General features: G+C 44.1%; 1 protein-coding gene across 5 annotated transcripts; it reads right to left on the reverse strand.

The window, feature by feature from the left end:
- Positions 1-1,508: 1,508 nt before the first annotated feature.
- CLIP1 (CAP-Gly domain containing linker protein 1) lies at positions 1,509-112,521 on the reverse strand. 5 transcript variants are annotated; one of them, XM_050747829.1, is made up of 25 exons: positions 112,431-112,521; positions 108,443-109,014; positions 94,976-95,100; positions 92,694-92,916; positions 89,060-89,257; positions 88,403-88,506; positions 85,416-85,476; positions 83,782-83,814; positions 80,104-80,208; positions 73,835-74,779; positions 69,480-69,596; positions 67,493-67,550; positions 66,874-66,957; positions 65,512-65,668; positions 60,818-60,983; positions 60,504-60,719; positions 51,566-51,682; positions 49,076-49,182; positions 42,093-42,213; positions 20,390-20,442; positions 9,416-9,533; positions 9,180-9,330; positions 8,542-8,591; positions 4,113-4,237; positions 1,509-3,167 (listed from the first exon to the last, which is right to left on the reverse strand). In XM_050747829.1, the coding sequence occupies exons 1-25, from the start codon at positions 112,513-112,515 to the stop codon at positions 2,942-2,944; spliced, it is 4,317 nt and encodes a 1,438-aa protein (XP_050603786.1). In that variant the 5' UTR covers positions 112,516-112,521; the 3' UTR covers positions 1,509-2,941. The 5 variants fall into 5 exon arrangements, with proteins under 5 accessions (XP_050603786.1, XP_050603784.1, XP_050603788.1 ...); XM_050747827.1 differs by lacking the exons at positions 80,104-80,208; positions 83,782-83,814 and adding an exon at positions 54,501-56,768; XM_050747831.1 differs by lacking the exon at positions 83,782-83,814.
- Positions 112,522-137,325: the final 24,804 nt, after the last annotated feature.

Genomic DNA, 137,325 nt, shown 5'->3' on the forward strand with positions numbered 1-137,325 from the left:
ACCAAAGAGGACATGAATTTCATCGTGTAGTCCACGTGAGAGGCTTAGCTGGGTGCCTGGAACTTAATTGCTCAATAAATTATTAATATTAGTAGAATATATGCGTTTCAATACTTTGGGGGTGGAAATGGGCTTTTTGGGATCTGGTCAAAGATGAAAATTTCCTTGAGTGCATAGCTTACCTTTTTTTGAGACGGAGTCTTGCTCTGTCACCCCGGCTGGAGTGCAGTGGCACAATCTCGGCTCACTGCAACCTCTGCCTCCTGAGTTCAAGCAATTCTCCTGCCTCAGCCTCCCGAGTAGCTGGGACTACAGGCATGTGCCACCACGCCTGGCTAATTTTTTGTATATTTTTAGTAGAGACGGGGTTTGACCGTGTTAGCCAGGATGGTCTCAATCTCCTGACCTCGTGATTCGCCCACCTTGGCCTCCCAAAGTGCTGAGATTACAGGTGTGAGCCACCACGCCCAGCCCCCAAATTTTTTTTCTTTTTTTTTGGTGAGATGGAGTCTCGCTGTCGCCCAGGCTTCAGTGCAGTGGTGCAATCTCGGCTCACTGCAATCTCCGCCTCCCGGGTTCACGCCATTCTCCTGCCTCAGCCTCCCAAGTAGCTGGGACTACAGGCGCCCACCACCACACCCAGCTAATTTTTTATATTTATTGTAGAGATGGGGTTTCACCGTGTTAGCCAGGATGGTCTTGATCTCCTGACCTCGTGATCTGCCCACCTCTGCCTCCCAAAGTGCTGGGATTACAGGCGTGAGCCGCCGCGCCCAGCCAGCCACCAATTTCTTAAAAACCATTTAGTAACAAGACTGCAGTAGAAATTGCTATATGACTGTATAGGGTTTGATCATTTGAAGTAAAACCATTATGACAAACCTGAGAATATCAGTTTACTACCATTAGCAAAAAAGAATAGCCCTTTATTGGCTGGGCAAGTACAGCTCACACCTGTACTCCCAACACTGTAGGAGGCTGTGGTGGGAGGATCGCTTGAACCCAGGAGTTCAAAACCAGCCTGGGCAACATAGGGAGACTCACTCTCTACAAAAAAATTAAAAAATTAGCCAGGCGTTGTAATCCCAGCACTTTGGGAGGCCAAGGTGGGCGGATCACGGTCAGGAGATCGAGACCATCCTGGCTAACATGGTGAAACCCCGTCTCCACTAAAAATACAAAAAACTAACTGGGCGTGGTGGCAGATGCCTATAGTCCCAGCTACTGGGGAGGCTGAGGCAGGAAAATGGCGTCAACCCAGGAGGCGGAGCTTGCAGTGAGCTGAGATTGAGCCACTGCAGTCCAGCCTGGGAGACAGAGCAAGACTCCGTCTCGGGGAAAAAAAAAAAAAATTGGCAAGGTGTGGTGGCACTTGCCTGTAGTCCTAGCTACTTCAGTGGTTGAGGCGAGAGGATTGGTTGAGCCCAGGAGTTGGAGGCTGCAGCAATCCACAGCCTGGGCAACAGAGTGAGACCCTGTCTCAAACAAAACCAAACCCACAAAACAAAAACGAATAACCATTTATTAAAGTAGATACAAAACACTTGTTTGGCCAAATTTTAATACTGCTTTACATGTTTTCTGTTTGTGAAACAATTTGTATTACATTTATAACCAAAAATTTCAACTGGTAACAGATTTAATATTCACTGTCAAACACACAGTTGATCATCTTGAGGGGAAAATACATCAAAGGCATATATACAATTATAGAAGTTCTTATTGTACATGTGGCATGGAAGATACATTTTATTCCTTTTTACATATTCTAGAAGACATTCAAATGAAGATAAATAGATTCAAACTGGTCGATAAACTGTTCTGGTGCTTTGAGGTCCTTCATTTTCTTTTTTGTGATAAGAAAATCCAAAATTATTAATGTTGAATTTCTCATCGTACATTCATCTAAAAACAGTAAAAAAACTTGTAAAGGAAGATTGTAGACTGGTTAATTTAGGCGTTTTATACTGGCTTATTGTTAACTGACTGCTGGGGATACCTGCTAGAGAAGGAAACAAAATTGGAGAAAATTCCTCCAGTTATTTAAATCTGTTTAAGAAATAAAAGGAAAACAAACAAATGAAAATGTTGCAAAGCCGCATGATGCTATGTCTGGCCTAGTCCGTTATGTCCTAATGATCATTTTAAGTGTTTTCTTTTTCAAAAAGGTAAATATCCAAAAAGAAAGACACATTGTGTATGTTTTTTTCCCAAAATATAGATTTTTAAAAAATATATACATATAATATATAGAAGCTGAAATTATGGAAAACTAATAAACAAAACACCACAGTAGATTAAGTGGGTGCAGCATATAGATTATCAAATGTCCCCACAGCAGTTTGGGGGCTTTCCCCTCCCTTTACCTGCTTCATGATTTTATAATCACACCTAAGTATTATCAAGCCTGAAACAAAGGCACTACTGATAACAGGTAGTGCAAAGAGCTCAGATATTTCTTTGAATAAGAATAAAATAAATGAGTAGATGAAAATGCAAAATGGCACATTTTTTCAACTCATTCCAGTGTCAAAGCTTAACCAAAAAATCTAAATATACAAATGCAGCCTGGAAATATTTTAGTGCAAATATGAAAAGTAACGGCATAATTTAAAGTTACTTAAATAAGGTATTATAAGGGTAGGGATTTTTCTATGAGGTCTAGGGACAATAAATGTAATGGCATCTGGTGCAATGTCTTCAAACTTGAAAATCAAGAAAACAAAATTTGAGGTGAAAACTCACCTACTAAATATTTATTCTTCTAACTCATAAGGGGAGACTAAAGGGCAATTTGTTGAAGATCAAAATATTTTCCTAGATTTGCTGATGGGGTAAAAAATACCATGAGTTCTCTTGGAGTCTGCACACACAATGCTGGTGTTACGCTGTGTCAGTGCGAGTGCATCTGAGAGAGCCGTGTCCTCCACTTGAGGCTTCATCAGAAGGTCTCGTCGTCATTGCAGTTGGTGGCCCAGTGTCCAAACATCTCACAGATTTCACAGTATGGGCGCTCCTCACCCCGACTGCCATGGTGTGTGGAATGGGGAGGGTCCTCTGACATCTGTGCCTGGGTAGGACAATCCTCTGTATCGTGGAGATCAAAGCAGTCACAAATGTCACAGAAGAGGCGAGGTTTCTTCTTGGACTGTTTCTCCTGATCATCGCTACAAATGTCAATGTGTGAAATCAGAAAATGAGTAAGAAGAAACTGAAGAGACAAGAACACTTGCAAAGAATTTAAAAAATTAAGCATGAACTAACTATGGTCAAGTCTGTGAGCCTCCAATATAAGTAGTACATTATTCCACATTTAAAGTTTTTTTGTTTGTTTGATTTTTTGAGATGCAGTCTCACTCTGTCACCCAGGCTGGAGTGCAGTGGCATGATCTTGGCTTACTGCAACCTCCGCCTCCTGGGTGCAAGCAATTCTCCTGCTTCAGCCTCCTGAGTAGCTGGGATTACAGGCGCGCACCACCCCCGTCAGCTAATTTTTTTGTATTTTTAGTAGAGATGGGGTTTTGCCAGGTTAGCCAAGTTGGTCTCGAACTCCTGACCCTAGGTGATCTGCCCACCTCGGCCTCCCAAAGTGCTGGGATCACAGGTGTGGCCACCATGCCAGCCTCACTTTTAAAATTTTCACATCAAACCATTTGTAGTCTCCTCTCACTCACTTGCCAGATTTACGGAAATCTATTTATGGCAAAGGAACCGCAAAACAATTGGTTTTTTTTGTTGCGTCTTTTTACAATCCCCTAGAGAAGCTGATTTTAAAAACATATTTATTTTGATGAAACTAAGGTTCCAATCAATATGGCTTTTTTTGAGACAAGGTCTTGCTCTGTCACTCAGGTTGGAGTACAGTGGCACAATCTTGGCTGACTGCAACCTCCACCTCCAAGGCTCAAGCAGTTCTCCTGCCTCAGCCTCCCAAGTAGCTCGGATTACAGGCATGCGCCACTATACCTGGCTAACTTTTGTATTTTTTGTAGAGACGAGGTTTCACTATGTTGGCCAGGCTGGTCTCGAACTCCTGACCTTAAGTGATCTGCCCGCCTTGGCCTCCCAAAGTGCTGGGATTACAGCAATCAGTATGTCTTCATATGAAATACCTGTCATAATTGTTCAGGTCATCCCCGTTCCCATTCAGGGCTGCTTCTGACATCATTTCCACCTTCATCTTGAGGTCTTGATTCTTCCTTTGAAGGTCCACTATTACTGAATTTAGGAAATCAATCTGATTTGTTAAAAAAAAAAAAAAAGATGTGTAAAATGTCAAGAATATATATAAGCTGAAGCATCAAGAAGTCATGAAGTTTATACCTTTAAGCTCTGGCGGCAAAATGTGCAGAAGGGGCCAACAGTGGCTATTAGGAACCCATGCTTTTCACTCTCCCCAAGGACAGGCATGCTGAGATTGTGTGAGTAAAGAGCTGAACTTAAATGAGGCTATGTCTAGGTGGTAAGACTATGGCAGTTTCTTTTACCCCCTCATACCTTTCAGATTTCTTCAAATGTTCCTGAGTAGATGCTATTTTATATTTAAAAAAACATTTAAATTACACTTCATTAAATGTTTCTAGGTATAACATGGGTAAAACTTCATTTCTTTTTGAGGCAAATGAAATTATTCTTTTTTTTTTTTTTCTCGCTCTGTTTTCTAGGCTGGAGTGCAGCGTCAGGATCTCAGCTCACTGCAGCCTCTGTCTTTTGGGTTCAAGCGATTCTCCTGTCTCAGCCTCCTGAATAGCTGGGATTACAGGTACGTGCTACCATGCCTGTCTGATTTTTGTAGTTTTAGTAGAAACAGGGTTTCACTATGTTGGCCAGGCCAGGTGTCAAACTCCTGACCTCAGGTGATCCGCCCGCCTCGGCCTCCCAAAGTGCTGGGAATACAGGAGTGAGCCACTGTGCTGGGCCATGAAATTATTTATTTATTTATGAGACGGAGTCTTGCTCTGTTGCCCAGGCTGGAGTGCAATGGCTCGATCTTGGCTCACTGCAACTTCTGCCTCCCAGGTTCAAGTGATTCTCCTGCCTCAGCCTCCCTAGTAGCTGAGACTACAGGCATGCGCCACCACACCTGGCTAATTTTTCTATTTTTAATAGAGACGGGGTTTCCTCATATTGTCCAGACTGGTCTCAAACTTCTGACCTCGTGATCCGCCAGTCTTGGCCTCTCAAAGTGCTGGGATTACAGGCATGAGCCACCGCGCCCAGATGAAATTATTCCTAAACATCTAAGTCTGTGGGTTGGTGGAGTGCTATTGGTTCATGAAAAACTATAAGAAACATTTTTTTTTAATAGGAAAAATCTTGCATTCTCCAAAAGTCATAATCTTACATTTCTGAATATATGGGCACAAGTTTGTTTTCATTCTACCACATAAAAAATATTGGCCGGGCACAGTGGCTCACGCCTGTAATCCCAACACTTTGGGAGGCCGAGGCACGCAGATCACCTGAGGTCGGGAGTTCAAGACCAACATGGCCAACATAGTGATACCCTGTCTCTAGTAAAAATACAAAAATGAGCCAGGTGTGGTGGTGTATGCCTGTAGTCCCACCTACTCAGGAGGCTGAGGCTGGAGAATCGCTTGAACCCAGGAGGCGGATGTTGTAGTGAGCCATGACTACACCACTGCACTCCAGCCTGGGCAACAGAGCAAGACTCCATCTCAGATAAATACACACACACACACACACACACACACACACACACACACACACACACACAGCATAAAAAGGTTAGTTCTTCCATTAAACTCTACAATACATCCAGGATTTTTCTTTTCTGTAGATTTGAAAAAGTCACATGGAAATTTCCTTCAGACTGTCATTTATCAACTGACTGGTAATGGTGGAGCAATAAGTAAACATGTCCTCAGGGAAAATGAAGAAAGCTAAAGCTCCCTCCCAACCGAGGAGAGACAGCCGAGCACGCCAACTAGGCGGTGTTCAGGTACCACCCAGAGGGCGAGCACCTGTGCCAAGAGCCCTGGGGCAGCAGGGACAACAAGATGGCCAACAGGAGGGACTGCTCTTGTCCTGAACATTTCCTTTCAAACGAAGGGCATTTTGACTTAAAAACAAAAAATTTCTTTCTCCTGCAAATAATAAAAACATCTCATTTCTCTAAATTGAAAGAACCCACTTTATAATATTTAAAATATATATAGATATACACATACATATATACATAAATATTTTACTTTTTAAAGAAATATTTGGTCTTTTTCTCCTGCTGGGGAGTTATGAAGCAAAGTTAGCAGTCACTGCAGTCCTTCTCTGCAGCATATCCCAGCATCATGGAGGCCACCTATGAAGGCAGACCTACTGAGTCTATCTTCACTTCTCAAAGTGCATTTTCTAAGTCATCATCATGTGAAGAGCTCCATTTGAGGAAGAAGAAAAAGCCACAATACGGATGTAAGTATAGTGGGAAACTCTACACACACACACACACACACACACACACACACGTGTGCACGCAAATTAGGAAACATGAAACGAACCATTTGCTGATGGGAAGAAAAGTGTTGTCAGCAGCAGATGAAACAGACCGAAGCAGAAAGGAAGGGGGAAGAGAAGACACTGTTAGTTATTAAGCCCGGTAGACATACAAAGAGGACAATGCTAATCCATGGGAAGTTTGTACAATGTTGAATCGTTTCATGCCCCTCAAGGGAGGTGTCTGGCAACTAAAACCTCAAGGTGAGTTTTTCTTTTATTTAAAAATAAAATGTGGCTTTTGTACTTTTGAATTTTGAACATGACTAATACATACAAAATATATTATTAAAATTAAAAGATGGATGTTTGTTGCTGTATACAATTATATTTCCAAATACAGAATAGTTTGCCTTTATATAATCCCTTTCTACAAATTTTTGTCTGTTTTGAGACAGGGCCTTGCTCTGTCACCCAGGCTGGAGTGCCCATGTTGCGCAGGCTGGTCTTGGGCTCGAGTGGTCTGCCTACCTTGGCCTACAAAAGTGCTGGGATTGCAGCTGTGAGCTGCTGTGCCCGGGCCCCCCACCCCACCTTTTTTTTTTTTTTCTGAGACAGGTTCTTCCTTTGTCAGTGAGGCCTAAGTGCAGTGGCATGATGATGGCTCACTGCAGCCTCAACCTTCTGGACTCAAGTGATCCTCCTGCCTCAGCTTCTGGGGTAACTAGGACTACAGGAGCATGTCACCATGCCTCAGTAATTTTATTTTATTTATTTATTTATTTATTTTTTTTGAGACGGAGTCTCGGTCTGTCGCCCAGGCTGGAGTGCAGTGGCCGGATCTCAGCTCACTGCAAGCTCTGCCTCCCGGGTTCACGCCATTCTCCTGCCTCAGCCTCCCGAGTAGCTGGGACTACAGGCGCCCGCCGCCTCGCCCGGCTAGTTTTTTGTATTTTTTAGTAGAGACGGGGTTTCACTGGGTTAGCCAGGATGGTCTCGATCTCCTGACCTCGTGATCCGCCCGTCTCGGCCTCCCAAAGTGCTGGGATTACAGGCTTGAGCCACCGCGCCCGGCCAGTAATTTTATTTTTTATAGAGATAAGGTCTTGCCATTGTTGCTCAGGCTGGTCTCGATCTTCTGATCTCAAGCAGTCCGCTTGCCACAGCCTTCCAAAGAGCTGGAATCATAGGCGTGAGCCCCTGCACCTGACCCAGGCCCTTAACATTTTTTTTAATTAATTAATTGTTTTGAGACAGGGTCTTGCTCTGTCACCCAGGCTGCAGGCTTTTTTTTTTTTTTTTTTTTTTTTTTTTTTTAGAGATGAGGTCTCGCTATGTCCAGGTTGGTCTCAAACTTTTGAGCTCAAGCAATCATTGCACCTTGGCCTCCCAAAGTGCTGGAATTACAGGGATGAGCCACCATTCCTGGCCTAATCCCATTTTTAGTTTAAAACTAAAGTTGTTTTGTTAATTTTTGCTTTAAGAGACTGAGTTTTCAAGAAATCAGTCTTTTTAAGGTTAAGATGAGTAACCCTTTGACAGAGCAATTCTACTTCTAGGAATTCATGTTGCAGAAATACAAATACGTAAAATGATAGCTGCCCAAGATAATTCCTTACAGCATTGTTTATAATACACCCAAAGGATCAGAAACATCCCAAGGGTCATTGTCAACCAATAGGGAACTGACTAAATTATAGTAAATCCACGTAATGGAACACTACATAGCTATAAAAAAGATAAGTGCAGAACGGTTTATGTAGAGTATGCCATTATCTACGTTACAAAAGGGAGGGAAGACTGTATTAGTGTTGGCTTATATACACATTTTTAAAAAATCTCTGAAAAGGAAAGACACTAATAACAGTAATTAACTGTTTGCAGGGTTGAGAACTGAGCAGAAGAGAGAGAAGGTTTGGATATTTAATGTATATATGTTTAATTCTGTTTAATGTTTGGACTAGAGGAATGTATTACCCATTCAAAAGACTAAATGATACAAAAGGCATCAAATGAGAAGGAAAATAAACCAAAAGACTCAATGATTTTGAAAAATAGCAAGAAAGCAAAGCAATAAGGCAGGAACATTACCTGACTCTCCTGGGCTCTTTCATCCTCGTCTGCCTGAGTGTCCGTATTACCTTGTATTTGAGAAAAAAAAAAAAAAAGTGGAGGGAGAAGAGATGTATATTTTTAATCACAATCTAAACTGCAGGGAAAGGGCCTGTGTTCAAAACTCATTTTCCTGTGGACTTCCCAGATGCACCACTTTGAGCACATGTGGATGAGTTCCTGTCCCCTTGCAGGACCCTACAGGGTCTCACAGACACCAGCCCTGCCCTTCACGTCGTGCTCTCCCTCAGGCCTGCTGACTCCTGGGTAAGAATGCCTGTCACATCCATCTGAATGTACACAGGCAATCCACCCTTCTTCACCAAAGGGACCACCTCTTCTCCTGCACTGCTGTGTGCTTTAAGACCCCCCAGTCTGGATGGCAGCAGGCAGTCATCGTCGTAGGTTTGTGACAACATTGACAGACCACAAGAAGGCCCAGGAATAGGGACGGCAGGCACGTGGGGTTAGCCCTCGATTGATTAAGTAGTGGAAGACCCTGAGGAGAGTCAGGGTCAGGGCAGCACGAGAGCTGTCTTCGAAGAGCATCTCTACTAGAAAGGGCTCCTCGGGAGGAAGCGCGGTGCACAGAGCAGCACTGGGCAGGCGTCCTTTACCTGAGGAGCTGCTGAGCTGCCTCTTGTTTTCTTTGAGTTGAAGCTCCAAGTTCTTTACCTTGAGCTCAAGCTTCACCTTATCAGACTCTAGAGTCTGAACAACTGAATGCAAGGACTTGGCAGAGGCGTTTTCTCCCCTGAGCACTGTGACCTGAAACACAGTTGTTGAGCTGAGGCTGGGCGTTCGAACAAAGGGAGGCAGCGTGAAAGCTCGCGCACCCTGTGTGGTACTCTACCTCATTTCTCAGTTTCTCCAGCTCGGCATCCTTCTCTGTGAGCAAGGCACTAGTGATGCTGATGGATTTCTGCAAGGAAGCTTTCTCTTCATCTGCGTCTTTTATGAACTTGGATTCTCTAAAAGACCAAAGAGTTAAAAGTTCCACAAATCAACCGAAAGACTGGTCAGTGTACAAGTGTTCTTGGACAAACATATCATTAACGTTAGTTAATGTAAAAAAATATATATATATATAAAACACAGGGAAGTTTTATAGGGAGTTAAGGCTATTATGCTCACAAAATTTTACTTGAAATTTTACTTACTGTGAGGGGAGAAAAAGTTTACCTATGCATAGACATGCCAGAGTCTGCATATGATTGTATCCATTTGAACTTAAAGAAACAAGTTAATAAATTTGGAAGAGGTAGAATTAAAAAAGAAAAACCGGTTGCACCCTCCCCAATATTCTACTAAAATCTAACCCCGAGTTGAATTTTGTTAATTCTTGAATAAATTATTACCAAGCAATAATAACAATTAAAATACACACATGCAAAGCAGTTATACAGATGTCATGCAGAGCAGCTTTATGCTGGAAATATCAATTGGTTCTCACTAATTTCAGTAACTTTTTTAGCAAGTTCCAAGAATGGGTGTTTAAGATGTTATGGGCCAAAACAGTAGTAAAGATGATTATTATTACTCAAACTGAAGGATTATTACTTTCCAGCCATAGACTCTGAAGAGGACATTAAATTAGCTCATAGAAATTAGTGGTAATTCCATAAAGGCTAGAACAGAAAATGTTACAATGGTTTTCTCAGGTGCAGAATGAAAGCATGGGGAGCCTGGAAGGAGGAGCTCAGAACGCCTGGTTATGTTCTCAGCCTGACTCAGTACTTGGTTATCAGCAGAGGGCAGGGGTGAGGCCATTAATGAGTGGGCTGTGGGAGTGGGAAGAAAAAGGGAAAGATGAAGGAGGAACAGGGAGGGACGCAGGACACAGTGAAAAAGCCCAAAGAGCAGGCTAGCATGTGTTTCCATATGTGTACCTATTTAAAGTTGTGGGTTTTTTTTTTTTTTTTTTTTTTTGACAGAGTCTCGCTCTGGTGCCCAGGCTGGAGTGCAGTGGCGTGATCTCTGCTCACTGCAACCACCGCCTCCTGGGTTCAAGCGATTCTCCTGCCTCAGCCTCCCGAGTAGCTGGGATTACAGGTGCACACCACCATGTCTGGCTAATTTTTGTATTTTCAGTAGAGATGGGGGTTTCACCATGTTGACCAGGCTGTTCTCAAACTCCTGACCTCAAGTGATCTGTGCACCTCAGCCTCACAAAGTGCTGGGATTACAGGCTCCCACCACCAGGCCCAGCTAATTTTTGTATTTTTAGTAGAGTCCGGGTTTCACCATGTTGGCCAGGCTGGTCTCAAACTACTGACCTCAGATGATCTGCCCACCTTGGTCTCCCAAAGTGCTGGGATTACAGGTGTGAGCCACTGTGCCTGGCCATACTTAAAGTTTTGTTATAAAAACTTGCATTTTAAAATGCCAAGGTCATTAAAGAGAAGAGAATGCTGAGAAACTGTCACATACAGAGGAGACGAAGGAGATATGACAACGAACTGCAAGGCAGGATCCTAGTTTGGATGCTGGAACACAAAAGGACATTAGTGAGAAAACTGGTGAAATCTGAATGAAGTCCCTTGTTTCAGTTGAGAGTATGCTGCTCATGGTAATTTCTTAGTTTTTTGATAACTGTGCCAGGGCTGTGTAGGATGTTCAATTAGGGGCATCTGGGGGAAGGTCTATGAGAACTGGATGCACTATGTTTGCAACTCTTCTGGAAATCTGAAATTATTTTACAATAAAACGTTTTTAAGCGACAGGCAGTGTGAAACACGAGAGGAAAATGACAAAAATACTTTAGGAAAAACAAAACTGGAGAAAAATTTCCTAGGCTAGGCCACAAGCCATACAACCTAAGATACTGCATTAGCAGAGACAATCATCAGTGAGCGGTCATAACCTTCACAAGAAGTCAAATCACACCTGCTGCTATTCCAAGGAACTGGGAAAATGCAGAGGATGTACTGGTTGTCTGTTTTGGAACCAACTGGAGGAACAGGAAACTGAGGCCCAGGTTAGAAACGGCAGAATGTATGTCTGGTTAGTGAGACCCAAGATATCCGGCACACAAGTTACAGAAATCTCATGACTTATGGCAAATTGAAACTCTACACAAAGATGAAAATATAAGTGTTGTATTTATCTCATTGTGTGGCTTACACTTACACTCCAGAATGAGAAGTAGTAAGAAAAGAATCTGAGACAGAAATTTCTTGAATTAAAAACCCCAACATTACTCACGCACTGGAAACGGGTGGGCATCAGTGCAGGTAAATTACTAAGCTAGTAACACCTTGTTAGGACATAGGCTCTTGCTTAGGTTAAAACAGCAACTTAAATGAAAGGAATGTACAGGCGCTTTTTGCCATCTGGGAAGTAAAAATATCTGATGTCATCCAAAAATGCAATAAAGCCTGGGTTTCAGCTAGGCACGGTGTCTCATGCCTGTCACCCCAGCACTCTGGGAGGCAAAGGCAGGAGGATCGTTTGAGGCCAGGAGTTCGAGACCAGCCTGGCTGACACAGTGAGACCCTCGCCTCTACAAAAACTTAAAAAAAAAAAAAAAAAAAATAGCTAGGCATCGCAGCGCATGCCTGTTGTCCCAGCTACTAGGGAAGCTGAAGCGGGAGGATCGCTTGAGCCCAGGAGCTTGAGGTTGTAGTGAGCTGTGATAGTGCCACTGCACTCCAGTCTGGGCAACAGAGCAAGACTCCGTCTAAAAAAAAAAAAAATTCCCGGGTTTCTTATGTTTCTATTAAACGCATTTAGTAATTGATTGTGTTGTAAAAATGATTTCCAGAGCTTCACTTGCTATAAATCCAACTCAAATTTGAAAAATGTAATTTTAAATGTTTTTACTAAAAAAATACCAGGATTTGGGGTTGTCAAGAAGAGATTTAGATTTCCCTATAATCGGGACTCTATTTGGCCAAGATCCCACAGATGCTCAGTGCTGGGGAGGAATAAACAAACCTCCAGCTGGCAGAAGGAAAAAGGGACAGGTGTCCTTCTTGGGGGCCACCAAACAGACTCTGCTCATAATCACATACACACACAACCTCTCAGTCTGGCTGCTTTCTAAGGAGATGGCTGCCAGAATGTTTCTTATACAAGTTACCAACACGTGCATGGTTAAGAAATCTGACTTGTGATTTATATACCAGATGACAGGGTAAGTAGACTCTGGCAGCTCATCTTTGCGACCCATCGTCATCGCTAGCTTCTTAAGCCATCTCTAAGCCCCAATTCCACCGTGCAAACCACCAGGAGGGGCGAAAATAAACCATCGTTTATGCCAACATTACTGATATCTGAGTCACAAATTGTATTAAGCCATTAGCTGGAATGACTTGGTATTACCAAAAAAAAAAAAAAAAAATCAAGAAGGGAAAATAAACATAATATGAAAGAAGGGATAGAGGGACCAGAAATCTCTCTCTCTCCATCTCCCAAGGGAACATTTTATCTAGATTCTTTCCTTACTACTTATATAAGAAATAAATTCCAGTAATGAAGCAAATACCTTAAAGTGTTACTGGGCAAGCTTTAAAAATGCAAGATAACAAGAACCAAATATTAGAACCATGAAGAGAAATGCAAATACAGTAAGGAGACTAAATTTGCACTGAAGTTATTTGCTGTACACAGATATAAAAAGGAAATATATGTGTGTGTGTGTGTGTGTGTATATATATATATATACTGCTGAGAATATTTTACAAAACAAAAGCAAGACACAGAGGGACAAAGGCAGCCAAAAAATATATACAACAATTTGGTTTACTAAAAATATATGAAATTTATTTATTATAACGTGGATAGACTTTCTTTAGTCTTACCATTAAAGACACACAGATATAGCAAAGGAAGCAAGAGTAGGAAAGGGAAAAGAGAGGGGTGAAATGAGCATTGGTAAGTAGCGCAAGCTCGGAGACAGTCAGACAGTTAGCAACCCACAGTGAGCCGGATGAGCTGAAGTAGCACGGGACCTCTTCAGAATTTGGGGGCTTTATTGTCAAACCAGTTTTCACTCCTAACAGAAGTACTGCATGGGCACTGACAGGATGCATTCTGACTCCAAAAATCCATGCCTTGTGCTTTGGCTTTGGAGCCCCTTCTTTGACACGAAAAAGCCTGGAGAAGGGAGCGAAACCAAACCAGCTCCCGAATCTGCATCAGGCTTCAGAGGCACAGATGAACAGACCCCCCCAGCTCTGGCAATTAGAGCAATGCGAGGCATACCCTGCTTTACCCATTAGACTCTTAGAGCCTGTTTTAAAAGGCTTGCCCAACTGGAGAGTTTTTCAAAGAAATAATTACATTTTTATGCTTGGGGAAAAATTTTTACTACATATTGCTTGCAACTCGGTGTTTAAAGTTAAAAAAAAAAAAAAAAAAACACAGCAAATAAAGAAAGGTTCTACTAATTTCTTTCTGTCTTTCTTTCTTTTATTTTTTGAGAGTCTTGCTCTGTTGCCCAGGCTGAAGTGCAGTGGTGCAATCTCGGCTCACTGTAACCTCTGCCTCCTGAGTTCAAGCAACTCTCCTGCCTCAGCCTCCTGAGTGGCTGAGATTCCAGGCACGTGCCACCACACCCAGCTAATTTTTGTATTTTTAGTAGAGATGGGGTTTCACCATGTTGGCCAGGCTGGTCTTGAACTCCTGACCTCAGGTGATCCTCCCAAAGCACTGGGATTACAGGTGTAAGCCACCGTGCCCAGCCAGATTCTACTAACTTCTTAATGATAACCAGTTTAATCCTACAGTTGGGAGTAACGTCTGCACTTGAATATCGTGACCATTTGGCCAAAGTGATTCTATTACTCTCTTAACTATGTATATTTAATGACCACTTCTGAATTCAAGTGTTGACTAAGCTCTCAGTTCTTGCATGACCAACTACATTTCAAATACTTCACAATGTAAGTATTTGCAAGGCTTTTTAAATTAATAGTATATTGTTCTTTTTGGTACTCAATGGTTGATACATTTATTTAATCATTACACACAGATCTACATATGAATCCTTCATCAAACTGACTTTTAGAAGGCATCCCAACTATTAGCTAAAATACATTTACATACAGGTTTCTAAAATAGCGATAACTTTCCATAAGCATTAATTAACAAACAAACAAAAAACACTTTTACATATGAGAAACTAGGAGTGAAATTTTCACTCCCAGAAAAAGTTATCTTTATCTATAATTTCTGATGAAAATTAAGAGTGATTTTCAAGAGACATTCCCCTAAACATTGAGGACATAAAACAGGAACAGAGAGAAGTAGGAGAGAACTTCACAGCCCCCAAATTTGTTCCTTTTTTTTTTTTTTTTTTTTTTTTTTTTTTTTGAGACGGAGTTTTGCTCTTGCTGCCCAGGCTGGAGTGCAATGGCGCGATCTCAGTGCACTGCAACCTCTGCATCCCGGGTTCAAGCGATTCTCCTGCCTCAGCCTCCTGAGTAGCTGGGATTACAGGCGCCCGTCACTACGCCGGCTATTTTTGTATTTTTAGTAGAGACGGGGTTTCACCATGTTGGCCAGGCTGGTCTCGAACTACTGACCTCAGGTGATCCACCTGCCTTGGCCTCCCAAAGTGTTGGGATTACAGGCGTGAGACACTGCGCCTGGCCATATTCCATCTTTTTAAGCCATGAAAAACGTCCTATGCCTAACCGTATTTTGAAAGGCATGTAATTTAAAGTTACATAAGGACTTTATCATTAAGTACGTCATATTTTTTAAAAAATATATATACATAATAAATAAATAAATAAATAAAAAGCTGAAAAATTCACTGAGAAGAGAACCAGCATAAAAATCTGATGACCTGAGTCTTTAGCCTGCACCTATCTTTTATTAGTCCTGAGTTCTCGGCCAACTTGCCTAACTTTTTGAGTTTTAGTTTCATCGTTTTATGTATTTATTTTATTTTAGAGACAGAGTCTCGCTATGTTGCCCAGGCTAGAGTACAGAAGCTCTTCTCAGGCATGATCAGAGTGCACTACAGCACTGAAAACCTGTGCTCAAGTGATCCTCTCACCTCAGGCTCCTGAGTAGCTGGGACTACAGGCATGTGCCACCATGTCCAGCTAATTTCATCATTTGAAAATGCAAGCTCCACCATTATATTTCACTGGGTTGTTTTGAGATGAGATCAATTTGTGAATTATGAAGTGCTACATAAATGTAGGGAGACACCAGTCTTTTTTTTTTTTTTTTTTTTTTTTTTTGAGACGGAGTCTCGCTCTGTCACCCAGGCTGGAGTGCTGTGGCCAGATCTCAGCTCACTGCAAGCTCCGCCTCCCGGGTTCCCGCCATTCTCCTGCCTCAGCCTCCCGAGTAGCCGGGACTACAGGCGCCCGCCACCTCGCCCGGCTAGTTTTTTTTTGTATTTTTTAGTAGAGACGGGGTTTCACCGTGTTAGCCAGGATGGTCTCGATCTCCTGACCTCGTGATCCGCCCGTCTCGGCCTCCCAAAGTGCTGGGATTACAGGCTTGAGCCACCGCGCCCGGCCATCTTTTTTTTTTTTTTTTTTTTTTTTTTTTGAGACGGAGTCTTGCTCTGTCACCAGGCTGGAGTGCAGTGGCACGATCTCGGCTTACTACAACCTCCACCTCCTGAGTTCAGGCAATTCTCCCACCTCAGCCCCCCGAGTAGCTGGGACTACAGGCATGTGCCACCATGCCCAGCTAACTTTTGTATTTTTAGTAGAGATAGGGCTTCACCTTTCACCATGTTGGCCAGGATGGTCTCGATCTCTTGACTTTGTGATCCACCCGCCTCGGCCTCCCAAAGTGCTGGGATTACAGGTGTGAGCCACTGCGCCCGGCCTAATTTTTGTATTTTTAGTAGAGACTGGGTTTCACTATTTTGCCAGGCTGGTCTTGAACTCCTGACCTCAAGTGATCCACCCGACTTGGCCTCCCAAAGTGCTGGGATTACAGGTGTGAGCCACAGCGCCTGACCTCTTTTTTTTTTTTTTTTTAAATGAAGACACAGTCTCACCATGTTGCCCAGGCTGGTCTCGAACTCTCATGCTCAAGTGATCCTCCCTCTTTGGCCTCCCAAACTGCTGGGGTTACAGGCATGAACCACCTTGCCCGGTCACAGCTCCCTTGCCAGAATGCTACAGGAACAAGTCCTATTTATTTTTCCACATGTCCTTGATAACTCCTTACATAAGGGTTTAAAAATAAATAAATAAAAACCTTATTTATGTAAAATTAAATACCCTGAGGCCCACAGAGACAGAATGGTGCCTGTAAACAGGAATGAGGTTTAGGCACAGCAAACTAGGCATCACTTTTCAAGGTCCCTGGAGAACATCTGGCTGGGCTGAGAATCATTGGTCATGCTATTCTTTAAGGTTTGTTTCTAGTTTTAGTTGTAGTTTTGTTTCTAATAAGCAAAAAAGCACATCACTATTGTGATATGCACCCATTTAGTATTCTGCAGCAACTGCTGGACAGGCTGTGGTTCTCAGCAGTAGCACCCACTAAACCTGCTTGGCACCGTGTAAAGCACATTCTCTAAACAAAAAACGCACATTTTAAAAGATCAGACAGGCCAGGTGCAATGGCTCACGCCTGTAATCCCAACATTTTGGGAGGCTGAGGTGGATGGATCACGAGGTCAGGAGTTAGAGACCAGCCTGGCCAAGAGGGTGAAACCCTGTCTCTACTAAAAATACAAAAATTAACCGGGCGTGGTGGTGCACGCCTGTAATCCCAGCTACTTGGGAGGCTGAGGCAGGAGAATTGCTTGAACCTGGGAGGTGGAGGTTGCAGTGAGAGCCGAGATCATGCCACTGCACTCCAGCCTGGGTGACAGAGCAAGACTCTGTCTCAAAAAAAGAATTAGACAAAAACTTATCAGGGGCATGGCAGTGGTGAAACACACAAGCATTCTGAGTATAAACACCACCTTAGGGAAATTTCATTAAGTATTTCTAAATTTAAAAAAAGGAAAGGTAGCCTGGGCAACATAAAGAGACCTTGTCACTATAAAACAATTTTTAACTGGGCACGGTGGCTCCCACACCTGTAATCCCAATACTTTGGGAGGCTGAGGCGGGCAGATCACAGGGTCAGGAGATCGAGACCATCGTGGCTAACATGGTGAAACCCCATCTCTACTAAAAATACAAAAAATTAGCCGGGCATGGTGGCGGGCACCTGTAGTCCCAGCTGCTCAGGAGGCTAAGGCAGGAGAATGGCGTGAACCCGGGAGGCAGAGCTTGCAGTGAGCCGAGATTGCGCCACTGCACTCCAGCCTGGGTGACAGAGAGAGACTCCATCTCAAAAAAAAAAAAAAAAACTTAAAAGCCGGGTGCGGTGGCTCACGTCTGTAATCCCAGCACTTTGGGAGGCCGAGGCAGGTGGATCACAAGGTCAGGAGATTGAGACCATCCTGGCTAACACGGTGAAACCCGCCTCTACTAAAACCACAAAAATTTAGCTGGGTGTGGTGGTGGGCACCTGTAGTCCCAGCTACTCAGGAGAGGGAGGCAGGAGAATCGCTTGAACCCAGGAGGCAGAGGTTGCAGTGAGCCGAGATCGCGCCACTGCACTCCAGCCTGGGCCACAGAGTGAGACTCCCTCTCAAACAAACAAAAAATTAGCCAGGTGTGGTCACGCATGCATGCCTATAGTCCCAGCTACTTGGGAGGCTGAGAGGTGGGAAGATCAATTGAGCCCAGGAGATTGAGGCTGCAATAAGCCATGATTGAGCCACTGTACTCCAACCAGGGCGACAGAGCAAGACCATGTCTTGAAAAAAAATAAATTTAAAAAAGAAAATGCAGGCCGGGCACGGTGGCTCAAGCCTGTAATCCCAGTCCTTTGGGAGGCCGAGACGGGTGGATCACGAGGTCAGGAGATCGAGACGATCCTGGTTAATACGGTGAAACCCCGTCTCTACTAAAAAGTACAAAAAACTAGCCGAGCGAGGTGGCGGGCGCCTGTAGTCCCAGCTACTTGGGAGGCTGAGGCAGGAGAATGGCGTGAACCCGGGAGGCGGAGCTTGCAGTGAGCTGAGATCCGGCCACTGCACTCCAGCCTGGGCGACAGAGCGAGACTCCGTCTCAAAAAAAAAAAAAAGAAAAGAAAATGCATCCCTGGACCAAGGCCTAAGGTCCTTTAGAATGTGGCTAATGGAATCCAAATAGCTAAATCTAAATAAATAAATAAAACCCTCAACTCCTAAGCAACTGCCATGCTGGCAGAGGAGACAATGCTGCGTAAAACACACACCTCAGTAGGTTGGTGGGGAAACCTGCTCTGCCCTGACGAGTGGGAATAAAATACTTCATGAGAGCATGGAGAAATTACTGGTTATGCTACTGTTTAAGGTTTGTTTTTATTTCTAGTTTTGTTTCTAACAAAAAGCACATCACTGTTGTGATATGTACCCATTCTGTAGCGCCCGCTGGACAGACTGTGGTTCTCAGCAGTAGCACCCCCTAAACTTGCTTGGCACTGTGTAGCACAGACATTCTCTAAACAAAAACTGCACGTTTTAAAAGAGCAGACAAAGACTTATCAGCTTATAGAAGCAACAGGCTTCTGTACAATTATTTCTGTGGGCCGTGTTCTTCCTTACTGGAAAATACTGAAAAAGTTATCCTAGTTTTTAATTTGAGTATCATTTGACTATCATGGGAGAGTAAGTAAAAGCCTTTTTTTTTTTTTTTTTTTTTTTTTTTTTTTTGAGACGGAGTCTCGCTCTGTCGCCCAGGCTGGAGTGCAGTGGTGCGATCTCAGCTCACTGCAAGCTCCGCCTCCCGGGTTCACGCCATTCTCCTGCCTCAGCCTCCCGAGTAGCTGGGACTACAGGCGCCCGCCACCTCGCCCGGCTAGTTTTTTGTATTTTTTAGTAGAGACGGGGTTTCACCGTGTTAGCCAGGATGGTCTCGATCTCCTGACCTCGTGATCCGCCCACCTCGGCCTCCCAAAGTGCTGGGATTACAGGTGTGAGCCACCGCGCCCGGCGTAAAAGCCTTTTAAAGCAAATAGAAACTTTTTTTTTTTTTTTTTTTTTTTGAGACGGAGTCTCACTCTGTACCCCAGCCTGGAGTGCAGTGGCCAGATCTCGGCTCATGACCTCATGATCCGCCCATCTCGGCCTCCCAAAGTGCTGGGATTACAGGCTTGAGCCACCGCGCCCGGCAATAGAAACATTTAAAATGACATTACCCATTATTAGTGAACATTAAAATTTTTATATAATTGAAATCAGTATTTACATCCAGATCAATAACTATATGTAAGACTCTAGTATTTTTAGTTACTGAAACTAGGAGATAACAGTGGTGTAACATGAGACAATCTGATTTTAGATCACTTGTGAGTGAAAGCAACTGAACATGGCTTACAAATAAAACTACTGTGAAACTTCTGCAAATGAATTTTCTTTTTTTTTTGAGACGGAGTCTCGCACTGTTGCCAGGCTGGAGTGCAGTGGCGCTATGTTGGCTCACTGCAACCTCCGCCTCCCAGGCTCAAGCGATTCTCCTGCCTCAGCCTCGCAAGTAGTTGAGATTATAGGCGCCCGCCACTATGCCCGGCTAATTTTTTGTATTTTTAGTAGAGATGGGGTTTCACTATGTTGGTCAGGCTGGTGTCGAACTCCTCGTGATCCGCCAGCCTTGGCCTCCCAAAGTTCTGGGATTACAGGTGTGAGCCACTGTGCCTAGCCCTGCAAATGGATTTTCATATTTTGTCAATTACAAGTACCAAACTATCACAATGCCATTTTCCGAATATAAGAAGGTCACTTGTTTTCTGCTATAAGTTACCACACATACCATGTTCTGACATCTTATTAAACACATACACATACAACAGTAAACAGAAACCTTACCTTTTTTTCATTTCTAACAACTGATTATTGAGCACAGATCTTTCTTCTTCCAGCTAGGAAAAAAACATAAAAAACTTTCGTTCATAACCAGGCCACAGAGAGGCATATTTTTCATCCCACATGTCATCCCCCAGGTTCCAGGATACCTAAAGCCACTGGCTTTCCTCACCAGCAATGAAGAGTAGCAAGTGGTCACTCTATCGCAGGATATTGTTATTAATATATAAATCACTTATGACCTCAGTAACTCCCCCTCCTCAGGGATCTGAGAGTTTAAAATATTAAATAATAACACCTTGAACACAACAAAGCACCACATCTTAAGTATTCAAAAATTTTTTTTTTTTTTTTGATACGGAGTCCCACACTGTCGCCCAGGCTGAAGTGCAGTGGCACAATCTCTGCTCATTGCAAGTTCCACTTCCCGGGTTCACGCCATTCTCCTGCCTCAGCCTCCTGAGTGGCTGGGACCACAGGCGCCCGCCACCATGCCCAGCCAATGTTTTGTATTTTTAGTAGAGATGGGGTTTCACTGCGTTAGCCAGGATGGTCTCGATCTCCTGACCTCGTGATCCGCCTGCCGGCCTCCCAAAGTGCTGGGATTACAGGCACAAGCCACCGCTCCCGGCCAGCATTCAAAAATGTTAATTGGCCAGGCGCAGTGACTCACACCTGTAATCTCAGCACTTTGGCGGGGCCAAAGTGGGCAGATCACCTGAGGTCAGGAGGTTGAGCCCAGCCTGACCAACATGGTGAAAGCCCATCTCTACTAAAAATATAAAAATTAGCCGGTGTGGTGGTGTATGCCTATGATCCCAGCTACTAGGGAGGCTGAGGCAGGAGAATGGCGTGAACCCGGGAGGCGGAGCTTGTAGTGAGCTGAGATCGAGCCACTACACTCCAGCCTGGGCGACAGAGCGAGACTCCGTCTCAAAAAAAAAGATTGTTAAATGAGTGAGTAAAGCTCCACTGCTAACATTCTAGTTCCTCTACTTAAACCGCAAAGGTCAAGTGTCACTAAATGGCAGAGGTTAGGAGCAGGCTACCTACTCTCTATGGGCCTCAATTTACTCATCCATCAATTCAACACACATTCACTGAATGGTTACTATATTCAAGCATTATTCAAGTATTTGTTTCTCACGTATAAAACAAAGAGGTTACAAAAGAATTTCCAGTGGTTCTTTATTATCCCATGAAGGATAAAAAACAAAAGATTCAGGTAGTTAATCTTGTGAAGGAAGAATCATCTCTGCCTCCAACTTGCACTACCCAGTTTGGCCAAATACCACCAGTTTCAACTCACACTGTTTTTTTTGTTTTTGTTTTGATACAGAGTCTTGCTCTGTTGCTGAGGCTGGAGTGCGGTGGTACAATCTTGGCTCACTGCAACCTCCGTTTCCCAGGTTCAAGTGATTCTCCTGCTTCAGTCTCCCAAGTAGCTGGGATTACAAGTGCCTACCACCATGCCCAGCTAATGTTTGTATTTTTAGTAGACAGGGTTTTGCCATGTTGGCCAGGCTGCACACTGTTAATTTTTTAAATAAGGGTAAAAAACTCTTATATGTTTTTCTTAAATAAAAATATAACAGCAAAGATTATGTAATGGTTTCCAACAGCCTAGCATTTAAGTTACCAGCTCACTCTACATAGTTATAGTCATTATTAGTTATGTTCATGCTTTGCTATAAGGTCTTACTTTTAAAATTCTTAAATATACATAACACATGTTCTGAACATAAATATCCCTTTACCATGAAATCTATAGAGGTTAACATAGTTTTATAGACTCTTTGATGTCCTAGCCCATTAAGATATATGTTTTTTCTGCATGACTAATTCACAGAAATATTTAGAAATTTTTAGAATGAAAGGAAGAAAAAGAGTGGGAGGCAAACTTTTAAAAACTGAAATGAGAAAGAGAACATCTGGAGAGTGGGATATGGAGATGAGAAGGGTTTTCATTTTGGTCTTTATGCCCTTTGTACAGTTTATATTTATTCTTTAAAGAAGGAATCTGTTTTAGTTTTAAAACTTAAAAGTTAAAAAAAATGAATACTTAAAACTGGAAAATTTTTACAATGAATATACAAATGGACAAAGAGCATGGCAGATAATTCACAAAACAGAAAATAAAAATCATTAATGAACATTTGAAAAATCATTCAACCCTACAAACACACAATACACAAAGATTCTCCCTCTTTCTCAGAGGGTCCATGTGCCTGAACTTCCTAGGAAGAGATGTTTGCTATTTATTATACTGATCTTTATAGAAAACAATGTTTTTCTTCTTCTGGTCCAGGATTATTACCCAATCTAGGAGATAACAAGCTGCATCTAGCAGTTTTCTTTTTTTCTTTTTTTTTTAAAGACAGCGTTTTACTCTTGTTGCCCAGGCTGTAGTGCAATGGCACGATCTCACCTCACTGCAACCTCCGCCTCCTGGATTCATGTGATTCTCCTGCCTCAGTCTCCTAAGCAGCTGGGATTACAGGCACCACCATGCCTGGCTAGTTTTTCATATTTTTAGTAGAGACAGGGTTTCACTATGTTGACCAGGCTGGTCTCAAACTCCTGATCTCAGGTGATCCACCCGCCTCAGCCTCCCAAAGTGTTGGGATTACAGGTGTCAGCTCCCGCACCAGGCCCTTCTTTTCTTTTTTTCTGAGATGGAGTCTCACTCTGTCACCTAGGCTGGAGTCCAGTGGCGCGATCTTGGCTCACTGCAACCTCTGCCTCCCAGGTTCAAGCGATTCTCCTGTCTCAGCCTCCCGAAGAGCAAGGATTACAGGCGTGTGCCACCACACCCAGCTAACTTTTGTATTTTTAGTAGAGATGGGGTTTCACCATGTTGGACGGCCTGGTGTCGAACTCCTGACCTCAGGTGATCCACCTGCCATGGCCTCCCAAACTGCTGGGATTACAGGTGTGAGCCACCGCACCCAGCCAGTTCCTCCAGTTCCTCATTCTTGCCTTGTATTTTGTGGCCTTGACCGTTTTGAAGAGTAGAAGCCAGTTATTTTGTAGAGTATCAGTTTGGATTCGTCTGATGTTTCCATGTGATTAGAGTCAAATCATGCACTTTTTGGCAGAAATACCACAGAAGTAATCCTGTGTCCTTCTCAGTAGATGATATCAGGAGGTACACACTGTTAATTTTTGGTGAGGTTAACTTCGGTCACTTGGTTAAGAAGGAAGTATCTTCCATGTTTCTCCACTGGAAAGATACTATTTTTTTCTTTGTAATCAATATGTATTTTGGGGGGATACATTTTGAAACTATGTAAATATCCTGTTATTCAACAAACTTTTACCTACTTATTTTAGCAAAGATTGATGATTCTTGCCTGAAAAAATTATTACCATGCTGGTTACCATATGGTGATTGTATGATTCCATCATTCCATCCATTAAATATTTATTAGTTGGCCTTCTACCATCAGGAAGGGCTTTCATTTTCCATCCATCCATCCATCCATCCATCCATCCATCCATCCATCCATCCATCCATCCAAGACAGAGTCTCGCTCTGTCACCCAGGCTGGAGTGCAGGGATGCAATCTCGGCTCACTGCAACCTCCACTTCCCAGGTTCAAGCAATTCTCATGCCTCAACCTCCCAAGTAGCTGGGATTGCAGGCATGCGCCACCTCGCCCAGCTAATTTTTTGTATTTTTTTTTTTTTTTAGTAGAGATGGGGTTTCACTATATTGGCCAGGCTGGTCTCGAACTCCTGGCTTCAAGAGATCTGCCCATCTTGACCTCCCAAAGTGCTGGGATTACAGGTGTGAGCCACTACTCCTGGGCTTCCATTTATTTATTAATACCTGTTTAGATTCATGGTTTCCTGTTATTCAATCGGTTATAATCCATTATATCTCTATGTATTTTGATGCTCAAATTATCTAATATTTGGTCAGTGGGAGCTTCTTCAAGATGGCTCTGATGTCCTCTCCACTAATCTCCATTATTCTCTGAGCGCTTCCTTGCTTTTTGGTACACAAAATATTCCATGCTCACCTTATACTCTTTCTGTCCCAGCCCTGGAATCAGCCATTTCTCTATGGACTTCTGGTTCCTTTAGTGAAGAGCCTTCTGGTTCCTTTAGTTTTAGTGCCTAGAAAACAAGCTCTAGGCACTAGTTGTGCTCATTGGTACTGGGTTTTGTTGCTTCTAAGCCCTGTCAGTGGAGCTGACCAAAACTTAAAACTTCTACTCTTCAAGACATTGTTAAGAAAATATAAAGACAAGCCACAGATGGAGAGGAAACATCTGCAAAACACAACCCAATAAAGAACTTGTGGCCGGGCGCGGTGGCTCAAGCCTGTAATCCCAGCACTTTGGGAGGCCGAGGCGGGCGGATCACAAGGTCAGGAGATCGAGACCACAGTGAAACCCCGTCTCTACTAAAAATACAAAAAATTAGCCGGGCGCGGTGGCGGGCGCCTGTAGTCCCAGCTACTCAGGAGGCTGAGGCAGGAGAATGGCGGGAACCCGGGAGGCGGAGCTTGCAGTGAGCCGAGATCGCGCTACTGCACTCCAGCCTGGGCAACAGCGTGAGACTCCGTCTCAAAAAAAAAAAAAAAAAAAAAAAAGAACTTGTATCTAGAATATATTAAGAACTCTCACAATGCAATAATATGTAGACACAAAAACAAAATGAAAAACGACCAAAAGATTTGAACAGACATTTTACCAAAGAAGAGAGACAGATGGTTAGTAAGCACAGGAAAACGATACTCAGCATTATCAGTCATCAGGAGAACATAAACTGAAACCACACTGAGATACACTCCACGTGCCACCTGGGCACCCAAGCCCTCCATCCCAGTGGTTCCCTAGTTGGCAAGTAGATTAATGTTTAATATTAAAAAGACAAAACAAAACAACAAAAACCCCTAGATGCTGAGAAGTATGTGGAATAACCGGAAACCTCATAAGTTGCTGGTGGGAATGTAAAATAGTACTGATTTTGGAAAATGGTTTGAGAATTTCTTTTTCTTTTTTTTTTTTTTTTTTTTTTGAGATGGAGTTTCACTGTTGTTGCCCAGGCTGGAGCACAATGGTGCAATCTCAGTTCACTGCAACCTCCACCTCCCGGGTTCAAGCTATTCTCCTGCCTCAGCCTCCTGAGTAGCTGGGATTACAGGCATGTGCCACCATGCTCGTCTAATTTTGTATTTATAGTAGAGACGGGTTTTCTCCACGTTGATCAGGCTGGTCTCGAACTCCAGACCTAAGGTGATACACCTGCCTCGGCCTCCCAAAGTGCTGGGATTATAGGTGTGAGCCACCGTACCCGGCCTGAGAATTTCTTAAAAAGTTAAACATACACTTACCATACTAGCAATTCCACTCTTAGGTGTTTACCCATTATAAATGAAAACATATGCCCTGGCCTCTTCACGAATGTTCAAAGCAACTGTACTCAAAATACTCCCAAACTGGAACAACCCAGTGTCCAAATGGATAAAGCAACTATGATATAATCCCAATCTATTGATATACATAACAACATGGACAGAGCTCCAAAGCGTATGCTAAGTGAAAGAAACTGAGAGAGACTGGGCGCAGTGACTCACACCTGTAATCTCAGCACTTTGGGAGGCCAAGGCAGGGCGACCACTTGAGCCCAGGAGTTTAAGACCAGCTTGGGTAACATAGTGAGACTTTGTCTCTACAAAAAGATCAAAAAATTAGTCAAGTGTGGCGTGGACGCCTATAGTCCTAGCTACTCAGGAGGCTGAGGTGGGAGGCTACAATGAGCCAAGACTGCACCACTGCACTCCAGCCTGGGTGACAGAGTGAGACCCTGTCTCCAATAATAATAATAGATAAAAATAGGGCCAGGCGCGGTGGCTCACACCTGTAATCCCAGCACTTTGGGAGGCCAAGGTGGGCGGATCACGAGGTCAGGAAATAGAGAGCATCCTGCATAACTAACATGGTGAAACCCCGTCTCTACTAAAAACACAAAAAATTAGCTGGGCATGGTGACGGGCACCTGTAGTCCAGGCTACTCGGGAGGCTGAGGCAGGAGAATTGCTTAAACCCAGGAGGCAGAGGTTGCAGTGAGCCGAGATTGTGCCATTGCACTCCAGCCTGGGAGACAGAGCGAGACTCCATCTAAAAAAATAAATTAATTAATTAAAAATAAGTTAACAGGCCGGGCGCGGTGGCTCAAGCCTGTAATCCCAGCACTTTGGGAGGCCAAGACGGGCGGATCACGAGGTCAGGAGATCGATACCATCCTGGCTAATATGGTGAAACCCCGTCTCTACTAAAAATACAAAAAACTAGCCGGGCGAGGTGGTGGGCGCCTGTAGTCCCAGCTACTCGGGAGGCTGAGGCAGGAGAATGGCGTAAACCCGGGAGGCGGAGCTTGCAGTGAGCTGAGATCCGGCCACTGCACTCCAGCCTGGGCGACAAAGCGAGACTCCGTCTCAAAAAAAAAAAAAAAAAAAAAGTTAACATTAAAATTAAAATTAAAAATAGAAAAAAATTTTCTCTCTGGGAGGCTGAGATGGGCGGCAGATCATTTGAGGTTAGGAGTACGAGACCAGCCAGCCAACACGATAAAACCCTATCTCTACTAAAAATACAAAAAATGAGCCAGGTGTGGTGGTGCGTGCTTGTGGTCCAGCTACTCAGGAGGCTGAGGCAGGAGAATCGCTTGAACCCAGGAGGCAGAGGTTGCAGTAAGCCAAGATAGCACCACTGCACTCCAGCCTGGGCAACAGAGTGAGACTCCATTTCAAAAAAAAAAAAAAAATTAAAAAGAAACTAGATATATACAAGGCTATATAATGTTTTGAATTTCCCAAATTTTCTTATGTATAATGTCTAACCTTTTCTACTGTGGTAAGGGAAGATAGTTTGAAATATTTCACTCTTTTAAATTTACTGAAAATCATTTTATGGTCTAACACATAAACTGTCCTGGAGAATGCTCCCTGTGCACTTGAGAAGTGTGTGTATTCTGCTGTTGTCGGATGGAACAATCTGCAGATGACTGACTGTTAGGTCTAATTGATTTATAGTGTTATTCAAGTCTTCTGTTTCCGTCTTCATCTCTGCATAGTTGTTCTATCCATCACTGAAATGGGGTACTGAAGTCTTCAGCTATAATTGTTGAATTCTATTTGTGTTTTTAATTCTGTCAGTTTTTGCTTCATGTATTTCGGGACTCCGTTATTAGGTACATCTATGTTTAAAATTGTTATGTCTTCCTGATGGATTGATATGTTTTCGTTGTTCTCTGTCTCTAGTAACAATTTCTGCCTTAAAATCTATTTTGTCTGATACTAGTATAGTTTCTCCAGCTTGCTTTTGGTTACTGTTTGCACGGCATATCTTGTTCCATCCTTTTACTTTCAACCTATTTGTGGTTTTGAATCTAAATTGCATCTCTTATAGACAGCATATAGTTAGATCACGTTTTTTATTTTTTTATTTTTTTATTTTTATTTTTTGAGACGGAGTCTCGCTGTGTCGCCCAGGCTGGGGTGCAGTGGCGCCATCTCGGCTCACTGCAAGCTCCGCCTCCCGGGTTCACGCCATTCTCCTGCCTCAGCCTCCGAGTAGCTGGGACTACAGGCGCCTGCCACCACGCCCGGCTAGTTTTTTGTATTTTTAGTAGAGATGGGGTTTCACCATGTTAGCCAGGGATGGTCTCGATCTCCTGACCTCGTGATCCATCCGCCTCGGCCTCCCAAAGTGCTGGGATTACAGGCTTGAGCCACCACGCCCGGCCCCTAGATCATGTTTTTTAAAAAGTCCATTCTGCTAGTCTCTGCCATTTATTCAGAGTGTTCAATCCATTTATGTTTACTGTGTTTTTGAATAAGGTTACATACTGTTTTGACTCCATTTATGTGACCTACTAAAAAAGGCAAAACTATTGGACCAGAAAAGAGATAAGCGTTTTCAGGGAGTGAGAATGAACTGACTATAAAGGAGGATAAGAGAACCTTTTGGTGTGAAGGAAATCTTGACTGTGGGGTCAGTTTTATGACTGTATATATTTGTCAAAACTCACCAAACTATACACTTATAAAGGGTAAATTTTATTTGATGTAAATTAGACCTCAATAAAGATGACTCTGAGAAAAAGAAAGCAAGTTGGAGTAATTTGTGCAATACGGCTTTTGTAGAAAACAAAAACAATGTATGCACATATGCATTTGCATATGCTGGTATCCACATGAGGAACACCAAGGAAAAATATACCATTTATAATGTAGCTTCAATGAAATGGGAATGAAGAGTAATAACTTTTAAATTACACATATTTGTATTGTTTCATGTTACAAATGTATTATATTTCTAATTTAAAAATAACATTAAAATTTAAAATAAATAATTCTTATTTCTTTGGAAATAAAAACTTTATAGATGAAATGACAGGATATCTAGGATTTAGGATTTGCTTCACAACGCTCAGGGTAGAGCTGGGTGTGGTGGCTCATGCCTGTAGTCCCAGCTACTCAGGAAGCTGAGGCAGGATTGCTTTAGCCTTATAGCTGGAGGCTTCAGTAAGCTGTGATCATGCCACTGCACACTAGCCTGGGTGACAAAGTGAGATTAACTCAAAAAAAAAAACCCAAAAAAACAAACAAACAAATGCAGGGCATACAAGGTAGAGAGGATGAATGGGAGTATAGCAGAGACGAGTGGCCAAGAGTTAACTGCTAACGGAATTTTATACACAGAGATTCATTGTACTGCTCACTCGGCTTCCGTATATGCTTGAAACTTTTCATAATAAAAGGTTAAAAAGGAACATGGATATGTAAAGGGGAAAAAAGGGAGAGTTGAAGAAGAATATTTCAGAGAACGACGTTACAGTGAAAGTGATGCCCAAATAATCATAGTTTGGGGAACACTGGACCGGAAAATCTCCAAGAGCTCATCTAGGCATAACCCTCTTTTGTAAATAAACATGGTGGGTACTTTGTTTTATGTCTGTCAGCTACGCTAAGAAAAATAGTAGCTCGGGTGAAATGAAGGACATGTAGAAGTCCATAGTCATAACATATACAACTTCTGCTTTGTCGGCTCAGTAAAACCACTTGAATACAAATCTCCAGAGAGAGAAGCGCCTTTCTGTTTTGTGTACTGTGATCTCCTCTATATTTGGAACACTGACGGGCACACAGTAGGCACTCAATAACTATGTACTGCATGAACGAATGTGTCATAGTCAGTAAGCTGGTGCTCTCAATGGGTATAGTTAGTAGTGGCACTCAGAAGCCAGGATTCTCACCGAATGAAGAACTTTCTGCTCAAGTGAGGTGTTCACATTTGGGCTATTTTAGTCTCTTCTCGAACCAAGCAAGTGTTCTGAGGCCCAAAATAGCAGCTCTACCTTGACAGCACAAAACCCATTCCCTGTGTGTGAGAAATTCTAGTCTCGCCTCCCACACACAGACTTCTGCTCCTGGAAGTGGAGAAGGTAACGGGGAAAACGGAAGAGGAAGACGCAGTCATTTTTGTATGGCAAAGCCCTTTCAGAGAAGAAAGGAGTGGGGCGGACACAGCGATCGGCTGCGTAGATTCGCCTTTTGCTCAGCTTCTGGGACAGCTTAGCTGGTGGCCCCATCAGGGATCACCACAACTATGGAGCCACTTCCGGCAAGGTCATGTCGCCTTCCCAGGAAGGACCACAACCAGTGACTGATCCATGTGGGATTACAGAGAGACTGGCCATCTCAGTCCAGTTTGGGACAAATCTGCATGGCCACTCCAGCTCCAGAGCTCCCCATGGCATTGGTCAAGGCTGTTGCTGGGCCTGCATCATGGCTCAGCTTCTCCCACTGCCTAATCGTGTCTCTTTCTCCTCCTCTCTATAGGAGCTGCCCCGAGAGCATACTTCAGTATCATCACACTCAACTCTCCCTCGGCCTGTTTCCCAGGGAACTCAACCCACAGCAGTGCGCATTATGCTACCAACTAAAGTTCTATATTATGCAGGAAAGACCACATGCCTCAGGACTGGTTTAAGTTTACATGAATATGTACATGAATTATGTAAGAATATTTACATCTTCAGGCTGGGCATGGTGGCTCACGCCTGTAATCGCAGCATTTTGGGAGGCCGAGGCGGGTGGATCACCTGAGGTCGAGTTCAAAACCAGCCTGGCCAACGTGGCCAAACTCCATCTCCACTAAAAATAAAAAAAAATTAGCTGGGCGTGGTGGCAGGTGCCTGTAGTACCAACTACTAGGGAGCCTGAGGCAGAAGAATTGCTTGAACCCAGGAGGCAGAGGTTGCAGTAAACTGAGATTACGCCATTGCACTCCAGCCTGGGTGACAGAGCAAGCCTCTGTCTCAAAAAAAAAAAAAAAAAAACATTTTTTTTACATGTTCAAATACATTCACACAGGTATCATTGTCCTTATCAAAGAATGACATTGGGGCTGAGCGGTGGCGCACGCCTGTAATCCCAGCACTTTGGATGAGCCAGGTGGATCACTTGAAGTCAGGAGTTCAAGACCAGCCTGGTCAACATGGCAAAATCCTGTCTCTACTTTTTATACTAAATACAAAATTAGCTGTGTGGTGACGCATGCCAGTAGTCCCAGCTACTAGGGAGGCTGAGGCAGGAGAATCGCTTGAACCCGGGAGGCGGAAGTTGCAATGAGCCATGATTGCGTCACTGCACTCCAGCCTGGCAACAGGGTGAGAGTCCATCTCAAAAAAAAAAAAAAGAAGAATGATACCGATGGTGTGGCTACAGGGCGGGAATATCGTGACTGCCTGAAGCCAATACATACAAGTAGTTCTTCACAGAGAGTGCACATGTCACCTTAATCTTTACTTTTTACTCCTGGGTGCTGAAAAGACAACAGCTACTCTTCCCTTAATACTGCTAGTATGTTTAGTGCAGCTGAAGTGCATCTTCTGTTCAGATGCAAACACCCTTAACTATGCAGAGGCAGAGTGGAAAAGATCTACACCCTCTGGCCTAGACTCTGGCAGTCATTTCCAGAATGGATAACTTCTCAGTGCCAGGCAATGGCTTTCTACAAAACCCCTCAAAAGTCAGAGAGGTTAAGAGGACTCCCAAGTCTAGAGGAATGTCTCAAGCAAGAAACTTAAAAGATACGAAAGAGAATACACAGGCTGTAAAAAGACTTTCAGTAACTGAACATAACGCTTGGACCATTTCCTAAACGTAACAATGCTTGAATGCATGTGATTGGGTGAAAGGATGATTCCCACAGAACCGAAACAAATCAGACATTTGGCTTTAGTGACTCCCTAAGTTGCGGATATAATTATTATTTTTTAAAATAATAATTATTGTTAAAATGATACATGCTGTTTTTTTAAAAGAATAAATTCAGCAATATTTAAAAAAAGACAGCTGGGTGTGGTGGCTCACGCCTGTAATCCCAGCACTTTGGGAGGCCGACGTGGGTGGATCACGAGGTCAGGAGTTCAAGACCAGTCTGGCCAACACAGTGAAACCCCGTCTCTACTAAAAATACAAAAAATTAGCTGGGCGTGGTGGCGGGTGCCTGTAATCGCAGCTACTCAGGAGGCTGAGGCAGGAGACTCGCTTGAACCCGGGAGGTGGAGGTTGCAGTGAGTTGGGATCACACCATTGTACTCCAGCCCAGGAGACAGTGCAAGACTCAGTCTCAAAAAAAAAAAAGAAAGAAAGAAAGAAGAAGGAAATATATTTCCCCAGTTCTTCCACTTAGAAATAACTACAACTAGGCTGGGTGTGATAGCTCATGCCTATAATCCCAGCACTTTGGGAGTCCAAGGCCAGAGGATCATTTGACTCCAAGAGTTTGAGATCAGCCTGGGCATCACAGCAAGACCTTGTCTCTACCAAAATCAAACAACCAAACCTTAAAAATTAGCCAGGCATGGTGGTATGTGCCTGTGTTCCCAACTACCCGGGAGGCTGAGGCGGAAGGATGGCTTGAGCCAGGGCACTCGAGACTGCAGTGAGCTGTGATTATGTCACTGTACTCCAGCCTGGACGGCAGAGCAAGACACCGTCGAAAATGAAAGAAAGTAAAAGAAAAAACATAACACTAGCTGAATGACATGCCAGACATCTCCATGTATATACACAATGAGAAGGACAGAGAGGGGGAAAAAGCAAATTCAGTTTTACTTTAACAGGAGAGAGAATAAATGGAAGTAAAATAATTTGGTTGAGAGCAAAACAATGTTATGTTATTTATCACAAGATATACATGATTCTAAGACATCCCAATAGGTTCATACTATACATTCGTTTTGTAAAATTTAAGTAAAACATGTTCTTAAAATGTAAGAGGTTGATGTAATTTTCTTAGGTATAAATTAATTCTCTTTTTGTTTTGAGTCAGGGTCTTACTCTGTCACCCAGGCTGGAGCGCAGTGGCGCAATCTCAGTTCACTGCAACCTCCGCCTCCCAGGTTCAAGTCATTTTCCTGTCTCAGCCTCCCAAGTAGCTGCCTGACCTTAATTTTAATTTTAAGCCATATTGAACATTTCTGTGATATAAAAGATGAGGAAATTTGTACACTTCTTTCAGTCGTACCCCTCGAATTTTGTTAGTCACATTCTCTATTTTTTTCTACTGTTTTTCCTTTTTCTTACTTTGCAAATGTTTTAAACTTGCATTCACCAAGTGATCAAAATTAACATCACCAATAATGGGACAAAGAAACATCACATGCCTCCTGGCAGGACACAGTATCACTTATATAGTCTTTCCACTAAAAATGCATAACCTGAATATCATCAGGAAGAAGCATCAGACAAACTCAAAATGAGAGACTTTATGCAGCTTAACTGGCCTGTTCTCATAAAAAATGTCAATGTCATGGAAGACAAAAACAGAGGAATCGTTCCAGATTAAAGATGACTAAAGAGACGCGACAACTCAGTGAAAAGAATGCATGATCTTGGACTGGATCCTGAATTTTAAAATGCTGTAAAGGACATTACTGGGACAACTGCCTGAACAGGAACAGGGTCTATACATTAGGTAATAGTGTTGTATCGAGGTTAAACTTCCTGAATTTGATGACTGCACTATGTTTATGTAAAAATAATAGAATATATGAGCATCATTTGTTCTATTCTTATAACTTTTCACAAAGTTTGAAATAATCTCCAAATAAAATATTAAAAATATTAGTCTGGGTTGGGCGTGGTGGCTCATGCCTATAATCCCAGTGCTTTGGGGGCCGAGGCGAGTGGATCACTTGAGGTCAGGAGTTTGAGACCAGCCTGGCCAATACGGCGAAACCCCATCTCTACTAAAAATACAAAAATGAGCTGGGTGTGGTGGCGCGCACCTGCATTTCCAAGTACTCTGGAGGCAGAGGCAGGAGAATCGCTTGAACCCAGGAGGCGGAGGTTGCAGTGAGCTGAGATTGCAGCACTGCACTCCAGCCTGGGTGACAGAATAAGACTCTGTCTCAAAACAACAAAGAACCCCACAACATTAGGGTGTGCCCATAAACCCCACAGCTGTGTGCTTAGCTCTCTGTTTACTTGGATTTAATGCTCACAAGCAGTCCTTGTGTCCGCTTCTCTTTCGCTAAGGCCTTTACTTTGATTCATGTCTTGCTTGGCTCAAATTTATCATCAAGTGGCTCCTTTTCAGAAGGACTCACAAACACCACAGATTTTAAGTCCTTTCATGTCTGAAAACACGTGCCTGCTGTCTCACCTGAAGAGTCATTGTCTGGAGATGATGCTCTTGGCCATACTTCCTGTCCCTCAGAACTCTGGATGCAGTGCCGCAGTTTTCTTGCACTGAATGTATCTGCAGTTGGGTTGGTTTTTCAAGTTTTTATAAAAAATTTGATTTTTCTGCCTGGGCACTTAGAATTTTTTTTTTTTTTTTTTTTTTTTTTTTTTTTTCTGAGACAGTTTTGCTCTTGTTGCCCAGGCTGAAGTGTAATAGCGTGATCTCAGCTCACCACAACCTCCACCTCCTGGGTTCAGGCAATTCTCCTGCCTCAGCCTCCCAAGTAGCTGGGATTACAGGCATGTACCACCACGCTTGGCTATTTTTCTTTTTTTTTTTTTATTTTTAGTAGAGATGGGGTTTCTTCATGTTGGTGAGGCTGGTCTTGAACTCCTGATCTCAGGTGATTAGCCTGCCTCGGTCTCCCAAAGTGCTGGGATTATAGGTGTGAGCCACCCCACCCAGGCTAGAATTATTTTTATATTGTTGAATTTCAATAATCACCAGGGTATTTTTGAGGGGTATCTATTATTGTGGATCAGTTTTTCCCAGTGGGTCCCCTTACTGGGTTTCCATACAACCCACTCTCTTTTCTGTTTGTGGATTCAGTTCTTCTTTTACTTGGGGAAATTTCCTTATCATATCTCCTAATACTTTAAACACACACACACACACACACATACATATTTTTTGAGACGGAGTCTTGCTCTGTCCCCCCCATGCTGGAGCACAGTGGTGTGGTCTCGGCTCACTGCAACCTCCGCCTCCCGGGTTCAAGCTATTCTCCTGTGTCAGTATCCAAGTAGCTGGGATTACAGGCACCTGCCACCACACCTGGCTAACTTTTTTATTTTTTAGAGACAGGGTTTCACCATGTTAGCCAGGCTGGTTTCAAACTCCTGACCTCAAGTGATCCGCCCACCTTGGCCTCACAAAGTGCTTGAATTACAGGCTTGAGCCACTATGCCCGGCCTAAATATAGATACATTTTTGAGACAGAGTCTTGCTATGTTGCCCAGGCTTGTCTTGAACTCCTGGGCTCAAACAGTCTCCTGCCTTGGCCTCCCAAACTGCTGGGATTACAGGTGTGAGCCACTGCACCCAGCCCTTTCCTTTATATTTTAAGAAACATTTATAAGGCTGCTGTTTATGATTTATTTAGTAGTCTTGATCTGGTGTGGTTTGGTCTTCAATTTGTTTCCTTAATTCTCAATCTCCCTGTTAAACTTGTGTCATTTTATCATCTTCTCTTTGAACAGTTGTTTTATTCAAATAACTTGAGTTTTACATAACACAAAGCACTATTTTCCCTGGGTAACAGCTTCTCTTGGCCTGAATTCCTGTGTGTCTCTGGCTCTCGATGTTCCCTTCTTTCCCTTTCCCTCTTAGGGTGCAGAATGTATACACTTCTTCATCTTATTCTGGATGGCTCTACCTAGACCTTGCCTTTGCTCACATATACTGAGAGTTTCCCCCAACACCCTTCCTACCTTATCTGAGGCCTTTATCTTTAACCCCTCTACCGCTAAAAGGTAAGCACTACAACTGACACATTTCTGTAGCCAGAGGCTTCTGGATAGAGTCAAGGTTGGGATAGTTGAGGCTACAACAGACTCTGCTGGCGATCTCTTTCCTGAGATTTTTTCTTCAGTGTTCTGTGCACATCACTCACTCTACCTGAACACAGGTAATTCCATTCCCACAGGAGAACATCCTCAGCCTTGGGACACGTATCCCCAGTGGGCTGTTTCCACAGTGCTCCTACTGCTTCTGCTACCTTCCCTTCCTAGAGACTGGAATCCAGCCTCTCCTGTGATTGGAGGTGGTTATGTGATACAATCACAGAAATGTGAACTTTCTTCCCCAAATTAGAAGACAGAGCCATGTGAGAAGCCCCTTGTGCTTCCCTGCCTTGTCCTCCCCCTGCTTCCTTCCAGAAAGCTCTGTGATGCTTCAGGTACAATAGCCAACCAGGGATCAGACGGACAAGAACTACACACCTAGCAGAGCAGCAAGCAGGAGGAAGAGCCAGCTCCGTGCAGACGTTCCTGAGGGGGTACCCACCCCAGACTGCCTACTGCGGACTTATCATCACTTGGGAAAAATACCCACAGTGCCTTGTGCCTGTCAGCCGCAGTTTGTTGGCTGGACTAGCTACAGAAAATGACCACGGGCAGTTTTTCCCACTGTTGGTAAAATCCTGCGGTGGTGCAAAGGGGCATCGAGCCTCAGAAACTTTTCCTTTACTTTTCCCAGGCTGTCTACTCACCTCTTAATTTTTTCCAAACTAGACTGGGCACAGGGATGGGGAGAATTTGAGTAAAAATTTTTAGGATTTTGCTGTTCACCATCCTTTCCACTTAACACTGGGGACAAAGTGTCAGAGTCAAACCACAATTTTGTTTCCTTTCTTGGTTGTCAATTTACTTTTTATTTTTTGAGACGGAGTCTCACTCTGTCGCCCAGGTTGGAGTCCAGTGGCGCGATCTCGGCTCACTGCAACCTCTGCCTCCTGGGTTCAAGTGATTCTCCTGCCTCAGTCTCCCGAGTAGCCAGAACTACAGGCGTCCGCCACCATGCCCGGCTCATTTTTGTGTTGTTTTATTAGAGACGGGGCTTCACCATGTTTCCCAGCTGGTCTCAAACTCCTGACCTCAGGTGATCTGCTTGCCTCAGCCTCCGAAAGGGCTCGAATTACAGGCGTGAGCCTCCGCACCCAGACTTGAGTGCCAATTTAAAAGTTTACAGCATCAAGTTGACTGGCTCCGTTGGCTTCTTTTGGACACACATTTTAAAACAGAAAAACTGTGTTCATAGCATTGGGTACTGAAGGGAGAGAGAGTCTGTGATCCAGCTTCAATCAGCCCTAGTTGCCCAGAAGTCCCTGAGCCCAGATTAAAATTATGATGGCTGATAACCACCATTTTTCCAAACTAATACACAATAAGCTAAAAATAGCTTTCCCTTTCTAAGCATTCATGTCTGGGAATTGAGGCTCATTTATTAAATGGCAGGTGACTTCATGATCAATTTAGATGCTAACCTCAATTTTTTTGTATAACACATCTGCTGTAACCTCTGTCAGGAAAAACTGTTCATGAAAAACAGGTATTGAGTCATTTAATCCCTGTCCGGTTTCCATAAGCAAACTGTAACCTCATTCTACAAATAGCCAGGGGGAGAATCAGCTCTGTTCCCATAGTGACAGCTCACTGTATTTGCTATCTTTACAAGGTGGAACACATGTGAGGTTTGGAAATGATAAATCAGACATATCAAAAGTGACTACCTAAGGTGACTATTTCTATAGAAGAACTAACATTATTTTTAGAATTCCCTATGAAAAGAAAATAGAGGCTAGACTATACCTGTGGTCCCAGCTACTGGGGAGTCTGAGGCTGAAGGATCCCTCGAGCCCAGGAGATTGAGGCTGCAGTGAGCTACGATAGCACCACTGCTCTCCAGCCCAGGTGACAAAATAAGACTCTGTCTCTTAAAAAAAGAAACGAATGCTCTGTATGGTTTCCATTAACCTTAAACCACAAGACCCTGCCTGCATTTACACTGTATGCTTCTATCAGCCACGCAGAGAGCAAATGCCCCACTAAGTTGGTGATCAGGCTTTTGGCGACAACAACTCTGCAACAAAAGCTATTGCAATGGTTAATACTGAGTGTCAACTCGATTGGATTGAGGATAAAATGTATTGATCCTGGGCATGTCTGTGAGGGTGTTGCCAAAGGAGATTTAACGTTTGAGTCAGTGGGCTGAGAAAGGCAGGCCCACCCTTAATCTAGGTGGGTACAATCTAATCAGCTGCCAGCTTGACCAGAATAAAAAGCAGTCAGATGGCTGGGAGCAGTGGCTCATGCCTGTAATCCCAGCACTTTGGGAGGCTGAGGCGGGCGGATTGCCTGAGCTCAGGAGTTCGAGATCACCCTGGGCAACATGATGAAACCCAGTCTCTACTAAAATACAAAAAATTAACCAGGCCTGGTGGCATGCGCCTGTAGTCCCAGCTACTAGGGAGGCTAAGGCATGAGAATCGCTTGAGCCCAGGGGGCGGAGGTTGCAGTGAGCCAAGATTGAGCCACTGCTCTCCAGCTTGGACTACAGAGTGAGACTCCATCTTAAAAAAAAAAAAAAAAAAAAAAAAGCAGGCAGAAGAACGTGAACAGACTAGACTGACTTAGCCTCCCAGCCTACCTTTTTCTCCCATGCTGGAGCTTCCTACCCTAGAACATTGGACTTCAAGTTCTTCAGCTTTGGGCTTCCTTGGTCCTCAGCTTGCAGATGGCCTCTTGTGGGACCTTATGATTGTGTGAGTTAATAGTCCTTAATCAACTCCCCTTTATATATATCTATCCTATTAGTTCTGTCCCTCTGGAGAACCCTGACTAATACAGCTACGAAACTGGAGGTAAAGGGAATCATCTAAAAAAGTGGAAAGAGCAGTCACAAAGGCTGTCTTCTTCTGTAAAACAGAAACTGGGCCCTAGCTAAAAACAAGTTACTCACCAAACACCCATGCATTCATTCAAACCTACAGGTCGTACTATACGATTCCTACTTTCTCACAGTCTGTGGGAGAAGGAGAAGCAGAAGCACACGATGCTGACCACAATGCTGGGTTCTAAGGGTCAGGGCACTGCAGAGCCCACACCTAACCACAGAGGGGCAGCAGCTTGCTCTGCTTAAGATCAGAAGCGATGACCTTCAAGATGGGCCTTTAACAATGAGGACACGCATCACCAAAGATGCAAAAGCGGCCAGGCGTGGTGGCTCAAGCCTGTAATCCCAGCACTTTGGGAGGCCGAGATGGGCGGGTCACGAGGTCTGGAGATCGAGACCATCCTGGCTAACACGGTGAAACCCCGTCTCTACTAAAAATACAACAAAAAGAAAAGATGCAAAAGCAGACCTGTGAATGGCAAGATTCTGGGATGCACTGGGTTTTCTAAGCAAAATAAACATTTGGGGCAGAAAAAAAAAAGTACCAGTAGGGTTCAGAGTCCATTTTTAGAGCACTGTTTGACCCCACCTACCCCATTTCTAGCTCACAGCTTTTTAAAATCTTGAACAACAATAATCATGAAGTAAGAAGAAAAAAGTTTTATTCTCACAATAGAACAGCAGCTGGACAAACAGGCTTTCAAGTTAGGCAGACATGATTTCGAATCTCGGCTCCTCCACTGCCTATCTGTGTATTCTTGGTAAGTTCGTTCACTTTTTTTTTTGGAGATGGAGTCTCTGTCGCCCAGGCTGGAGTGCAGTGGCACAATCTCGGCTCACTGCAGCCTCCGCCTCCCAGGTTCAAGCAATTATCTGCCTCAATATCCCGAGTAGCTGGGATTACAGGCGCCCGCCACCATGCCTGGTTAAATTTTTGTATTTTTAGTAGAGATAGGGTTTCACCATCTTGGCCAGGCTGGTCTCGACTCCTGACCTCATGATCCACCCGCCTCAGCCTCCCACAATGCTGAGATTACAGGCGTGAGCCACCACGCCCAGCCGTTAGTTCACTTTTGAGCCTGTTTCCTGTCTAAAAATAATCCTACTATCTCTGAGGTAGGTTGTGATGATTCCATGAAATAATGGTAAAGCAATCGGCTCAGTTCAACAAATTATGATGCTTCTAAATAAAGGAATCAGGAAAGAACCTAGGTGGTGGGTCAGTATTTACCTTTCCCAAGTCAATCTAGTCGCTGCTGTCTCGATTTTAGAATGAAAAAGCAAATTTTTCTGTAGTACTACAACTAAAATTATTTTTTTAAAATAGCATTTCTGCCAAATACTGTAGCTCTGTAATACATTTCTAACACAGTTGATCAATAGTTTGACTTAACTATAGAAAGCAACTAAGTGAAATTTTATAGAATTCTTGGAGATGATACAATAAGAGAGTAACAGAGCCCAATGAATTAATCGGTCTTCATTAAACTAAGGTTGCTTCTAAGTTACTTTAAACGGGTGGCTCACTCCACTCTTTTGAAATATATATACCATGGAAAGAATGATCTGTATCTTTCTTGGTAATCAATATTTTTTACAATCTCCATCATGAAAGCCTATCACATTTTAGTTCACACACACATTATTTCTCCTTCTGAGTTACATACAGGAAACTACCACTGGCTTAAGAATCCATCCCATTCTTTAAAAGGAAGTCACTTGTTGGCCGTTCCTGTAGGCATTATTTTCTAACACTCTGCAAAGTACCTGATTTTTACATTTTTTAGTCACAAAACCTTTTCAGTAGGAAGCTAATTGAAATCTCTACTGCAAAAGAGAACAGAGCTGCTAGGATGGAGAGGAGCCCAAGACAGGCAAAGAAACTGTGGGAAATTCTAAACAAGGAAGCATGATGTCTCCTGAATTCCTTCTGGTTCTGAGTGACAGAGACAAGAACTGTAATCATCAGTCCAGTCAAGGGCCACAGCATTAAGATAAGAGGATGATCTCTGTGTGTTCCTCCTATTTATGGAACCCACTCTCTCTACCAGAGGTGTTCAATGAAACGATAGGAGATGGCAATAGACTCAGCACTTAGCCAACATCCTTCTCCTTCCAAGTCCCTGTGGACACACTGATGCTGGAGATGCCAAATGCTGTAGGTGTTTTAGCTTGTGCCAGGAAAAAAGAACCTCTGCTGGTTAATGGGCTTCCATGCTTCATGAACTCCAGTTTCTCACAAACTCATCAAAGGGGAGTGCAGTGACCCTAGTTAAGTCAACACACTGATTCTTTCCTTGGCCCCCATCAGAAGATGACATCTCTTGACACTAGTCGCCAAATGATGCTGAACGAATTACTATCATCTTTGTGCTTCCGTTTCCCCTTTTACAAACAGGGATAATAATAGTGCTATCGCTTAGAATTGTGGCAGGGACTGCGATGATAGCTAGCACTTATTTGTGCCTGTCACATAGCAAGAGCCCAAAACTGTTAGCTACTATCACCAACAGCATCATCATCATCTTGGAGCCTGGAGAGACGTGGCATTTCCTTCACAAAATAAGAAAATTGTGGAGAGCAACAATGAAGATTTTACAGTCTAAAATTAACTCTCCAAAAAGTGCTTTCACCACGAATTGCACCATGTCAATGGGTACTCAGTACAATTACCCCAAACTAATCCTAATCCCAAGTAAGAATTAATGTTTGGAACATATAATGGGGGAAAAAAATTTTCCCCTTGGAGTATAAAGCAACAATGAATGACTACACAGCAAAAGTCTCCTAAAAATGTAATTTTAAGCTGCTGCTCCGAAGTCAGATGTGACTTACAATTCAGCACTTTGATTCAACTGTTAGAGAAGAATAAAAGGCAGAATACAGCTTCCTTTAAAATCAGTTTTGTTGCCATGTTTAATCAACTTCTCTGTAAGAAACCTCTGAAATTTAAATATAGAAGCAAATAGGTTGTGGTTTGCTTATAGTTCATGCCAGTTGTAACATATATTCTATATTTACCAATGCACACAAGTGCACATGTATGCACAGTTCCATTAGAAAAGGCTTAAGCATGCTTTTTAATTTAAACAAAAGCAGAGTTCTATTTAAAATCAGCTGCCAACACTCACACCAAATCTATATTCTTGGAATCTGTTTCTTCAAAATCAATTTTGATGAAAGTGAAAAAAAAATCTTCAGGGAAAAATAATTTTGTAATCCAAGTAGTAGTAGGGAGAACATACTGTCCCCTTCCATTTAAATGTTGAGCTACAAGATTGTCTAATAAAGATCGTATTTTCTACTTGCTTGCAAGTTCCAGTGTTTTGTGTGTTTTTTAAAGGACCTCTCAAATCTCTCCTACCCTAAATCCTACAGCAGCACGTTTGAAAACAAGGAGACACATAGCACAGGTAACTTGGAATTCCGTTTGGAATGACCCCACCACACTGAGCAGACCTCCGAGTGGCCTCTGAGCACACTGCCAACAGCAGCAGCACTCAGCATGGCAGAGCTGGAACCCCCCGCCAAAGGACACTGACCTTTTGATGACTTGTGACTTCGTCCCGGCTTCTCCCCAGCTCCTCAGCAAGTTTAACGTTCTCTTCTTGCAATGCTGAAAGCTGCTGGGACTTCTGAGCTGCTGCCTGCTTTAGGGTTTCTCTGCAAGGACAGTGAGTGCAGGGTTACCATAGAAACAAGACAGGCAAGGAAACTGTGGGAGACAACCAGCTTCACAGCACTGAAGAAAATATATCTGGGTCACGTGCCTGATAGGATCTATAATAACAGCAGACAGTATTATCTACATGCAGAAGGGGCTAAATGGCCACAACTTCCCAAAAGGAGGACTGCCACCCACAATTATTACATTTTTCAGAACCTAATAAACCCTATGGCCACCCTCCCACCACCCACTTACCCCATAAAAAACGAATTTTGCTATAAAATAAATGACAAATGAGATAGTCAGTACAGCCCTCCTATCTTTAGGAATATTTCCGTTAGATGATTTTACTAAAACCCACTTCGTTGATAAAGTGATTTAATTTGCTGCCAAGGCACTCTGTTCTAACTGCACAGATCTATAATTTATTTTTTTTTCTGGAAGAAATACAAATCCAATGGTCCCATTTACCAGTGTATCTGTCAGAGTCAAGTGCTGATGTAAATCTGAGTATATTTTTAGGACAACTAGAGGCGGAATGCCCAAAGGAAATACAGTTTCCCAATTACATAACAGGTGTTTTATTTTGATAGTAGTCTTTCCATAATGCTAATTTATAATTGAAAGAAGCAAATAAAAATATAATACAGACTACTAACTTATACCATGAATATCAGCATAAAAAAATGAACCGGATAGGTATATTTATTAAACATCTTCTTGTTCTTAAAATAATCCAAAACATAGATCCTAAACATTATCCTTTATACATGAATATGCACAATATTTGAGCACTAAATCTTAGTTTTATGTTATAGAGGGTTTTGATGGAATTGTGAATTTTAAGTACATCTGTGTTGGTTAAACTCCGTTTAGCAAGCTGTCATACATGGCTGAATTCTCAATCAAGTCATCTGGGTATGAATCCATCTGCTGATGCATGAACGCATCTATTTTTAACTTCAATTGTCTAATGGGTGGCAGTTCTCGGCACATTCGATTTTCTCAATTTTTATTTCTCCATCCACCTATAATATGCACACTGGGATGACCTCAGGAAGACTTAGGGAAATAAATCTACACAAAAATTCTCTTAGCACACTAAATTAGGCTTTTTACAGAGATGTTTATTTAGCAATTGAAGATAAACTGAGAAGGAATTTTAGCCTCAGCTAGTCACTCACGAAAGAGACTCATATATATGAATCTCTCTATATATGTATATATGTATGTACATACACATACACACACATCACAGCGAAAAGTTCATCTGTCCAAAGTCCATCAATCTTTGACAAATCAGATTTCCTTATGGTAAAATCACCATAAGCCAAATGTATTTCCCAGGTGGTCACTGCCTTCATGAGTGGCTACATGGTGTCTGCATGTGTGTGGCCTGTCAAAGTGCTACGCTTATACTCCTGTTCCTTCCTCTCTCAAGCCTACAGGAAGGAAAATTATAACAATGCATCAAGGAAGTAATCTAAAAGTGGCCAAAGTGTCCTAAAGAATTGACCTATAAAAACAAAATTATTGGGTTTTTTTTGGTTATTGTTGTTTTGAGACGGAGTCTTGCTCTGTCACCAGGCTGGAGTGCAGTGGCGCGATCTCAGCTCACTGCAAGCTCTGCCTCCCGGGTTCACGCCATTCTCCTGCCTCAGCCTCCTGAGTAGCTGGGACTACAGGCATGTGCCACCGTGCCCAGTCAATTTTTGTATTTTTAGTAGAGACGGGGTTTCATCATGTTGGCCAGGATGGTCTGGATCTCTTGACCTCATGATCCACCCACCTCGGCCTCCCAAAGTGCTGGGATTACAAGTGTGAGCCACCACGCCCGGCCAAAATTATTGTTTTAAAATTTACAAAATGCTTCCATTTTCTCATTTAATCCTCAAAGCCCAAGGAAGTTAATGTTATTTATGTTTTTTGTTTTTTGTTTTTTGTTTTTTTTGAGGCGGAGTCTCGCTCTGTCGCCCAGGCTGGAGTGCAGTGGTGCGATCTCGGCTCACTGCAAGCTCCGCCTCCCAGGTTCCCGCCATTCTCCTGCCTCAGCCTCCCGAGTAGCTGGGACTACAGGCGCCGCCACCACGCCTGGCTAATTTTTTTTTTGTATTTTTAGTGGAGACGGGGTTTCATTGTGTTAGCCAGGATGGTCTCGATCTCCTGACCTCGTGATCCGCCCGTCTCGGCCTCCCAAAGTGCTGGGATTACAGGCTTGAGCCACCGCGCCCGGCCTATTTATGTTTTAATGAGAAGATTGAAGCTCCGGGAAGTAAACAGATTTGCCCCAAATCATAAAGCCAGGACGCAGCAAAACCACAAGAACAGGAGCTGCAGCTGGCAGATGACTTCAGTCGTGACTCAGACCTAGAGCACTTCGTTTTTTCTTTAGTGGGTAGCGGGTGAATCCATTTCAGAGAGGAAAGAGGCTCCAATAACCCAAATTCTGGAAATACTCAAGGAATGATTCTCAAAATAGCTACAAAAATATTTCTACTGGTTTTTAAAGAAGCTACTTTTCTTTCTACATGACAAGATATCTTGACGCAGAAAAGACTAGGTTTAAAACTAAAGACAAACATTGTTAATATTGACATGCAAACATTTTACTTATGAATCCATCATAAATCTATTATCATGCTAAATGTATTGTACATTTACTACTGTGCTAGGTGAGTAAAGACAAAAATTAGATTGCTTATACCTTTTTTTCCCTAAGATCCAAAATTATACACAAGAAACTGTTTCATTGTTGATTTACAACTGAAAATAGGAGCTGGCTAACCAAAATCAAGCAAGAGCTTTCCTAAAAGCAGACTTGTAAGTGGCACACAGGAAAAGAACATTCAGTTACAAGTGCTGGTTTCCAGGGGCAAGGGTGATATTCTAGAGGGAGTGGTTCCTATTAGAACCCCTGTGGTGGTTGAGCGCAGTGGCTCAAGCCTGTAATCCCAGCACTTTGGGAGGCTGAGGCAGGCAGATCACTTGAGGCCAGGAGTTCAAGACCAGCCTGGCCAACATGGCAAAACCCCATTGCTACTAAAAATACAAAAATTAGCTGGGTGTGGTACATGCCTGTGATCCCAGCTACTTGGGAGGCTGAAGTGGCATGATGAATTGAACCCGGGAGGTGGAGGCTGCAGTGAGCTGAGACTGCTGCCACTGTCCTCTAGCTTGGGCAACAGAGTGAGACCCTGTCTCAAAAAAAGAAAAAAAAAAAAGAAACCCTGTGTCTATATTGGTCCCCTTTTTCTCCAGTAACCACAGTCCTATTAGGTGAAGAGAAACACCAAAAAAGCTCCAGAGGACACGCAAAACCCCACACACATTAAACCATGGAAGAAGTAAGTGGCTGCTCATTCTCCAGCTTTGAGCTCTGAGGAATAAGACTAAGGAGGAGCCAAGTGACTGCTTTGTTTTGAGAAGCACTGTTCCCATTACACAGTCCTCTTACAGCAGAAGGCCCTGGAAACTGGACCGGGGGCCACTGGTCATCAGGGGCAGGGGTTTTTTCAACCTACTCCCCATACCTCCTGCGCTGGCTTCCATGGAACGCTACCAGCGTGTCTCCCACCGTTCCTCCCTCCCGTTAACAGTCCCAGGCATATTGTGCCAAGTCACTAACAGGAAGATGTGATTCCCTCAGGTCTGTTGGGGCAGAAAAAAGGTAGAAAATCCAAAGCAGCCCAGGCTCTTTCTGCTCTGGGATCCGGTTCTTCCCTACCCGAATGTGTTCAGGGATCAGAGGTCTGGGGAGTGCAGCACCAGGAACAGCTCAGCACAGGCTGGGGCTAGCATGACAGCAGCTGGAGCCACGATCTCAGCTAAGCTTTTATTAGCCAATGGAATAATTTGAAGGAGGAGGTCACAAAAACAACTTATGTCACCCGGCCAGGCACGGTGGCTCATGCTTGTAATCCCAGCACTTTGGGAGGCCGAGGAGGGCAGATCACCTGAGGTTGGTAGTTCAAGACCAGCCTGATCAACATGGAGAAACCCCGTCTCTACTAAAAATACAAAATTAGCTGGGCATTGTGGTGCGTGCCTGTAATTCCAGCTATGGAGGCAGGAGAATCACTTGAACCCAGGAGGCGGAAGTTACGGTGAGCCAAGATCATGCCACTGCACTCCATCCTGGACAACAAGAGCAAAACTTCATTTCAAAAAAACAAAAACAAAAACACCACCACCAAAAAACTATTTGTCTTCATAAAGGTGAAATCAGCGCCACACTGAGGGTAGGTGACATGACAGGATTCAGTGAGGACTCTGAACATTAAAGGGTGATCTCACTGGAATACTAGTAATGACCACAACAAAAGACTCCTAAGACCTGGGTGCAGTGGCTCCCGCCTGTAATCCCAGCACTTTGGGAGGTCAAGGCGGGCAGATCATTTGAGGCCAGAAGTTCAAGACCAGCCTGGCCAACATGGTGAAACCCCACCTCTACTAAAAATACAAAAAAATGGCCAAGCGCAGTGGATCACGGCTGTAATTCCAGCACTTTGGGAGGCTGAGGTGGGCAGATTACAAGGTCAGGCGTTCGAGTACAGCCTGGCCAATAGGATGAAACCGTTTCTACTAAAAATAGGAAAAGCAGATGGGCATGGTGACAGGCACCTGTAATCCCAGCTACTCAGGAGGCTGAGGCAGGAGAATCGCTCCAACCCAGGAGGCAGAGGTTGCAGTGAGCCGAGATTGCACCACTGCACTCTAGACTGGGCTAAAGGGTGAGACTCCATCTCAAAAAAAAAAAAAAAAAAAAAGTACAAAAAAATTAGCTGGGCATGGTGGCACACGCCTGTAATCCCAGCTACTTGGGAGGCTGAGGCACGAAAATTGCTTGAACCCAGGAGGCAGACATCATGGTGAGCAGAGATCACACCACTACACTCCAGTCTGGGGAACAGAGTGAGACTCTCTCTGAGAAGCAAACAAACAAACAAATAAAAACAACAAAGGACTCGTAAGTAGTACTGCAGGAAAGTGGAATTTTATCTAAACCCCACGAACCCTCTTGGCCAGGTCCACTTGGCCCTGCCCCTCCAACACCTAGTAGGACCCAGGGAGTTCGATGGTGGGATTATGGCAGCGGAGGCTGGAGAGGGAGTCTCCCATGGCAGTTCACACACTCCCTTACCAGCTGCCCGTGGGACACATTGCAGGAATTCAACCTGATGCCCCAAAGCCCTCCAGGTTTGCAAAATGACTCGTGTCACCAAGAAAAGAAATCCTAAGCTGTACCTGCACACCCCGCTTCCTGAATGAATAGAACTGTCACATTACAACAAATGACTTTGTTTTTCCTGTCATGGTGACCCATCTTCTATTTGTGTCATTTGATGTTGGCAGGCCAAGGAAATTGAAGCCTCCCCTGATGACCATAATCATAATTGTAAATTTATGAATCTGCATAAGTGAAATTGTTGGAACTGTTTAAACATAATCCCATCATCTAGAGACCCGCCATTTAAACCAGGACCGAGGAAGAAAATCGCTGACATCACAAGCTGTACATCTCCTCGCAGGAGCAGCTCAGATCAGATTCTTCCCAGGAAAATTTTAAAACTCTCAGAAGAACCACACATGTGCTAGCTTAATCCAAGCTCAATCAACAAATAGTATTGAGGATGGTGACTTAAAACAGCAGTTTGGAACTGATGCTTTTGTTTTTGTTTGAATCTCATCTATGTATTAGGATTGGAAATAAAAGACACAAACCCTTGAAGGGCAGGGACCATATATACTCACCTTCTTATGCTTCCTACCTTAACTGTACCTACCATGAAAGAAAAAGACACACTCAAATGTTCACCAGGTGAATTAGCTTTAGCGTTTTAGGTTAATACGGTTGATACAGTGTAGTTAACAGAAGATCAAATGAAATCTACACTGTAACCATCCTTTAAAATGTCAGAAAATGCCAATCTCTAATAACTACACTAGCCAAACTTGAAAGGCAAGAACTGAGTTAGCATCAACAAAGGAAGTATGAACAGTCTGTCTGCCTGAAACCACGTAACAAACTGATGTGTAAATCTTAATTTTAAAGTCTTCCCAAATGCTGGTCATTTCATTTGCATGCCAGATGGTTTGATTACTCTTTTTTTTTTTTTTTTTTTTTTTTTTTTAACTATAAAGAGAGTTTTGAGGGACTTGCTAATAAAGGGTCTGACATTTCCAAATGTTAAGATTGGCTGGCCAGGTGCAGTGCTCACGCCTGTAATCCCAGCACTTCGGGAGGCTAAGGCGGGAGGATCACTTGAGGTCAGAAGTTCAAGACCAAATGTTAACATTCTGCTTGTACTTTCAAGGCTTTGAAGTCACTTCTTTTCTTTTTTTTGAGACAGGATCTCACTCTGTCACCCAAGCTGGAGTGCAGTGGCATGATTACGGCTCACTGCACCCTCAACCTGCCGGGCTCAAGCGATCCTCCCACCTCAGCCTCCCGAGTAATTGGCAAATAGGCATGCACCACCATATCCAACTAATTTTTATATTTTTTGTAGAAACAGGGTTTCGCTGTGTTGTCCAGGCTGGTCTCAAACTCCTGGGCTCAAGTGATCCACCCATCTCAGCCTCCCAGTGTTGGGATAACAGGCACGTGCCACCACACCCAGTCCAAAATCACATCTGAATCCCCAGCTTAACTCATCAGCCAGTACACATTTCATTCTGATCCTTTAACTCAGCTGTGGTTCTGACTTAACAGCGGTTACTGATGTTACTTCTAGGGTATGCAATAGAGTTGGCATACGTTTATGTGCTTCTCAAATATTTTTAAAATAATTAGCATTGTGTTCACGTTTTCAATTTAAAATAAATTCCGTATTTTTTTCTCAAAGGAGAGAAACTTACATTTCTTTCCTAAATTCTTCCATTTTTTGATTCTCCACAGTCAGGAGTTCTTTTGATTTGTTCAGCTCTTCCACATTTTTCAAGTTGTTTTCTTTAAGTGTGTCCAACTTAAAGACCAAGAGAAAAAAGCTTGATGAAATTATTTCATTTTCCAATGACATGAATGAACAAATTATTCATGAAAGTGTGTACTGAAAAGACAGATGAAATTAGTCACTTGCAAAAAAAAAAAAAAGTCTCCTGGGTGAAGAGATTACAGATGACAAGTCTATTACAAACTGCAAACCTCTTCCTTACATTTAGTCTGACATATCCTGTACACTTGGCCAAAATGTCAAACTAAATTGCTACAGAGAGGTAAAGTTTTCTTTCATGTTGTGTACAATTCTCAGCACTTATCACGGAACTTGCTATTCAAATATGATTCATTAAAAACAAGAAATAAAATGCAAAGCAATGACATCAGCAAGGATTATTCTTCGTAATGAAAAGAAACCCTTTTCTTTTCCCAGAGATTAGTGATTTAGGATATGATATTGTTCAGTGTCACTACCAGATTTACATAGTCCTCATTACAAAAATTATTTATTTGAATCAAAATTATTTGTAGATTGGAAAAAAATTTAGTAACCCATCTGAACTTGAACCTGAAGAGGAAAAAGTCACGTTGTGGGACTGAAGGGCACTTACACCCATTTGGCTCCATCATTGGCCCACGGGGATGCAGCCAGCGGAGGGCCTGGCCCTTGGTGGAAATCCAGAGCTGTCACTGGGATGAGTGGGGATGTGACTGATCATAGGCTGTGGCAGGTGGCTGGAGCTCTAGGTGCGGAGCCACCACCAAGGATGGCAGCTAATGTGGGCCTCCATGCCTCAAGGTGGCTCCTTGGGCCATGCTGGCTTTCTGGGCCCTGAGAAGTTGTCTCCTACAGGCAGAAGAGGGAGCTAGCTCCTTTTGCCATGCCCCATGCCACCTGTCAGGAGTCCTAGAAAGTGTCTTGCTAGTTTTACAACTACCATCTTCCTTTTAACACTGAACATTCCAGATTAACAAAACAAGAAAAATAAAGTATCACAATGTGTCTGAAAACATGGTTCATCCAACCCTGAATTCTGGCTGTAACAAAGACACCAAGGGATCTGTTACAGAACGACACAGTTCCCCCTGGTTCCACTGCTGCAAGTTACACACATTCCCTAAAATCCTCTCACTTACTTCAGCTTTTAATTTTGATTAACAGCTATGATTTTTTAATGCTTTTATATTTTTAGCTTAAGTCATCTTCTCTTAGGAGTGTCAGTTCTATAAATGTGCTTCCTTCTACGTGAACTGTTGTTATTTACCATATCATTACCTCCAAATGTTCATCTCCTTTGAGAAGTTGATTCTTGACCTCCACAATGAGAAGGACTAGTCTCCACAATGAGAAGGACTAGTCTTGACAGTGGCTCCTCAGTTTGGCCACCGCCTCCCCCTTGATTTCCTTCCTTAATGTCTTACCTGCCTATTACTTTTAAAAGCATCTGGGCGGGGCGTGGTGGCTCCCACCTGTAATCCCAGCACTTTGGGAGGCCAAGGCGGGCAAAGATCACGAGGTGGAGTTCAAGAACAGCCTGGCCAACATGGCAAAACCCCGTCTCTACTTAAAATACAAAAATTAGCCAGGCATGGTAGTGGGCACCTGTAATCCCAGCTACTCAGGAGGCTGAGGCAGAAGAATCACTTGAACCCAGGAGGCGGAGGCTGCAGTAGCCGAGATTGTGCCGTTGCACTCCAGCCTGGGCAACAAGAGCAAGACTCCATCTCAAAACAACAACAATGACAACAAAACAAAAAACAAGCAACAACAACGAAAAAAGCATCTGAAGTTGCACAGGACTTCACATAACCATTTTGGTGCGTCAGTCGGCTTAGGATTTAGATAACAGCTTTCCAAACAAAGGGTTGGTATGAGCTGGGAGGGTGGGAGCAGGGAAATCCAAAGAGGAGGAGAAATGCTACTTGTGGACAGAATCAAAATATCTTGACGCCACATATTTGTCCCTGCTCCTAAAGTGACTCATTCAAGATGACACAAAAGGAAATCAGTACTGAAATGGGCCAAGAAAAGGCCTACATCAGACTCAGGACTGAGGAACGCAACTTAGTGGCTCAAAGTTGGGAAAGGGAAGAGAAAAAACGATGTGTGTGATGTAAGATAAAGGATACAAAAGCTAGAGCAGGCCATCAGTAGCTCTTCTCACTAGTGCTATCACTAAATAGTCATCTTAGAAAGCCACACTATTAGGGTTTTTTCCTCAATTTGTAAAGTTGATCCTAATAAGTAATGAAGTGATACACTTTATTTAAGATTATCATGACTCTGGAATGCATTTCAAACCTTTGTAAGGTCACACTTCAAAAACATAAGCAATCCTGAGTTAGTGATCAAACATTCCACGAAGTTGGTAAGCTGTTCTTTGTATAAAAAGCTATTTAAATCTGATTACTTCATTCTGTAGTTTTGCATTTGTTTGCTTGGTGTCCTCCAAGGAGGCCAGAGTCTCAGTCTTCTCTTTGGTCATCTGTTCCATTATCTGCATGGCATCTTCCGCTGTTTGAGCAGCCTAAATACAAGGAAACACTGTGAGAAATGAGGACACCCCTTGCCAACACCGTTAGGTGAGGATCGGGCTGTGCCGTTCAGGCAGCACTCAGTGTCTGTGTGGGTAAGGGAGGCACACAGAGAGGGTGAATCAGTCACCAATCCAGTGCTGAAACAGACAGACCAGGACAGGAAAGGTCTTCACTCTAGAGTAGAATATACAGACTCTTTCCTGCCATTTTTCAATGTCAATTATTACGCAATTTCCATGTTTTCAGAACCTCTAAACATACATCTTCCAATGAAAGTTCCAAATGACACTGGCAAGCATGCTCCCTTCATTCTGACTTAAGTTTGAGAGACTGTTCGGAGGTAACAATGAATAACATCCTAATATAGCTGAATTTCTTGGAATCATATTTTTTATTATAAGTTTAAAATACTATCCTTGCTATTTCAAATCTGGGGCTTTTAAAGTCACTCAAATTTAGGCTGAGAATTTTTCAAATAAATATAAAAATTATTTGGGCACTTCTAACATGAGGCTCAAGTGTTTAATGAGAAGTATTTAATGCAAGTTGTGGGTAATGAATAAAAACATGGCTGTGAATAAAAAGATGTATATGGAGACAAATTCTTAGCTGCTATCAAAATTAATTATAAAAAGTGAGATATAGGCCGGGCGCAGTGGCACACGCCTGTAACCCCAGCACTTTGGGAGGCCGAGGCTGGCAGATCACGAGGTCAAGAGACTGAGACCATCCTGACCAACATGGTGAAATCCCATCTCTACTAAAAATACAAAAAACTAGCTGGCCGTGGTGGCGGGCGCCTGTAGCCCCAGTTACTCAGGAGGCTGAGGCAGGAGAATGGCGTGAACCTGGGAGGTGGAGGTTGCAGTGAGCCAAGATTGCACCACTGCACTCCAGCTTGGCAACACAGCCAGACTCCGTCTCAAAAAAAAAAAAAAGTTAGATATGAAAATAAATGAAAATATAGCTAGGCGTGGTGGCATGTGCCTATGGTCCCAGCTACTCAGGGGGCTGAGACAGGAGGATTGCTTGAGCCCAGGAGGTTGAGAGCAGCCTGGGCAACACAGCAAGATTCCCACCTCTAAAAAAATAAATAAACAGGCCACACACAGTGGCTCATGCCTGTAATCCTAGCACTTTGGGAGGCCAAAGCAGGTGGATCACAAGGTCAGGAGTTTGAGACTAGCCTGGCCAATATGGTGAAACCAAGTCCCTACTAAAAATACAAAGCTTGGCCAGGTGTGGCAGCACGCACCCGTAGTCCCAGCTACTCAAGAGGGTGAGGCAGGAGAATCGCGTGAACCCGGGAGGCAGAGGTTGCAGTGAGCCAAGGTCACACCACTGTACTCTGTACTCCAGCCTGGGTGACAGAGCGAGATTTTCTTTTTTTTTTGAGACGGAGTCTCACTCTGTCACCAGGCTGGAGTACAGTGGTGCAATCTCAGCTCACTGCAACCTCCACCTCCCGGGTTAGAGTGATTCTCCTGCCTCAGCCTCCCGAGCAGCTGGAACTACAGGCCCACACCACCACACCCTGCTAATTTTTGTATTTTTAGTAGAGACGGGGTTTCACCACGTTGGCCAGGATGGTCTTCATCTCCTGATCTCATGATCCACCTGCGACAGCCTCCCAAAGTGCTGGGATTACAGGCGTGAGCCACTGCACCCAGCGAGACTCTGTCTTAAAAAATAAATAAATAAATAAATAAATAAATAAATAAATAAATAAATAAATTTCTTTTAGGCACTTGTTTATAATTTGTTGGTCTAATAAAGTTTATGAAAATTCTGCAATTTTCCCTATCCAATTATCAGCCATGAAGATTTTAATGGAATCTTCCAACTCCAAATGGATAGACACAATGAAAGAGTTAAAAGCCAAACAGAAGACCCTATATTTCAATATGCGCCAATTTATTGCTTTTTTTTTTGAGACAGATTTTTTCCCTCTTGTTGCCCAGGCTGGAGTGCAATGGCATAACCTCGGCTCACTGCAACCTCCATCTCCTGGATTCAAGTGATTCTACTGCCTCAGCCTCCTGAGTAGCTGGGATTATAAGTGCACGCCGCCACGCCTGGCGAATTTTTGTATTTTTAGTAAAGACGGGGTTTCACCATGTTGGTTAGGCTGGTCTTGACCTCCTGACCTCAGATGATCCACCCGCCTCAGCCTCTGTGAGCCACCACGCCCGGCTGCTTTTTTTTTTTTTAAGATGGGGTCTTGCTCTGTCACCCAGACTGGAGTGCAATGGCATGATCTCGGTTTCCTGCAACTTCTGCCTCCTGGGCTCAAGCAATCCTCCCATCTCAGCCTCCTGAGTAGCTGGGACTACAGGCATGTGTCACCACGCCCAGCTAATTTTTGCATTTTTTGTAGAGACAGGGTTTTGCCATGTTGTCCAGGCTAGTCTCAAACTCCTGGACAGAAGCCATCTGTCTACCTCAGCCTCCCAAAGTGCTGGGATTACAGGCGTGAGCCACTGTGCCCGGCCTTATTTCACTATTGCTCTTAAGCCTTTAAGAAACCACAGTTAGCTTTTTCACAGAGTTTCTCCTTAAATTAAAAAATAAATCCTTTTTATTCACAGTTTGCAATTTTTTCAAATGGGGAGAGACTACTACAGTGAGATACTTAGTAAAGAATCCCCCTTTCAGACTGTAACGAACAGCTTGAGACATATAAGCAACTGACTTAATGAGGTGGATTTCCATAAGCAGAAATGAAGAAAGATGACCTACACCACTTGAGTTAGTGCACAGTGTTAGTAAACAGTCTGGGTGCTCAATACTTGACCCCTCTCACTTTACCGTAAATGACTGAAGAGTCTCGAGCTCTCTAATTTTAAGAGTAAGCTTGTTCTTGTCCTTCCTCAAAGTACGGTTTTCATTTTGAGATTCTAGGAGATTGGCTGAAATATGGCTGTTGGTTTTGGCCAACTGGCTGATCTCTTTCTGAAGGATGAAGTAGCTTTCTGCCAGCATTTCCTTCTCCTTCAGGAGCTCATCCTTTTCCAGCATCATTTCACTCTTCTCAGCCAGGAGGTTCTGGTTGTCTTGCATCACCTGGGCTTTTTCGGCCAGGGTCACCTCATGGTTCAGCTGAAGGTCATCCAGAATCTTGGTGAGGCAGCTGTGCAGTTCCTGCAGTTCTGCCTTGGATTTGGACAAGGCAGCAAAATCACTTTTCAGAGTCTTTATATGGGCAGCAAGTTGAGCTGCTTCTGCAGTCAACAGTTCCTTCTCCTCAATTATCTCTGCCACTTCTTGCTCCGATTTGGTCTTCTCTTGAAGTAGCACAAACTTCTCGGACTGCAACTCCTCGGTACACACTCTTAACTCCTCCACCTCCTGCTCCAGGAGCACCATCCTCCCGTGAAGTTGATTGTTTTCGTACAAGGATGACTCTTTCTCCTTTGCTCTGGCTTCCTGTTCCAGGATTAAGGACTGCTGCACTTCCTGGATCTCCTCACTTAATTTCTGACACTCTTCTTGCAGGTTCAAGCTATCTCTCAGCAAAATGTTCTTCTCGGAACAACACGTGTTAAGTTCAGCATCCAAATTCTCCTTTGCTTGCAATATGTGAGTGTGTTCTTTTTCCAGATTCTTTTTGGCATTTTGAGCCTCTTTCAGCATCAAAGAGAGGTCGCACTTGCTGGCCACTAGTTCTTGGTTTTCGTTTTTTCTCTCTTGAAGCTCCTTCTTCAGAGCGTCAATATTACCGAGGAGTTTCATATTCTCTTGCACAATTATCCTTCTGTTTGCAGACTCTTGATCACATTGCCTTTTGAGGTCTCCTATGGCTTTGATGGAATTCTCTCTCTCTGCAAGTAAAACTCCATTTTGGGTTTCCAGTGCGGATTTTTCTTTCAAGAGACTATCCTGATGCTTTTTAAGTTTAGTCATTTTCTGAGAAGCCATCTCCTTCTCGGAAGTCAGGTAAGTGATCTTCTCATTCAGGCTCATCTCAGTATGGGCAGCCTCTTCTGAGCATTTGTGGAGTTTTTCAGTGATGATTCTATTTTCACTTAAAAGTTCTTCTTTCTCAGCCAAGAGCCTTCTCTCAGAGGCAGCCAAGGTTTCTTTCTCATGCAGAAGCTGGATGCACTCAGAGTCTGTGACTGCCCGCCTGGCCTTAATTTCCTCCAAGAGCTTCGTGAGGCTTGTGTTTGTGGCCTGGAGTTGCATGGTCTCCAGCTCTGCCTTCCTCAGGGCCTTGCTGGCATCATCCAGCTGTGCGCGGAGCCCACTGGCTTCTGAGCGGAGCAGCTGTTTGACCTGGAGAGCGGCCTGGAGGCTGGCATTCAGCTTTTCCTGATCGTGCAGCAGCATGTCCGTCTCTAACTGCAGATCTCTGTTGTTCTGAAGAGCATTATCTCGTTCCACCTTTAAGGCTATGCACGTGTTATCGAGATTGGACAGTTTCTCTAAAGCTGACTTTTTCTCAGCTGTGAGATCTTCAATGTCCTGTACCAAAGCTTTCTGATCTTTGACTAGCTCCTCATAAGAGCTCTGCAGCTTCTGAATGATGTCATCCTTATCTTTGGCCAAGATGAAGTTTTCGGTAATAAGTTTCTTGATCTGGTCTGCCAGGTGATCTCTTTCTTCCTGGTCCTTCTCAGTCTTGGCAATCAAAGCATCTTTGCTGAGCTGGAGCTCTTCGATGAGCGTCTGCATGCTCACCTTGGAAGCTTGCAAAGAGTCATTCTCCATATTGATCTTCAAGAGTTCTTCCTGTGCAACATTGATTTCTTTAAGCAATTTCTCTCTCTCAACAGCCAAAACTTCTTTATTGAGATGTTCCTGCTCATAATGCTTTTCAGCATCTTGCTTTTCTTCTAAGAATTTCTCCTTTTCTAAATTAAGAGTTTCATTCACTGACCACAGTTTCTGCTGGTCTCCCTGAAGTAAAGCTATTTTGGCCTCCAATTCTACAAGCTTGGATAAAAGTGAACCGTTTTCTAACTTTAAATCATTTCCCTCCTGCGAAAGAAGCTGCTTCTCTGATTTCAGACCCCTCAGCTCTTCTGACATTAGTTCAATTTCTTTTTTGGCTGATGTTAACAAATAAGTTAGCGACTACAGAAACAAAAGATGGAAAGAATGGAAACAAAAATGAAATCAAGCAGACAAATGCAAGCCCAAATAACTTAATGTAACCTAAATGATAAAACCTTTACAATTTCTACAATAAACTTTATAGAAACTATCTGAATAACAAGGGAAAGAAACTAAACAGAGCCCATAAAAAGATAAGTCAAAAGTAGCTTTGCAAAGTGCTTCTTTATCTGTTAGCTTATTTTATCTTTGAAACAACTTGTGAAATTATTCCCAGTAGCTACCTAGAAGACAAAAACAGTAGCTTGATTTTAATATCAGGGCAAAAGATTCTTTCTTGCCATTCCAATTATCGAATTACTTTGAATACAGAAAGGATTCATAGAAGAATTTTTTAAAATACAATTAAAAGAAGTACAAAAAGTCAGTACATTTTAATAAAAAAAGGAGGGGCATAACAAGGGAAAATAAACTATTGCCTTCCAAACTCACCGCAGGACCTTACTTAAGGACAGCCACTGGGCTGAGAGTGATTTAGTCCTAATATCACATATAACTTAAAAACTACAGCCTAATTTCTAGGCTTTGGTGACTGAAATGAATAGATTTTTTTTTAATTTACTGAATTATAATTTGACCACAGTGTCTATAACAGTGCTGTCCAGAATTTTCTACAATGATATAAATTTTTTTTTTTTGAGACTGAGTCTCGCTGTATTGCCCAGGCTGGAGTGCAGTGGTGCAATCTCAGCTCACTGCAACCTCCGCCTCTGGGTTCAAGCCATTCTCATGCCATAGCCTCTCGGGTAGCTGGGATTACAGGGCTCCGCCACCACGCCCGGCTAATTTTTGTATTTTTAGTAGAGACAGGGTTTCACCATGTTGGCCAGGCTGGTCTCAAACTCCTGACCCCAAGTGATCCACCCACCTAGGCCTCCCAAAGTGCTGGGATTACAGGCATTAGCCACCATGCCCGGCTGATATAAATGTTCTTATTTGCAGTCCCATCATGGTGACCTTATGACTACTGAGCACCTGAAATGTGGTGAGTACAACTGAGGAGCTAAATTTTTAATTAAAATGTAACAAATTTAAATTTATTTATTTATTTTTTGGAGAGAGTCTCACTCTGTGGCCCAGGCTGGAAGGAAATGGCGCGATCTCAGCTCACTGCAACCTCTGCCTCCCAGGTTCAAGTGATCCTCTTTTAAGCATATATAAAAATAGAGAAAATAATGTAGACCGCATATATTTCCATATTAAGGTTTTTATTTTTATTTATTTTTTGAGACAGAGTCTCACTCTGTCACCTAGGCCAGAGTGTGGTGGCACCATCTCAGCTCACTGCAGCCTCCACCTCCCAGGCTCAAGGGATTCTCCTGTCTCAGCCTCCTGAGTAGCTGGGACTACAGGTGCATGCCACCACGCCCGATTAATTTTTTGTATTTTTAGTAGAGACAGGGTCTCATGATGTTGCCCAGGGTGGTCTCTAACTCCTGAGCTCAGGCAATCCGCTCACTTCGGCCTCCCAAAGTGCTAGGATTACAGGTGTAAGCCACCAGAACTGGCTACAAATTTAAACTTGAATGGCCTCACATGGCTGGTGGCTACTGTATTAGGCAGCACAGCTATAGCCCACTGGCTCTTAAAAGTAGGGAATAAGGAGGCTTCATGGGCTCCCTGAACCTTGTTGAGTGCACACATAAACTTTCCTGAAAAAATATCTGTAGATTTCATTAGATTTTTCCAAAGAGTCTGGGACTGATTAAGATCCACTGAAATCAGATACCAGACAACTTTGGAGGGGAACAGTCCTGGCATTTTAACTCAGTGACCCTTGCACAAAACCAACCAACAAAATTAGTGAGAATGGCCAGGAATGATGGCTCACACCTTGGGACGCTGAGACAGGTGAATCACTTGCATCCAGGGGTTCGACACCAGCCTGAGCAACATAGCGAGACTCTGTCTCTACAAAAAAAATTTAAAATTAGCCAGGTGTAGTGGCACGTGCCTTTAGTCTCAGCCACTTGGGAAGCTGAGGCAGGGGGATCACTTGAGCCCGAGAGGCTGAGGGTGCAGTGAGCCATGATTGTGCCAGTGCACTCAGCCTGGGTGACAAAGTGAGACCTTGTCTCAAAAAACAAAGGAAAACCGAGGAGACCTTGTATCAGCTTCTTCCATGCTGTGGTTTGCTCAGGCTGCAACATTTTATTTATTTATTTATTTATTTATTTATTTATTTTTTATTTTTTTTTTTTGAGACGGAGTCTCGCTCTGTCACCCAGGCTGGAGTGCAGTGGCCGGATCTCAGCTCACTGCAAGCTCCGCCTCCCGGGTTTACGCCATTCTTCTGGCTCAGCCTCCCGAGTAGCTGGGACTACAGGCGCCCGCCACCTCGCCCGACTAGTTTTTGTATTTTTTAGTAGAGACGGGGTTTCACCGTGTTAGCCAGGATGGTCTTGATCTCCTGACCTCGTGATTTGCCCGTCTCGGCCTCCCAAAGTGCTGGGATTACAGGCTTGAGCCACCGCGCCCGGCTAGGCTGCAACATTTTAAAGGAAATACAAAAAAAAAAAAAAAAAACCTGAAGTCTGCACAGATAAACCACAAAGACAAAAGATTTGGGAATTGTATCTAGTGTTAAATGGCTCATAAAACTGGAGGTATTTCACAGAAAGAAGAGAAATCCTCAACTATCAGCATGTAGAAGAGGGAGAATATGGGCCTCCCAGATGACATGCACGGCGCACACACACCATGGCACGTCCACTTAGTTAGCAAGAGGCTTTTCATGAGATTGGTTTCAGTCCTATATATGCTCTTTTATCATTTCTTTCTACTAAACTCCCATAACACATTAAAAATAAATAAAGATGAATATTTACTTTCCTTTGAGTAATAAAAGGTTAAATAGTGGGAAGGCTGAACTTCGTGAAGTTACCAGAGTCACAAAATATACTGGTCAGGCCAGGCACGGAGGCTCACACCTGTAATCCCAACACTTTAAGAGGCCAAGATGGGAGGATTGCTTGAGCCCAGGAGTTCAAGACCAGCCTGGGCAACATAGCAAGACCCCACTCTCTACAAAAAAAGAAAAAGTAAAAAATATATATTGGGCACAGATACAATCCTGAAACCATAAAATGAAATCCAACATATCAAGTTCTGCTCTATCTACTAACAGGGTGTTTCCTCCCTGCCCTTGAATCCAGCTTCCTCATCAATAAGCTCACGGTACCTTCCTGGGGACACACAAAAGCCCTCTGTGGAGTTCTCAGTTCTAACTCTTCCTGGAAGAGCTCTGTTCCTCCAACCAGGCTCTCTCTAGTCCTGATTCCTTGCTTGCTTGCTTCATGTGACCTCTGCCTCTTGCTTTACTGCAATGTCTCTCCTAACCCTAGTGCAAGGCGGCAACAAGCATGGCCAGTATTAGAGGAACAAGCAGGCAAGCAGAGCTCAGGCAATGGAAGAACCTTTGTGATGGCTGGGAAACAAGCAGCACGGGGGTGACAGCTACACACTCCATTCCAGGAAAGACCGGCCGCCATCACCGTCCCTGAGAAGGAATGGCAGCTGGCACAAAACACTTGAAGCCATAGGAAACGTAACGTACCACCCACGCACTCAGAAGGGTAACGTTTGTAGAGGCCATCGTAACTTGTCCCACTGGATGCTGCTTTCTAAGAACCCTTCCTGCCTTGACACAGAGCTCAGGCAAGCTACAGCACAAGGAAATTCTCTCGCATCACGTACTTTGGCTTTGTCGGCTTGCTTTCTCAGCTCCTCCAGCTCCTGCAGCAAGCCACTGTTCTCCTCCCGTGCGCCCTTCAGCTTGTCCTCTGTGTCCAGCAGCGTCTTCCGGAGGTTCTGCAGGATTTCTTCATGCTTGGTCTTTGTCTCAGAAGTGGCCTTCTCATACCCGGCTTTCAGCTCCTGACACTGGTTGTGGCTCGTTTCCATCTTCTTTTCCTGCAGAGACCCCGAGTGAGGGAATCAGTCATCTGCCCATGTGTGTACCACCCCTTGCCTTCCTTTCCAGCCAACAGACCCACTGAGTCTCTCCTTACCAGGTCTGACAATTTCCTCTCCAATTCTTTCTTTTCTTCCTCATGCTTTTCAGCTGCTTCTTGCTGGCTCTGTTCAGCTTTGAGAGTCATGTCCTCAATACTTTTTTGCAGAAAACTTGCATTTTCATTAGCCTTTGTAAGTTTTAGCTGTAATTCTTCTACATATCTAGAAAAAGTTTCAACATAAGGTGTCAATTTTTCATAAGAATGTTTTAAATTTAAGAGTTATATTAAAATATACTACTAATAACAACTGTAGTAATTATTTTTAAAAGTTATGTGTAATTAATAACATCTGAACTAGGCAAGAAATTTTAAAATGCTTTGCCTAATCATTTTACCAATTATGACAGTTACAAATACATTATTTACAGTAACAACTACTATAATTGTGAAGGTTTACTATGTCAATAATTTAAAAAGGAAAAATGAGTGAAAAATAAACTTATAGGCCGGGCACGGTGGCTCACGCCTGTAATCCCAGCACTTTGGGAGGCCGAGGCGGGCGGATCACAAGGTCAGGAGATCGAGACCACGGTGAAACCCCGTCTCTACTAAAAATACAAAAAATTAGCCGGGCGCGGTTGTGGGCGCCTGTAGTCCCAGCTACTCGGGAGGCTGAGGCAGGAGAATGGCGTGAACCCGGGAGGCGGAGCTTGCAGTGAGCCGAGATCGCGCCACTGCACTCCAGCCTGGGCGACACAGCGAGACTCCGTCTCAAAAAAAAAAAAAAAAAAAAAAAAAAAAAAAAAAAAAAAAAAAGAAAAATAAACTTATTAAAGGAAATGAGGCCAGGTATGGTGGCTTATGACTATAATACCAGTGACCTGGGAGACCAAGATGAGATCACTTAAGTTCAGGAGTTCGAGACCAGCCTGGTCAACATTGCGAAACCCCGTCTCTACTAAAAATACAAAAATTAGCTGGGTGTGGTGACGCATCCCTGTAATCCCAGTTACTCAGGAGGCTGAGGCAGCAGAACTGCTTGAGCCCAGCAGAAAGAGGTTGCAGTGAGCCAAGATCGCGTCACTGCAGTCCAGGCTGGGCAACAAAGCAAGACTCCATCTCAATTGAAAATAAATAAAGGAGGTCAGGTGCGGTGGCTCATGCCTGTAATCCCAGTACTTTGGGAGGCCAAGGTGGGTGGATCATGAGGTCAGAAGATCGAGACCATCTTGGCTAACATGGTGAAACCCCATCTCTACCAAAAATACAACAAATTAGCCAGGCGTGGTGGCGGGCGCCTGTAGTCCCAGCTACTCGGGAGGCTGAGGCAGGAGAATGGCATGAACCTGGGAAGTGGAGCTTGCAGTGAGCCGAAATCACGCCACTGCACTCCAGCCTGGCCGACAGAGCGAGACTTTGTCTCAAAAAATAAATAAAATAAAATAAAATAAAATAAAGGAAATGAGTATTTTTAAATTTTAGCAGACTAGATAACCAAAAATTCATTCTAGTGCTTCTGGAGGACAGAAGATACAAAAATGACAGTAACTCGAAGTTCTACTTTAAAGAGACTACGTGGTTGAACAAAAACATGTATACAAAACATGGGGGCCAGCACATTGGCTCACGCCTATAATCCCTGCACTTTGGGAGGCCGAGGTGGGCAGATCGCCTGAGGTCGGGAGTTTAAGACCAGCCTGACCAACATGGAGAAACCCCGTCTCTACTAAAAATACAAAATTAGCAGGGCATGGTGGCGCATGCCTATAAACCCAGCTACTCAGGAGGCTGAGGCAGGAGAATCGCTTGAACCTGGGAGGCGGAGGCTGTGGTGAGCCAAGATGGCGCCACTGCACTCCAGCCTGGGCAACAAGAGTGAAACTCCGTCTCAAAAAAAAAAAAAACATGGGACGTTGACCAACAAAACAGACTATCAGATGAATCAGAGATACGAGAGGGAAACTTGGGGGCACTTCTGGTTTTTATATCCACAAAACACCTACAAAAATGGAGCTTTTTGAAGGCACTGAGCCACCACTACCTGGGCAGCAGCACCACCTCAAGGCAAGTTTGACCAAAGTTGCCCAACCAAGGCCTGACCACCACTCAGTGCTGACAGAATTGTGTGAGGGTGAAAGACTGGATGTCTTAATAAATAGAACTTTGCAGGTATTAACACTTTTAAGAAGTAGAAGTCTAATGCCTACAGACTTAATTTATAAATCTTTGCCTTATAAATTTTGATTTTTATATGACAGCTATTAAAAGAAAAAGATCAAAGCAACAAGAATTCCAAATAAAGACAAGAACAGATATTAAGACAGAGGAAACTTCAGCACTGAGGAAGTACAATGCAGTTTTTGTTTTTTGTTTTTTTTTGAGACGGAGTCTTGCACTGTTGCCTGGGCTGGAGTGCAATGGCACAATCTTGGCTCACGGCAACCTCTGTCTCCCGGATTCAAATGATTCTCCTGCCTCAGCCTCCAGAGTAGCTGGGATTACGGGTGCACACCACCACGCTCAGCTATTTTTTTGCATTTTTTTAGTAGAGACAGCGTTTCACTATGTTGGCCAGGTTGTTCTTGAACTCCTGACCTGTGATCCACCCACCTTGGCCTCCCAAAGTGCTGGGATTACAGGCGTGAGCCACTGCGCCCGGCCTACAATGCAGTTATTAAGAGCAGGAGGGGCTCTGGGACCAGACTGCTCAGATCTGAAACCTCAGGCTTCACCCCAGTAAGCCTCAGTTTCCCTCCATTCCTTCCTTTTTATTATTTATCTATTTGTTTATTTATTTTGAGACAGAGTTTTGCTCTTGTTGCCCAGGCTGGAGTGCAATGGCACAATCTCGGCTCACCACAACCTCCGCCTCGCAGGTTCAAGTGATTCTCCTGCCTCAGCCTCCTGAGTAGCTGGGATTACAGGAATGCACCACCACATCTGCCTAATTTTGTATCTTTAATAGAGATGGGGTTTCTCCATGTTGGTCAGGCTGGTCTTGAACTCCTGACCTCAGGTGATCTGCCTACCTCGGCCTCCCAAAGTGCAGGGATTACAGGCATGAGCCACAGCGCCTGGCCTTATTTATTTTTTTTTTGAGACAGAGTCTAGCTCTGTTGCCAAGGCTGGAGTGCAGCAGCATGATCCTGGCTCACTGCAACCTCCGCCTCCTGGGTTCAAGTGATTCTCCTGCCTCAGCCTCCCAAGTAGCTGAAATTATGGGCGCACACCACCATGCCTGGCTAATTTTTGTATTTTTAGTAGTGATAGGGTTTCACCATGTTGGCCCAGCTGGTCTCGAACTGGTGACCTCAGGCAATCTGCCTGCCTCAGCCTCCCAAAGTGCTGGGATTACAGGCGTGAGCCATCATCTCTGGCCTCTTTTTCTTTTAAATGGGAATAATACTAAACTCACCTCATAGGATAATAAGAATTAGAAAGCTGTTAGCACAGTGCATGGCCCTTAGTAATAGGTAATATGTGTTTCCTATTAAAATAAGTTCAGGCCAGGTACAGTGGGGCTCATGCCCGTAATTCCAGCACTTTGGGAGGTCAAGGCAGCCAGATCGCCTGAGGTCAGGAGTTTGAGACCCCCCTGGCCAACGTGGTGAAACCTTATCTCTACAATAAACACAAAAATCAGCAGGGCATGGTGGCATGTGCCTGTAGTCCCAGCTACTCAGGAAGCTTAGGCAGGAGAATCGCTTGAACCTGGGAGGTGGAGGCTGCAGTGAGCCGAGATCACGCCACTGCATTCCAGCCTGGGCAACAGAGTGAGACTCTATCTCAAAAAAAAAAAAAGTTAAAAATATTTTTAAAGGCTGGGCACAGTGGCTCACGCCTGTAATCCCAGCACTTTGGGAGGCCGAGGCAAGCAGATCACCTGAGGTCAGGAGTTCGAGACCAGCCTGACCAACATGGAGAAACCCCGTCTCTACTAAAAATACAAAATTAGCCTGGCGTGATGGTGCAAGCCTGTAATCCCAGCTAGTTGGGAGACTGAGGCAGGAGAATCACTTGAACCCAGGAGGCAGAGGTTGCAGTGAGCTGAGATAGCACCAAGCTGAGATCACGCCACTGTACTCCAGCCTGGGCAAGAAAAGTAAAATTCCATCTCAAAGAAAAAAAAAAAAAAAAAAAAAAAATATATATATATATATATATATATATATATATATACACACACACACACCTTTTCTTTTTTCTTCTTTCAAGATGGAGTCTCGCTCTGTTGCCCAGGCTAGAGTGCAGTGGCACAATCTTGGCTCAATGCAACCTCCACCTCCTGGGTTTCAAGTGATTCTCTCATCTCAGCCTCCTGAGTAGCACATACCACCACATCTGGCTAACTTTTGTATTTTCAGTAGAGACAAGGTTTCGCCATGTTGGCCAGGTTGGCCTCAAACTCCTGACCTCAAGTGATCCGCCTGCCTCGGCCTCTCAAAATGCTGGGATTACAGGCATGAGCCACTGTGTCCGGCCTTCTTATCTTTTCTTTACAAGTCACCAGAAGCTCTACAAATAATATTGTATTCCTTAATTCTGTTGTTCTTGACAAGTAAGATAGGTAAAACCCATTTTAGAAGGTTAAATAGTTGATTCAAGGACACAATGAGGTAACAACAGAAAGGAACAGAGACGGGGAACTTGAAAACGTAACAATCCTAAACATTTTCTCTCCCCTCCCATCTATAGCTTGCCGCAGAGCCTAACTGAAGGTGGGCACTCTTTTCAACAGTCACATATACCTTTCTTTCAGACGTAACTCATCGTTCATTTTCGTCAGCTGAGAAGAGTTATCCCCTGACATCTTCATTATTTCTGCAATGTCATTTTCCAGTTTTTCCTTCGCCTTTATCAGCTGCTCTTCTCTCTCATCTTTCTCTCTAAATTTTGCCTCCATCTCTAAATATATAGAGAAAAAAAGAATGGCACGGCTGTGTTATAATCAACAAAAACTGACTGAGCATATCCTTGCTCTTGTAGTATTTTCACATAGCAATCCTTGTCCTCATAAAAATCACATTCTAATGAAGAAGGCAGACAATAAGCAAGATAAAGAAAATAAATTGGTCAGGCGCGGTGGCTCACGCCTGTAATCCCAGCACTTTGGGAGGCCGAGGCGGGCAGATCACAAGGTTAGGAGATCAAGACCATCCTGGCTAACATGGTGAAACCACATCTCTACTAAAAATACAAGAAATTAGCCAGGCGTGGTGGCGGGTGCCTGTAGTCCCAGCTACTTGGGAGGCTGAGGCGAGAGAATGGTGTGAACCCGGAAGGTGGAGCTTGCAGTGAGCCGAGATCGCGCCACTGCACTCCAGCCTGGGCCACAGAGCGAGACTCTGTCTGGAAAAAAAAAAAAAAAGAAAAAGAAAAAGAAAAAAAGAAAATAAATCATATAATTAATAGTGGTAAGTTCTAAGAGGAAGAAAAATAAATGCAGGGAAAGGAGCTGGGAAGGAGGTTAGACTCTCAGATGGGGCTTCCCTGACATTTCAGAGAAAACCTGAAGGAAGTGAGGGAACAGGGAAAAGCAAGTGCACAGGCTCTGAGAAAGGAACACCCACCACGTCCAAGCACCGCAAGGAGGCTGAAGTGGTTGGAGTGGAATGAACAGGGGAAGGGGGTCCCAGATGAAATCCAAGAGGTAATAGGGCCTGATCGTGGTAAGGACCACGGCTTTCCCTGAGTGGGATGAGAGCCGCTGGACGACCTTGAGGAGAGAAGCGACATGATCTAAGTTCATATTAAAAAGATTGCTCTGGCTGCTGTGTTGAGAACAGACTGAAGCTGGCACAGGCAGCAGCAGTGAGCCCTGGTGGTCAGCTGTCAGGGTAGCTCAGATGAAAGATGGCTGTTGGCCTGGAGCAAGTATAGCAGTGGGAGTGGTAAGATGTGGTAGATTCTGGCTCTTGTCAAAACAGAGCAAAGAGGATTTGCTGGAGGTTACAGATCTCGAACAAGTATTTCATCACATTGTTATATCACCATAACGAGTGAAGAGGCTACGCTTGAATAGTACATTTGTTATGTAACATACTACAACTGTCTCAAACACGGGAAAGCCTACTGTATTTAATGTTTCGTCACCAGAGATGTCGTCTTACCTGCTAAGTTTTCTCTCAGCTTCTCCAAGTCAGAAGACAGCATGTTAAACTGTTCCTCCTTTTGGTGTAACTTATTTACAGTTTCTATTTAGGATAAAGTTAGAAGTTTAATATGTTTCATGTTTAATAAGCTATCTGGAGCTTGGCTGTCTTACAACCCAATCAAATATTATGCTCAAAAGATCTGAGAACACAGGAATACTAAAAAGTCCCCTTACAAATCACACAGCTGTGCACAGCCTAAAAGAAGCAGGTCTGCTGCTGTCTCTGGCCTCCCCGAATCTGTACTTTCGGCCCGCATCAGGCCCTTTCCACTCATCTCTTTCCTTCTTCCAATTAAAACTCAATAAAGCTATCAATGATGAGAGCATAAATAACTCTCTTCCCAGGAATACTTACATTTTAATACGGAACAAGCCTTAAGCTAAAAGAAGAAAAAACTGGGAGTCTGAGGCTTCAGGAAACCAATGGAAGCCAGTCTTTCTGAGCACGGCAGGAACTTCCAGGGGAGTGAAATGAGGCTACGGGCAGTGTCTACTCTGTGCACTCCACAGGCCAGCTCCAGTTTGAAAGAATAATGTTCTTTAAAGCAATCTGCACATGCTCTAGTAAGACATACCTTGCATGCTTCTCTGAACAGAGACTGCCTCCTCTGAAGCTTCAGCAAACTTTTCTTTCTAAAGAAAAAGAATTGGAGATTCTGAACAGAAAGATTTCAAATTGTGAAGACAAGAAGTTTCTATCGATTATAATTACAATACTATCTACTTTTTGTTGCTGGCCTTGTTTTATTAAAACTAATATACTTCAAACATATGATACCAATTACTACCACATGTGGGTCATACACACGTGCATGTATACACACAAAAGACTACAGTCTGCATGTGTGTGTGTGCACACGTGGGAAGGCAGGTGTACCTGCATGCCGATGTAGGCACGTTCATACTTAGGTTAAGTACATGCACGTGCGTGTATACACAGGGTGCATGTGTATGCTTCATGTTGCCACCCCTCAAACAGCAGACCTTCTCTTCAGAAACCTGCCTGAGATGGTGAACAGAGCTCTGAAGTTATTTCTGAGAGTAATCTGAGTCTAATATCTTGAATCTAGGTCTGTGTTGCTACTTTTGAAACTGAAAAGGCCCTTCAGTCACTTACTGTTCAAGGTCTTCTTTTCTAAACATGACTATAGGCCAAGTTAAGAATCACTCTCCTGGTTGTCCTGAGACGAACTTCGAGCTAGCTACATCAAGCAGATTGTGACATGAGGATTTCTAACTAGCTAAGATTATGATAAGATGGCACAGGGGCCACAGTGCATCCAAGCCCTCAGGCTGCCCTCTGTGCCATCCCACAGCCAGACTCAGGGTGTCATGTCTTGTCCTAAGATATACAGAAGGATACTCTAACTTAGGGGGAAAAAAAAAAAAAAGGCAAGGCTTCCTAAAAGCTTTGGGAGGAGGGCAGAGAAGCAATGAACTCAAAACATTTTCTTAAAGGACATCAGGCCGGGTGTGGTGGCTCATGCCTGTAATCCCAGCACTTTGGGAGGCCGAGGCGGGCAGATCACTTGAGTTCAGGAGTTTGAGACCAGCCTGGCCAACATGGAGAAACCCCATCTCTACTAAAAATACAAAAACTAGCCTGTCGTGGTAACAGGCGCCTGTAATCCCAGCTACTCAAGAGGCTGAGGCAGGAGAATCTCTTGAACCTGGGAGGCAGAGGCTGCACTGAGCCGAGATCGTGCCACTGCACTCCAGCCTGGGCAATAGAACAAGACTCTGTCTCAAAAAAAAAAAGAAAGAAAAGAAAAAAAAATCACACGTTTATTCACACTGTTAATAGCACAGAAGTGTAATGAACAGGGAAGAGGGAGGGATGTGGAGGACCTGGAACAGCTGAGCCTGCATGGCACATATGCCTCTTGTCTAGTTTCTCCATAAGCCTCTGGCTTTTCTTTCCATGGCATGTGGATGGGTACCACTGGCACTACTCGTGAGTATCAGCCTTGTTTAAACTCAGGTTTTAAGTGCAGGAGGCAAGTAGGAAGGAACAAAGTTGAGAAAAGGTAAAAAATATATATATGTCATATAACTTGAGATTAAGGTAAAAGACAACATATAAAAGGGAAGGTAATTTTCTGAGGTGGAATAAACTGAGTTAGATTTCTTTGAATTTGTTTAATTAGACAGCAAACATCCTGCCTCGCCAACAGAGGGCGCCAATGGCCCAGGACAGCTGCTGCCCTGATAGGCACAATTGAGGGGCCTTATTCAATATGAAACCTAATTGTTCAATGCATAACTTGGAAGGGCTCTGTCTTTAGTAAAACTAAGTAGTCAGTAACGTTTCAAAGCAGTGTGTTACCAGAGGCGAAGGGATAGATTAAAAAAAAAAAAAAAAAAGTAATACCTACCTCGGTTGTTTAGGTTTGATCTGATTCCCCTCAAAGAACAATATTTATCAGCCAATAACTAATACACTCAAGTTCAATCAACACGTAGAAAGAGAAAGGAAACAGCTGCAATATTTCTTACTGGAGGATTTTTTAAAACAGGAAATGGCCAGAAACCCTGAGATTCAGATTCCCAACAGGTACTTACCAAAATCTGAAGTTCTTTTTCCAAAGTGTCTTTCACTTGACTGACTTCACTCAAATTTTCCTGAAGGTTAGTAAGCTTTAGCTCTCTCCCCTGGAGCTCTCTGGTAATGCTACTAGCCTAACACACAGAGTTACATGGTATGGAAGCAAATGAACAAAAGGAAAACAAAAGAGAATGAGAAGAAAAAAAAAATAAACAAATGTAAAAAAACTTATGAGAAACATAAAACAAAACTGAAAGGAATACAAATTTGGTATTGGTTTTTAATTCTAAGACGTCAACAACTTTTCGAACAATCAGTTCTATGATACGATTTCCTAATGGCTTTCGTTTTTTTGTTGTTGTTGTTGTTTGCCTTTTTGTTTGTTTTGAGACGGAGTCTCGCACTGTTGCCCAGGCTGGAGTGCAGTGGCGCGATCTCGGCTCACTGCAAGGTCCGCCTCCTGGGTTCACGCCATTCTCCTGCCTCAGCCTCCCGAGTAGCTGGGACTACAGGTGACCGCCACCATGCCCAGCTAATTTTTTGTACTTTTAATAGAGATGGGGTTTCACCGTGTTAGCCAGGATGGTTTTTTTGTGTGTTTCTTTTTCTTTTTGAGACAGGGTCTCTCTTCCCTGTCACCCAGGTTGGAGTGCAGTGGTGTGATCATGGCTCACTGCAGCCTTGAACTCCTGGGTTCAAGTGATCCTCCAGCACCAGCCTCCTAGGCAGCTGAGATTATAGGCCCGTGCCACTACAGCTAATGTTTAAAACAATTTTTTACAGATGGGGTCTCTGGCCGGCCTCGGTGGCTAATGCCTGTAATCCCAACATTTTGGGAGGCTGAGGCAGGTGGATCATTTGAGGTCAGAAGTTCAAGACCAGCCTGGCCAATATGAAACCCCGTCTCTACTAAAAATACAAAAATATACCGGGCATGGTGGCATGTGCCTATAATCCCAGCTATGCGGGAGACTGAGGCAGGAGAATTGCTTGAGCCTGTGAAGGAGGCCGAGGTTGTAGTGAGCTGAAACTGCACCACTGCACTCTAGTCTGGGTGACAGAGTGGGACCATGCCTCAAAAACAGAAAGAAAGAAAGAAAGAGAGAGATGGGGTCTCACCATGCTGCCCAGGCTGGTCTCAAACTCCTGGACCCAAGCAATCCTCTTGTTTTAGACTCTCAAAGTGCTGGGATTAGAGGCATGAGCCACTGTGCCCAGCAACTATTTTTAAAGAGTCAAAATAGACTCTTTTTCTATACTTCATTGTAACTTGGAGTATCAGCATGATCTAAAGTAGACGGTGTGGATGCTTACTTTCTAAATGAGCTACTTGAGCAATTTCATTTCCTAGACTTTAAAAACCTTGGCTGGCCACGGTGGCTCACACCTGTAATCCCAGCACTTTGGGAGGCAGAGGTGGGCGAATCACAAGGTCAGGAGATAGAGGCTGGCCAACATGGTGAAACCCCATCTCTACTAAAAACACAAAAAATTAGCCAGGCGTAGTGGCACGCACCTGTAGTCTCAGCTACTCAGGGGGCTGAGGCAGGAGAATCCCTTGAATCTGGGAGGCGGAAGCTGCAGTGAGCCAAGATCACACCACCACACTCCAGCCTGGGCCAAAGAGCAAGATTCTGTCTCAAAAAAAAAAAAAAAAAACCTTAAGGCCAGGCACAGTGGCTCACACCTGTTATCCCAGCACTTTAGGAGGCCAAGGCCAGTAGATCTCAACTGAGGTCAGAAGTTCAAGATCAGTCTGGCTAACATGGTGAAATCCTGTCTCTACTAAAAATACAAAAATTAGCCAGGCGTGGTGGTACACACCTGTGATCCCAGCTACTGGGGAAGCTGAAGCAGGAGAATCCCTTGAGCCTGGGAGGTGGAGGTTGCAGTGAGGGCGACAGAGCGAGACTCTGTCTTAAAAAATAAATAAATAAAAACAAAAACCTTAAGATGGGAATATATGTGGTCTACATTATTTTCTCTATTTGTGTATATGCTTAAGGTATTTTGACATTTAAATACAAATAAAATTTAAAAATCCACTGGACAGGCAAGATGTGGTAGCTCAAGCCTGTAATCCCAGCACTTTAGGAGGCCGAGGTGGGTGGATCACTTGAGGTCAAGAGTTCGAGACCACCCTGGCCAATATGATGAAACCCTGTCTCTATTAAAAATACAAAAATTAGCCAGGCATGGTGGCAGGTGCCTGTAATCCTGGCTACTCGGAGACTGAGGCAGGAGAATCGCTTGAACCTGGGAGGTGGAGGTTGCAGTGACACCCAAGATTGCACCATTGCACTCCAGCCAGGGCGACTGAGTGAGACTCTGTCTCAAAAAAACAAAACAAAAAAATCCACTGGACAATAGTCATTATAACTTGGTTTTCATGAAATCTTGATGTTAAAAAGTAAACTAACATTAGCTAAATATTATCTTCTAATTTTTGTGTTTTGATTAGTATTTCGGAACCACATGAGGAGATTTGAGAAAAATTTCCTGTAACCAGTTTGTCATCTTTGACTACGGTTAGTTAGAAATTTTTTGCTATTTGTCAGTCCTCACCTCACCCCACCTTAACCATTACAACCCTTCCTTCTTTGCCAATAGAGCAGCCTCTCCCACAAAAAAGTTCAGAACATTGAGCATCAATACGAGTGCCTCGACTAGTGGCAGGACTGGGAAACAATTCCTCGAACCATCCTTAAAAATAAAGATGACTTTTAACAAGGCTAGTTAGTAAGGAACACAGCTGGCGAATGTTTCATTTAATTTTCTAAGCCTTGACCACATGCACACTTGTTCAGTATTTCCCCCAGAAAAGAAAGGGACAGATCGTGTTCTCATTGTGTCACAGAAAAAAACTCCAATGAGATTTTTGCCATGGAAAGGGCTCCAAGCTTTTACCCTTAATTTTGCTGTGAATGTTATTTATCACGACATGTGTTCTTTCAGTTTGTTTTTTGTAGATGGAGTCTCGCTCTGTCGCCCAGGATGGGGTACAGTGGCACAATCTCAGCTCACTGCAACCTCCACCTCCTGGGTTCAAGCAATTCTTGTGCCTCAGCCTCCCGAATAGCTGGGATTACAGGTGCACACCATCATACCTGACTAACTTTTGTATTTTTAGTAGAGGGGGCCAGGCTGGACTCAAACTCCTGACCTCAAGTGATCCGTCTGCCTCGGTCTCCCAAAGCACTGGGATTATAGGCATGAGCCACCTTGCCCGGCCAACATGTTAATTTATAATAGTCAAGAAGCACTGAGTTCACATTCTGTTTTTATACATAACCCTATAGGCAATTACAGTCACACATTGCTTAAGAATCAGGATACCTTCTAAGAAATGCATCATGAGGCATTTCACTGTTGTGGGGACATCACAGGGTGCACTTACACACACCTAGAAGGTATAGTGTACTACACACCTGGGCTACATGGCACAGCCTATCGTTCCTAGACTATAAACTTGTACAACATGTTACTGTACTGAACGCTGCAGGTAATTGTAACACAATGCTAAGTATTTGTCTATCGAAGCATATTTAAACATACAAAAGGTAAAGATACCATATTATAATCTTATGGAACCACCTTTGTTGATGTGGTCCATTGTTGATTGAAACATCATTATGTGGCACCTGACTACGTGTGGTTAGAAAAGGAGGAGATGTTCTTTTAAGCTTCTTTTTTTTTTTTTTTCTTTTTTTTTTTTTAGACTGAATCTTGCTGTCTCCCAGGCTGGAGTGCAGTGGCATAATCTCGGTTCACTGCAATCTCCACCTCCCGGGTTGATCAAGCAATTCTCCTGCCTCAGCCTCCTGGGTAGCTGGGATTACAGGCGTCCGCCACCATGCCAGGCTAATTTTATGGTTTTAGTAGAGATGGGGTTTTGCCATGTTGGCCAGGTTGATCTCGAACTCCTGACCTCAGGTGATCACCTGCCTCAGCCTCCCAAAGTGCTGGGATTACAGGCGTGAGCCACTGCGCCTGGCCGATCTTTTAAGTTTCTGTTCATTTATTCATTTATCTTAACACCATAGTGTTAGGGCTTTCTTTATTTTAAAGAGTATAGACTGGAGCTAAGCTCAAATTAGAAGTCACAGCATAGCCCAGAGATAAATAGATCAGGTACTCAGATAATAGGCAGCCAAAATAAATTCACATGGTTGAGCCATTATTTTCTCTAATCTCCTCAGATGAAACCATACTTGAGATACTCAGAACATACTACACTATACTCAACTGGCGACATCGAACAATTTAATTAAATTAGCAATTTGAAAGATGAATGACCTCAACTCAAAAGTAACATAATGCAAAATAAGAATAACAAATGGAAAAGAAAAGGATGGAGGATGTCAATACAAACCTTGCTACTTTCAGCATTCTTTTCAATCTCTAAATGTTTAATCTGTTTCTCAGCTGCCTCAAGCTGCTGTCTAAGTTTCTCCATTTCCGATTTGCCTTCGGAACTGGCTTTCCGAAGTGCATCAAGATCCAAGAGCTTTTCTTCAGTAGCCTTGAGCTGTGATGTAAAATTATCAATAACCTTGGTTTGTTCATTGCATTTGGCTTGTAGTACCTCTAGCTCCTTTACCTTTATTTCAGCTTCCTGTAATTTGTTCAACGTCTCTTCCATTTCTACGAGATGCTGGTCTTCTGCTTTGTCCAGTTTCGACTTGATGGCTTCCAGACTGTTTTCCTTTTCTTTAATAACTTTCATCAGTTTAGCCCTCAAGGCTTCCATCTCTTTAGCATGAGCAGACCGTTCAGAGTCTTGTTGATTCTGCAAATTTTCTATTTCGTGTTGGTAATCTAGTCTCATTTTCTCTATTTGTGTTTTTAGCTCAGCAAATTCTGCCGTCTCTGTCCCAAGCCCTTTGCTGAAAGATACCTTCAGTTCTTCCATCGCCTGCTGGTGGGACGCAATGGCAGTCTCCAGTTTGGACTTCCATAGAGCTATCACATCTGAGTTCTCTTTGTTGGCATGCTCCAGCTTGCTTTTCAATGACTCGTTCTCTTTGGAAAGCTTTTCCGTGGCAGTATACAGAGCTTTTATCTCCTTCTGATGAGTTTCTTCCCGGGCTCCAAAATGCTCCTTCAGAGAAGTTATTTCTCTCTGGTGGTCAGTACGGGTGACTTCTAACTTTTCTTGCAAAGAGCTTATCTCTTGCAAAAGGGAAAGTGACATGTCCACATCCCCAGCAGGCTTATTGGACTCTAGCCTTCTTCGGAGCTCAGCTACTTCCTGTACTCTCAATGCTAGGTCTTTCTCCAACTCCATTATACGTGACTTTTCTGAAACTGTAGCCACCTATTAACAGCAGTCCAAAGAAAAGAAGATCATTTAAATAATAAGTCATTGACTTTTTTTTTTTTTTTTTTTTTGAGATGGAGTTTCACTCTTCTTGCCCAGGCTGGAGTACAATGGTGCGATCTCAGCTCACTGCAACCTCCACCTCCCGGGTTCAGGCGATTCTCCCGCCTCAGCCTCCTGAGTAGCTAGGATTACAGGCATGCGCCACCATGCCCAGCTAATTTTTGCATTTTTAGTAGAGACGAGGCTTCACCATGTTGGTTAGGCTGATCTCAAACTCCTGACCTCAGGTGATCCACCCACCCCGGTCTCCCAAAGTGTTGGGATTACAGGCGTGAGCCACCGCGCCCGGTCTGATTTTCTCTGACACTGAAGATATTTAATAACTACCTCATCTCAGGCAGCAAGCTATTATGAATGTTTATAGGTTAATACATATTTCTAACTGTGATAATGGCTTAAGTCCAACTTTAGTAGCTCCAATTCTAAAGAAGCTTAAATCAGATAAATATCCATTAACTGATAAGTTAACAGAAACAGTAACTTTCAAAGTTCTCAGATATATCTGCCTCCTGAAAGAAAACATTTCCTTATTTTGCCAGTTTGTTCTACTCCACTTCATCCAGGCTGCATAAATGCTTATCCATTTCATGGAAGTGATCTTACAACTGTGCCATCCGGAACAGTAGCTGTTAGCCACACGTGGCTACTAAGCACTTGAGACAGGGCTCATCTGAAGTGAGGTGTGGTGTAAGTGTAAAATACCCATCAGATTTTGAAGACTTAGAAGGAACACAAAATGTCTTGTGGGCCAAGTGCAGTGATTCACGCCTGTAATCCCACCACTTTGGGAGGCCGAGGCAGAAGGATCACTCGAGGCCAGGAGTTCAAGATCAGTCTGGGCAACATAACAAGACTCCATCTCTGCAAAAAATAAAAAATTAGCCAGGTATGGTGGTGTCGCCTGTGGTAACAGCTACTCGGGAGGCTAAGGCAGGAGGATTGCTTGAGTCCAGGAGGTTGAGGCTATAGTGAGCAGTGATTGTGCCACTGCACTCCAGCCTGGGAGACAGAGCAAGACTCTGTCTCTAAAAAAAAAAAAAAAAAATGAAATTATATTTTAAAATGGTTAAAATATCTTGTTAATTTTTATATTGATTAAATATTTTGGATATATAAGTTTACATAAAATATATTATTAAAACTAATTTAACCTGTGATTTACAAAAAAGTAATGTGGGTACCAGAGAATTATAAATTGTACATGTGTGGCTTGCATTATACTTCTATTGGATAGCACTTGCATAAAAGGTCTAAAATTACCTATCAAATGTTTCAATAAATAACACATCACCTGTAGAATGAAACTCTCATTGAAGAATGAAGAATTAATTTACTAAACTTTTTTTTTTTTTTTTTTTAAGAGGGAGTTTTGCTTTTGTTGCCCAGGCTAGAGTGCAATGGCGTGATTCCAGCTCACTGCAACCTCTGCCTCCCAGGTCCAAGCAATTCTCCTGCCTCAGCCTTCCAAGTAGCTGGGATTACAGGCATGTGCCACCACACCTGGCTAATTTTGTACTTTTAGTAAAGACAGGGTTTCACTATGTTGGTCAGGCTGGTCTCGAACTCCTGACCTCCAATGATCCACCCAACTTGGCCTCCCAAAGTGCTGGGATTACAGGCACAAGCCATCACGCCCGGCCTACTCATCATTTTATTAAAACACAAAGTAAGAATGATTACTTACCTGCAATAATACATAAGAACCTTACACAAAATCCCCTTTTTAGATTTGATAATTCTATCAGCATTTTGATGTAAATATCTTCTTCCCCTAACCCTCTAACCCAGTGGTTCTCAGACATTAGAATGCACATGAATCACCTGGAATGTACATCTAACCTGCAAGTTTCCACCTATTCCCAAGTACTTTGATTCTATTTGAGCTCTTGGGTAGTACCCAAGAATCTTCTTCCTTTAAATAAATGCCCCAGGGCTAGAAAAACACTTTCTTAACCTGTGCCCTTTCAGTGCTAGAAAATTATTTCCCTCTGCTACTGCTACGCAGTCCATTCAGTACATAGGACATGTGGAAAATAGCTTCCATCATAAAAATTCTTGGACTAATCTGGGAAATGAAAGGAAACAAAATAATTTTAAAACAGCAATGAGTCCCATATTTCAAGGATCAAAACTCCTCTGATTGGCTGGGTGAGGTGGTACATGCCTATAATCCTAGCACTTTGGGAGGCCAAGGCAGGAGGATCACTTGTGGCCAGGAGTTCAAGATCAGCCTGGGCAACACAGCGAGAACCCCATCTCTACAAAAAAATGTTAAATATTCCTCTGAATTTAAGACTCCTCTCCCACACTGCCTTTCTTTGAGACAGAAAATAACAGATATGTTTCTTTCATTTCCTCTGCCCACCCTACAGGCTGTGACAACATTAAAGATTAAAAATGTCCATAAAAGAAGAGGAAAAGAAAGCACTGGGTCTCCAAAATTACATAATCAAAGTAAATAAAATTAAATATTTCAGAGCTGACTATAATTGCTGTGCTTCATAGTTACAGACTCATCAGGTTAAAGATGTTAATTCATTTACACATGATTTTCTAGGGAGGGAAGAATCCAAGAGTTTGTTATGCCAAAATAACATACAAAACATTAATAAACCCACTAGGATATGGTAAAATTTGCTAAATAAAAGAAAAAAAACCCACAAAACACTAATAAACCCCATTGCTGCAAGGTCTGTAGCATAAATACATTAAACCCAATAGGGCAATGGTTCTTAGTTACAACAAAACAGTCAAGTAGAGAAAAATGCCAAGTAAAAAATAAGTAAAAATAATAAATAACAATGTGATTTTACTTTCCATGGCATTTTCCTATAAAGTACAGCAATTTATTTTTCATTTCCCAAAATCTGCCCTCATTCAAAACTATGTAGTATGTCTGCTTCTCCCACTAGTTTGAGACCATGAATTAAGTCAGAAATTATTTCTTATTCTTGCTAACATCTCTACAGCACCAAGGACACTGTTTGGAAACTGGATTTATTGGCTAGAAAAAATTCTAAAGCACTTCCTAAAAAGTAACATAGGTGATACGAAACTTACATGGGTAGCTGGTTATTTTAACACTTGGGAAACCAAGAGTGAGGATCAACGGAAGACATACTTCATTATGGAAAGATTATAAGCTTTACACTGAAATACTTGGATAAAACATAGTGTAACTGTATGCCTTATCTAGAGCAGAAAAAAAACCACAAAATTGTTTGCTGACAAAAGGGAGAGGAGTTTACATGTTTAAAAAAAATATATCGCTTCAACAGCCCATCACACTAAAGGAACTCAATCTCATTAGTCCACTGTATTTCCCAGATCAATTATTCGGCTCTCAGTTAATGAGGAAACAGCACCAAATTACCACTTTTTTTTTTTTTTTTAAACAGGGTCTTGCTCTGTTGCCCAGGCTGGAGTGCAGAGACGTGAACATGGCTCACTGCAGCCTGAACCTCCTGGGCTCAAGAGATCCTCCCACCTCAGCCTCCCATGTAGCCACCACACCCAGCTAATTTTTTTTTTTTTTTTTTTTTGTAGAGGCAGGTGTCACCATCTTGCCCAGGCTGGTCTTGAACTCTTGGACTCAGGTGATCCTCCTCCCTCGGCCTCCCAAAGTGCTGGGATTACAGGCATGAGACACCATGCCTGGCCCACTATTTTTGTTTTCTTACCAAATACACAGGAGAAATCTTTAGTTCGGAGGCCGATCGTTCCTTCTTCTTAAAAAATAAAAACGTATGATTTAGAAAAGAAAAACTGTCTAGATTTTTAGATCAGTCAATGAATTCTCAACAAGAGAAATTTCTACAAACATTAGAAATTTCTTTTAAAAATCAAGATAGAAAATTTGATTAGACAGAGTAATTTTTCAAATTCTAAAGTTAAGAATCTGGGCAATTTAGTCACTGACAGACAAATTCATGATTTAAAAGGGTATGTGAATACATATCTTACATGTAAGTGACTGTTTCTTAATCTTTAAGCACAAAACGACTTCCATAATAGACAGACTCCATCCTGTGGTGCTTAAGAGCACAGGCTCTGGGGCCAAATGTCCTAGATGCAAATCCTGCTTCCACTATTCTATTTGCTGTTTTATCTTAGGCAAGTTACTTAACTTCTCTGTCCCTCAGTGTTCTTGTCTGTAAAATGGGGACACTAATACTCCCTACCTCCTATGGTTGTGTTGAGACGGAATACGTCTAAAGCACTTAGAATAGTGTCTGGCATGTAGTATGTACTATATAGGTGATTTAATATATAAATAAACTAAAACCTGACTAATGTCCTGGCTCCAAGGGCCAAGCACAATGAGCTCGGGGCAGGAAGAAGCCATTCTGTTCCCAACATACATTTCCCTCCTGACCACTGAGTGTTTTTATTGTTTTGTTTTGTTTTTTCCAGACAGTCTCATTCTGTCACCCAGGCTGGAGTGCAGTGGCATGATCTCAGCTTACTGCAACCTCCACTTCCTGGATTCAAGCAATCCTCCTGCCTCAGCCTCCCATGTAGCTGAGATTACAGGCACATGCCACCAGGCCCAGCTAATTTTTGTATGTGTAGTAGAGACAGGGTATCACCATGTTGGCCAGGCTGGTCTCAAACTCCTGACCTCAAGTGATCTGCCTGCCTCAGCCTCCCAGAGTGCTAGGATTGGAAGCGTGAGCAACTGCGCCCAGCGTCCACTGAGGTTTCAATCCCCTGAGTGACAGGATGGAGGGAGATGCAGAGATCAGCCTTCCAAGATAAAAAGGTAACTGGGGTGAAAGTCTTTAACTCTCATGAAACAGAGCCCATGTTTCCATTTCCTTCTCCCAAGAGGCCAGGGAAGAAGTCAGGAACAGAGCTAAAGTAAAACAACAATAACAAAAAATTCTTTGAAAACCTACTAACTAGAAATATGAGAACAAGAGGACAATTGACTGCTTGTGGCCAACTGGAGAAATGTATTTCATGGTATTAATATAAAGAACTTTAAATACAGTCATATCCACTCATTTATTCAGTTGTAAAGTTTCTGATCCTGATTTGGTTGGGTTGCCAAAGGAATGAGTCTTTCCTTTTGACAAAAGAGGAGATATAAACACCTGTTCCTGCTCAGTCTCAGCTCACGAACACCTGAACGGTACCAAGACCAAACTCAGGTTGAACCACTGGGTCAAGGCTCAGGCCAACTCTAAAGCCTGTCACCTGAGGTGTCCACCATTCACATGCATGGGTCTGCTTCATTAAATAGTGAAAACCATTACCCTAGTGTCTTCTAACTCCCTCTGGAGTTTGTCAGCTTTGGTCTTTTCAAAGAGCAGGCTCTGTTCAAGCTCCTTAATGCGGGCATGCTCCAGTTTGGTCTGCGTCTGTTAGTAAAAAGGAAGAGGAAGAGAACACAACAGTGCCACCATGACATGCCAGCACGAGAGGAGAGACAGCGGCATGCAGGCTGAGCCACCAGTACCTTCTGCCAAGGGGTGAACCAAAGGGGAATGGAGAAGGGAAGAAGTGGAGGTGAGATGAGGTGGGCAGTGAGGATGAATACCAGGGATAAAGGATGGTGGTGGGCAGGGGGCATGGGCTAGTCTGTTCAGAAAGAAAAAAATGGAAAACACATGAGGCCAGATGAAGTGTCAGAGGCATGCAGCCAAATATAAGTAATATTGATAAGTGAAGTTTATCAGCACCAATTAGAATAGTTAATATCCCTCCCTCTAAACTATCCTTATCCCTCCGCCCCACAAAGGCTGCTTGACATTAATGTGTATGTAACTGACTTGATCACTTTAAAAGGTATATTGACCCTCAGAATGACCGTCACTATCACCTAAATATGGCAAAGATACCATAAATCTTAAACTGTTCAATAAGTCCTTAGAGCAGATTCTTGCACCTTAGCATATAACTTGACGTAAATAAGGGTCAAATAATAACCCCAATAGAAGGAATCTGGAAACTAGAGCTAAGAAATCATGCTAGCAGGCTCTGCAGAAATGGGCGAGAAGGGTCTGAGTTAGAGTCTCAGCAACATTCCTACATGTGATGGGGAAGAGGCCATGGAAGCTCTAGCTTCTTTCCAGCAGTGGATTTCCCAAAGGCTATTTGGCTCCAGGGAGGGAAAAAAGGACTCAGAATTACAAAGAGAAAATTTAGTAATAATTATCCTCTATAGTCTCCATCTCTGAAGCAGGCCAAATGAGAGGCTCAGGAGAAGAGCAAAGTTTAGCTCAAACTGGTAAGGGGTTATTTTTACCTTAAGATGCAGATGTTTTTATTAGCTCAGATGTAAAGAGCCAATTCAACACAAAGGCATGGGTTCGAGCTCTTGCAAAAAGAGCTGGTGGGTTACTAAGGTGATTCAACACCTGTGATCTCAGAAACTCTGCTCTCCCCACCATCACGCACTTGGATGTAGCCTGATGGGGAACCCAGAGGATAATCTCTAACAGGTTTAACTGCAGCAGAATCTTAATCAATTTGAAATAATCTGGGTCCAAATGTACCTCTTCCCACCCCCACCTCTCTTATACAAGAGGTTATCAGTTATCAGAATCAGCGACTGACAAGGCCCACACCTGCAGGGCTGCTCTCAGCAGCTGTCAGTTACTTGCAGTAATTTAAATATTTTGTGGTTCTAATTGACCTGTCAGTCTGGACAATTACAGGCAATGAAAAAATGACAACAGACTCTAAAAAAGTGACACAAAGTAGTGCAGAGCTTGAGTAGAGGAGGGGAACGTAAAAGTGAAGGTTACAAACGTCTTCATTCATTCCAGTGGGACTCGGGGACCTCAATGCATTCAAGAGGTCATTTTGCTTGTAAACCAGGTATCAACAAACCATCATGGGATATTTAAAAGGTGAACAAAATTTTTTTTTATCACCTGCTTCAGCTCTGTAGAGTCCACAAAAATAATGAAATACAATTCAAGCCCTAACTGTCTGGATAATCCCCTTGGTCTGTATGTGCCTTGGATGGACACTGTTCAATCTCCCTGCTTTTATGAGAAAAGAATCTAATCCTTACCCACATAATTGGGGTCACAGCCTCAGGAGCTGAAATCCAAAACTACAGTAGTAGGAAAAGAAAAGGCAACAGAACCTTTTTTCTCTTGACATAGTTAAGTGTCCTCTGGGTAAAAGGTCACTATTTCCAGATAAAAAGGATAAAAAGCAAATATACGTTTAATGTGATCTCCTCCCCATTCAGAGATCTTCCAGATAAGCGTAGCCAATGCCTCCTTACTGATGGGTCTATATACCTATTATCTGGGGCTCTACAGTGCCTCAGCCTCCCCAGTAGCTGGGATTACAGGCGTGCGCCACCACACCCGGCTAATTTTTGTATTTTAGTAGAGACTGGGTTTCACCATGTTGGCCTGGCTGGTCTTGAACTCCTGACCTTAGGTGATCAATCAGCAGCAAGGGAACTAGTGATCCACTTCCATGCCGCAGTACACAGTAAAAAATGTGACACTGAACAGGACAACCCTTCTTATAAAATCATTCCTTTCTTAGAATAAGACACAGAGTATCCCAAGAGGAAAGTCCTGGGACAGGGGATTGAGAAGGAATGCAAAGGCTTTGCGAGAAGCGCACAGGAAAGGCAGGGGGGAAATCCCATGCAGACTGACACCGGGGGCAGCAGGAGCCTGTTTCGGAACGAGAGAAGAGACCCAGATCACTGAAGTAGCTTCACAAAAAGGAACTCTTCAGAACGAAGACCTTTTAAAACATTTAGTCTTTTTTTTTGAGATGGAGTTTTGCTCTTTTTGTCCAGGCTGGAATGCAGTGGCGTCATCTCTGGTCACTGCAACCTCTGCCTCCTGGGTTCAAGTGGTTCTCCTGCCTCAGCCTCCCTAGTAGCTGGGATTACAGGCGTGTGCCACCACACTCGGCTAATTTTTTTATTTTTAGTAGAGACGGGGTTTCACCATGTTGGCCAGGCTGGTCTCAAACTCCTGACCTTAGGTGATCTGCCCGCCTCAGCCTCCCAAAGTGCTGGGATTACACGTGTAAGCCACAGTGCCCGGCCAAAAGTTTAGTCTTGAGCTGTCTATTTCAGCTGCCAGGAGGTGGTAGGAAGTAATGTCATTCTTTAATTTCCTTCTTATGTGGCAATAAATCAAAGCAGAATGCTTTCAGGTTCTTTACAACCAGCAGCACAGCTGGCAGGGTACACCAGGAAGCAGTGCTCTAGAGACCACATAGCAAGAACTTGTACTGGATGTTTGAACTTAGAGGAAGAAAAATAAAACACCTGCATGCCTAGTAATGCTACAGCTAGAAAACTCTCACTTCACTAACAACAATTTAAAACATACTGTGTCTTCACTGACAAATGCTTGCCTCTAGTTTCGCAACTAAGGAACATACTGTAGAAACAAATGGAAGTTTGAATGTCTCATCAGCTGCATTGGCAGGCACTGGCCAGTGGCGGGGGCACACTGAAAAGGCAGCCAGTCAGCTCTGGGACAGCAGCCAGCCTCACGATACCCTTTCCTCTTATGGGAAGTAAAATTAGACAACTTGGAAACTTCCCCAGAATTCCCACAACTCCACATCTAGAATGCTTTATGCTCCAGTCAGATATCATCTCTTTTGGAGTAATTCCACTAAAATTAGAAGACATTATGAATTAAGTGAAGAAGGCCAGGTCTCCAGACAAAAGACTTTTTCCCCCCTTTCTGGCAAAATTCTTTATAAAGCAAATAATGACCTATTCATTAAACACATGAATGTGTGGAGCTTAGTCATTATATACAATTTCTTCAGGATATAAACGTAATTGCTTTGAAAGCCACATGCACAGAAACATTAAGGTCAATGTCCCAAGGTCAGATTATGCAGTTAGTGTTTGAGTATATCAATAAGCATTTTAATCTGTGATCAATCTTTGTTAACAAGGGAAATATCCACACAGTTAAGTGCCCTCTTACATTCTCAGGATCTTCAGAAATCTGGCTCTTTTGCTATCAGTAAAAAAATAAAAAAAATTAAACAACAACAAAAAAGAGATTCCAATAAAGCTTCAATATGTGTTAGGGTTTCAAGATAACTTTATTTGATTAATTTCAAGTAAGTTTATCAGACAGACTATACAAGCCTAGTGCTGATGTAAATTATTTTAACTGGACCCTCCCCAAGACACCATAGGCTGTATTTCATATGAATTAGATGATGACATGAAACTTCTAATGAGACTTTGGGATGTTTTTAAATGGATGAGAACAACACAAAAATTGACTAAAGGAATGTGGCTGTATATGAAATGAGTGAAGAAGATATCTATTACATTGTTAATGAACCATTAAATTCTGGGACCCATAAAACTAGAACCCAGGAAATGCCCCCCTCCTTGCTTTGTTAACTGTAAAGACACATTTATTTCCAAAGAAATCAGAGTTGCTGTTTGGAAGGACCCCTCAAATTTAAGCACGGTGTGGGCAGCCGACAGACTCTAAAATTGTAGCAAAACTGCATATTTGGGAAATGCACAGTTAAGTACAATTTTTACTAAAATATTGTAGATTAAAGGACCACAAATCTGGAAAATGTGAAAAACTGAATGATTTACATTTGTCATATATCTAGCAATGGCTTGAAACCATCAAAACCATTTAATTCTGGTATCTAATTTAAAAACTAATATGAATACATTGTTTAAAAGGGATGAGAAACCTGACACTAAAGGAAAATCCATGAATTCTACAAATGCCATGAAATAAAAGAAGCTGAAATATAAAGTGTTCTTAGTTTTTGCTCTGCCGATTACTTTTTTTAAAAACGTCAACAATTACAACATATTCCTTTTATAGGGTTATAAAAGGATTTATCCTGCTCAACTGGAAAGCAAAGTTGAGATAAAGAAAAAAAGCTTTGTTATGGACTTTTTTTTTTTTGAGACAAAGTCTCGTCCTGTCCCCCAAGCTGGAATACAGTGGCACCATCTCGGCTCACTGCAACCTCCACCTCTCAGGTTCAAGCGATTCTCCTGCCTCAGCCTCCCAAGTAGCTGGGATTACAGGCACCCGCCACCATGCCCGGCTAATTTTGTATTTTTAGTACAGATGGAGTCTCACCATGTTAGCCAGGCTGGTTTCGAACTCCTGACCTTAGGTGGTCCACCCACCTCGGCCTCCCAAAGTGCTGGGATTATAGGCGTGAGCCACTGCACCCGGCCTGTTAGGGACCGCTATGACCAAATTTAAAATGCCTTTTCTAATCATTAGAGGAACATCAGTCTCACTTAGGACTGCTTTAAATTGAGGACACACTGCCAGATTTATGACTTGATGAAATCCAATTCATGGTTTTGAATTGTGAAGCACGAGAAAGAAGTAGTGCAAGTTTCACTCTGCCACAGGACATGGACACACAATCACAGGCTCAAGGACTGGCACCGTCACCACAAAGCCACCCCCAGAAGCCAACCTGGCCAGAGAGGCCAGGGTTTCCCCTGCCACTTCCTCAGCTGACTGCTCTGGCCGCTCATTTCGATTGGTGCATTATTTCACTCATGTTCTGAATAGTGATACCCATCAAAGCTTTAAGAGAGCTGAAGGGGTTTTACCTCAAGATCACCTTTGGTAATTGATTCTTCTTCAACCCGGAACTGAAGGTCCTCAACCTTCCTGCGGAATAAAACCCAAACAAAACACTTAAGAAACTAAGTAACACACAGCCTTAAAAAAAAAAAAAAAAAAAAAAAAAATTCACGTTGGGGATGGTAGGTCACTCCTATAATCCCAGCAATTTGGGAGATGGAGGCAATTTGAATTCATCACTACCCTGGTGAATTCAAACAGAGAGCAGCAATAAATGCCTTAGAGACATAATAAGTTTAAAAATGCATCTCTGCACTTCGGGAGGGCAAGGTGGGAGAATGGCTTAAGGCCAGGAGTTTAAAAGCAACATGACGAGACCCGTCTCTACCAAAAAAATTAAAAATGAGCCAGGTGTGGCAGCATGCATCTGTGATCTCAACTACTTGCGAAGCTGAGGTGCGAGGATCGCTTGAGCCCAGGCAGTCAAGGCTGCAGTGAGTTATGATCGTATCACTGCACTCCAGGCTGGGCAACTGAGTGAGATCTTGTCTCAAAAAGAAAAAAATAAAATAAAATAAGCTACCTGTAATTCTAGCATTTTGAGAAGCTAAGGTAGGCAGACTGCTTGAGCTCAGTTTGAGACCAGTCTGGGCAATATGGCAAAATCCTATCTCTACAAAAATTAGCCACGCATGGTGGCACGTGCCTGTAGTCCTAGCTACTTGGGAAGCTGGGGTAGGAGGATCACTTGAGCCAGGGATGTCAAGGCTGCAGTGAGCCATGATCACACCAGTGTACCCCAGCCTGAGTGACAGAGTGAGACCTTGTCTCAAAAGATAATAATGGCTTTTTTTTTTTTTGAGACGGAGTCTTGCTCTGTCGCCCAGGCTGGAGTACAGTGGTGCAATTTTGGCTCACTGCAACCTCTGCCTCCTGGGTTCAAGCGATTCTCCTGCCTTAGCCTTCCAAGTAGCTGGGATTACAGGCACCTGCCACCAGGCCTGGCTAATTTTTGTATTTTTAGTAGAGATGGGGTTTCACCACGTTGGTCACGTTGATCTCGAACTTCTGACCTCAAGTGATCCGCCCACCTTGTCCTCCCAAATTGCTAGGATTACAGGCATGAGCCACCGCAGCTAGCCATACATTTTTTTTTTATAAAAAAAAGAACAGAAGCAAATGGAACTGGTGCCATGGAATTCAGAAGGGCCTAGAGGGTCTATCACTGTCTCTTGTTTACTTGCAGCCATTTTTTAAATATGAAGAGAATTTCCTACGTATAGTGTTTCTCTCTCCAGTGAGAAAGTAAGAGATGGTATTGTACCTCACTATGACCCCTGACAACATTGCTTATGACTGGGATAAGCACAGAGCAATACTAATTTATTACTGAATTAAGTCCCTGTTACCAGAAATGACAGAAGATGGCATTAAATCCAAAAGAAATAAATGTCCCATAACCCAGGGATGTTCAAATGATTTCCATGCAGACACTTTTTTCAGAGACTGTGTCTGTTCACGGCCTCAAGAAAGTTCCTTTGTTTGTTTCTGAGACAGGGTCTCACTCTGGTGGCCCAGCTGAAGTGCAGTCTCAGCTCACTGCAGCCTCAACCTCTTGGGCTCAGGTGATTTTCCCACCTCCTGAGTAGCTGGGACTACAGGCATGCGCCACCACGTCCAGCTAATTTTTCTTTTTTTCTTTTTATTTTTAGTAGAGACAGGGTTTTGCCAGGGTGTCGCCCAGGCTGGTCTCAAACTCCTGAACTCAAGCAATCTGCCTGCCTCAGCCTCCCAAAGTGCTGGGATTACAGGTGTGAGGTGCCACGCCCGGCCTGAAAGTACCCTTTATAAGAACCAAACTTAAGTCTGTGTCTCACACCATTTAACATTTGATTTCGTACTGACCCCTACAATTCTCTCATCGTTCCACATGTGAGAATTTCGTTTTCCTAATAAGGCCTGAGTTTCTCAAGTACAGGGACCTTATGTCACTCACCAGACATAACACAATTCATAAACACTAGGTAACTTGGACCTAGAAGAGCCTCTCACCAGGAAACTGGTTCCAGGTGAAAACCGGTTGGGAATGGCCACCACAGCTCTGATGAAGGCGACCCTCCAGAGTAGGTCTGGAATGCATCACAGCTCAAGAAATAGGTTATATTAACCAGGCCATGTCTTTATTTTTTCTTTTTGAGACAGAGTCTCACTCTGTCACCCAGGCTGGAGTGCAGTGGCGCAATCTTGGCTCACTGCAATTTCTGCCACCCGGGTTCAAGGGATTCTCCTGCCTCAGCCTCCCAAGTAGCTGGGATTACAGGCACCCGCCACCAATCCCAGCTAATTTTTTTGTATTTTTAGTAGAAACGGGGTTTCACCATCTTGGCCAGGCTGGTCTAGAACTCCTGACCTCATGATCTACCCGCCTCAGCCTCCCAAAGTGTTGGGATTACAGGCGTGAGCCACTGTGCCCGGTCAATCAGGCCATGTCTAAATGATTCCAAACTTATTGAAAAAAGTCGAATCAAAGCAGATCCTCTTCACACAGTATGGCAGAGTTCACTTTCTGCTGGACATATAGTCATTCCTTTGGTCCTGAGGGTTGATAACAACATGATTATTAATAGGAAATTTTCTTCTAAAGTCATTTAAAATGAAAAGGCTGCTGGGCACGGTGGTTCACGCCTGTAATCCCAGCACTTTGGGAGGCCGAGGCGAATGGATTTCCTGAGCTCAGGAGTTCGAGACCAGCCTGGGCAACGTGGTGAAACTCCATCTCTACTAAAATACAAAAAATTAGAGACAGGTGTGGTGGCGTGTGCCTGTGGTCCCAGCTACTTGGGAGGCTGAGGCAGGAGAATCGCTTGAACCTGGGAGGCAGAGGTTGTAGTGAGCTGAGATTGCACTGCTGCACTCTAGCCTGGGCAACAGAGCTAGATTCTGTCTCCAAAAAAAAAAAAAAAAAAAGGGCAGGGGGAGGCTACAACTGCACCAGGAAACAGTCTGGGGTCACCTTTTCTCCTCTTCAAGCTGGTTAAGAAGCTCCACCTTCTCCCTGTCCGCAGCTTCCACCATGGTTCGCAGCTGGTCCATTTTGGCTTCCAATTCCAGGACATGCTGGGGAAGGCAAGAGTGTCAGTAAATGGACTATTTCTGACCAAGACACAGACCCAGAGATACTTCCCCAAAGAGCTGTGGGTCACCATGGTGAGTGGGCGTTACTCTAAAACCTTATGTTAAAATGCTTTCTCTATTTTAATAGGTTATTCTCCACAGCTTTCCTGGAAGATAGATGATGAAAAACCACACCGTTAAAGTGATAAAGAACAATGTTAAAACAACCCTCATCTTTTTTGAAGCTGAAACACATATTAAGAGTAATCCACAAACAGCAGCTATAATCACTGTTAAGGCCCTAGTAACTAAGCTGGCCTAACACCCGACACAAAGACCAGACACTAAGGTCGAATCAAGAACAAAACTTCATCTCTGTGATCATGGAAACTGGCACCCCAGGTGGTAGCTTTCAAACAAGCACAGCAAAGAAATGTACACCCATTTCCAGTGCTCTCAAGACTAGCTCCTCGGTGCCAAGCACCGGGTATGCTTCTCGGCCTCCTCAGCAGCTTTAGAAACCATCACTATCTCCACAACAAGGTCCAGACTTCACCTGGTCATGTCCGTCCCGGGCCAGAGCTAGCTCCTGCTCTATCTCCCCCACGTGGCTCGTGGCCTTGGCCACCTCCGCCCTCTCCAGATCCCGTTCCGCCAGCAGCTGCTCAATGTGCTGCTGCTTCTCCTTCAGGGCCTCCTGGAGGGCAGTGGTACCGGAGATCTTCCTGGCGTAACGGGAGGAGGTTTCAGTCAACTGCAAAGGAAAGTTAGAGAAGTGAAGGGCGATGATGCTGTCAGAAAAGCGAGGGAGGCGTGATGCATGCATGGCGGGCATCTGCTCGGCAAAGCAAGGGCACTGCTCCAGTTGGCAGGCTGGCCAGGATTAGGAAAGGCTTCAAACACACAAGACAGCATGTGCCTTCTGTCTATAAATCTTACAAAGAATACGTCAATGTAAAGAGATCGGCCATGTGCAGTGGTTCACGCCTGTAATCCCAGCACTTTGGGAGGCCAAGGTGGGTAGACCACTTGAGGCCAGGAGTTTGAGACCTGGTCAAGATGGTGTGACCCCATCTCTACTAAAAATACAAAAATTAGCTGGAGTGCAGCGGTGCGATCTCAGCTCACTGCAACCTCCACCTCCTGGGTTCAAGTGATTCTCCTGCCTCAGCCTCCCAAGTAGCTGGGATCACAGGCATGCACCACTACCACCCAGCTAATTTTTGTATTTTTAGTAGAGACGGGGTTTTGCCATGTTCGCTAGGCTGTTCTCGAACTCTGAAGTGCTAAGGTTACAGGTGCGAGCCACTGCACCAAAGGCCATCTGCTCAGCCACTGCTGGCTCCAGACCAATTCAGCCTTGACTTCATCTTCTGCAGTCAGAGCTGCAGCTGTCGCCTGAAAGCTCTTCTCTTCATCGGTCTCCTTAGGCCCTTGCTGCAAGATGTACAGGATGCAGACTTACAGCAAGGATTTTTCCTCAATTAATAACTCGGCAACTTGAGAACTACAAAAGAAGCCAATCGAACCCAAATTGCCCTTTGCTGTTTCATTTAGTCAAAGTTCTTGAAATTACTTAAACATACTAGGAAGTAACTCCTGTTGTCTTTTTTAACCATTTGACCTTGACCTTCCAATTGCATTATATAGCTAAATTATACCTTCTCTTGCTAGTATTTCTTCCTGAATACATTAAATGTGTGGCTCCCAACCATGTGCAGAGATGCCCCAGGGTGCCGAGCAAACTCACCAGTGCACTGTAGGATGCTTTTAATTTTCAAGAGAAACACAGCGACATCTGCTGGACTCTATGGAAACTACTAGTTCGAGGCAATTCAGTCTCATCATTAGATTGTCCTACAGTCCTTTCAATAACATCACGTCTTTCAAAGCTGGGTTTTGGCTATTCCCATGACGGAAAAGAAAGTATGATGCAAAAATCAACATGCACAGGAAATGAGGTTCGCGATGAGAAATAAGATTCCAAGGCTCGACTAGATGTGTAGAGTCCAACAGCAGCACACACAGTAACACTAAGTCATTGTGGTTATTAATGAATGAATTGGCCAGGCGTGGTGGCTCATGCCTCATGCCTGTAATCCCAGCACTCTGGGAAGCAGAGGCAGGCAGATCACTTGAGGTCAGGTGTTCAAGACTGGCCTGGCCAACGCGGTGAAACCTCGTCTCTACTAAAAATACAAAAAGTAGCCGGGCATGGTGGCAGGCGCCTATAATCTCAGCTACTTGGGAGGCTGAGGCAGGAAAATCACTTGAACCCAAGAGACAGAGGTTGCAGTGAGCTGAGATCACGCCACTGCACTCCAGCCTGGGCAACAGTGAGACTCCGTCTCAAAGAAATAAAAAATAAAAATAAAAACAGAGAATGAATTAAATATTTTTTCAATTTTTGTTTTTCTAAAACAGAAATACATTTCTGAGCAAAATAATTGAAATGACACTTCCAATTCCTCTGTATCTTTGTCATACTATTTTACGGTGATTTTTGGATTAGAAACCATAAAGACACAACAATAAGCTGTCTCACAGGTACAGAAACTCATGTCTCTCGTCAATTTTCACTGCATGAGGTGAGCGAAGAGGTACGAGCACTGGTCCAAAAAGTAAGAGGAGAGATTGGTGGGAGCAGGGAGAGCTTGCTATTTCCCAAACAAATGGACACAATTACAAGGTAATAAAAATTACTCAAGAAAGAATTTCTAATCCAGAATAGACCCTTCCATGGAACTGTTCCTAGAACAGCAAAGGAGGCAAGCTGTCCATATCAGAGTTTCCGACCCACATTAAACAAAGCTCTGTCTGAACACAGGGGTTTGGGGTTCTTCTCCATGTCATTGTTCTTGTCATGCTTTTCTCATAAAAGTAATTCCTCTCTCTCTTCATGTGCAAATGGAAACGCTCTGAGCAGTACTTATTCTATCTAACAAAGAAGAAGAAAGCCTAGATGGCTGGCAGAGGAGCACAGCCCCACGTAAAGATTTCAGCACCTGTCCCTTCTCTGCCCGACGACAATGGAAGAGCAGGCACCGTGAGATCCCGGGCTAACCACCTCTTCCCCATAGCACCACGCAACATCCTAGTTCCTGGCCTGTGGTTCCTCACCACCCAGAGGAGACCTGAACTCAGTCTGAGGAGAGTCTGATGCCGCCATTTCTAACTTAAACAGTATTTGCCCCACTTCTAGGAAATAAACTTATGGGCAAGGCTTTTGACCCTAATAACACCTTAATAAACAGAATGAGATGTTGCCTATTTTAATGCTAGTGATTCTATTTTTACTGCTCTAAACAGGAAAAAGAGGGAGAGAGGGAAAGGGACTGGGAGAAGATGGAAGAAGAGGGCTTTCCTACTATCCTCTTCCGGCTCCAAAAGTTCCCTTTAGTGTCCTCTGGCTCAAGTCAGGGACGCTTCACACACTAACTGCTTCCAGTAGGTTAGGTTGTATTAATATTAAAATCCTACGGACACACCTTTTCTCAAAACACTTCAGTTCCTAAAATTATTTGAAGTCAAAGAGAAAGACAGGCTGGGAGCGGTGGCTCACACCTGTAAATCCCAACACTTTGCAAGTCCAAGGCAGGAGGATCGCTTGAGCCTAAGAATTCGAGACCAGCCTGGGCAACAGAGTGGGTCCCTCTCTCTACAAAAAAAAAAAAAAAAAAAATTAAATTAACCAGGCGTGGTGGTGTGCATCGGTAGTCCCAGCTACTGGGGAGGCTGAGGCAGCAGGACGGCTTGAGCCTGGGACGTTGAGGCTGGGTGACAGAGTGAGACCCTGACTCAAAAGAAAAAAAAAGAGAGAGGGAGCAACAGATCTATGGACTTGAAGAAAAGGATCTCGCCAATGTTCCTATCATTTTGTCCTAAAATATTTTCATAGAAAATAATTTGACCCCTGTGTTAGACTAAGCAGTAGTTACACAGATTTACCATGAACACATGCATTTTTAAGCTTTTAAGAATATGAAAGGGACGATTAAAAGCACTTTCTGATTTCAAAAAATGCATTCTTGCTGGAGTTACCTTTTTCAAAACTTACTTGCAAGGACTTTCACAGCAAAAGCTGTGAGCAACATTCAGCACAAGGACAAGCAAAGCAGCAAAGCAGGGGCACTGACCACGGGCCTTAGTCATGCCTGGGAAGTGGAGGCAGGTAGAGAAAGGGGGCTTACTAGTCCTGTCCGACTGGGCCTGCTGCTCACAGAGGAGGCCACTGAGCTCATGGAGCTGAGAGAAGAGGCAGAAGGGCTGCGCTTCAGGCTGGCGGACGTGGTTGCCATCACTCGCCTCACTGCGTTGGCCTTGGCTTTGGCTGGTGTAGTGGAAGGGAAGCCAATCTTGGTAACTTTGTGGACAGGAGCAAACAAGCCGTATTTGGGTTGACACTGAAAATACCTTTAGAGAACAACAAGAACAGTAACAAAAAAAGACTTAATCACAAGAAATAATAACTATAACCAAAATGCTCTCCCAACTCCTAACTGAAGGCGGGATTCCTGGAAATTCGACCACTAAGCTGGGGTTATACACCAGCATGTAGCAGTCACGTGTATGCAGGCTGACTAACAGCTTCAGTGATGGTTTAGAACACACACTGGTGACGATATGATACACAAAGTCAGGTTTACTCACCTGTTGCTGAGATTCTACATAAAGGAAATAAATATTTCCACAACCTGATAAATGTACAGCAGAGGAGTTTAGCAATAGAGCAAGCCCATTTAATAAAACCGTGCCAAAGGGAAAGGAAATCAACAGGCACCTAACTTTGGCAGATCCATTAAAGTAAACATGAAGAGCTGTGCGTGGTGGCTCACGCCTGTAATCCCAGCACTTTGGGAGGCCGAGGTGGGCAGATCACGAGGTCAGAAGATCGAGACTATCCTGTCCAACACGGTGAAACCCAGACTCTACTAAAAATACAAAAATTAGCTGGGCGTGGTGGTGCGTGCCTGTAATCCCAGCTACTCAAGAGACTGAGGCAGGAACCTGAGAGTCACAGGTTGTGGTGAGCCCAGATTGCGCCACTGCACTCCAGCCTGACAACAGAGTGAGACTCTGTCTCAAAAAAAAAAAAAAAAAAAAAAAAAAAAAGATTCGTTGAAAATTTGTAATGTTTGTTTCAATAAAAATATGCAAAAAAAAATAAAAAAGATAAAGTATTCTGCAAGTATAGCATTGAGAAGACCCAGAAAAAAGAAAACGGCATTGAAGAAAAAGAAAAAAAAAAGTAAACATGGAGAAATATTAACTAGTAATGTCTGTTTTCGGACTGACATGGGCAATGTCATGACTCTAAAGGATTACAATGCTTTAGTATTAAGAAAAGATGGCTTCGTAATCATTGCAGTTCCAAGAGATCTTTATCTCCATAAGTCATAATTACTGTATGTGGTAGATAAAGCCCTTTTCTCTATAATTAATTTGCTTATAACCAATTTGTCTATGTTTTATAAGTAAAATGTTAACTACCACATTTTACTAATCAAGTGATTCACTAGTGTACTATATACTACTAATAATGCATCACAGACAACACCTGTGCCTTCAAAACATTTTGAAGAGAAGAGTGGAAATTCCTTCTGCATCTGTGTGCATTACTGTACTCCCATCCTGTGTCTGCCAGGCAAGAACGGGGTTATCCAGGCCGGACGCAGTGGCTCACACCTGTAATACCAGCACTTTGGGAGACCAAGGCAGGCGGATCACCTGTGCCCAGGAGCTTAAGACCAGCCTGGGCAACAGCCCATCTCTACTAAAAATACAAAATTTAGCCAGGCATGGTGGCGCACGCCTGTAATCCCAGCTACTTGGGAGGCTGAGACAGGAGAATTGCTTGAACCCAGGAGGCGGAGGTTGCATGCAGTGAACCAACATGGCGCCACTGTACTCCAGCCCGGGCAAGAGAGGGAGGCCCTGTCTCAAAAAAAAAAAAAAAAAAAAAAAAAAAAAAAAAAAAAAAAAAAAAAAAAAAAAAAAAAAAAAACCAGAACGGGGTTATCCTTACAATGGAAGAAGTCCACTTGCTGGTCTGTTCTCCTGCCGCAGGATGGAATTCTCATCAAATATGAAGACACGTTTTGCAGTTCTTTTCCCTAACAAAGGTGGCTACCTTCTACCCCCACCCACACCCCAGATGCCCAGGTACTCTTTCAGAAGTCAACTCCTATTAAAAGGGACAGAAGCCAGACAGATAACACCGTATTTGCTTTCTATTTTGAAAAATAAACAGAATGCTTGTTGAGAATCTACTGTCATGTATTATTACGGAGACAGTCAGAAGAACAGCCCCAGTTTTAGTGTGGGGAAAACAAATCAGCGGATGGGTCTCAGGAAATAAAAGTGCCACTCTTCCGAACACACCTTTCCATGTTATGATACACACTTGGTGAGACTGGCTTGAGCATCGTCACGTACAAGAGTGACACAAGATGTTGCACAACGCCAAACCAACCTTGTTCCAGCAACAGCGCCATCGTTCTTCCCAAGCGGCTCGTCTAACTCCACACCACACCATTCCCCCTTGGCAAAGTCCGTCTCGCCAAGAAACCGGACTACACCAGCCTTAGTGCCACCAACCTGGAAGAAGAGAAGGTTAAAATCAAGAGATGAACGTTACTCTACAGCTTAATCATTTGTGGTTCCAACTAGTAACTAGGTACTACATTCCACCATTTCCACCAGCAACTTCTTTGCTTTAGCTTCTCTTTGACTCTAACAGTTCTCTTGAAGGAAGTCTGGCAAAGAAACTTACCTGACTTATATTACCAGAGTGATTTGATGCCTAATATGTTGTAATAATGAGATAGCCAATCTAATATGTAGATATTAAGGCTGTTCACCAAGTTCATTATTCCTTGTCTTAGAAAACACTTTATTTATTTATTTATTTATTTATTTTGAGACAGGGTCTCACTCTGTCGTCCAGGCTAGAGTGCAGTGGCACGATCATGGCTCACTGCAACCTTGACCTCCCGGGCTCAGGGGATCTCCCCACCTCAGCCTCCTGGGTAGCTGAAACTACAGGTGCACACCACCAAACAGGCTAATTTTTTTGTATTTTTTGTGGAGACAGGGTTTCGTCATATTGCCCAGGCTGGTCTTGAACTCCTGGGCTCAAGTGATCTGCCTACCTCAGCTTCCCAAAGTGTTGGGATTACAGGCGTGAGCCACCACTCTTGGACCTTATTTTATTTTTCTAACAGAAATGCTTCTGCTTCAAAACAAACTTGTGGCTGGGCACAGTGGTTCGTGCCTGTAATCTCAGCACTTTGGGAGACCCAGGCAGGAGAACTGCTTGAGCCCAGGAGTTCGAGACCAGCCTGGACAACATAAGGAAGACCCTGTCTCTACAAACAATAAAAAAAATTAGCCGGGCACAGTGGTGTGAGCCTGTGGTTCCAGCTACTCAGGACGCTGAGGTGGGAGGACTGCTTGAGCCCAGGGGTTTGAGGCTGCAGTGAGCCGCAATTGTACCACTGCACTCCAGCCTGGGCGACGGAGTGAGACTCCACCTCAAAAAAATAAAAAAGTAAATAGGCCAGGCACGATGGCTCACGCCTCCCAGCACTTTGGGAGGCCGAGGTGGGTGGATCACTTGAAGTCGGGAGTTTGAGAGCAGCCTGGCCAACATGGTAAAACCTTGTCTCGACTAAAACTACCAAAATCAGCTGGGTGTGGTGGCTCACGCCTATAGTCCCAGCTACTTGGGAGGCTGAGGCACAAGAATAACTTGAACCAGGGGCGGAGGTTGCAGTGAGCCAAGATCACATCACTGCACTCCAGCCTGGGCAACAGGGCAAGACTCTGTCTCAAAAAAAAAAAAAAAAAAAGGACTTCAAAAACTAATCGGCTCGGTGTGGAAGTTCATGCCTATAATCCCAGCACTTTGGGAGGCTGACGTGGGAGGATCATCGGCGTCCCAAAGGCTGCAATGAGCCATGATCACACCACTGCACTACAGCCTGGGCAACAGAACAAGAAACTGTTTCAAAAAATAATAATAATTGACTCTTGCTATTTTCCACAGTGAGGCTCTCTGTTTCTTCACAACTATTAAAATTATCATTCCTAGGCTGGGTACAGTGGCTCAGGTCTGTAATCCCAACACTTTGGGAGGCCAAAGCAGGTGGATCACTTGAGGCCAGGAGTTCGAGACCAGCCTGACCAACATGGTGAAACTCCGTCTCTGCTAAAAATACAAAAATTAGCTGGATGTGGTAGCACACGCCTATAATCCCAGCTACTCAGGTGGCTGAGGCATGAGAATTGCCTGAACCTGGGAGGAGGAGGTTGCAGTGAGCCAAGACTGTGCCACTGTACTCCAGCCTGGGTGACACCGTGAGACTTTGTCTCCAAAAAAAAAAAAAAAAAAAAAAAAGAGTACTAGTTCTAGACTTGACACATTTGATCTTTTAATAATTTCATTAGTTAGTACCAATACATAAATCGTCACCTATATAAAATTGGCCTTACTGCAGTTGAGTCAAAAGAAAGTAAAGAAAGTTGGCCTGAATTTTCTCCTTCCTCCCACACCACACCATTCAGAGCAGCAGTCCAGCCAGCATCATGTGAGCACGACACAGCACATTGGTTAAAGATGATGTAGCCTCTTCAGATAATGTGTTAAATTCTTTGGGGGTGAGTCGAAGTTACTGTCATGACAATTGTTTTTCCAAGAGACACCTAACAGGCTATAGTCAGTAATTCTCCAAGCAAACTACAAGCTTCATTCAGATCAGCTTTGTAAAAAGTAATCACAAATACCAAATTAGCAACTATTTCTCTAAATGCAGAAGAAAAATCTGTATGTATCCTGAAAAAAAATCATGTCACAAAGTTTGTCTGAAATGAATGATTACTAGTTCCTAGAACAGAAAGGTTTTTAATATTTTTTCTCCCACCAAACGTGGAACTCTTCACTCATATAACATAAAATGTATTTTTCATTTCCCTGTAAAAAATCAGTAATTATTCTATGGAGACAGAAAGTCACATGAAGTCCTAAAATCATCAAATGTTTTTCTACTTAATCATTCTACAATCAAAAAACATGTTTATGCATTTAAACAGGACTTTACAAAGTTAGGTTTTATTTCTCATGTGTTCCAGACAATGCAGAAAAGTCTAGTACATGCACGTACAGGAAACAGAAGCATTAAATAATGCATTGACAATAAATAGAAGCCACTATGATCAAATCATATCTAAGAAATCTATGTTCTAAGACAAATATCTAAGTGATTAAAGAAAAACATTTTTAATATTGAAACAAAAAACAAGGCCAGGTACAGTGGCTCATGCCTGTAATCCCACCATTTTGGGAGGCCAAGGCAGGAGGATCATTTGAGGCCAGGAGTTTGAGACTGGCCTGGGCAACACAGTGAGACCCCATCTCTACAAAAATTTAAAAATTAGCCAGGCATGGTGGCATGAGCCTGTGATCCCAGCTACTCAGGCTGCAAGTGAGCTATGATCATGACACTGCACTCTAGCCTGAACAAGACAGTGAGACCCTGTCTCAAAAACAAAGAAACTAAAAGATAGATTCCCATGGCAAACATAAACAATTCATTCTCTTTACTCTCAGAATGTTAGCATATAACTCCTAACACTGTGGTAAAAGTCACTATTAAAGACAGAATTAATTTAAACTAGAAACTCAAAAAAAAAAAAAAAAAAAACCCTAGCTACTATTTTTATGCTTTAGCAAACCTCAGATTTTTAAGTTATCATTCATTTATTCAATATGTATTTCTTGAGTGTTTGGATCCTTGAAAAACAAAGATAAACAGAATACAGCGTTGGCCACTAAGGGAGATAGACAAGAATATTCAGACAAGAAATTCCTGTAAAAAGTGTGAAGTGCATCCAGAGGTTTCTACAAAATGCTGTGGGAACAGAAACAAATATCCTTCCTGTAAGCTCCTGTGAAAAATAAAAACACTGATAAATTCCTGCTGGGTTAATGAGTGGGTCTACAAACAGGAAACAGAAACAATCCTCTCTGGACTCTCATCTCTTCATTATCCAGTTCTCAGCAAGCCATTTAATCTCACAGTGCCTGAGTGCATAAAGCTATAAAACGAGAGGGGTTGTTTCACAGTAATTTTGTAAGCAGTCTTATAAGGTGGCTTCTTATCTGCCATATTCCAAGATAAACGGCTTATTTTAAAAAGTAAACATGGGGGCCGGGCACGGTGACTCACACCTGTAATCCCAGCACTTTGGGAGGCCGAGGCGGGCAGATCACTTGAGGTCAGGAGTTTGAGACCAGCCTGGCCAACATGGTGAAACTCTCTCTCTACTAAAAATACAAAAATTAGTCAGGCGTGGTGGCAGGTGCCTGCAATCCCAGCTACTTGGGAGGCTGAGGCGGGAACATCATTTCGACCCCGGAGATGGAGGTCGCAGAGACCCAAGATCACACCACTGCATTTCAATTAAAAAAATAAAATAAAATAAATCAACATGGTTAGCTAGTATTTGCCAAATACAAATGTAGGCCTCACTTAAAACTTAATTGCCTGTGACATGAAAGAGCCAAAGCACTGGTACTTTTTTTTTTTTTTTTGAGACGGAGTTTCGCTTTGTCATCCAGGCTGGAGTCAAGTGGCATGATCTCAGCTCACTGCAACCTCCGCCTCCCGGGTTCCAGAGAGTTTCCTGCCTCAGCCTCCCGAGCAGTTGGGATTACAGGCGCCCGCCACCACGCTCAGCTAATATTTTTGTATTTTTAGTGGAGACGGGGTTTCACCATGTTGGCCAGGCTGGTCTCAAACTCTTGATCTCAACTGATTGCACCCACCTTGACCTCCCAAAATGCTAGGATCACAGACGTGAGCCACCAAGTCTGGCCACTTTTGATTACCTCAAGTAATATAATTCTCTCCAGTGAAGGGCCAGTTGACCTTCCAGCAGCTCCCCTACAGAGAAGGGTAAAATCTTCACTGGTTCTAAGTTGACCTCTGCATGTCATACTTTACTCTCCCCTTCATGGGTATAAAGTTACGACTGTATTCAAAACCCTCTGATTCTCTCCACACTATTTAATGAGCTCCTACTATGCGCCAGGCACTGTCCTAAGCGTTGTGGGTGTGACAGTGAATGAGAGAAAGTTTCTGTGCTTTCACGGAGGTTAAATTCTGGTCAGGGAGAAATGGACAATAAACAAGTAAAAAAATGAAAGCCAATTTCAACTAGTGAAGAGTGCTATGAAAAAAATAAAACAGGGTAGTGTGATGCTGCTATAGAAGGTGTCTTTAGTTGGGGTAGCCAAGGAAGGGATGCCTGAGGAGGTAACATTTGAGCCACGACTTGAGTGACCAAGCGGCACCGGGGACAAAACATCCCAAGCAGAAGAAACAACAAATTCTGAAGTGGGAATGAGTCTGGGAGTTCAGAAACAGCAAAGGGGGCCGGGCACGGTGGCTCACGCCTGTCATTCCAGCACTTTGGGAGGCCAAGGCAGACAGATCATTTGAGGACAGGAATTTGAGACCAGACTGGGCAACATGGCGAAACCCTGTCTCTACTAAAAATACAAAACTCAGCCAGCTGTAGTGGCTCACACCTGTAGTACCAGCTACTCAGGAGGCTGAGGTGCGAGAATTGCTTGAGCCCTGTAGGCAGAGGGTGCAACGAGCCGAAATGGTGCCGCTGCACTCCAGCCTGCGCAACAGTGCAAAACCCGTCTCAAAAAAAAAGAAAGAAGAAGAAGAAAGAAAAGAAACAGCAAAGGGGCCAGTGTAGCTGAAGCAGAGTGAGAAACGGGGGTGAGAAGGACAAGAGGTCGGGAAGGTGGGCAGGGTCCAGAGAACAAGGGGCACTGCAGGTCCAAGGAAGGAGTTTCGATTTTTATTTTAATGCCATGAGGAGCCCCGTTAGATCACGATGTGTTGGTCTTGGTTGGTGCCACATCTACAACACCTGGAACAACTTCCAGTGCATAGCAGACGCTCAGGATATTTTCTGAATGAACTGCAGACTGTTAAAAACACTGCCTTTGGCCGGGCGCGGTGGCTCAAGCCTGTAATCCCAGCACTCTGGGAGGCCGAGGCGGGCGGATCACGAGGTCAGGAGATCGAGACCATCCTGGCTAACACGGTGAAACCCCGTCTCTACTAAAAAAAATACAAAAAACTAGCCGGGCGAGGTGGCGGGCGCCTGTAGTCCCAGCTATTCGGGAGGCTGAGGCAGGAGAATGGCGTAAACCCGGGAGGCGGAGCTTGCAGTGAGCTGGGATCCGGCCACTGCACTCCAGCCCGGGCGACAGAGCGAGACTCCGTCTCAAAAAAAAAAAAAAAAAAAAAAAAAACACTGCCTTTATAAAGCCATCATATTTTCTCTAAACAGTCCCAGTTACTTTGTTCCTTTTATGATATCATTTTGAGTCTCCCAATCTCTAACAGGTGACATTAAATAAATCCCCTTAAAAATAAATGTGACAAGAGCAAATGACATATAACAGATACCCTCTCGTAAGTCTAACTCTTCCTAGAACAAACAGGTAAACAAAAGATGCGTAATTATGAATAGACGCTTTGGCTAAAAGACGAAGAAGTGATACTTGACTTGCACTTTATGTCTCGGAACTACTTAATCTCCGCTTCTGAAAGACATCTGAGCTTCCACAGGATCCAGACCCCAAGAATATCAAGACACTGGAAAGGGTAGTGCATGCCTGTAGTCCCAGCTACATGGGAGGCTGGGACAAGAGAATTGCTTGAACCTGGGAGGCAGAGGTTGCAGTGAGCTGGGATCGTGCCACTGCACTCCAGCCTGGGCAACAGAGCAAGACTCTGTCTCCAAAAAAAAAAAAAAAAAAAAATCACCTCTTCTAACCATGGGGGTAGATAAAATGCAGAATATTTACTCACCAGAAGCAGTCTTGTATATGGCACCCACTGACCAAAATATTAGCAAAGTTTGCTTTTTAAATCTACAAAAGATCATACACTACCAAGTGTCTGAGGCTCAAGATATTTTTGTGATTATGCTTAGAGAACTCACGGGGACAATCAAGTTGTTAAGTTAGGAGCTGGGATCCAGTAGTAAGACAACACTGGCGCTCAGGACTCAGGCCTGTGTGGTCAAACCTCCCTCTACCCAAGTCCCAAAGCAGTGGCATGCGCTCCTCAGCACAGAAAAGCTCCAAACTCCCAAGCCCCAACAGCCTACACAAAGTTCTCAAGGCTAGACAGATACCAAATTTGGCACCTTTGGGGTTAAGATGTTGGCTCAGGTTTACAAAAAGAAACCACTGCCCAATTACTGAGCACCACAGAAAACGCTCCAAACGTTGTGAAAATCAAAGCCAACGGTGCAGGCAGACTGGGCGCTACTAAAAAGATTTCAGGCAAGCGAACAGCATCGCCAAATTGACATTTTAATTGAACCTCTCTGTAATTGTGCAAAGAATAGAAGTGAGGAGAGACGAGGCAAGAGGCATGGACGGTGCCCCGCAAGTCCAGGTAAAGATGATGATGGTCTGACCCAAAGCAGTTAGGGCCACAGGACACAGGTGAGGAGGATGGACAGCGAGACCAGAGGCGTGGGATCGGACAGGCAGGTAGATGGTCTCCTGTGTTTCCAAGCCTCAAAAGGAAAACTCGGGAACCTTCTCATAACTGAAAGCAAGCAGCAGGAAGAGCACTGACAACAATGACCCGCTAAAACGTGACCGCACTGAGTCTGCTGTGCACAAACAGGAAAACGCTGCCGAACGCAGCTTCTCTGCAGCAGCATGAGGTGCTCTGTATTTCCCTCCCGGACGATCCTAAAAGGTTATACTGGGTGAAGTTCAGAACTTCTGGGAAACTGAAAAATGAAAAAAAAAAAACTTGGCCGGGCACAGTGGCTCACGCCTGCAAACCCAACACTTTGGGAGGCCAAGGTGCACAGATCACTTGAGGTCAGGAGTTTGAGACCAGACTGGCCAACATGGTGAAACCCCGTCTCTACGAAAAAAAAATACAGGCCAGGCGTGGTGGCTCACGCCTGTAATCCCAACACTTTGGGAGGCCGAGGCGGGCGGATCACCTGAGGTCAGGAGTTTGAGACCAGCCTGACCAACATGGAAAAACCCTGTCTCTATTAAAAATCCAAAATTAGCCAGGCATGGTGGCACATTCAGGTAATCCCAGCTACTCGGGAGGCTGAGACAGGAGAATCGCTTGAACCCGGGAGGGGGAGGTTGCAGTGAGATTGCACCATTGCACTCCATCCTGGGCAACAAGAGTGAAACCTGGTCTAAAAAAAAAAAAAAATTAGCTGGGTGTGGTGGTGGGTGCCTGTAATCCCAGCTATGCTACTTGGGAAGCTGAGGCAGAAGAATCGCTTGAACTCATGGGGCAGAGGCTACAGTAAACTGAGATCATGCCACTGCACTCCAGCTGGGCAAAAGAGCAAGATTCCATCTTGATTTAAAAATTAAAAAAAAAAAAAACTAAAATCAGAAAAACAAAAAAAATTCAAATCTGCAGCAAACCTTGTCGCAAAGGAATTAAGCCAAGTAAAATCCATTGTGTCAGAAAAGATCCCAAGATTCAGCCAAAAGGACTTTTAACTAAATGTGACTATCTGGAGTCTTTTCAATTGTGGACCATACAAAACAGCAAATCCTGCCACTAACTGCTCCATCAGCAATCAAGACAAATGGATTTCAGGTAAAGAACAACTTCCCCAGAGCACAAACCCCCATCCTAAAAGAGCCCAAGAATTCCCCAAGTAGGTAATGAAGAAACACTCAATGTAAATGCAAGGTCACAACCAGGCTCAGAGGTTTGAGGTTCTAAGTCACCAGTAAGAGGACGGAGAAAAATAGAAGAAATCAAATTATTAGGTGCAGCATATACTGCTCGGGTGATGGGTGCACCAAAATCTCACAAATCACCACTAAAGAACTTACTAATGTTAGCAAACACCACATGTTCCCCAATAATCTACGGTAACAAAAACAAATTTAATTACCCTGCTCGCTGCGGAAGCGGGTGCTTCTGTCTTTTCGATTATTTTGGCCGGGCGCGGTGGCTCAAGCCTGTAATCCCAGCACTTTGGGAGGCCGAGACGGGCGGATCACAAGGTCAGGAGATCGAGACCATCCTGGCTAACACCGTGAAACCCCGTCTCTACTAAAAAATACAAAAAACTAGCCGGGCGTGGTGGCGGGCGCCTGTAGTCCCAGCTACTCGGGAGGCTGAGGCAGGAGAATGGCGTGAACCCGGGAGGCGGAGCTTGCAGTGAGCCGAGATCCGGCCACTGCACTCCAGCCTGGGGCACAGAGCGAGACTCCGTCTCAAAAAAAAAAAAAAAAAAAAAAAAAAAAGTTAACAAGGGCCAGGCACAGTGGCTCACGCCTGTAATCCCAGCACTCTGGGAGGCAGAGGCGGGTGGACTGCCTGAACTCAGGAGTTCACGACTAGCCTGGGCAACATGGCAAAACCCCATCTCTACTAAAAATACAAAGAATTAGCTGGGCGTGGTGGCGCACGTTTGTAGTCCCAGCCACTCTGGAGGCTGAGGCACGAGAATCGCTTGAACCCAGGAGGCGGAGGTTGCAGTGAGCCAAGATTGCACCACTGCACTCCAGCCTGGGGGGACAGAGTGAGACTCTGTCTCAAAAAAAAAAAAAAAAATTAATATGATAAATGAATTTTAAAAAAGAGCTTTAACAACCTTAATAAGGTGAAAAAAAGCACCAGTAAGACTAAAAAAAAAACTTACCAGGAAGGACATATTTGTGTACTGTTTGTGGAAACAAAAATAAAGGCTTTTTGTTTTGCAATTTGGCAATATCTATTAACAATTTTAAATTATTTATACCCCTTGACTCGAATTTCATTTCTAGGGGAAAAAAAATGAAAAAAATTTCATTTCTAGATTGCACCTAAATGTGTATGATTAAATTAGGTATAGTACATCAAAATAGTATAATACCAAACAGCAGCTTATTGTTTTAAATTAAGACCTGTATTTCCTTCCATACGAATGCCCCAAATCCACAGTCTACAATCTACAAAAGCATATTATTAAAATTGGTCTATATATAAGACCCCACTATGTGTGCATTTTAATTCTACAAATTATAGACAACCCTCACAAAAACAGTGTTCAGCAAATGAAGACAGACACCAAAAAGCACATACTGGATAAATTATAGTTATTTAAGGTTCAAACACAAGCAAAACAAATCTGGTAATTTTTTTTTTAATTCTCAGGAAGATATTTTTCCCCTTTCACAGTATCAAAGACCTGTATAAGAAGTCTTGAGCTCGTGCCTGTAATCCCAGCAGTTTGGGAGGCCAAGGAGGGCGGATCACAAGGTCAGGAGCTCGAGACCAGCCTGGCCAATATGGTGAAACCCCGTCTCTATTAAAAATAAAAAAATTAGGCCGGGCATGGTGGCTCACGCTTGTAATCCCAGCACTTTGGGAGGCTGAGGCAGGCAGATCACGAGGTCAGAACATCATGACTATCCTGGCTAACATGGGTGAAACCCCATCTCTACTAAAAATACAAAAAAAAAAAAAATTAGCAGCCGGGCGCGGTGGCTCACACCTCTAATCCCAGCACTTTGGGAGGCCAAGGCAGGCAGATCACTATGTCAGAACATCGAGACCATCCTGGCTAACACGGTGAAACCCCGTCTCTACTAAAAATACAAAAAAAAAAAAAAGTAGCGGCCAGGCACAGTGGCTCACGCCTGTAATCCCAGCGCTTTGGGAGGCCAAGGTGAGTGGATCACGAGGTCAGGGGTTCAAGATCAGCCTGACCAACACAGTGAAACCCCGTCTCTACTAAAAATACAAAAATTAGCTGGGCGTGGTGGCGGGCGCCTGTAATTCCAGCTACTCAGGAGGCTGAGGCAGGAGAATTGCTTGAACCCAGCAGGTGGAGGTTGCAGTGAGCCGAGATCATACTACTATACTCCAGCCTGGGCGACAGAGCGAGACTCCATCTCAAAAAAAAAAAAATTAGCCAGGCGTGGTGGCAGGCACCTGTAGTCCCAGCTACTCAGGAGGCTGAGGCAGGAGAATGGCACGAACCCAGGAGGTGGAGCTTGCAGTGAGCTGAGAACGCGCCACTGCACTCCAGCCTGGGGGACAGAGTGAGACACCGTCTCAAAAAAATATATAAAAATTAGCTGGGTGTGGTGGCACATGCCTGTAGCCCCAGCTACTTGGGAGGCTGAAGCAGAAGAATAGTTTGAACCCGGGAGGCGGAGATTGCAATGAGCTGAGATCGCACCACTGCACTCCAGCCTGGGAGACAGACTGAGACTCTTGTCTCCAAAAATAAAAAAAAAAAAAAAAAAAGAAGTGTTGAGAACAAGAAGATTCTTAGTGTAAGGGCCCTGGGGAGTAGCTCATAGAAAGATAAAGCTTGTCAGTTCAAATATAAAGAGCTGACAAGTCACCTCCTCATGTATGGTCATGAGCTAAAAATTCAGCACAGAACACGCAGTCCAAGGCATGGAGACAACCATGTTGAAACAGAACAGCTGGGCGTCAGTCAAACTGTCCAAGAACCTGACATCACATCCTAGAAATATCAAATATAGTCGAAATGCAGCACTTTAGCCTTGCTTATAGAGGTTAGGAAACTAAGTTGTTAAATATCTCACTGAGGTCCCAAAGGCAAAGCAGGGACTCAGCTTGTCTTCTTAGCACTATGCTACTCTGCTCCTCTTTAAAAAAAAAAAAAAAAATCACTAAATTCAGAGGTTCTAGAATGTAGGGTACGTAGACCTTATACCTTGCATTTCCGCTTATTAGTCAAACAGTAGCTACTGTACATTTCTTTCCTCTTCCTAAATCTAAACCTCATCATTTGAAAGGCCCGGAAATTCTTTTTTTTTTTTCCCTTTGAGACAGAGTCTCACTCTGTTGCCCAGGCTAGAGTGCAGTGGCGCAATCTCAGCTTACTGTAACCTCCTCCTCCTGGGTTCAAGCAATTCTCCTGCCTCAGCTTCCCAAGTAGCTGGGATTACAGGTGTGCGCCACTGCACTCAACTAGTTTTTGTATTTTTAGTAGAAACGGGGTTTCACCATGTTGACCAGGCTAGTCTTGAACTCCTGACCCTAGGTGATACACCTGCCTCAGCCTCCAAAACTGCTGGTATTATAGGCATGAGCCACTGCACCTGGCCTTGGCCCAGAAATTCTTAAGTAACATCCTCTGATGCCTTGAGTTTTCCAAGCCATTTAAGGTAGCAGAATCTTACAGACACCCACATAATTTCACTAAACCAAAAATTAAAAATCAGAAGGGGCAAAAAATCTGATTTTTATAAACATACCTAAGTTCACTCCTGAGCTTATTTTGTCAATAAAGTTACTTTTTTTTGTTTTGAAACAGGGTCTTGCTGGAGTGCCATGACGTAATCATAGTTCCTTGCAGCTTCCATCTCCCAGGCTCAGCCTCCTGAGTAGCTGAGACTATAGGCATGTGATACCATGTTTGGCTTATTTTATTTTTATTTTATATGGAGTCTTGCTTTGTTGCCCAGCCTGGAGTGTAGTGATGCGATCTTGGCTCACTGCAACTTCCACCTCCTGGGTTTAAGTCATTCTCCTGCCTAAGCCCCCCGAATAGCTTGGATTACAGGTGCCTGCCACCATGCCTGACTAATTTTTGTATTTTTAGTAGAGACGGGGTGTCGCCATGTTGGCCGGGCTGGTCTTGAACTCCTGACCTCAAGTGATCCACCCGCTCAGCCTCCCAAAGTACTGGGACTATAGGAGTGAGTCACCCCGCCCAGTCAATTTTTTTATTTTTTATAGAGACGGGGTCTCACTTTGTTGCCCAGGTTCAAGTGATCCTCCCACCTTGGCCTCCCAAAATGCTGGGATTACAGGCGTGAGCCACCGTACCTGGCCACTGTTACCTTAATATTTACAAGTTCCTTGTTAGTATAGTGGTGAGTGTTTCTGCCTGTCATGTGGAGACTGGAGTTCGAGTCCCCAACAGGCAGCCATATAATATTAAGAAAATAAATTTTTGTTTTTTTTGAGACAGAGTCTTGCTCTGTCTCCCAGACTGGAGTGCAGTGGCGCAATCTTGGCTCACTGCAAGCTCCGCCTCCGGGGTTCAGGCCATTCTCCTGCCTCAGTCTCCCGAGTAGCTGGGACTACAGGCGCCTGCTACCATGCCCGGCTAATTTTTCGTGTTTTTAGTAGAGACGGGGTTTCACTGCGTTAGCCAGGATGGTCTTGATCGCCTGACTTCATGATCTGCCCGCCTCGGCGTCCCAAAGTGCTGGGATTACAGGCGTGAGCCACCGCGCCCGGCCAAGAAAATTTTTAATAACAAAAGTAAATATTTACAAATTATAAACTCAATATTCTTTTAGCTAAACTGCTAGATACAACTAGAATAGATCACTGCAAACCTATGCTCTTTCTAGACACAAACTACATGCCAGTTTCTAATTTGTTGCATAGTTACCCATAAACTGAACTGATTAATTTCTCTATAAAGGAGGGGTCGTCCCTCCAGAACAGACACTGAGCCAAGAAGTATCGCATGTGTGTATTTCCGGCTTTTTTTTTTTTTTTTTTTTGAGACAGAGTCTCACTCTTTCGCCTAGGCTAGAGGGTAGTGGCACAATCTTGGCTCACTGCAACCTCCGCCTCCCGGGTTCCAGCAATTCTCTGCCTCAGCCTCCTGAGTAGCTGGGATTACAGGCGCCCACCACCAATCCCAGCTAATTTTTTTGTATTTTTAGTAGAGACGGGGTTTCACCATCTTGGCCAGGCTGGTCTTGAACTCCAGACCTTGTGATCCACCCGCCTTAGCCTCCCAAAGTGCTGGGATTACAGGCGTGAGCCACCGCGCCCAGCCCTGATGTGTGTATTTCAACCACTCCCTGGTGTTTACATCTCAGTTCAACAAAATGACCTCAGAATGTTTCTCTACTCACCAATACTCTGTCTCCAATTTTGAGCTCTCTTTCTCCTTTCTTGATTGAGCCAGCCTCTGAAAGGTTGGAGATAGATTCGCTGGCAGTTTTTGTAAGGTTGCTGATCGGAGGCGTAGCTGAAGGTTCCTTGGCTGCTGGCTGTGATGGTTTCTGGGGAATGTTTGAGGGGGTGGCTGGGGAGGAAGACACCATGCTGGCTGTAGAAGTGGACAGCGGTGAAGTAGCTCGGGAGGCAGGCGTCATCTGCAGGCCATTAGCTTCATCTTCTGCTTGCACCTTCCTTGTTAACTTTGAAGGTCGGGTAAATATGCCCTTTAAAGGCTCACATTGGAAATAGCGAACTCCTGCTACCGAACCGTCGTTCTTGCCTATGGGTTCATCTAAAACAATTCCAGCCCACTGGCCTGGTGCAAACTGAGTTTCTCCAAGAAACTGGATAAATCCAGGTTTATTTCCATTCACCCAAACTCGCTCCCCAACTCGAAAGTCATCCACAAATTCCTCCTGAGTCTCAGATGATGGAGTGCTGGATGCTTTTTCACTGGATATTGTTTTTTCTACTGGAGCTACAACTGAAAACAAAACATCAGAAGAGATTCGATTTAATATTCAAGCAGACAACCTCTAACTTCAAGAAAAACTGGAGAAAGCCAACAGCCCGCAGGAGTAGTCTACAACTCTTAGAAAGGTTGTTTTGTTTGTTTGTTTTGTTTTGTTGTTTTTAGACAGAGTCTCACTGTCTCCCAGGCAGAAGTGCAGTGGCGCGATCTCAGCTCACTGCAAGCTCCGCCTCCCGGGTCCTCGCCATTCTTCTGCCTCAGCCTCCCAAGTAGCCGGACTACAGGCACCCGCCACCACACCTGACTAATTTTTTGTATTTTTAGTAGAGGTGGGGTTTCACCATGTTAGCCAGGATGGTCTCAATCTCCTGACCTCATGATCCGCCCGCCTCAGCCTCCCAAAGTGCTGGGATTACAGATGTGCACCACCATACCTGGCTAATTTTTGTATTTTTCGTAGAGACGGGATCTCACCATGTTGGCCAGGCTGGTTTCAAACTCCTGACCTCAAGTGAACCTCCCACCTCAGCCTCCCAAAGTGTTGGGATTACAGGCATGAGCCACTGTGCTTCACAAAAGTGTTTTTGTTTGTTTTGTGTTGTTTTGTTTTAAACAAGGAAGCCAAGAATAACTGATCCTTCACTACGATCATCAATGCTGCTAAACTCAGCAAACTGGTAGTTGAGGTTTATTCCTTTACTTGCAATTAAGATGAGAAAAAGTCAAAGCAAGAAAAAAATAAAATCAGTCCTTTTTCCAGGCCTATATTCATAATTGGTCTGATTTCATTATTTGCTACACCCACCACCCTGAACATCATCAGCAAATACGCATTCAGATTCACTAAATACCACTACTCCACAATTGAGTAGTCAATTCAAGCTGACAAAAACTAGGACACTCGGCCGGGCGCGGTGGCTCAAGCCTGTAATCCCAGCACTTTGGGAGGCCGAGACGGGCGGATCACGAGGTCAGGAGATTGAGACCATCCTGGCTGACACGGTGAAACCCCGTCTCTACTAAAAAAAATACAAAAACTTAGCCGGGCGAGGTGGCGGGCGCCTGTAGTCCCAGCTACTCGGGAGGCTGAGGCAGGAGAATGGCGTAAACCCGGGAGGCGGAGCTTGCAGTGAGCTGAGATCCGGCCAGTGCACTCCAGCCTGGGCGACAGAGCGAGACTCCGACTCAAAAAAAAAAAAAAAAAAAAAAAAAAAAAAACTAGGACACAAAAACCAGGCACGGTGACTCACACCTGTAATCCCAGTTCTTTGAGAGGCTGAGGTGGGCAGATCATTTGAGGTCTGGAGTTTGAGACCAGCACAGTCAACATGATGAAACCCTATAACTGCTAAAAAAAAAAAAAAAAAAAAAAAAATACAGGGCTGGGCGCAGTGGCTCACATCTGTAATCCCAGCACTTTGGGAGGCCGAGGTAGGCAGATCACCTGAGATCAGGAGTTTGAGACCAGCCTGACCAATATGGAGAAACCCCATCTCTACTAAAAATACAAACTTAGCTGGGCGTGGTGGAGTGCGCTTGGAATCCCAGCTACTCAGGAGGCTGAAGCAGGAGAATTGCTTGCACCTGGGAGGCAAAGGTTGCAGTGAGCCGAAATCACGTCACTGCACTCTAGCCTGGGCAACAAGAGCAAAACTCTGTCTCAAAAAAAAAAAAAAAAAATTAGCTGGGCATGGTGGTGGGCACCATTAATCCTAGCTATTCGGGAGGCTGAGGCAGGAGAATCACTTGAACCTGGGAGGCAGAGGTTGCAGTGAGCCGAGATTGAGCCACTGCCTTCCAGCCTTGATGACAAAACAATACAGCATCTCAAAAAAAAACAAAAAACAAAAACAAAAACCAGGCCGGGCGTGGTGGCTCACGCCTGTAATCCCAGCACTTTGGGAGGCAAAGGCAGGCAGATAACCTGAGGTCAGGAGTTCAAGACCAGCCTGGGCGAAACCCCGTCTCTACTAAAAATACAAAATTTAGCTGGGCGTGGTGGAGCACATCTGTAGTCCCAGCTACTTGGGATGCTGAGAGCCATGATAGTACCAATGCCCTCCCGCCTGGGCGACAGAGTGAGACCCTGTCTCAAAAACAAAGAAAGAAACAAACAAAAAAACCTACAAAAATTCATTAAGCTCTCCACATAAAAAATGTTATGTCTTTCAATTAAAAATTATTTCAGGCCAGGCATGGTGGCTCACACCTAGAATCCAGCACTTTGGGTGGCTGACACCTAGAATCCAGCACTTTGGGTGGCTGAGGCAAGCAGATGAACTCCTGACCTCAAGTTAAGACCAGTCTGGCCAACACGGTGAAAACCCATCTGTACTAAAAATACAAAAATTAGCTGGGTATGGTGGCGTGTGTCTGTAATCCCAACTACTAGGAAGGCTGAGGCAGGAGAATCGCTTGAACCCCGGAGGTAGAGGTTGCAGTGAGCCGAGATCGTACCACTGCACTCCAGCCTAGGCGACAAAAACTCCGTCTCAAAAAAAAAAAAAAAAACCCGCAGGGCACGATGGCACATGTCTGTATTCCAAGCAATTTGGGAGGCCAAGGCAGGCAGATCACAAGGTCAGGAATTCAAGGCCAGCCTGGCCAATATAGTGAAACCCCGTCTCTACTAATAATACAAAACTTAGCTCAGTGTGGTGGCGCACGCCTGTAGTCCCAGCGACTCTGGAGGCAGAGGCAGAAGAATCGCTGGAACCCAGGAGGTGGAGGATGCAGTGAGCCAAGACTGTGCTACTGCACTCCAGCCTGGGGAACAGAGCAAGACTCCATCTAAAAAAAAAAAAAAAAAAAAAAAAAAAAAAAAAAGGCACAGCGCAGTGGCTCAAGCCTGTAATCTCAGCACTTTGGGAGGCCAAGGTAGGCGGATCACGAGGTCAGGAGTTCGAGACCAGCCTGGCCAATGTGGTGAAACCCCATCTGTATTAATAATACAAAAATCAGCCGGATGTGGTAGCGCGTGCCTATAGTCCCAGCTACTTGGGAGGCTGGGGCAGGAGAATCACTTGAACCCAGGAGGCAGAGGTTGCAGTGAGCCAAGATTATGCCACTGCATGCCAGCCTGGTTGACAGAGCGAGACTCTGTCTCAAAAACCATAAAAAAAAAAAAAAAAAAAAAAAAAGGCCGGGCATGGTGGCACATGCCTGTAATCTCAGCTACTCAGGAGGCTGAGGCAGGAGAATCACTTGAACCCAGTAGGTGGAGGTTGCGGTGAGCCAAGATCGGGCCATTGCACTCCAGCCTGGGCAACAAGAGTGAAACTCTGTCTCAAAAAAATAATAAAAAAAAACCTTTCAAATATTTTCAAGAATATGAACGTATATAAAATAATGTTTTAAAATTAAAAATCAAATTGAAGTCTGCATATAAGATAATTCATTTGTCATAAAGGAAAAGTGTAAAGTATTACCAGCCGTAGGTGTCTTCAGAGCTGTGCTTCCAGGCTTCAGGATCTTGGTGGGGGCCTTAAGCCCGCTTGGTTTTAGCATACTCATTTTCTTTGTATGTCAGAGCTGCTTCTCCTTTGCTTGTTGCCACTATCTTTCCCCAACCATCGATACAACTGTGGCTTCTATAGTGAAGTCAGTCTCTGGATTAAATCTGAAAAGAGAAATAAATAGAAAGATTTTATAATCTATAGGAGAAAGTAGGAACAACATGTAGCTTTCACAGACTGAAGCTTTCCTTTTATTTGACAATAATCCATCTCCAGGCTGAACCTAGGAACCTAGAAGACTCTGGTTATTAAAAACATGAAAATGCTGCTGAAATGGACTTAAAGGCAATTTACTATCCTCAAGACAAGCAGTTAGCCGCGTGCCATGACCCACTCCTCACACCTGTAATCCCAGCACTTTGGGAGGCTAAGGTAGGAGGATTGTTTGAGGCCAGGAGTTCGAGACCAGCCTGACCAATATAGCAAGACCCTGTCTCTACAAAAACAAAAATAAAAATAAATTAGCCAGCAGGCTGAGGGGGAAGGATTTCATGAGCCCAGGAGTTTGAGGCTGCAGTAAGCCATGATCACACCACTGTACTCCAGCCTGGGCGACAGAGCAAGACCCTGACTCAAAACAAACAAACAAAAAACACAAAAACAAAAACAAGCAGTTGAGACAAACGAAGTATTTGCTTTGCTTTATATACCTAATGTTCTCAGCTGAGTACAGCTCCTAAAACCCACACAATCCCTAAAAGAGGGTTCAGAAAAATCTACACCAAACAATGGGGGGAGGAAAAGGAAGCTTTCAGTTTTTCACTTTCATTTCTATATTGCTTACGTTTCACTACAACAAGTCTGTATTAGCTATATTTTTTAAATCCACAGAATTATGCAATTTACAATATAAAACTATATATATGTTAAACTACAGGAAGATTAAAACTATATAAGAAAAAGCCCTATCTGGGAAGTGATGAGGGAAAATTACCTTGGTTCTATCTAGAAAAACGCAATATACTGCTGGTTTACTCAAGACCAGATATGAATCTATGACTTTTGGGCTAAGGTAAAATAGTATCCTGTCATCTTCTCTTTACCTCCATAGAAAGTGAGTTGAAGACGACCTTGGGGTTTTGGAATATAGGGAAATATTTTCAGATATAATACCTAAAAACAGAACAATTCAAAGAGAAAAATGCTGCCATTTAATGACTCTCTGTCAAATGACAGTGTTCTGCATTTTTCTCTGCGAGCAGAGCTTGGATGATGAAGCACAGACCTCACATTCTCATCTTGTCTCCCTCACAGCCAACACCAGCCACTGGCAAAGAATCTGGCCAGTGATGACACAGGCACCTGCAGCCCACTGCAGCGGACAGAACAGTGCCCTCCCCCAAAGACATGTCCCCCTATCAACTGTGAATGTGACCTTATTTGGAAAAAGCATCTTTGCAGATATAATTAAGAATCTTGAGATAAGATCATCCTGGATTCCCTTGGTAGGCCCAAAACCCAATGAAAAGTGTCCCTATAAAAAGAAGTGACCAGGCGTAGTGGCTCACGCCTGTAATCCCAACACTGTGGGAAGCCAAGGTGGAAGGATCACTTGAGGTCAGGAGTCCAAGGCCAGCCTGGTGAACGTGGTGAAACCTCATCTCTCCTAAAAATACAAAAATTATGGCTGGGTGCGGCGGCTCACGCCTGTAATCCCAGCACTTTGAGAGGCCGAGGCAGGCGGATCACCTGAGGTCAGGAATTCCAGACCAGTCTGACCAACATGGTGAAACCCCGTCTCTACTAAAAATAAAAAATTGCTTGAACCCGGGAGGCGGAGGTTGCGGTGAGCCCAGATTGTGCCATTGCACTCCCACCTGGGCAACAAGAGCGAAACTCTATCTCAATTATATATATGTGTGTGTGTGTGTATATATACACACACACACACACACACACACACACACACAAATTAGGCAGGCGTGGTGGCGCGTGCCTCCTGTAGTCCCAGTTACTTGGAAGGCTGAGGCACAAGAATCCCTTGATCCCAGAAGGTGATGGTTGTAGTGAACCAAGATTGCACCACTACACTCCAGCCTGGGCAACTGAGCGAGACACCATCTCGGGAAAAAAAAAAAAAAAAAAAAGAAGATGAGAACACATAGAAAGAAGGCCATGTGAAAACAGAGGCAGAGGTTGGGCATGGTGGTACAAGCCTGTAATTCCAGGTACTCAGGTGGCAGGAGAATTGGTTGAACCCAGAAGGCAGAGGCTGCAGTGAGCCGAGATCGCACACTGCACTCCAGCCTAAGTGACAGAGCAAGACTATCTCTCAATAAATAAATAAATAAATAAATAAATAGTGTGGTTTGGGAGAAGAATCTGAGCGACAGAGTAAGAACTGACATTTGCCTGGGCGACAGAGTGAGGCTGTCTCAATAAATAAATAAATAAGTGTGATTTGGGAGAAGATTCTCAAGGACAGAGTAAGAACTGGCATTTACCTGAAGACAGAAGTCACTATCCTGACTATGAATATAAAAGTCCCAGGCTCCCCACCGCCATTACCACCATCACCACCGCCATCCGTGATGAGGGAAAGAGAGATCCGGGTGGGAGTCCCTATGCTAAGGCTGTAGCTCTGATTCAGAGTCAGGTTTGAAACCACCTGCTTTACTGTCAGACTCTCACCACACAGCTTGCAAGATTCAAGCAGCGTTATTTGTTCCTGCTGCTGCCTCAGACAGATAGAAGGGATTGGCCAAGTCTCCTCTAGATTCAGCCAACGAAGGCCATGTCTATGTCCGTAAAATTTGAGAAGGATGCGGACAGGTTAAATGTAGAAATTCTCTGGGGCCTTCCCTACTCTTCACCCTGGACCAACATCATAGAGTGACAAGGGCCAGGGAGAACTGACAGAGAACAGATGGAGCAGGCACTGTGGTCCTGGAAAACCTTTTATGGTGACAAAATGAAAGAACAAAATATTCCCTAAACTATTTCACTTGGGCAAAACAGGGAACTGTTGGGCTCAGGTCAAGCACTCCCTAAAGAAGAATTTTGAAAACGACCACAAGACCTAACTAGGGAACTTTCAAATCTTGCAGCTCAGTATCATAAACTCACAAAAATCTGACCATCTTCAAGCCTCAGCCTAAAACACAGAAGCATGTGGTCATCACAAACCAAAGACTAACCAAAGCTCTGTCTAGGGCTCTGTTGTCCAATCCTCACGCCTCTGGTTGTCAGTCCATCTGCGTTCCTTCAATCCTAAAGCAGAGAACTGCGACCAAGACTTAATGAAGGAGAAAAATCTAATCTGTCTCAATAAAAGAATTAGCAGCAACAACACCAGTGTTGGTTTTTTAAATCTTCCAATTTATAGTTTCTTTTTCATGCATTATTAATGACTGGCATGTCAGGCTTGCTCTGAAAAATTCACTGAAAAACAAAAGATCAAAGTCTTTGTCATGGTACCCACAGCATGCAATGACCAGGAGGCAACATCTCTGTATGTTTCAAGGTCAGTGAATGTCACACTGAAACTAATCAATTCCAAAAAGTGTGCAAAAAAAAAAAAAAGACACTGTTGCCTCACTAATAAGCTGGGCATATTTGAATTTTTGACACTTGTGCTCAATGAATCAGGAGATTTGGACCTAAAATGAGACAAACTACCCTTCTCCCCCACCCTCCCAACACGTAAGGACCATAACACATAGAACACTGTAATTCAGAAATAATTTTTATGTGAATTACTATCCCATTTGAGCGTTGCATTACTATGAATTAGCCACTATTATTACCTCTTCTTTACAAATGAAGAAATGCTATAGCAATTAAGAAATTAACAGATGTGTTTCCTCATTTGTTAATCACCTGTCTCCTAAGGTCATTCAGCTCAGTGGCAGAGATGTGAACACAGGTATTGTGATTCCAAAGTTCATCTCTTTTCACTAAATTTAACATTCAAACATAGGAGATATCACACATCAAGATGAAAAACATCAGTTCTGCTACTATGAGAATGACCATGGCCGGGCGCAGTGGCTCAAGCCTGTAATCCCAGCACTTTGGGAGGCCAAGACGGGTGGATCACGAGGTCAGGAGATCGAGACCATCCTGGCTAACACTGTGAAACCCCGTCTCTAAAAAAACTAGCTGGGCGAGGTGGCGGGTGCCTGTAGTCCCAGCTACTCGGGAGGCTGAGGCAGGAGAATGGCGTGAACCCGGGAGGTGGAGCTTGCAGTGAGCTGAGATCCGGCCACTGCACTCCAGCCTAGGCGACAGAGCAAGACTCCGTCTCAAAAAAAAAAAAAAAAAAAAAAAAAAGAGAATGACCTACATATGTATGGCATCAAGAGCTCACATAGCACAAATACAAAACTGCCTGTGTCTCAAGTTTTAGCTGTGAAGGCAGGTGTGCAATTACCATTAGTCCAATCAGGAATAGAGAATGAGGATTTACAAGGTTAAGTAACCTTCCCAAGGTTACTCGATTAAAGAAGTGGTGGCACTCAAGGGCCGGGCGCAGTGGCTCATGCCTGTAATCCCAGTACTTTGGGAGGCCAAGGTGGGTGGATCACCTGAGGTCAGGAGTTCAAGACCAGCCTGGCCAACATGGTGAAAACCCATCTCTACTAAAAATACAAAAAATTAGCTGGGCGTGGTGGCGGGTGCCCGTAATCCTAGCTACTTGGGAGGCTGAGGCAGGAGAATCGTTTGAACCTGGGAGGCAGAGCTTGCAGTGAGCTGCCATCACACTCCAGCCTGGGCAACAATAGTGAAACTCTGTCTCAAAAAAAAAAAAACAAAAAAAAGAAGTGGTGGCACTCTCTGGGACCTGGTGTTCTGCCTAACGCACTAGCTCTGAAGAAAATCTACCTATAGGCCGGGTGTGGTGGCTCACGCCTGTAATCCCAGCACCTTGGGATGCTGAGATGGACAGATCACTTGAGGTCAGGAGTTCAAGACCAGCCTGGTCCACAGGGTGAAACTCCATCTCTACTAAAAATACAAAAATGAGCCAGGCATGATGGCACAGGCCTATAATCCCAGCTGAGGCACAAACATAACTTGAACCCGGGAGGCAGAGGCTGCAGTGAGCCAAGATCGCGCCACTGTATTCCAACCTAGGCTACAGAGTTAAGACCCTGTCTCCAAAAAAAAAAAAAAGAAAGAAAAGAAAAGGAAAAGAAAATCTACCCACAAGATAGTCATCCATTCATTCAACAAATATTTCCTGAAGAACTACTGTGCAAAAGACTCTATTCCCTCTTTTCAGCAGCCGGGTGGCAGGAAGGGAGAAAGCTCTGGGTGGCTGAGAGAGTGCTGAACACACAACACGTGTGTCTCGGAGCAGAGAAAAGGGAGCTCACTAGGGAACCACAGTAGGACTACCAAGTAGGTATGATGTGAGGTTTGCGGTCATGAATTTAAAGTGAAACCAGGGCAGATCGCCTGAGGTCAGGAGTTCGAAACCAGCCTGGCCAACATGGTGAAACTCCGCCTCTACTAAAAATAAAAAATTAGCTGGGCATGGTGGTAGGCGCCTGTAATCCCAGTTACTCAGGAGGCTGAGGTGGGAGAATCGTTTGAACCTGGGAGGCAGAGGTTACAGTGAGCCGAGATTGCACCATCGCACTCCACCCTGGGTGACAAAGCAAGACTCCATCTCAAAAAATAAAAAATAAAGTGAAACCATTATCTTCAGTTTCTCCTTTTTTTCTCTTGTAACACATTTCTGTTCAGGCACAGACACAAAGAAGATACCTAAATTCAACCATAATCAAAATTTGTTGGTGGTAATTGTTTTTTTCTCTTTTTTGTTTTTGTTTTTGCTTTTTGAGACGGAGTCTCGCTCCGTCGCCAGTCTGGAGTGCAGCGGCGTGATCTCGGCTCACTGCCACCTCTGCCTCCTGGGTTCCAGCAATTCTCTGCCTCAGCCTCCTGAGTAGCTGGGACTACAGGCGCCTACCACCACACCCAGCTAATTTTTGTATTTTTAGTAGAGACGGGGTTTCACCATGTTGGTCAGGATGTTCTCAATCTCTTGATCTCGTGATCCGCCCGCCTTGGCATCCCAAAATGCTGGGGTTACAGGCGTGAGCCACTGCACATGGCCAGTGATAATTTTTAAAGGGTGTTTGAAAGGTGTCACTAAAATGGGACAGGATATCTGAGATGGGTAAAAAGGGACGTGAAGGCAAAGTAGAGCTGACAGTGAAAAGGCGTGAGGGCAACCGACGACGGGCCGCTGCAGCGAGGACACTGGATGCTCAGATGTGCATGCAGATCTCCCCAGGATCTTGTGAAACTGCAGCTTCAGCTTTCTTGCACTCCCAGGAGGTATTAATGCTGCCATTTTGAGGACCCTCCACCTCTATGAATATAGCAAGGGGTCAAAGGATAGGAGGTGGTGGTTAGAGTGAGAAGTTTCATCCCTTTGACCACAGGATGGAACTCAGAGGCCTGAGTGTTGAAGGGACTGCTGGTAGGACTGCCCATGTCTATAATTGCAGGAGGAGGTGTTGGCAGTAAGAAGGGAAAGTGAAAAGGAATGAAAGGAAGAGACAGAAGTCAGTGGATGTCAGCTGCAGGAGGGGGTAACAGGTGGCAGCACTTGAAAGGACCTTGAATATTTGAAGGATGGAGAAACAGTAACATATCAGCAGGAAACAACATGGTCAGCTACCCCATGTGCCTTCCCTGAGGAGCCCCCTTTAGAGGGGTACAGAAGAGCAGTGTCTTCAGGGGCCATCCAAGTTTTAGCATAACAAGGAGGGAAAGAGAATGCAGAGAAAAGGCAGGTGATAGACAAGTTTCACGATCGCAACTTGAATTACAGAGTCAAGAGCTTAAAGAGTTTGGGATGGAAAGAAACAAAGAATTGGGTTTGGGCAGGAGCACTGGTTCACACCTGTAATCCCAGCACTTTGGGAGGCCAAGGCAGGCGGATCACCTGAGATCAGGAGTTAGACCAGCCTGGACAACATGGCGAAACACCATCTCTAGTAAAAATACAAAAAATAGCCAGATGTGGTGTTGCACGCCTGTAGTCCCAGTTACTCAGGAGGCTGAGGCAGGAGGACTGCTTGAACCCAGGAGGCAGAGGTGGCAGTGAGCCAAGATCACGCCATTGCACTCCAGCCTGGGCAAGTGCAGGACTCCATCTCAAAAAAAGAAAAAAAGAAAATACATCAAAATGAAGAAATGTAACTATGTGTTGCCAAACTAAAAAGAAGTATAGACCAGGTGTGGTGGCTCATGCCTGTAATCCCAGCACTTTGGGAGGCTGAGGCGGGCGGATCACGAGGTCAAGAGATCGAGACCAGCCTGGCCAACATGGTGAAACGCCGTCTCTACTAAAAGTATAAAAATTAGCTGGGCATGGGGGCGCTCGCCTGTAGTCCCAGCTACTCAGGAGGCTGAGGCAGGAGAATTGCTGGAACCCGGGAGGCGGAGGTTGCAGTAGGCCGAGATCGTGCCACTGCACTCCAGCCTGGTGACAGAGTGAGACTCTGTCTCCAAAAAAAAAAAAAAGTTTAGTCCAAAAAGTCTAGAAAAAGGAAGCTATGAAGAAAATGTCTATTGACTAACAATGGAAAAAGGTTCTCTTGAAAAGAGACAGTGAGTCCATGGAGCAGGTACACCATTTTACGGAAAAGGTTCGCCAGGATCGCAAAGCTGGATAAAAATAGGCATTCGAATAGTCAAGTCAGTGTTCCAAAATTCTATGCTCAGATTACAGTTTTGGTTTTCAACAGTGACCAAAGAGAATAGTGTCTTTTTGGCATTTCTCTGATTATAAATACACAGTTATTTTTTATAAACTACAATCTCTGAATTTGTGTGATTCAATAATCTAATCTCTGAGTAAACGATTTTTTTAAAAAAATGAGATTCTGGCTGGCACAGTGGTTCACACCTGTAATCCCAAGACTTTGGGAGGCCGAGGTAGGAGGATCGTTTAAGTCAAAGAGTTTGAGACCAGCCCTGGGCAATATGTCTCAAAAAAAAAAAAAAGAGAGACAGAGATTCTGGGCTTACAAAGCTGAGGGTAAGATCATCCTGCCAATCGTGACTTGATTTTTTTAAGACGGGGTCTCACCCTGTTCCTCAAGCTGGAGTGCAGTAGCACGATCACAGTTCACTGCAGCCTCTAACTCCCGAGCTCAAGTGATTCTCCCACCTTCGCCTCCCATGTATCTAGTACTACAGGTGCATGCCACCACACCCAGCTAATTTTTAAACATTTTTGTAGAAATGGGGTTTTGCCACGTTGCCCAGAATGGTCTTGAATTCCTGGGCCCAAGGGATCCTCCTGCCTCAGCCTCCCAAAGCACTGGGATTATAGGCGGGCACCACCGTGCCCAGCCCCTGACTTTTATTACTATAATACAGTGGTTCTCAAAGTGTGGTTGGTCCACTCCTAGGGAACCTTTGAGACCCTTTTAGAGAATCAAAACTATTTTCATAATAATACTAAGACATCATTTGCCTTTTTCACTATGTTGACACTTGCACTGATGGTACAAAAGCAATGGTAGATAAGAACTGTACATGCTGTTTCAAGGCAATGGAACCAAACTGTACTATTCTTTTCTGTATTTTACATCAAGAGTGCTTGTGGGGCCGGGGCGGACTACTTTCACTGAAGAATGTGATGAAGCATTTCATAAAGGAGATAAATAATTCTGTTAAATTTCAACCCTTGAATCTTGAATATATGCCTTTTCATTTACATATTTTTTTTTTTTTTTAAGAAACAAGGTCTTGCTCTGACACCCAGACTGGAGTGCAGTGGCACGATCACAACTCACTGCAGCCTCAACCTCCTGGGCTCAAGCCATCCTCCCTAGCAGCTGAGACGACAGGCACACACCACCATGCTTGGCCAAATTTTTATTTTTGTGTAGAAGTGCGGTCTGCTATGTTGCCCAGGCTGGTCTGGAACTCCTGGGCTCAAGCGATCCTCCTGCTTCAGTCTCCCAAAGTGCTGGGACGAAAGGCGTGAACCACTGCACCTGGCCTATTATTATTTCTAATGAATTAATATTTTTAAACATTCTCAAGTTTTCATTTCTAATATGGTAAATGTTAACAGCCATAACATACATAAACAAAAGCTCTTTAGAAACCTCACTCGTTTTTAAGAATGTCAGAGGGCTGGGTGTGGTGGCACAGTTCAAACTCATGTTGTTCAAGAGTCAACTATACATAAAACATGCATTTCTATAAAGCAGTCATCAGAAGCACTGGCTCTACAGCAAAGGGTCTCAAAATGTACAGAATCGACATCACCTGAAAGTCTGTTAGAAATGCAAATCCCAAACTACTGAAACAAACAAACTCTGAGGGTAGGCCAGCTATCTGTTTTTTTTGTTTTGTTTTTGTTTTTGTTTTGAGATAGAGTCTGGCTCTGTGGCCCAGGCTGGAGTGCAGTGGCACGATCTCCAGCTCACTGCAAGCTCCACCTCCGGGATTCAGGCCATTCTCCTGCCTCAGCCTCAGGAGTAGCTGGGACTACAGGCACCTGCCACCGTGCCCGGCTAATTTTTTGTATTTTTAGTAGAGACAGGGTTTCACCGTGTTAGCCAGGATGGTCTCGATCTCCTGACCTCATGATCTGCCCACCTCGGCCTCCCGAATTGCTGGGATTACAGGCGTGAGCCACCGCGCCCGGCCGGCCATCTGTATTTTAACAAGTCTTCAGGCAATTTGGATGTTCAAGTTTTTTATTGTTGCTGTTGTTTCAGAGACAGGGTCTTGCTCTGTCACCCAGGTTAGATTGCAATGACACAATCATAGCTCACCGCACCCTTCAAATTCTGGGCTCAAGTGACTCAAACCCCAACCTCCTAAGTAGCTGGGACTACAGGTGTGTGCGATCAAGTCCAGGTAATTTTTTTAAATTTATTTTTTGTAGAGGCTGAGTCTCACTATGCTGCCCAGGCTGGTCTTAAACTCCTGGGCTCAAGTAATCCTACTGCCTCATTCTCCCAAAGTGCTGGGGTTATAGGCGTGAACCACTACACTCAGCCCAGATGCTAAAGTTTGAGAACCACTGCTAAGTTATCCATCCAGAAGTAATCTGAGGTTCAACTTCTCAACGATATGGACATAAATCACCTACACGACTGACTTCCCAAGCACCTGTACGGCAGCCTTGGTGCTTCCCCTCCTCCATGTTTTCAAGGCTGGGGGTCCCCTTTGTTTCCAATGTCCTTTCCAAGTCTTGTAATCTTCAGCTGCTGAAACTTGGCTAAAGGGCAAACTGAGGCATTCATCTGCCCCACAAAACTTACTCCAGTCCTCGCAATGAAAATCTGTTCATCCTTCCATTACCCATGGCAAGTCTGTGCTCCTGCAACAGCCCCTTGCATACTTGGCCACGTGTGTAACTCACATATTCCACCACACTAGAAATCTCTCAAGGGAAGAAACTATTTTAGTCACCTTTATGTTTTACCCAGCACTTTATAAACAATGCTTACTAAATAAAATGAATGGGAAAAATAGTCTCAAGTATTTAAATGACTCTACAAACCAGCTGGGGTGTACCCAATACCAAACAAAAATTACAGTTGTTGCTTGCTACAGATGACAGAAAACTATATGACAGACATCTAAGCCCAAAGAATTTATAAAGAGCCGGGTGCCGTGGCTCATGCCTGTAATCCCAGCACTTTGGAAGGCCAAAGCGGGTGGATCACTTGAGGTCAGGAGTTCGAGACCAACCTGGCCAACATGGCAAAACCCCGTCTCTACTAAAAATACAAAAATTAGCTGGGCATGGTGGTGCATGCCTGTAGTCCCAGCTACCTGGGGGAGGCTGAGGCATGAGAATTGCTTAAACCCAGGAGAAGTGCTTGAACCCAGGAGGCGGGGGTTGCAGTGAACTGAGACCGTGTCACTGCACTCCAGCCTGGGTGACAAAGTGAGACTCTGTCTAAAAAAAAGAACAAGGCCAGGTATGGAGGCTCACACCTGTAATCCCAGCACTTTGGGAGGCTAAGGCGGGTGGATCACCTGAGGTCAGGAGTTCAAGACCAGCCTGGCCAACACGGTAAGACCCTGTCTCTACTAAAAATACAAAAATTAGCTGGGTGTGGTGGCACATGCCTGTAATCCCAGCTACTCGGGAGGCTGAGGCAGGAGAATCGCTTGAACCAGGAGACGGAGGTTGCAGTGGGCCAAAATCGCACCATCACACTCCAGCCTGGGGGACAAGAGCGAGACTTAGTCTCAAAAAAATAATAAGAAGAACAACTTCATGTCAGCTTTAAGACATGAAAAATAAATGACATCTGTGAAAGTAGGACTATTCTTCCTCCCAACACCACAAAAATGTGTTCTACCCTCCATAAAGTCAAGATTTAGTATTTAGTGCATTAGATACTGCCATAGCCTCAATGCCTGGAAAACACCAGAACCTGGGGGATGTTTAAATAGTTGGAACACCATTTGAATGCACCACCACCAGTCCATACAAGAATCACAAATGTTAGTTGTATTACTAATTCTAAGAATCCAAGCTCCCCATTTTCCACTCAGATATCACTTCTTATCACTACACTGAGATTATTTGAACTCTACACATTATCACTACACATTATTTGAACAGTAAATGACATAAAAATCTGTCTTCCAAGCTGGGCACTGTGGCTCACACCTGTAATCCTAGCACGTTAGGAGGCTGAGGTGAGAGGATTGCTTGAGTCCAGGAGTTTGAGACCAGCCTGGGCAACACAGTGAGACCCCCATCTCTACAAAAAAATACAAATTAACTGTGTGTGGTGGATCACGCCTATAGAGCGAGCTACTCAGGAGGCCGAGGCAGGAGAATGGCTTGAGCCCATAAGGCCAAGACTGCAGTGAGCCACGATTACATTACTGCACTCCAGCCTGGGTGATAGAACGAGCCCCATCTCTAAAAACAAAACAAAAGAAAGAAGGAAATCTGAGGTTGGGTATACCTACAGTTCAAGACCACAGCCTTCTCAAAACATAAAAACATGCTTTCTGTATTTATTCCTTTTAATAAGCAATCCCCTATAACCTGCCTCATTAAGGTAAGAATATTCAAAATATCCATATAAGGAAAAAAATTTCACTTGTGGTAGAAGAGAGTGAGTGAGTTACCAGGATCTTGAACGAAAACAAAACAGGACCCCAGCAATGAATCCCAAAGGTTAGTGGTGAAGTTAGTGCTGTACAACACTTCACGCAAAGCACAAAGGGCAGTCACTGTTCCAGGAACCCCAGAAAACTACCATGGCAAGCCGGCTCGAGAATCACTCCCGCTCTAACGCCTGCTACCACTCAGACCATATCTCAGTAACCACCCTTTCGAGAAAGAGATCTTGCAAGGTTAATGTGAATTCAAAGGTTAAAGATTCACTTCTATTCTCCCTAATAAGAATACATACTAAAAGCATAAAAATTGTTTGTTTGTTTGAGACAGGGTTTCATTCCTATTGCCCAGGATGGAGTGCAGTGGCCCACTCTCGGTTCACTACAACTTCCACCTCCCAGGCTCAAGCAATCCTCCTGCCTCAGCCTCCCGAGTAACTGGGACTACAGGCACACGTCACCACCCCCAGCTAATTTTTGTATTTTTAGTAGAGATGGGGTTTCGTCATGTTGGCCAGGCTGGTCTTGAACTCCTGTCCTCAAGTGATCCACCCGCCTCGGCCTCCCAAAGTGCTGGGATTACAGGTGTGAACCACCACACCCAGCCAGAAATGTTTTTAATAATGAAAATTGATCTAAAGCAGGTAAATATTGTACCTGTGACTAAAATTCACTGCAGATTGGCAAACTTTTTTTTTTTTTTTTTTTTGAGATGGAGTCTTGCTCTGTCACCTAGGCTGGAGGGCAGTGGCATGATCTGGCCTCACTGCAACCTCTGCCTCCTGGGTTCAAGCAATTATCCTGCCTCAGCCTCCCAAGTAGCTGGGATTACAGGCATATGCCACGACGCCCAGTTAATTTTTGTATTTTTAGTAGAGATAAGGTTTCACGATATTAGCCAGAATGGTCTTGATCTCCTGACTTCAGCTGATCCGCCCACCTCGGCCTCCCAAAGTGCCGGGATTACAGGCATGTGCCACCATGCCCAGCCAGATTGGCAATTTCAAGTTCTTACAACCTATATGTACAGGATGGCTCATTTCTGCAAAGCTGTCTTAAAGACATCCCAGTTAAAGAGAATTTGAAAGGGTATATAGCTAGTAGACCCATAAAGGGCTCCTAGTCTCTAAGAAAGTAAGTGTTTTTTTTGTTTGTTTGTTTGTTTTGAGACAGAGTCTTGCTCTCTTGCCCAGGCTGGAGTGCAGTGGCGCAATGTCGGCTCACTGCAAGCTCCACCTCCTGGGTTCATGCCATTCTCCTGCCTCAGCTTCCTGAGTAGCTGGGACTACAGGTGCACGCTACCACATCCAGCTAATTTTTTGTAGTTTTAGTAGAGACGAGGTTTCACCATGTTAGCCAGGATGGTCTTGATCGCCTGACCTTGTGATCCACCCTCCTCGGCCTCCCAAAGTGCCGGGATTATAGACGTGAGCCACCACGCCCGGCCGTGAAAGTGTTTCAAGAGTCTAGATTTTGGCCGGGCATGGTGGCTCCCACCTGTAATCCCAGCACTTTGGGAGGCTGAGGCGGACAGATCACCTGAGGTCAGTAGTTTGAGACCAGCCTGACCAACATGGTGAAACCCCATCTCTACTAAACTACAAAAGTTAGCCGGGTGTGGTGGTGCGCACCTGTAGTCCCAGGCACTCAGCAGGCTAAGCCGGGAGAACCATTTGAACCTGGAAGGCGGAGGTTGCAGTGAGCTGAGATCAGACGACTGCACTCCAGCCTGGGTGACACAGTGAGATTCCGTCAAAAAAAAAAAAAAAAAAGATTCTAGGTCTTATGCGTTTAAGAAAACAGGGACATGTGACTGTTACAGAGGGTAAAAAAACAGAACACACAAGGACAATGGTTTTAAAAGCGCAGTCTACTTCAAAAAACAGGATGTGATGTCTCTCTGACATTGACGTGCTTTATGGGGTGCAAAGCAATAAGAAAATTATTTGGGAGGGGGCGCATCATCTCTCCACTTAAACTCACAGTCAAACTTGGAAAAAAGTTCCATTGTTTACGTACTGCATTACTTAAATAAGAGATGAAAACGGGCCGGGCGCGGCGGCTCACGCCTATAATCCCAGGACTTTGGAAGAGCGAGGCGGGCGGATCACTTGAGGTGAGTTTGAGACCAGCCTGGCCAACATGGTGAAACCCCCTCTCTAGTAAAAATACAAAAAAAAATTAGCTGGGCGTGGTGGTACATGCCTGTAATACCAGTTACTCTGGAGGCTCAGCCACGAGAATCGTTTGAACCCGGGAAGCCGAGGTTGCAGTGAGCCAAGGTTGTGCCACTGCATTCCAGCCTGGGCAACAGAGTGAGACCCTGTCTCAAAAAAAAAGGGGGGGGTAAGGGACAATGTATCAAGTGTTTGCACCAGCGTACAGAAACACAGGGTTTCCCAAGTTTTTATTTACTTAAGGACAATCCTTATGCTGGGCACAGTGGCTCATGCCTGTAATCCCAGCACTTTGGGAGGCCGAGGCGGGTAGGCCACAAGATCAGGAGATTAAGACCATCCCGGACAACAGGGTGAAACACCGTCTCTACTAAAAATACAAAAATTAGCTGGGTGTGGTGGTGCGCGCCTGTAAGCCCAGCTCCCAGAAGGCGGAGATTGCGATGAGCCAAGATTGCACCTCTGCACTCCAGCCTGGCGACAGAGCGAGACTCTGTCTCAAAAATTAAAAAATAGGACAGTCCTTTAAGAAGTTAATATTCGCCCTCAGAGACTAGGTTTCTGAATATTTGTATGAACCAACACCTTTTCTTCCAACTCCAACTGAAACAGGTACAAAGAGCACAAGACAGAATAATCAAAAATAGATGGTGACAACTTCTCGATTGTGATGCATCAGAATTGAGACCTCTGGGTCATAAAGAATTTCTATCACTGATAAAGTAATCGTTTCAAACTGTTACTTTTTCACGTAAGAAAAAACTTGATGTTTATTCGCAGCAAAAATTGATGGTAAATTCCACAGCAAATAGAGCCACTGGCTACTCACGTACACACAGTAAAAACACTTTCTACTCAACTATGGAGTTTTCTGCTTTTAAAAGTCCTGCCAGTGGATAGTCACAATGATTTTCTCACCATTATACAATCTCTTTCAGCAAAATAAAGAGGGTCTGGGGTCATGTCTTTACTTTTTATCTATAAGAAGCTGAAGAAAGTCAACACAAATCTAGAATATGAAAATAGTACCTCATGGTGTCTGTGGAATCGAGGCAGGCATCAGCTCATATCCTGCCAGAAGCTGGGCAAACATTTTTAACAGCCTGGCTGTGAGGTCATGACGATGACCTCACAAACAGGAATTCTGATGTTAGTCGGCCTCTGGGCTCAAACCTCACCACTTTAAACAAAAACCAGAGGGTTCCGTATCCCTGAATCTGGAGCTGATGACTCAAGAAATGTCCTTTCTCCTAAGAAATAATCCTCCCATCTGAGATTAGCAGTATCTAATCTGTTTTCTCCACTGCTGACCAGCATCAGCAACACAGGTAAGCAGAGAAAAGCACGTCCACCTAAACAGCTGAACACCAGTCATGTACGCATATCTGTATTACCTGCAAACTTCCAGTACGCAAGTTTTTCTTTTGGTTCGGATCCAAACACTTTTTCTTAGTGTTCTTTACTGGAAAATTGGGCTACATTTAAGAATCCCGGCCAGGCACGGTGGTTCACGCCTGTAATCCCAGCACTTTGGAAGGCCAAGGCGGGCGGATCATAAGGTCAAGAGATCGAGACAACCCTGGCCAACATGGTGAAACCCCGTCTCTACTAAAAATACAAAAATTAGCTGAGCATGGTGGTGCGCGCTTGTAGTCCTAGCTACTCAGGAGGCTGAGGCAGGAGAATTGCTTGAACCTTGGAGGTGGAGGTTGCAGTGAGCCGATACTGTGCCACTGCATTCCTGCCTGGCGACAGAGCAAGACTTCATCTCAAAAAAAAAAAAAATCCTGATAACTGAGTAGGAAATAAATCATAAACTTAAAATGTTACCCTTGCCAGTCGGGCGCGGTGGCTCACGCCTGTAATTCCAGCACTTTGGGAGGCCAAGGTGGGCGGATCACGAGGTCAGGAGATTGAGACCATCTTGGCTAACACGGTGAAACCCTGTCTCTACTAAAAACACAAAAAATTAGCTGGGTGTGGCGGCGTGCACCTGTAGTCCCAGCTACTCGGGAGGCTGAAGCAGGAGAATGGCGTGAACGCAGGAGGCAGAGGTTGCAGTGAGCCGAGATTGCGCCACTGCACTCCAGCCTGGGCGACAGAGCGAGACTCCGTCTCAAATATATATGTATATATATATATGTTTTTAAAACACACAAGTTTGGCCAGGCGTGGTGGCTCACATCTATAATCCCAGCGTTTTGGGAGGCCAAGGCAGGAGGATTACTTAAGTCCAAGAGTCTTAGAGTTGCCTGCGCAACATAGTGAAACCTCATCTCTAAAAAAAAATTTTTTTTTAATTAGCTGGGCATGGTGGCACCTGCCTAGAATCCCAGCTACTTGGGAGACTGAGGCAGAAGGATCACCTGAGCCCAGGAGATTGAGTCCAGCCTGGGCAATATAGCAAGACTTTATCTCTAAAATATTTTTTTAAAAAGTTTAAGGGAAAAAAAGAGACTTATTATAGAAAATACATATTTTAATAAAATCTAACCCCCCCTTCCTCCTGATCAGGTACCTGAACAACAACAACAAAAAAAAAACCTTAAGCAATTTACAGAAACAAGAGGTTCCACAAAATCAGCAGTTCCCAAAAACAAGAATGGTGAAAATTACGCTCATACAAGAAGGAGTAATATTCTTTATAATTCTCATCTAATTTCTTAAGGTTATGTTTACTCCTATTTTTTAAATGTCATGGTTCAAATAAATACAAAAGTACGAACAGAGAGCTGGACTGGGAAGTGAGACACCTAAACTCCCGTCCCAGATGGACGACCCTGAACAACTCACGTTTTGTAACCCCTTCCCCGGCTCAGTATTCCCACCTGCAACCTGAGGACACTCATTAAATAAGATCTGTTTCTAACTCCACACCTTCACGGTGCTAGTCCTGTTTTGGGTATCAAATCAAAATCCTGTAAGCAAAAGGTCAAGGATTCAGAAGTGAAAGGAAAGATGGTGGCTCTAACTTTGCCAAAGTAAAAAGTACAGGCCTCTGCCATCAGTGAAAAAAGAACCCAAATCTGGTAAGAGTTTCAAACGGGCTCAGCACCTCCTGGCACACATAGAGCGGCATCGCGCTGCCCCAAGAAAGTCACATCTCTACACGTCAGACCCTTTCCAGTCCATTTTGCCCCATCCACAAAATGAAAATGCCACTTGATTTACTAAACCTAAAAATTCTGTTGGGAGGCAAAGGAGAGTTAGAGAATTTGCAATGAATTTAACCTGCCAGGAGAGGGAGTTTAACACCAAGCTTCCAGAAACAGGCTGCGCGGTAGCTACAACGTCCAGAAACCCAGGTTTCAACGCGGCCCGGCTGCACAACCCAAAGGAAATTCAGCACCAGGCGAGTGAAGTGACTTACCTGTGCACAGCTGCACTCGCAGACTTCGGAGCCCCCACCTAATTCTATAACGCTGTATGTCCATGAACTTAGTAACAGAAGGTCAGGGGAGAGACGTTCTGAGAGCAATGAAAGTCTATCTTAAGATAAAGATGTTTCTGAAGCTGATTTTTCAAGTCAAACTTGAGAGAGAAATTCAAAGGCTATGTTCTCATATCACATTCCTGGGTTTGGGAGGTTCATTCACAGCTTAATCCTGTCCCCTGAAGTCACGGTTACGTAAGTATGCTGTGTCACTTGCTGTCCCCACCCCCAACACAGGAGATGCAATGTAACCTGAGCTCCCTGGCTTCAGCCACTGAAAACACTTACACAACACTGGGACCATTCCAAATTGACTTGTTTCCTCTAAACAAAGGGCAAGCTATTTGATTTTCGTCCTTCTACTTCGTTCACATTTGTATTTCTGTATATACAGAAGACACTGAAAAAGATAAATAAGATTGAAGGGTATTTGCAAATTTTCTTCAATTCTTGAGTAAAACAGGAAAGTCAACTATTTAACATCACAGAAGAGTAACCAAAAAAAAAAAATGTATGGGCCTGCTTAGCCCCAATTTAAAAACATCACATCTCCTGGCTGAACTGAGCTTAAGGGCTTTGGATGGGCTTCATTTCCCACGTAGAGACTGTTTCTAGAGCCAGGCCCCATACGCTACTGCCACACAGAAGGGCTTTGAGGGCACATGGGAAACGGCTCTCCAAGAACACAGGAGACACATCAGCAGTCTCTTCTGACTACTCTTCTTGCCCTCTCTTCCTTCTCTGGACTACTCCAGCTACTGGGCAGGCTTCGATTACGGAATGATGACTCACCCGCATTCCTGCCTTGTTTGCATATCATGCTATGACTAAGTCCCATGAGATTTGATTTGTCTTCGCAACCAAAGAACCTAAAAAAGTTTGATACACAGTAAGAGTTCAAAAAAATTCTCAAGTGAGTTAACAGCAAAACAAGAATCCACAAAATTATGCAAAATGATGCAATTTTCAAACTAAAGCAACAAGTAACTGTATCTTACACTCTAAACACCTGACAAACCCAGCAGCATTAGAGGGTTTCCCAACTCTGGATCCTTTTTTTTTTTTTCTTTTTTTTGAGACAGAGTTTCACTCTTGTAGCCCAGGCTGCTGGAATGCAGTGGCACGATCTCAGCTCACTGCAACCTTTGCCTCCCGGGTTCAAGCCATTCTCCTGCCTTAGCCTCCCAAGTAGCTGGGATTGCAAGCATGTGCCACCATGCCTGGCTAATTTTTTGTATTTTTAGTAGAGACGAGGTTTTGCCATGTTGGTCAGGCTGGTCTCGAACTCCTGACCTCAGGTGATCCGCCCGCCTTGGCCTCCCAAAGTGCTAGTATTACAGGCGTAAGCCACCACGCCTGGCCTGGATCCTTTTTTAAAAAGTGGGCCAATGAAGGGTGGGTATGGTGGTTCACACCTGCAATTCCAAAGACTTTGGGAAGCTAAGGTGGCAGGATTCTTTGAGCCCAGGTGTTCAATACCAGCCTGGGAAACTTGGTGAGACCTCATCTCTAATTATTAACAAATTAATAGCCGGGCGCGGTGGCTCAAGCCTGTAATCCCAGCACTTTGGGAGGCCGAGGCGGGCGGATCACAAGGTCAGGAGATCGAGACCACAGTGAAACCCCGTCTCTACTAAAAATACAAAAAAAAAATTAGCCGGGCGCGGTGGCGGGCGCCTGTAGTCCTAGCTACTCAGGAGGCTGAGGCAGGAGAATGGCGTGAACCCAGGAGGCGGAGCTTGCAGTGAGCCGAGATCGCGCCACTGCACTCCAGCCTGGGCAACAGCGTGAGACTCCGTCTCAAAAAAAAAAAAAAAAAAAAAAAAAAAAAAATTAATAAAAAGTAGCTCAATGGGCTGGGCGCGGTAATCCGAGCACTCTGGGAGGCCAAGGCAGGTGAATCACTTGAGGTCAGGAATTCAAGACCAGCCTGACCAACACGGGGAAGCCCCGTCTCTACTAAAAATACAAAATTAGTGGCTCAAGCCTGTAATCCCAGCACTTTGGGAGGCCAAGACGGGCGGATCACGAGGTCAGAAGATCAAGACCATCCTGGCTAACAGGATGAAACCCCGTCTCTACTAAAACTACAAAAAACTAGCTGGGCAAGGTGGCGGGCGCCTGTAGTCCCAGCTACTGGGGAGGCTGAGGCAGGAGAATGGCATAAACCCGGGAGGCGGAGCTTGCAGTGAGCTGAGATCCGGGCACTGCACTCCAGCCTGGGCGACAGAACGAGACTCCGTCTCAAAAAAAAAAAAAAAAAAAATTAGCCAGGCGTGGTGGCACATGCCTGTAATCCCAGCTACTCAGGAGGCTGCGGCAGGAGAATAGCTTGAACCTGGGAGGCAGAGGTTGCAGTGAGCAGAGACGGCGCCACTGTACTCCAAAAATGTAGGTCAATGAAGCTAAGGGCAAAATGTTCAATTACTACATACAATGAGTGCTATTTAACAGGTATGAGTCTGGGCTGGGCACGATGGCTCATGACTGTAATCCCAGCACTTTGGAAGGCCAAGGCAGGAGGATCACCTGAGGTCAGGAGTTTGAGACCAGCCTGACAGATATGGTGAAGCCCGTCTCTACCCAAAATACAAAACTAGCCAGGTGTGGTAGCACATGCCTGTAATCCCAGCTACTCAGGAGGCTGAGGCAGGAGAGTCGCTTGAACCCGGGAGGTGGGGGTTGCAGTGAGCCGAGATTGCGCCATTGCACTCCAGCCTGGGCAACAAGAGCGAAACTCCGTCTCAAAAAAAAAAAAAAAAAAGGTATGAGTCTCAACTTAGATAATTGCATTGTTGACACTATTATACTTTCTAGATCAGCACTGTCCAATAGAAATATAATGCAGTACAAATGTATAATTCTGAATTTTCTAGTATCCATATTTTTAAAAATAAAGAAACAGGTGAAATTAATTTTCATGATATAGTTTATTTAGCCCAATAGATCTAAAATATTATTTCAAAATGTAATCAAGGGCTGGGCACGGTGGCTCATGCCTGCCCAAGTGGAAGGATCACTTGAGTTCAGGATTTCAAGACAAGCCTGAGCAACATAGTGAGACTCCATCTCTATGAAATTTTAAGAAATAGCCGGGCGAGGTGGCAACGCCTGTAGTCCCAGCTACTCGGGAGGCTGAGGCAGGAGAATGGCGTGAACCCGGGAGGCGGAGCTTGCAGTGAGCTGAGATCCGGCCACTGCACTCCAGCCTGGGTGACAGAGCGAGACTCCGTCTCAAAAAAAAAAAAAAAAAAAGAAATTTTAAGAAATGAGCTGGGTGTAGTGGCACACACCTGCGTCCCAGCTACTCAAGAGGCAGAGGTGGGATGACTGCTTGAGCGCAAGAGTTTAGTTAAAAGCTGCAGAGAGCTATAGTCATGCCACTGCACTCCAGCCTGGGCAGCAGAGCAAGACCTCATCTCCTGCCCAGGCACACTGGCTCATGCCTGTAATCCCCGCACTTTGGGAGACCGAAGCACGTGGATCACTTGAGGTCAAGAGTTTGAGAGCAGCCTGGCCAACATGGTGAAACTACATCTCTACTAAAAATACAAAAATTAGTCGGGCGTGGTGGTGGGCACCTATAATCCCAGCTACTCGGGAGGCTGTGGCAGGAAAATTGCTTGAACCCAGGAGGTGGAGGTTGCAGTGAGCTGAGATCGCACCACTGCACTCCAGCCTGGGTGGCAGACCAAGACTCCACCTCAAAAAAAAAAAAAAAAAAAAAAAAAACCTCATCTCTAACAACAACAAATGTAAAATTATTAGTATTTTACATTCTTTTTTCAAAATCGATCTTTGAAATCCACTGTGTATTTTATACTTATAGCACACCTCAATTTGGACTCACCACATTTCATGTGCTCAATATGTGATTATGTGGCTCGTGGCTACTACACAGGACAACACTGGGCTAGAATACATTCTGAAGGCAGAATACAAGCAGCTCTCCTCTTGGCGTCGATAGGAAAACTAACAAGCAGATGATACCCCAGGCCCCGCTGGGTATGCAACATCCATCTTTTGTGCTTCATTACAACACGTATGTGAGGAAAAGGACAGAGAAATGTAAAACTCCTGAATCTCGAACTGGGAATAATTTAATTGTTCTTAGCACAGAAGAGGAAAAAATAGCACTTACAGTAAAAGGAACTTTAAAAGGTCTATTTGACAGGTGATACATAATGTATAAGGAAGCCCTGCTGGCAGCACATGGCACTGCCCAGTAACACCGAGAGCTCAGCACAAAGAGTCTGAAAACACACTCACACGAAACTCAAAGCAAAATACAGTACAGAGACTGAGCTACCAATAAAAAATTTAATAAGTATGTCTCAAAGCATATGAAAGGAACCTGTGGCTGGAGATTTAAGGCCAATACAGCAGAATACATCATTTCTTGTTTTTTTTGTTGTTGTTGTTTGTTTGTTTTTTGGTACAGTCTCTGTTACCCAGGTTGAAGTGCAATGGCGCGATCTCGACTCACTGCAACCTCTGCCTCCTGGGTTCAAGCAATTCTCCTGCCTCAACCTCCTGAGTAGCAGGGATTACAGACACCCGTCACCACGCCCAGCTAATTTTTTTATTTTTAGTAGACAGGATTTCACCATGTTGGCCAGGCTGGTCTTGAACGCCTGACCTCAGGTGAACCACCCACCTTGGCCTCCCAAAGTGTTAGGATTACAGGCGTGAACCCCTGCACCCAGCCGCATATAACTGTTTCATTGGCCCATATTCTAACACCTGGGAAATTTGTTAGTCTTCTGAATACGATACAGAACACTTCCTGTGCACATTTACACAGCGTGGTCCAGTGACATGATGACACTGTGTGACTGGTCAGAATATGTGCCCTAACAACAGTTCCGTGACTCAAAATCAAACCACAGGAGATGAAGGCAGGGAGCATCCACTCCAAGGTGGAATACCCGGTAAGCGCATGAGTGAGTGGTCTCTGCGAGCTGAGGACGAGTGACAGACACCTAAGAGCATCGTTGACTCTGTCTTCCCAAAGTTTGGCCCTGAACGCAGGGAAAATGTGTGTGATGCCACCAAACACAGTATGGGGCACAGGCCACTGAAGGGCCAATGTATCAAATCAGTGCACTAAGAAGCAAGATTCACTGGACAGAATATAAAGCAGGGACCTGGTGACACTGGTTTCAGCATCAACTAATAGGCTGATTTAAAAGGTAACAGAATAGGCCAGGTGCGGTGGCTCATGCCTGTAATCCCAGTATTTTGGGAGGCCAAGGCAGGTGAATCACTTGAGGCTAGGAGTTCGAGACCCTCCAGGTTGGCCAACATGGTGAAACCGTGTCTCTACTAAAAATATAAAAATTAGCTGGAAGTGGTGGCACATTCATGTAATCCCAGTTATTCGGGAGGCTGAGGCAGGAGAATCGCTTGAACATGGGAGGTGAAGGTTGCATTGAGCCAAGATTGCGCCACAGCACTCCAGCTTAGGCAACAGAGCAAGACTCCATCTGAAAACAAAAAACAAAGGCCGGGCGTGGTGGCTCATGCCTGTAATCCCAGCACTTTGGGAGGCTGAGGCAGGCGGATCATGAGGTCGGGAGATTGAGATCATCCTGGCTAACACGGTGAAACCCCATCTCTACTAAAAATACAAAAACAAAAAATTAGCCGGGCATGGTGGTGGGCACCCATAGTCCCAGCTACTTGGGAGGCTGAGGCAGGAGAATGGCATGAACCCAGGAGGTGGAGCTTGCAGCGGGCCGAGATTGCACCACTGCACTCCAGCCTGGGAGAGAGAGCGAGACTCCATATCAAAAAAAAAAAAAAAAAAAAAACACCAACATGATGCCATGTGTTAACATTTCCATTCAGTTCCACATATCCCCATCAAGTTCACTGCCTTGTCTATAGGACTGACTTATGCCACCTCTAGAGTCAGGTGTCAGAATAAAAGCATTCCGTCATTTTCAGAAACATGTGCCTTTCACATGAGATTACTTAAATGTTTTATTGAATATTAAAGTCATTCAGCCTGTCCTTTTTTCCATTCCTGTCATGACTATTTATAAGCACAAATATTTCTTCACTAATCTCCATCCCCTGTGTATCCCCCAAGATGTTCTATCGCTGCTGTATGGCTCCCGTTGCTGTCATCGCCTGGATCCACAAGGGATGTGCTCTCACAAGTACTATGGTCAAAAAAGTTAGAAAGATTCCAGGAGCCAGAACTCTAGGTTTTTTTAGTCTTCTGTCACTTTACTGTGCTAGGACCACTAAGATCTATTTTCACTGATATTTGTCTACATATGTAGGTATTTATGTATGCTTCATACATGACATATTATATATAACTTTTTAAATAGGCCAGACTCAGCTTTAAAATTAACACAAAGATTAAAAAAGCAAACAGCAGCTAGGCGCGGTGGCTCATGCCTGTAATCCCAGCACCTTGGGAGGCCGAGGCAGACAGATTACCTGAGGTCAGGAGTTCAAGACAAGCCTGGCCAGCATGGTGAAACCGCATCTTTACTAAAAACACAAAAATTAGCCAGGCGTGGTGGTACACACCTATAATCACAGCTACTCGGGAGGCTGAGGCAGGAGAATCACTTGAGCAAGGGAGGCAGAGGTTGCAGTGAGCAGAGATCTTACCACCACACTCCAGCCTGGGCAACAGAGTGGGACTCTATCTCGGGAAAAAAAAAAAAAAAGCAAACAGCAGCTGAGTATAGTTGCTCAAGCCTGTAATCTCAGCACTTTGGGAGGACAAGGCAGGCGGATCACCTGAGGTCAGACGTTTGAGACCAGCCTGGCCAACATGGTGAAATCCCGTCTCTACTAAAATACAAAAATTAGCCAGGCATGGTGGCAGGCTCCGGCAATCCCAGCTACTCAGAAGGCTGAGGCAGGAGAATCGCTTGAACCCGGGAGGCGGAGGTTGCAGTGAGCCGAGATTGCACCACTGCACTCCAGCCTGGGTGACACAGTGAGACTCCATCTGGGGGATTGGGGACTGGGGTGGGGCGGGAAGCAAACAGCGTATCTTTAAGTAAGGATAAAGTACGAAAGATGGGTAAATATTGTAATCACTGTTTATTTAAAAGGTCAATGTGGGCCAGCCCGGTGGTTTACGCCCATAATCCCA

This window comes from Macaca thibetana, chromosome 11 (assembly GCF_024542745.1).
Source record: "Macaca thibetana thibetana isolate TM-01 chromosome 11, ASM2454274v1, whole genome shotgun sequence".
NCBI lineage: Eukaryota > Metazoa > Chordata > Mammalia > Primates > Cercopithecidae > Macaca > Macaca thibetana.

Bases quoted from the DNA above. Each gene is read 5' to 3' on its own strand.
- CLIP1 (XM_050747827.1), bottom strand. From the start codon at position 112,515: ATGAGTATGCTAAAACCAAGCGGGCTTAAGGCCCCCACCAAGATCCTG. The intron at 65,669-66,873 runs GTAAGACGACAT...CTATATATTTAG, and splicing joins GCTGAGAGAAAACTTAGCAG to AGATGGAGGCAAAATTTAGA. The intron at 42,214-49,075 runs GTAAGTTTCTCT...CTGTCCTTGCAG, and splicing joins GAAGAATTTAGGAAAGAAAT to AGAAACCCTAAAGCAGGCAG.